General features: G+C 41.4%; 1 protein-coding gene and 1 pseudogene across 2 annotated transcripts; both read left to right on the forward strand.

The window, feature by feature from the left end:
* Nucleotides 1-2,426: 2,426 nt before the first annotated feature.
* On the forward strand, nucleotides 2,427-70,937 carry Mon2 (MON2 homolog, regulator of endosome-to-Golgi trafficking). Of its 2 annotated transcripts, XM_027392286.1 has the most exons (35): nucleotides 2,427-2,537; nucleotides 10,158-10,221; nucleotides 18,339-18,466; nucleotides 18,899-19,030; nucleotides 22,755-22,884; nucleotides 25,724-25,818; nucleotides 26,407-26,532; nucleotides 27,696-27,890; nucleotides 30,352-30,476; nucleotides 30,887-31,023; nucleotides 32,196-32,349; nucleotides 33,934-34,160; nucleotides 36,079-36,160; nucleotides 36,895-37,079; nucleotides 38,109-38,221; nucleotides 38,934-39,038; nucleotides 39,356-39,436; nucleotides 39,514-39,587; nucleotides 39,671-39,761; nucleotides 43,366-43,467; nucleotides 44,583-44,693; nucleotides 47,103-47,278; nucleotides 49,361-49,523; nucleotides 50,927-51,220; nucleotides 51,975-52,173; nucleotides 52,641-53,266; nucleotides 55,594-55,737; nucleotides 56,332-56,349; nucleotides 56,632-56,760; nucleotides 57,477-57,667; nucleotides 58,772-58,832; nucleotides 59,553-59,676; nucleotides 62,802-63,009; nucleotides 65,469-65,551; nucleotides 67,380-70,937. In XM_027392286.1, the coding sequence occupies exons 1-35, from the start codon at nucleotides 2,427-2,429 to the stop codon at nucleotides 67,541-67,543; spliced, it is 5,148 nt and encodes a 1,715-aa protein (XP_027248087.1). In that variant the 3' UTR covers nucleotides 67,544-70,937. The 2 variants fall into 2 exon arrangements, with proteins under 2 accessions (XP_027248087.1, XP_027248088.1); XM_027392287.1 differs by lacking the exon at nucleotides 56,332-56,349 and having other exon boundaries at nucleotides 67,380-67,543.
* Nucleotides 70,938-116,994: 46,057 nt separating this feature from the next.
* On the forward strand, nucleotides 116,995-119,297 carry LOC113832995 (annotated as a pseudogene).
* The last annotated feature ends 11,468 nt before the right edge of the window (nucleotides 119,298-130,765 follow it).

The raw sequence follows: 130,765 nt of genomic DNA on the forward strand, positions 1-130,765 counted from the left end.
TCCATGTCCTAACTCACAGTATCTGTTTGTCTTTGAAAATACTGATCCTGACACTATGAAAAAAAAAAAAACTCAATATACTTGGAAAATATAGCCAGAAAATTCAGTGAAATTCTTCACCTATTTGGAAATGTATTAGCCAAATAATTAAAGTCCCTAACTCCAAAGAATTGGAGTTTACTTTGGTATGTAGGTGATCTTATGTGTAGTCTCAAAAACTTAGATTTTGATAAAAAGAACTATGCAAGTTTCGTTTCTGAAGGTTTCAGGTCAATAAATATATTCACAAAAAGCTTAAATGTCTCACAAAAGGGAAAATATTTAGGACATACACAAACTCCTAAGTGCTGAGTTAGTTTTCCAAGTTAGTAGGTTCTAGAATCTAGTACAGCGATTCTCAACCTTTCTAATTTTGCAACCCTTTTAACACTGTTCTTCATGTTGTGGTGACTGCCAATTATAAAATTATTTCATTGCCCCAAATACCATGATCCAACATAGTAGCATTTTCATAAAGCTTTTATAGTACAAAAGCAAAGCAAGTCATAAATCAAAGTACTTTTTAAAAAATATATTAGTACAGTGGTTCTAAACCTTCCTAATGTCCTAACGCTGTGACCTTTTAATACAGTTCATGTTGTGGTGACCCCCAACCATAAAATTATTTTCGTTGCTAATTCATAACTGTAATTTTGTTACTTTTATGAATCATAATTAAATATCTGTTTTCTGATGGTCTCAGGTGACCCTTATAAAAGGGTCATTCCCTCCCCCCACCCCACCCAAAAGGGTCGAGATCCAGAGGTTGGAAACCTCCGGATTAGTGGAAACAGAAAAGATTCTGTTATGGGTTTCAGATACTGTCTGATAGTGATCAGTTTTGGGTTGTTGGAAGCTAGGAACCTGGTGGTACATTCCAAAAATGATTTTACTTGATAGTTACAAGGATGTTAGGTCAAACACAGATGAGAACAAATGGCTATTACAAGGGCAAAAGATAACCAAGATAATTTGATTCCGGACCAGCAACACTCCAGTTCCTTACAACCAAAAAGTTCCGGCCAGTCAGTGTTACAGAGCCCTTAATGCAGACACAGTTTCCTTCTCTTCTAACTGCAATCCACACAAGCTGGCTTTGCTCATCAGAATAACCCGAAGTTATTTTTGCTTCCTGCTTATTTTGCAACAGAGAAATGCCTAGGACAAGAGAGGGGGAGGAGAGAGGGGAGAGGAGAGAGGGGAGAGAGGAGTGAGGGAGTGAGACAGAGGAGAGACACGGAGACACACACACACACACACAGAGACAGAGACAGAGAGAGAGAGGAGAGAGAGAGGAGAGAGAGAGAGAGAGACCTGGAGTTCTGAAAAAGCCCACGTTAGCTTTTGCCTTACATTTATTTGGCACTTCGATATAATGTATTGGTTCTTTATTTGCGCCTCAATTACCTATCATGTGCCAGGCATCATTGCAGGAGGTGAAGACACACCAAGAGCCTAGGGGGAAAACAACAGAAACAAAGCAAAACAAAGCACATAAAAGGGAAGTCCAGCTTGCTTAAAACTGGAAAGTTGTTTTCGGCAAGGAAAAACAACGGTGTGTGTGTAGTGGCGTGAGGGAGAGACTTGTAACAGATAAAGAAAATAAGGCGCTTTGTACAACTCTGCAGAGTGACTTAGGTCCTCAGGGAAAGGTAAGATGTTAATTTGTGTTATAAATCGGGGGGTTACAAGGAGGCAGAAGTGAGGGACAAAAACACATTCATTCAAAACGAATGAATTTATAGCAGAAGAGGACAGAACACATTCTCAGAGAGACCCCCCCAAGGAGCATCTCCAGTTCTCTCCAGGTTACCAGCCAGGGAAAAAGAAGCGGGATGCGCCTGCGCAGTGCGAGCCACTGCGTGGACGCCGGGGGCGGGACCCGCGCGGCCCAGCTGGAGCTGGTCCAGGCTCCTCGTTAGGCCACGCCCCTCTAGTGTCTCGCCTCCGGATTGGCCCGGGCGGGGGCGGGGCCCAGAGCCCGGAAGTGCGGCTGACGTGTCGGGGCCGCGCTCGGAATTGTGGGCGACTCGGCTAATGGCGGCGGCGAGTCTGGGTGCCCGGGGCGGGCATCGCTGAAGCTTCTGGCTAGCTCGGCCGGTGACGCCCGCCGTGGCCGGGCCCCGCGGTAGCGGGAGGGATCTGCCCGTCTGGTGGGCTCCCGAGCGGGCGCCGGTGGAGCCTCGCGGGGCGGCACGGCTGCGGGCAGAGCTCGGCGAGCAGCCGTCGGCGGTGCGGGCGCGGGAGGGGGGCTCTCGGGCACGCCTCGGGGGCTCGCCCAGGCCTGGCGGCCGTGCGCCCGCGGAGCGCTGGGCTCGGGCTGCGGGAGGCTGACAGTGCCAGCTTGGTGTTGCTGTTCCCCGATCGGCTAGGACCCGGGGGGGACCATGTCCGGCACCAACAGCCCCGAGGCTGTGAAGAAGCTACTGGAGAATATGCAGAGCGACTTGCGGGCCTTGTCACTAGAATGCAAGAAGAAATTCCCACCTGTCAAGGAGGTATGCTTCAGACGGCGTCAGGGGCAAACGCAGCGAGCACTCCTTGGTCCTATCAGACCCGTTTCTCGATTCCCCGGGTCCTACGCCTCCTTTTTCGTTCCGCCAGCCAGGTTTAAGTCGGTGACTGTTACACAAATGTTGACAGTTTCCTTTGAGAGTTGTAAGGAGAAGAGGTTTCTGTCTTTCTCCTGTTATGTTTATGAAGTTCCTGGAGTGAGCCCTTTGGTGGATTGAGTCAGTTGTATTATTGCTCCTAAATATTAGAAACCACCGCTGTAGCGAAATCTGCACCCCACACGAACATGTACATAATGTATGTATATCACTCACTGGGAAACATTCCCTTCTTGATTGTTAACTAGAGCACCTAATTTACCGCGAATGGTCAAGGCCTACAGTAACTACCTTAAAGCAGCATTCTAGTGGAAGGCTTTGTCTTTAAGTATAAACGAATGCATCTGAATATAGCTTCTTGGGTCCTTGGGTTTTGTTTGTTTTTTTTTTTTTCAGCTGTAGAATAGGGTTAAAATGTGGTTTTAAAAGATTACATGAGGCCAGGTGTGGTGGCCAAACTTTTGTTCCCTGCTCTCAAAGGCAAATGTATCTCTGTGAGTTAGAGAGAGGGCACCAGGACAACCAGGGCTACATAAAGAGATCTTGTCTCAGAAAACCAAAACGGTAATGATAGTGATGATAATGGAAAATCCTCAAAGGAAAACAGTGTCATTAAGAAGCTCAACTTTAATATATGCTAATGAAAATTTGCAAATACTGAACCGAGAATTTTAATTCAATCACTATGTAATTAAGTCATCCCTGACCTTTTTTCTCTTAAGATTTCATTTTTTGAATTATTTTAAAAAACTGTCCTTTCACATTTTTGAAATCATGGGAGTTCAGATGACTGAGCTGGCTCAGAGGTTTAGAGCACTAGTTGCTCTTCCACAGGTCCCAGGTTCAATTTCCAGCACTGACATGGTGGCTCACAACCATCTGTAATTCCAGCTTCAAGGGATCCAACCCCCTCTTCTGGCTTCTGAAGACACCATACACACACCTGGTGCACAAACATACTGTATAGGCAAATCACTCATATACATAAAACAAAAATGAATAAGTCAAAAAATAAGAAATAATGTAGTCCAATGATATTGTGAAAGTAGTTATTTAATTTTCATTCCTAGTGAGTGTAGCTTAGTATACCTGCAATTTAACATTCTGTTTTCTATTAAAAATTACCAAGTGAGTTTGTGTTTTTCCACGTAAAACTATATCCTTATTGTAAAAAGTTTTATATTTATACCTTGACTAGTAAAGTTTATAATTTTGACTTCTAAGGAATCTGTAAGTTTTCTGTGAGTGCCATGCAGAACCTGTCTTCAACAAGTTCTAATTTCTTTAATGAGCTTCTACCCAGAATATAGATCAGATGGATCACTTTGAGATACTGTGTTTTAGTTCAGATAACCACTAATTTTCTTTGGTGTTTATTTTCTTTGTTGTTTCTATGTCATCTGTCTGTTGAAAGTTATAGCAAGTAATTTTAAAGAATTAGGCTGCTTTACCAGGTATTATGGGTCACACCTGTAATTTCAGCACTCAGGAGGGTGAGGCAGGAGGATGGGCATGAGTTTGAGGCCAGCCTGGGGGCTACGGAATGAGATCTGTTGAGACACCCCCCCCCACACCCCCCCACACGGGTGAGAGAAGGGGGTGGTTCTTTTTATTGTAAAAAAAGTTTCTTGTTTCGAAAACATCAAATCCTACTATAATTTCAGCAATATTAAGAACTGTAACTTGCCCATTGGTGGTGGTGAATGCCTTTAATCCCAGAGCTCACGAGAAAAGAGAGAGGGCGGGGCGGGGGGGGGGGGACGACGACTGTGATTCCTCTGTGCTGTAGGCCTCTGGGTTAACCTGAGAACTTAATTGATACCTTATTTGTTATTTGGAGGAAAAAAAAAAACCCTCAAAGTTCCAACAGGTAGCTTACAAAGTTCTAGAATTTACTCCATTCCTAATCCTGACACTTTCATTGAAGCACATTCATTTTTACTAATTCACTGGCCAGATAGCTCCCTAAGAATTGCTCCTAGGCTTTGCAGTGATGGCAAGAATCTTGTGATTGTGTCTGATAGATGACCTTGTGTATGGTTCATGTTCCATAAGGATTTGCTGAGTGAATGATTCTTAATTGGGGCTGGACAGATGGCTCAGTGGTTAAGAGCACTGCTGCTCTTCCAGAGGACTGGGTTTGATTCCCAGCACACCATGATGACTCTCAACTCTCTAACTCCAATTCAAGGGGATCAATGGGATGCCCTCTTCAGCCTTCCCTGGCGCCAGGCACACAAGATACACATACAGGCAGACTCCGATTGTCAGACCTGGTGATGAGCACCTTTCCAACGAGCCATCTTTCAGACTTCTCTCTTTTTACTAGCACAGAATTGGTAGAGCATAAACTACAAGTCATGTTTCCAGGCTGTATACTTTCAATCTCTCTGTTATTCAATGGTAACTTGGCGAAGGTTTTTGTCTAAGTCAGAGGTTCCCTGTGGCGGAGTTTTCCAGTGCAGAGTTTTTGTTCTTTGTCAATTGGTGGCTGCTAAAGACCTGGTGATAGAATGCTTTCTATTGCCACAGGAGGATTTTCTGTTTGTTCCTTTATTTGGGATCTGAGGCTAAGGTTCTTGGCTCTCTGGGTGGATTTAGACTTCATTTTCAGGACCATTTCACGGTGACGAATGGAGGCTGGGTAATCTAGCCGTGCTTGGTTGAGCTGTTTGGGCCTAGTATTTTTAGTGTACTGTTATTTCCCCCTTGGTGGGTGTTCTTTCTCTCATAAGTATTTGCATTGTGTTGATTACTTAATGGCACTGTGCTTTGATGACACAGAAATAAAAGATGCTGTCTATGACTTAAAAATCATCCTGAGTCCATTTTCTCTCTTCTGTGACATAGCTTATTTTTAACTAAGTACAAAGTAGATTGTGCTAATAGTTACAGTGTAGAGCAATTTATTAGTCTCTTGGGTACAAAACATGGCAAAAAACAAACAAAAGAGACACTACCTTTTATTTTCATGAAGTTAACTTGATTAAATAAAATATAGCCTTTACAACAGTGTAGGAACCTTTGCATCTTAACATACCACTTTAAATATTTTATAGTTAGGTACACCTAGAATCTAGCCTTTTTTTTTTATGTAACAACATTCCATCTCAGAAGGAAAAGTAGCCGGGGTAGTGTGACCACACACAACAGCTCTTGTGAGGCCGAGGCAAGCAGTTCTGAGTTTGAGGCCAGCCTGATGTACATAGTTTCAAGACACTGTCTCAAAGAGAAGAGAATAAAATAAATCACTTATTTTACGTATGAGGAGGTTCAGAGGGGCTCAATAAAGTAGTAAGCCAGGGTGTGGAGGGACTGGATGTGGCCCCCTGTATACTCATCTCTAAGTCCTCTCTCCCCTTACTGCATCCTACAAATGCCACAGTTCCCATTCCCTGTCCACATCATTACTCACTGCTTCTGGCCCTTCTTTCCCCCCTCGAAGAAGCTTTCTCCTTTTGATTTTTGTTGCACACTGTTCCTGTGTCTCCTCTCTCAGGAGTCAGGACTCCTTTATGTGTGAGTGTATCCTGGTTCATCTTCCAACCTTTCTTCACACTCCTCCCTGTGTACCGCCGACTTCCCTTGCTTTTGGCTTTAACACGATACCAGTGGCTTCATCTGTGTCATGCACTCTGGTTTGGTTGTGAATTTAGATCTGTGTTTCCGTTAGCCCGTGTAACACCTTTACCAGAATATCTCCCACATAGTTCAGATGGAATGTGTTGTCATTGAACTATGCTTTGCTAAAAACAACCCTCTCTTCCTGTTCCTTTGACATGTTATTGGTAGGTAGCATGTCACTGTTGCTTATCCTACTCCTGCCTGGCTGTCTTTTCCCTCTTGCTGCTTTCTGGAGTTTCTCATGTACTACTCCACACCAAGTTTTAACATCATGTCTGACTTTTGATGCACATCAATAATGTAAGTAAATTAAAGCAGCACACTCAGCACTCACTAAAAACTTTCGGTTGCTACCATGTGGTTATTTTCTTAGGATAGCATTTCATACCCTAACTTTCCTCACTGGCTTCCTCATCCTTACCCACTTTAATTAGGCAGTGATGATGCTGCCTAAATGAAGTCCTCAGAGGTGCCCTTGCCTCCACCTTTCATGCTGACAGTGCTGAGGTTACTGTTACTGTTGTGGAATTGACTCCTTCCCCCACCCCCACCGCCAATTAGAATTCTGTCTTGTGTTAGTCCCACCCCAAATACTTCCCAATCCATTTATCATTTAAGTGAACTAAATTCACAGGTAATTTTCTGATTTCTTTCCTCATTTATTCATTCATTCATGAGGATAATTTTTAAACACTTAACTGTGTACGGAATGGGAGCTGGCTGCTGGGGAAAAAAGCTCCTGCCCGGGCTCACTTGCAGGCTTGTTTGTCTAGTGTGCTTTCCCTCTGCTTTTTTCTTTTAAAGTTAAGCTTATTGCATAAGTTATGTCCTATAACTCTTACATGTTATCTTATTGTAGTTTTGAGTTTTCGCCCCCTCTTTTATAAATAAATCCTGAAGGATCTCCATTTCATATCTGTCTTTCTAGCCAGTGTGGCATAGAACTGTAGAGCCAGGAGGATGTGCTGAATAGACCCTTTATTGAAGCTTAAAGTTTTAGGATGGCAAAGAGAAAGACATCCACATGAATATTTTTAACCATCTACATGCTCCCTGCATTCCAGTCTTCCATTTTACATATTAAAGTTTATTCCTTAGAAACCATGGACTTAGAATGAAATGTCAATGTGGTTTTTGGAACCATTGTTGTAGAATAGTTGTATTCATTGGAAGAGTATTTTATTGGTTTCAATGTAGTGATTCTTTTATGAGCACATTCCTTTAAGGGATATTCTATATTTTTTCAGTACTCCCAAGTGTGTATTTGACTTTGGGTCTTAGCATTTACCAGACATGGAAAAAGTCTTTAGGGCATCCCCATACTTCCTATATGTCTCATGAATACATTTTATCATCTAAGTTGACAGTAAATTAAACTTCACATTTTTTTCTTAACTTTCATTTCAGAGCTGTGTTCTAGTAATAATGAATTTGGAATTTTGACATTTTGTTCTAATTTTAGATTATTTTTCTCATGATTTACAAAACATATATATTTGTTAAAAGCAGAAGCATGAGCTTTCATGATAGGAAGCAACATTTAAAGCCACTTGTTTGTTTTCAGGTTTCGAAACAGTCTCATGTATTCCAGACTGGCCTTGAACTCCCCATCCTCCTGCTCCCATCCCCCTTCTGTTGGGGTTGTAGACTTGTGCCACCATGCCTGATTTATAACCCTTAAAAAGATTAACCTGTAGTAGTTCTAGTAACTGGCATGCTCATTCCTTCTGTAATATACATTGTTTGCCTTCCTTCATTGGTAGTCTACATTCTTCACACAGAACCTTCTGGATCTAGATGATCCTTATCTACTGAGTGCTTTGGTTTGCTTAATCTAGTTTGAATAATCTCCACTTTGGAGCTGGAGAAATGGCTCAGTGGTTTAGAGCACTTGTTGGTCTGACAGAGAACTCGGGTTTGCTTCCCAGTACCCACACGGTGGTTCACTACCATCCATAAGCCCAGTTCTAGGGCTTCCAACTCCCTCTTCTGACCTCTGTAGGTATTAAACATTCACATGGTGCACATATATACATGCAGGCAAAACAATTGTGCACATTTAAAAATAAATCGCATCCCTCCCCTCTGTGTCACAGCTCACATACTGCTTGCTAATGCATACTTCTAGTTAAAAAGGTGGGGAGCTCCTACTTTAAAACCTACCAAAAGAACTCTGCTCTCTCTAGATAGTGTCAGGAATCCTGAGATGTTGAATAACTGCAGTTATTTTTGTTGCTAAGACTGGAGACTGCTTGAAGATGAACGTGTCACGTAACAGACCAGAACCAAGACAAGAGCGACAGAGAAATAAACTAGATCTAGTGGTGAATCTGGGGTCAGAGTTCTTGGGATTTTTCTTTTAGTGGGGCAGTAAATACCCTCTTCTTTCCTACCTTTTCAGTGAGTTTGAATTTCTATACCATGTTAACTTTTCATTTAGAAACCATTATTATGTAGCCATTTATTTAAAAGGAGGTGTGGCAAGCATTAGTAATATAAGGGCTTATACTAGACTAAAAAAATAGATGTAATAACATGAATGGGTCAAGCATTCCCAGTTGTATCTCCTGGAACTGAAGTTACACATGGTTCTGAATAACCACTACTCTTAACAGCTCACCCATTTCTCCAGTCTTATTTTTGTTGTTTTTGTTTTGTTTTGTTTCAAACTAGTGTCTCACTTACAGCCTAATGTGGCTTCCTGGCTCAGAACTGGCATTCATCCTCCCTCAGTCTTCCAGCTCAGTGAGGCTAGGGTTAGCTACCACACCCAGCGGGAGACACTCTCCTCACACCTCTAAGCTTGTGTGAGGAGATAGATGGAGACGCCTCTGAAGACCTCATTTTCTACAGGAATCTCTAGATTAGGTAGGGTATGCTAGGGTTAGTGTGGCATGAAGTAAGACTACAGTAGTTGGAGTCAGGGCACCTTGATACATGTGTTTTGCAAATAAACATTTTTAGTAAAAATTTCTAGCAACACAAGTTATCAATGAGAATAATAATTCCAAGTACTTTGTTGGATAATAATTTAGTTATAAAAATGGAGAATAATGAAGTAGGTCTAATATTAACATCTAAAACAGCAAATAGTCTTTTTTGGTGATTCCTTGAATTTAGGGATTTTTTTTTCTTTTTCCAGTGTGTGTGTGTGTGTGTGTGTGTGTGTGTGTGTGTGTGTGTGTGTGTGTGTACACTTGCGTGCACGCATGCGCATTCACCCAAGTTTGTGTGTGTATGTGTGTCTGTGTGTCTGATGCTCATGTATGCTTATAACCCGAGTTTAGATTACAGCACACACCTTAGGTGTCTCAGAAGCACTTGTAACTCCAGCTCCAAGGGCTTCCTTCTGGCCTCTATGGTTCCCCAGAGACACACACACGCATGCATGTATGCATGCATTCATCTATGCATAAATAAATAAATAAATAAATAAATAAATAAATAAATAAATAAATGAAATCAATCCAAATATAGAAAGGGAAAAAATAGGATTGGCTCCTATTAGTTCAAGACAGTACTTGATTTTGGGGTTTTGCAGTTTGAGGTGGAGAGAGGGAAGGTCCTTGCAAAGAGGAGAAGAATCCGGTTCTTCTCGTTAGCTTTTGTTTGCTTTATTGTATGAATACAGAAATCTGTACAGTGCGCAGGTGTTCCAGGTCTGCCTTAAGGCAGAAGAGGGCATCAGGTAAAGTGCAGTTTGTATGTTAGTAATCCAAATGATCGAATTTTGTTGTTTTATCCATGTGCCAAAACTGGACTTCTACTGTTTTAAGAATAAAGATGAGAGTGACTATTTGTGCTTTTAATTTTGTGCTTACTTTCCCACCATAATTCATGTTTATAATAAGCTTTATTTTATAATTATTTTTGTTCCTACAGGCTGCTGAATCTGGAATAATAAAAGTTAAAACAATAGCTGCAAGAAACACCGAAATTTTGGCAGGTAATTTTTTTGCATATAAACTCAGTAATTAGTGAAAATTTTGCTAATAGTTAAAGTAAACCCTTAAAGAAAGCCATCAGTTTTTTGTAGCATCATCTTCCTGTGCCGTAATGTGTTATTCATGATACAGGAAATGTGACTGTGCCTATTGTGAACTGGTTGTATTTCCCAGAGGTGAATACTATGATGCATACCTTTAATCCAGCACTGTGAGGCAGAAGCAACGACTGTCTGTGATTTCAAGGCTAGCCTGGTCTACAGAGAGAGTATTCCAGGACAGTCAAGGTTACACAGAGAAACCCTGTTCAAAAAACCTAAATTTTTTTTAAAATTAAAAAAAATTACATAAAAATTCCTTCAAATGAGAAGTCTAAAAGCTACCATTTCCTTAGAGTGAAGAATTGTCTTGTTGTTGTTGTTGGATTTGTTTGTTTTTTAAAAAGATTTATTTATTATATACACAGTGTTTTGTCTGCATGCATGTATGCACGCTAGAAAAGGTTATCAGATCCCTAGATGGTTGTGAGCCACCATGTGGTTGCTTGGGAATTGAACTCAGGACCTCTGGAAGAGCAGCCAGTGCTTTTAACCTTTGAGCCATCCCTCCAGCACCTGTGAAGAATTTTCTTCCTCTTTGCTTTCTCCCTACCTGTACTACTCAGCTGACACACATTACCCACACAAAGTAATCACTTGCTACTTTTGCATTGTGTTCATTGACAAGTTGGTTCTTAACACTTCTTTCAGAATGTTTCTGTTGTATAATAGAGCCAGTTTACAAAGTAATGCTGTGTTTATAAGTAGTGACATACATTCTGAGTCCTGGGACCAAGGCTGCCATCATGAGGTAGAAGAACAAGAACACAAAGAGTTGGTCTGTTTTGTGTCTTCCAGTCTTTATTGGACTTGGTTTTCAGGAGGGGTTTCGAGCTTCTCTATGACATGGCTTCCTGTCTCCCATCTGTTCTTTCCTCCTCCGTGGCCCCTTCTGTCTTTGCCACTGTAATGGGCATGGATGAGGTGGGGACTGAAAGTCTTCATGAGACAGTATCATTGTCTTACTTGATGGCTCAGCAGAGTAGGATGCAGAGATGAAGATGCCTGCTGAATCTGGGGTGTTTGTCTGAGTGCCACCCTGCTGTTTCAGGGTTTCCACACTGGCTACCCAGTACTTAAACTTCCTGAGGCCCACTGCCTTCCAGTTCCCTCTGTGCCTTTCATCTCAGCTAGCATATGGGAAAGGCAGTCTTGGTTAGGTGGTTTAAATATTACACTCTGTAACATAAACTTGAAATTTAAAACATTAAGAATTCCTAATTTAGAAATGTTATCCATTACAAAATAAAATAAAGACCTTTGACAAGAGTAGATCTCCCCTAGGCTTCTCAGCATGACTGGAAACTTACCATTAAGGTTAGTTTTCCTAAGTTGTATCTTTTTCCCACAGTTTCTTCCTTGTTATTTAACAGTTTGTAAAAAACACCAAATAGTTTTGTGACACTTTCAGGGAATAGTGCTCTATGTGTGTGTGGAGGAGGGTAGCAATGTGGAAGGTAAATATGTTTGGGACTGGAAGAGTGGGCACGTGGGTTTTGGGAGGTGTCTGTTGGTTGGGCTGACGACTTAGCCTCTGTAAGGAACTGCATAAATTAAAGGTAATTTATGACCTGGAGACTTACTCTAGTTGAATCCAAGTTGTCACTGTAAAATATTTACCTTTGCTTATATTATAACAACAAATCCTTAATTATTCTCCAGCAATTGTTTCCATTGGTCTTATAGCTGATAGAAGAACTTCAGAGAATCACTGTAGATTCTAGTGTTCTATGCAGAGTGAAATATCTAAGTAATTAAGCTTAAGGAAGAATAAAAAAATTTAGAGTCATTGAGATGGCTAAGGGGGTTAAGGTGTTTGCCCAAGCCTGAGGAATTCTGTTTGATTCTTTGATTCATGGTAAAAGGAAAGAACCAATTATTGCAGGTTATTTTCTTACTTCCATATGTGTGCTGTGGCATGGATATACACACACACACACACACACCCAAACACACACAGGTAAATAAATGCAATTCAATTTTTAAAGAATAAGAAACTTTATTATGTAGCTGGATTATTGATTTCATTGTGACATATGTAGCCATATTTCACATCACAGATCTTTGATCTCATGTTCTCCAGGGCCATCTATTTAAGAAGATTAGCATTTAAACTAAACCTTAGGTTTTTTTTGTTGTTGTTGTTGTTGGTTTTTTGAGACAGGGTTTCTCTGTGTAACATTGGAGCCTTTCCTGGCACTCTCTCAGGCTGGCCTTGAACTCGGAGATCACCTGCCTCTGCCTCCCAAGTTCTGAGATTAAAGGCATGCACCACCAATGCCTGGCCACCTTAGCATTTTTAAACCATGTGTTTATAGCATCTGATACCTACAGATATATATATATAGATTGATATTTTGTCATTTTGAAACCAAAGGCTCTTATAGCTGATCAGTATATAGTTCAGAATACAGTTAATACTGAGAAAATTTTTAATATTTTAATTCCCTGGGAAGTTTTTATTTCTTTTTAAACTTGAGATTATGGGATACTAATTTTGTCCTGCAACAAATGGCAAAGATTGCAAATAGTTAAGGACAGGCCACTGAGCCAGATTGTTGAATTCTTATATGTCTGTCTATGTTTAGAAACTGCAGAGCTATGGTGACGCTAGAATTCAGATCATCGAGCCTACTTAGTGGTGTGCAGCACTGTCTCCTGTCACCTGTGGTTTTTAGCTTCAGGGAAAGGTGGCTTGCTTTTCAGGGTCAGTCTTCCTTACATCTTTGCTCCATTCTCAGCATCCTCTTTTAATGCTTACTTCTCTTTGTTTTCACTGCTGTCATGAATGCTGACATGAGTGGAAATGCTATGCCAGGTAACGCCAGCTCTGACCAGATGCACAGGTCTTTATCTTTTCCAGTCTTAGAACACTGAGAATAAGATATAACAACCTAAAGTTCTTCCACAATAACGCCAACTGCCTTAACCCTATCCTTGACTACTGTGCGTTACAAATTATTTATTATCCTTCATTGCAAACTACTAGAAATCGAGAAGGCATGTGTAACCTAAAAATCATATATTCTTTTTTTAGTGTGTATTTTTAGCAGGGAAATCTATGAAGTGGTAGTATCTTTAAAAGTTATATATCTGACTCTTAACCCAAACCCTAATGGTTACGTCTAGCATGGCTGCTTTCAACTATTGTCAGTATACATGTAAAAACTTAATCATTATCTGTGATTTGTGTTCTTTCTCATAGTTTTTCCTTATCTTTTCCTGTCTACATAGTCTTAATAACTAAATAGTCTCGGGCTGGAGAGATGGCTCAGAGGTTAAGAGCACTGACTGCTCTTCCAGAGGTTCTGAATTCAATTTCCAGCAACCACATGATGGCTCGCAACCATCTGTTATGAGATCTGGTGTGCAGATATACATGGAAGCAGAATGTTGTATACATAATAAATAAATAAATAAAATCTTAAAAAAATAACTAAATAGTCTCTAAGTAGCAACCAGAAAATATTCTTCAAAATTTTTTTCTGACATAAAAAGGAATTTACTGCCAGGCAGTGGTGGCTCATGCCTTTAATCCCAGCACTCGGGAGGCAGAGGTGGGAGGATCTCTGTGAGTTCGAGACCAACTTGGTCTACAAGAGCTAGTTCCAGGACAGCCTCCAAAGCCAGAGAAACCCTGTCTTGACCCCCACCCCCCAAATAATTTACCTGTTTGCTTTAGTATAGTTTTATCAATATGTGTGTTTGTGATATCTTAGAAGGTTTTTTTTTATTTTATGTGTATGACTGTTTTACCTGCATGTGTACCATGTGCACACCTGATGATGCACTTTCTAAAATTAGAGCCAGCATCTTGCCCTTTCTTAGATTACTATTATTTATCATATTACATGGGAATACTAATTCCTCCCTTAGTATAGGCCTCAAATTGTGTCATGTAATGTGAGTCTCTTAAAATTGCCTCTGTGGTGGTGTTTTGTTGTTTTATTTTTGTTGTTGTTTCGTTTTTCAAGACAGGATTTCTCTGTGTAGTCCTCACTGTCCTGTAGACCAGGCTAGCCTCAAACTCAGGTGTGCCTGCCTCTGCCTCCCAATGCTGGAGTTAAAGGCATATACCACCACTGCCTGGCTTCTAGCTTGTTTTTCTAATATTTTAATTTTGTGTTACAATTATTTCAAGTACATAAACTTTGTCATCTTTACTTTACAAAAACTAAATAACAACAAATATAGGATCCCTCTCCCCACAGGGTTTTTCTTTCTTTTTTGGACCTAGTATCTTGCTATGCATTAATCTATTACAGTCTGGTATTGTAGTACTTACACTACATGCCAAAATGAAAGTATACAAAGGTGGTTAACAGTAGCTTAGGGGAAAGCACCTAAGCAAGTTTGGACATCTAAAGCTGGGTCTTAGAGCCTAAAGAGGTTTGAGCCTGGCAAGTGAAGAGGTAGATGGCTTAACAAACACATTAGGCATAAATCAGCCCGGTGTTATTTGGGTATACATGTGCAGTACTGTCTATCTGATCATAAAGTCTGAAAAAAGACTACAGGGATTTTCCCTGCCCCCTTGTCTACTGGCAGTCATGGTTGCCTTTATATGTGATGTCCAGCATTGTCAAAAAGGGTTCACGTGGCACTAGTCAAACAGGTATGTCACAATTAAATGTAACTGGTTAAATGCAGAACTGTTGGCAGTAAGATATGGAGAAGATTTGGGGGCCAGATCCTGATGCCTAACACTGGTTGTAAGAGCAATAAGAAAGCAAAGTGTGTGTTGTCTAGTGGATTCCAGAAGTGCCTGATCACAGTGACAAGGAGCTGAAAGTCTGATTGCAACAAATGGTACTGCTCTAAGACCCCTCACATCATTTCCTCCAAGAACTACAAGACTGTCATGGCAGAGCAGCCCTGCTGGCCTCACAGTCCCCACCCATCCCAATGCCAGACTGCCTAGCAAAGAAAATAAAGATGCCTCATGCACATTTCATCTATGCTTAAGTGCTGGGGCGTCTTTGCAACCATCGCCAGCAGAGTGAGGATTAGTGGGAGGCAAAACAGTAGTTTGGTTTAGAACAACTAAGTAGCTGGTATGTTCAGCTGTAAAGAAAAATGAAATCATGAAATTTACAGGTAAATTAATACAGAGGGCCACAGACAGAGTACAGAGAATGAGTAACGGTGACATGGCCCTTCCTAAATGACACCTATGTATCGCACTCTCTCCCCACTGCACTCAGAAATAAGTATTGTAAGAACCAGAAGTTGGGGCAGGCTGTTGTGAAAATGTCTGCTGGAAACAACAGGCCATTGCACTCATGAGTGCTTGGTGGCTGTGGTTATCACCATAAGACTTACACAGATCAAGCTAGTCAGGAACCTCACATGGCTACAGGAGGGACTCAGGAAGCCCTCCCCTACCTGAAGGGCTTGGGCAGTTGAAAGCTGCTGTGCAAACTCAGTTTTCTTGAGGGAAGAGTCTCCATTAGGTTGCCCATGCTCTGGTGGATGGTCCTACCCCCTGGACATAAAGACAGCACTGCTTTGACCCCATGGTCTATGTAAAGGGGTGTGAAGTTGGGAGGGGAACTGGAAAAGGGGAAATTGGGGAGGAGTTGCAGAGAGTGGAAGGTTGATATTATCAAAACCAAAGCAAAACACTGAATACATGTGTGAAATTCTCAAAGATAATTTAAAATGAAAGAATATCAAACTAAAATTCATTTGACAGGATACATTATTGTAAAAAAATACAAACTGTGCTATATAATGAATAAATGTCAAAAATACTAAGTAAAACAGGAATAAAAAAACTAACCAAAATTTGCAGGTAAATGGCTAGAAATTAGAAAAAAATTGTATTGTATGAGGTAGCCCAGGCTCAGAAAGAGAAATGCCACATGTTCTGTCTCTCAGGGATCCTACCTTCAAATCTTTAGAGTTGTGTGTTTAACCTGAGATATTTGAATAAATCAGCAGTTCTCAACCTTCCTAATTCTGCGATCCTTTAATACAGTACCTCCTGTTGTGCTGACCCCAACTATAACATTATTTCCATTGCTACTTCATAACTGTAATTTTGCAACTGTTCTGAATTGTAATGTAAACATCAGTGTTTTTTAGTGGTTTTAGGCAACTCCTGTAAAATGGTCATTTGACGCATTGGTTGAGAATCTCTGATATAACAAACTATAAAGGGCCCATTTGAGTGGAAGTTGCCATAGGGAGGGAGAGTAGCTGAACATAGATGATATGAAAACTGATGAGGAATTTGGGGATTGGTGTCCAAAGCAGGAATAGGACTTGGGGGTTGACCAAAATTAAGGATTCGTGAAAAACCCATATGGAAACTTACTGTTTGTAAGGCAACTTAAAAATATCAGTGAGAGGCCCGGTGGTGGTGGTGCATGCCTTTAATCCCAGCACTCGGGAGGCAGAGGCTGGTGGATCTCTGTGAATTCGAGACCAGCCTGGTCTACAGAACGAGTGCCAGGACAGCCTCCAAAGCCACAGAGAAACCTTGTCTTAGGGGGGTAGGGGGAATCAGTGGGAGGGTCTGGAGAGATGGCTCAGTGGTTGAGAGCATTCACTGCTCTTCCAGAGGACCAAGGTTCAATTCCCATCACCCATATGGCAGCTCACACCTGTCTATAAATCCAGTTCCAGGGGACTTGATATCCATGGCAAAAGACAAATGCACATATAATAAAAATATCTATTAAAAAATATATCAGTGAGAATGAGAAGGGAGATCGATACCCTGAATGTCTTAAGTAATATTGCTTTTAAAAGCCCAGGGTTGTTAAACAAGAACCCCAGGGCCAGGTGTGAGAATCTCCTTATGAGCTGTTTGTCAGGGAGTCCCCAGAGGCCCCTAAACAATACAAGCTCTTGCCACTGTTTTTGGCTGCCCACCAGAGCTAGTTGATAACACCGGATAGTGAAAATGCACACAATTTGGTTGTGATATGTAAAGAAATCAAGCCGGACCTGAGCTGGGAGCTTTTCTTCTGGCTGGCTGTCTTCGTGCTGTATAGGCTGCTGGGGAAGAAAAGCCTCCTCCCAGCTGTGACTCTTACAGTCTACAATGCTGGTCTTTCAGGCAGGATAGGCCTAACTGTGCAATAGTGGCACAGCCGTTAAGGGTGAAATCAACTCTTCTTTGATTGAATTTGAGGCCTGCTCCATAAGAGCAAATTCATACCTGGTACTGCAAACACCAAGAAAGAAACAATGGCTGAAGTGTTTTTTGACTTTCAATGGTGATAATGAATGACTTTTTTCAAGTTCTTTTGAAAAAATGCTTATGAGTTTTGTTTCCCTGAAAACAGCTATCAGACCCCTACATTTAATGTTCTCTTTCTTAGAATTCCATGTTATTTATTTAGTTTTTCTGAATGTGATAAACTTGTTTTGTCTTTTTTGCCTTTAAGCAAGTTTTTAATTTCATGTTACAAATTTAATTGGTTGACTGAATTCAATTGTATGTATTGTAATCTATATTTTTGTTGCTACTTTAAAACTTCTAGAGTTGGTAGAAGTTAAATTAAGATTGGGAATAAAAGTTTGTGTATTCCGGTAGTTAATTTAAAATACTCTTTCGGTAATAAGGGTAATGCTATTGTTGTTAAAAATGTGTTTCTTGAAGAAATTAGAGCTACATTCACAGCATATACAAATAATCTAGAGTCCCAATGAACTGTGGAGGACATGATGTACATAATTTTAATAATTCTTACTGCTCTAGAATACAAATTCTTGTAATTTCCCTCCTGTACAACATGAAGAAATGATGATTTCTAAACTTGTGAGAATCCATGTCCTCAAAGAGTATGTAGCAGATGGGGAAGGCCCTGAAATTCTGTGGTAGAGAAAGCCTGGGAAGCCTGTAGGTGAGGTAAAGACTGTACTATATGAAATTCTTGAGTTCTCACTGCTTGTTTCTATATGGATGCTATTTTACATCAAAAGAATCATCATAGGTTGTAAATATGTAGACAAATACCCCTAATTATGAATAGATCCAATAACTTACCTTCCATGTTTTCTGAATAAAGCCCTGAAGGAGAACAGCTCAGAAGTCGTGCAGCCTTTCCTGATGGGGTGTGGGACCAAGGAGCCGAAGATTACTCAGCTGTGTCTGGCCGCCATTCAGAGACTGATGTCACATGAGGTGGTGTCTGAGGTAGGACACAGATTTGATCTGAGCTGCCTATTTAGAGTCGTATCAGCAGCTTTCATGGGGAAGATGGAAGCTCAACTAATATCAACTGCAAAGCACTTTTATGAAATGAAATATAGTAATTTAAAATAAAGTTAGCATTAAGGATTAAATGCATTTCATGAGTTACTTGTCATCTAAGAAGGCATAGTTCATTAGTGCAGGTGCTGATTGTAGAATCAAGCCAATTTCAGTGTCACATTATAGTTATTTCATATAATTCATGTTTTAAAGTATAGATGATCTGAATTGACAATATGTTGCTCATAAATGTATTAAATGTATTTTGTTTGTATCTGATTTGGTGATAGACAGTAAGAAAAAAATATTACCATGACTATATTCCATCATCTCTCAGATCTGAGTTGACTCTGTGTTCCACCTTCTGATTGACAGACTGCTGCTGGAAACATAATTAACATGCTTTGGCAGCTAATGGAGAACAGCCTAGAAGAACTTAAGCTGCTACAAACAGTACTTGTTCTCTTAACAACCAACACAGTAGTTCATGACGAGGCACTTTCTAAGGTAAGACACATACTTAATGGGTACCTGTGATGCTTGGAGGTAGTATTTGAATTAGCCAATTAAAAGAGAAAAGCCTTGGAATGAAGAGCAGCTCACCTCTCTGCAGTTATTGTGATGATCAACACTGTGCATTAGCAGCTGTGGGTGCCTCCTCATTAGAGGGCATAATGCTAGGTTGCTTGACCAGCCTTTGGCCACTGCTTAGCTATGAATAGAAGGTGGAATAAAAGGAGAAAATGTAGAGCAGGGGTGGAGAAGGGAAGTAAGAGGAAGGAAACGCCTTGAATCGAATTGGCTCCGGTAGTTCTCACTCTGTAATTGCCAATGCTCCTGTGTTGAAGCTAATTTACATGTATGCATTATGTAAATTAACATTTCAAGCCTGTCTCTTTAAATGACCAAAAACCTTCTTTGAGCATTTATACTGGATGAAGTTTCATAGCTGGATTTTATTTTTTCCCTTTACACCTTCTTTGGAATATTAACAGTTGTTCGCTTATATAGTTAGCTCTTCAAGAAGTTCTTAAAATCACGAAATATTTCTGTAAATGAGAAAGTAACAAGTGCACAGTTTTCAGCTAATGGTTTGTCTCCAAGACAAAGACCTTGGTTGGTCTGGACCTTAGACAGAGGCTGTCATCAAACTCACAGAGATCTGCCTGCCTCTGCCTCCCGAGTACTGGGATTAAAGGCGTGCATTACCATGCCCAACTTTGTTTTGGACTTTCAGTAGTTTGATCATAATTTTTGTGCTTTTAAAAATGGATAGTTTATAAAAGAGAGAAGTCTACAGTCTCATGCATAATAGCTCAAGTGGATTTGCATGTTCATCTTTTCCAGATATTAATTCAGTGTTCTTAGAGCATAATGAAAATATACTTAATTGCAATTATTTTGTTCTAGGCTCCTGTCTGCTAAGTAGAGGCTTTATATATACTTTTTTTGTATATAGTTCCACTTGGTTTCTTGCTATCAAATTATTTTTCTAATAAATGTATTTAAAATTTTTTAAATGTTACCCATTGACATACTAAAGAGAGAAGTGTTGGGGCGTGGGATATGGTTCAGTTAATGAAGGATTTGCCATACGAGCATGAGGATCTGAGTTGCATCTCTACCTTCCATGTGAAAAGCTGGGTGCGGTGCCTCATGAATCAGTATGGAAACAGACAGGAGGATCTGTTGGTGTCCTAATTAAGTTTCTTTTGCTGTGATCAACACCGTGACCAAAAGCAACTTTTGGAGGAAGGGATTTCTTTCAGCTGACAGGTAATATAGTCCATCATCAAGGAAAGCTTAAGGCAGGAACCGAAACAGGTCATAGAGGAATGCTGTTTACTAGCTTGCTCCCCATGGCTTGCTCAGCCTGCTTTCTTATAGAATCCATCCACAGTGGGATGGGCCCTACACTCATACCATTAATCAAGAAAATGGCCCACAGACATGCCCATTGGCCAATCTGATGGAGGCAATTCCTCCATTGAGGCTCCCTGTTGCTAGGTTACTCTAGCTTGTGTTAAGTTGAAAATACCAACCAGCACCCTGAGCATCATTGGTAAGCCTGTCTAGACTAGTAGGCAAGTTCCAATGAGAGACCTCATCTCAAAAACAAGATGTTTAGACTGGCTTTCACACAGTCATCCACACTGCGCGCTCCTGAGCCCAGACACTCACAAGCATGTGCATACACACACAGGCATACTCACACATACACACACACACACACACACACACACACACACACACACACACACACACACAGAGAAAGAAGTAATTTTAGGATTTATTTTAGTATGCTACCTTATTGAAAATGAAATATTTGTTACTAAAATTCAAGTACAAAGGTATAAAAAAAAACTGATCAACATGAAAGCTTTTGTGTAGCAATATGATGTACTTTTAAGTTGAAATACAGAGTGACCGTGCTGTTTAAAGCCATGTCATTTAAAGTTTGAATGTAAGAGCATTGGAGAGATGGCCCAGTGGTTAAGAATAGTAGTTGTGCTGGGCAGTGGTGGCGCCACACACCTTTAATCCTGGCACTTGGGAGACAGAGGCAGGCAAAGCCCTATGAGTTTTAGCACAGCCAGGGATAGACAGAGAAACCGTGTCTTGAAAAATGAGAGAGGGAGGAGAGAGAGAGAGAGAGAGAGAGAGAGAGAGAGAGAGAGAGAGAGAGAGAGAGAGAGAGTAGCTGCTTTTACAGAGGTACTGGTTTGGTCTCCAGTTTCCTCTCTGGCACCCTCAGGCGCCAGGCATGCAGGGAGTGTGCTTACATGCAGGCAAAGCACTCAAACACATAAAATTAAAATAAATCTTTTAAAACTTTTGATACAAGTTGATAAGACACAGCATTTCATATTTTTCCAAGAGTGGTATGTTTTCAAACTATTAAACTCTTAGAAGATCTTTGTGATACTGGTGTATATAATCATTTCTTAGAGTTTGGATTTTATGGTCCATGAACCGTAAATTAAGTAACAGGATAGAGAGAGGAAAACAATCACAGGTATCTGACAAAGGACACGTACATTCTTTTAAAGTAACTGAATGAAAATGACAGATTCTAAAGACACTTCACGATAATGTGACAAGCAGATGCCTGGAGAGGCTCCTCACCTTCATATTTGCTAGTGCACTGACAGCTAAAATCATACAGTGTTGTCATAGCCATTAGGACAGTTACACTGTGTAAATGGCACCAATCCAAATAGTGCTGAGGATGGGATAGTTCTGAAATCACACACACAGAATAACAAAATGTAAATCTACTTTAGAAAATAGCAGTTTCTCAAAATTAAACCTGTGTTACCCTGTGACCGAGCCATGTCCTTCTTAGGTATTTATTCAGTTCAAATGAAGCTGTTTGTCTTCACAGAGACCTACATTTGAATATTCATAGCAGCCTAATTCAGAGTAGCACCAGAATGAAAACTGTCCAAATGTCCGTCAACAGATAGATGGTTAAGCGTAGCCATACAGTGGAACCTCCTCAGGAATGAAAGGAAACTCATACTGATACACAGGGCAACACACACACTTCATGAATAGGGCTCTAAATAAAAGAAGCCAGACACAAGGCAAAATACATGAATATTTTATATAAAATTGTAGAAAATGCCGAGTGGTCAATGGTGAATAAAAATCAGTTAGTTATCAGTGACTTGGGGAGAGGAAGAGCTGGACTGTGGAGATGCACAAGGAAATGTGAGGGTGATTAAAAAAACGGGCACAATCCATGTGGTTCAGGCAACTCATGAAATTACATACCTGTAAGGAATATAACTGTCTACAGAAATTCTTAATATTAAAGTTGCTCTTTAAAGAGAACAGTGTGGCACCCTTTTAATAATAGTGTACTTTTATTTATGTGTTTAGTAGTTTACAGAGTGCCTCTCTAAAGAGTTAGTGATACAACAGGCATGAATACTTGCTATTTCTAAAGCAAGTCATTCTGGAAGAATAAAGCATGGCACACTATTATACACATTAAATGAACCACATTTGGAAAGACAGGTTTCAAACTATTTTAGCTAATCTTAAATAGCTATGTATTTACTGATACTGAATTATTTTGAAATCTGAGGATTTTTATAGGTTTATTTTATAAAAAAGTGGAACTTTTAATCTCTAATTGTAACAAATTATTTACTTGTGGTTCATCTGCTAGGCTAATGTGCATGTTCTTCAGTTTTACTTCACCCTAAGGCATTTTTCCCCCTAGGCAATTGTTCTTTGTTTTCGACTCCACTTCACAAAGGACAATATTACAAATAATACAGCTGCTGCTACAGTACGGCAGGTCGTCACTGTCGTCTTCGAGAGGATGGTGGCTGAAGATGAGCGACACAAAGGTAAAGTGGTACCTTGTGACCTAGTATCACCCAGAAGCTGAACAATTTAGCCATTATATTCCTTTGGAGACAAATTGTAACCCTGGTCTCAGCAGGATCCCAAGGTTGAGGCCAGCAACATACAGTCTCAGAGAAACACTCACAAAACACCTGAAAACTTAGACACATATATATATACACAGTTATAAACACATACAAACATGTATGAATGCATGTATGTTTAGATATGTGATGAGTTCCTTTACTTTTTTGCTAACTTGACAAATTTCCTGACAAATGCAGCTCAAGGAAGGGAGGGTTTATCCCAGTTGATCGTTAGAGGAGATCCAGTTCATGGTGGCAGGAAAGCCGTTAGAGCAGACATGGAAGGTGACTGATCACACTGCACTGTAGGCAAGAAGCAGAAAGAGATAATTTCATTTTAGCAAAATATTATATTGCATGTATTTTTATACAAACATATTGTATGATTTTTTGTGGTGTGCTCGCTGCATAGTTTACATATTAATAGTTGGATTATATTGTGTGGCTATCCTCTAATTCAGTGACAAGCTCCTACGGGACATTGTATGGTGTTTGATATCTTAGAGCTGCTTGAGTGCCATCTGTTTTCACTGTTTGAATCACCTCATCAAGGTAAATTTCCAAGTGTAAGCACCCTCATGGGAATTTTTGCAGACACCTCTTGGAAATTATTGGCATATGTGAATCTTTTACATTTTTATTAAATATTCTGATTATGAGTTACATCTTTGTGATTTTTAAAAAGATTCCTAAAAATTAGAAACACCGCTGGGTGTTGGTGGCAGGTGGATCTCTGTGAGTTTGAGGCCAGCCTGGTCTACAAAGTGAGTGCCAGAATAGCCTCCAAAACAATACAAAGAAACCCTGTCTCGGGGGGGGGGGGGGGGAAGAATTAGAAACCCCTTTTAGAGGATTTATACAGATACTTGCTGCTTGACATGTTATAACTTCTGAGACTTGATGATAGTTTTTAACTAGAAATTGTTTTTAGTAGTAACCTTTTATGGTTGAAAAATATTTTTTGCACCTCCTGTAGAAAAGATTTTAAAGTGCTGAAATCATGAACAACCTGGCTTTTTTTTTCTCAAGCAAAAAGAAATTATATGTTTTTTACACTTAATTATTTATTTGTTGTGAGTGCGGGAATATACACACATGTTTGGACAAGCATGTCACAGCACATATGTGAATGTCAGAGTCAGTTCTCCTACAGCTCCATCCTAGAGACTGAATGCAGGTCAGTAGGCTTGGCAGCAGGTACCATTACCTGTAGCACCATCTCACTGGGCTTGTAAAACATGAGCTGCCTTTCACTTCACATTGTTTGTCAACTTTCTTAACTTTTGATGTCGAGTACGGTTCACTTACATTGATGTTTGTACGACATACTGGTAAAATGTGCACTACTGGGAAAGTATGGCAGTTATGCGTATGCTACTGATGGCTTTGCCTTCCTGCCCTGCGTTGATTGTTGACTGAAGGTTTGCATTTAGATCAACCATTCTGCACTGTTGGTTTGCTAGAATGTTTCCACAGGCTTTGATACATGATTTTCCTGCATTTCTCTTTGAGGAAAAGTACAAGTAGGATTCCAGTAGTTTGAAATGTTAGGGAATTATTCAAAATTACTGTAAGTATAGGACAATTTTCTGGTTTAAATGTCTGATATTCACAACCTTGATATAATTCCTGGAGCAGTATTTTTAGCCATGTTTCTCTAAAGGCTAACATACCATTTAATACCTTCTAGTTTAATAATATAAAAAAAAATACCAAGAACCCCTTTCAATTATTTATCAAATCAACACTTATTTTAAAGGCTGCTATAATTTACAAAGAATGGTATCTTAAAAAAAATATTGGGGCTGGAGACATGGTTCAATGGTTAAAACGCTGGCTGCTTTTCCAGAGGTCCTGAGTTCAATTCCCAGCAACCACATGGTGTTTCACAACTGTCTGTAACCATAGTCCCATGGAATCCGATGCCCTGTTCTGATGTGCAAATGTACATGCAGACAAAACACCCATATACATAAAGTACATGCATAAATAAATCTCATCAATAAAAATACTATTTAGGAAAAAGTATAGTACAGCCATGGTGCCACATGCCTTTAATTCCAGCACTTAGAAGGCAGAGACAGACTGACCTCTGTGAATTCAAGGCCAGCCTGGTCTACAGAGTGAATTCCAGGATAGCCAGGGCTACACAAAGGAACCCTGTCTTGAAAAACCAAAATAAATAAATAAAACATAAAAGGCACCCCAAAACAATAAAACAAAAAATACCCCAAATTCTTAAACGCACATGCATTCTTGTATGTGTGTGTGTGTGTGTGTACACATGTCCACAAGTACATACCTTAGCAAACATGTGGAGGTCAGAGGACGACTTATGAGAATTAGCTCTTATTTTCTACCATGTGAATCCTGGGCATCAAATCCAGTTCTTCAGGTTTGACATCAGCCACCTTTGACCACAGACTATGACGTCAGCCCAGTGAATGTGCCCATCATATTAGTGTTTAAAACAAAATGCTGTGAGCAGGAAGAGAAAACATTATAGCTGATTCTTAGCTGGTGCAACCGAGACTCATAGTTATCATGGCAGATCAAGTTTATTAAAATGTATGTAAGAAAATGAAGAATAATTCTTATAGTATTTTATATGAAATATCCATTTTTCACTTTGGAGACATAGTTCTAAAAGTACTGGATTATGGATCTCTTAAGAAGGACGAATCTTAAATAAAGTATATGATTTGCTAAAGGTCATTATGTGCTTCCTCCCATCCCTGGCCTGTTTTGATTGTAGACATAGAGCCTCCAGTGCTGATCCAAGGAAACAGTAACCGAAGGTCTGTCAGCACCCTGAAGCCTTGTGCTAAAGATGCATATATGCTTTTCCAGGTATCTCAGTTGACAAAATGTTTATTATAGCATGTAGTTTTGTGTGGGTTCTTTTATTTTATTTTAATATTAAGTACATCAAAATTAATATTAAAGTACTTCTAAAAAACTAAAGAAAGACTTCATCTACTGTATACCTGACTAACATGATAAAATGCTGTCTCACTTTAAGGAAGTAGAATTAAACTGGTAATTAGAAAAATAGGTATATTAGGGATGACTAATCCTACAAAAACATTCCTTTACTGAGAAAAGTTTAAATAATACATTTGCTGTCTACTTGATGTAAAGTGATATACAAATACCTTGTATGTGTTGGCCTGACTTTTAAGTCATTTTAAAGTACAGTAAGATTAGAAGTCTGTTCTAATCTTACAATAATGCTTGTCTATAGCTATCTGCTTATTGGCTATAGTTACATGCTTCTATAGAGGTTTGCCAAAATCTTCTGAATGTATAATTTGTCAAAATTGAATTTCTGATGTTTAATTTTTCAGAAAAATGTTTGTTTTGCTGTAGTTTTACAAACTGTGAGTTGTGGAAGGCATATTTTATTGTGACCCATGACACTGTTTGATTGCTTCCCAGGACCTCTGTCAGTTGGTCAACGCCGACGCCCCCTACTGGCTAGTAGGCATGACAGAAATGACTCGGACTTTTGGCCTTGAGCTGCTGGAGTCTGTCCTCAATGACTTTCCTCAGGTCTTTCTACAAGTAAGCCAACTGATACTATCCTGTCACAAAGTCAACATGTACTGCTTCCCTGTTAGAAGATGCAAAAACATAGCCTTAGGCTTCAGACCAAACTATTTTGAGAGATATCTTGTTTGTTCTATCTTTGAGAGTTTAAGATATGTGTTTCTTGGTGGTGTTTTTGTTCTTTTTTGACAAGGGTTTTATAAGTACAGCAGCCTCAGTCTTCTGAGCACAGAGGTCATAGTCATAATTTTGATTTAGTATTTTTCTGTCTGTATGTCTTCCTGTCTGTCTTTCTTGCTCCCAACAATTTAAAATTTTATAATTAGAATAAATTATTTGTGTAGACTTCCCCAGGCCTTGGAGTTATGAAAGAAATGTGAAAGTAAGCCATTTCTTTTTCCTTTCTTTCCTTTTTTTTAATGTGCATGGGTGTTTATGCCGTGTGTATGTTTGTGTACCACAGGCATGCAATATCCATGGGGCCCAGAAGAAGGTATCAGATCTGAAATGGGAGTTACAGATGGTTGTTAGCCAGTATGTGGGTGCTGAGTATCAAACCTGGCTCAAAATCAAAATAAAAAATCAGAATCAGAACCAGTGCACTTAACCGACAAATTATCTCTCCAGCTTCCAAATAAGCCATTTTTTAGCAGCACCTTCTTGAAATATTTCCAGTTTGTGTTTAGTGCATTTAAGAACAGTGCACATTTCAAACCTCGGTGTAAAGTATGACAAGGGCAGCGTGAGACCTTACTGCTGACTTATTATTGGTAATGCTCACATTCTGGGAGAGGGGCAGAAGTTCTGTCCAGTTGTATACCCAATAGTGAGTGTCCAGTCATTAATTGATATTTTCAAACCCACATCACACAATGGTACTAATTAAGAACTCTTGGGGAAACAAGCAAACAAAAGAAAAAAAACAATGAATATGAGAAAGGGATTTGTAAGGAAAAGGAAGGGGGGAGGTGTAGCAAGGTTCGTGGGGAGGGGCAATAGGAGAATGTGGGGGAGAGTAAGCAAAGTGCATTATATACATTCTAAAGTTGTCAGAACAAAGCTTACTAAGAAAATGTACAGTTATTAGATTAGATTATTTATGATAATCTCATTAGTGTGACTATGCTTTAGAAGTATTGGTACAAACTAAGTGAATTCTTCTTTTCCTTTGCAAATAGCATCAGGAATTCAGTTTCCTCCTCAAAGAAAGGGTGTGCCCTCTTGTGATCAAGCTCTTTTCTCCAAACATAAAATTCAGACAAGGTTCCAGCACTTCATCTTCTCCTGCACCAGTGGAAAAACCATACTTTCCCATCTGCATGCGTTTGCTGAGAGTGGTGTCTGTTCTGATCAAGCAGTTCTATAGTCTCTTGGTAAGTGTTAGCTTCCAAACATGCTTGCACATAAAATTGCATGTGCTGTGTGTTAGTGTCTTGGCTCTCTGACAACTTAAAGGAGGGAAGACTTACTTTTTGGCTCAGGGTTTCAAAGATCTTGATCCTTAGCCAGCTAATATATTACTTGGGGCCCGAGTTAGGCAGAAATGTCATGGTTGTAGGGGATGTCACAAAAGGCTGCTTGCCTCACTGTAGCCAATAAACTGTGATCGTGCCTGTGGTGTCAGGCCTCCTCCATCTCCCCTTTTATCCCGTCTGGGTTCCCAGCTTTTGTTGCAGGTGTCACCCAGATGCAAGGTGAACTCTCCTCCTTAAGTCAGTCCTCTTTGGGACCCTCACACATGTACCCAAACATGTATCCCATAAATGCCCTAGGTGTTTATTAATTCACTCAAGTTAACAGTGGAAATTACGCATCAGAATGTTTTTAAGATAAAGCATATGTGTGTATGTGTGTGTGTGTGTGTGTGTACACATATATGTGTTAAAATATTATATATGTATGCCTCTTTTAATTGTGTATGGCAGTGAAATACAAAGATTCTAGTATAATTTGATTTTCCTTCCACAATTCATGTCAAGACATTTACTGCTCTAATGTCATTGTTTTTGTGCTATCAGATCAAGTGTTAACTACATTGAAAATTACAAATCATAATGGTATTATGAAAATGTGTCTGACCTCACACACTCTCACACATGGTCTCAGGGAACTTAAAGGTATTCAACAGCCACTTTGTCCCACTAGTAAGTAGAAGATCTTTCCAGGTATCTCAGAGGTGATTGTCAGTTAGTTCTCTTCCCATATTACAGTGAATAGATGAAACTAACTGTAGTTAAAATATGGCTGCACTTTGCTTTTTTATTTTTCTTTATTTAAATTAGAAACAAGATTGTTTTACATGTCAATCTCCATTCCTCTTCCTCCCCTCCTCCACTGCCCCCCACTAACACCCTACCTATCCAATAACATTTCTGCTCCCCAGGGAGAGTGAGGCCTTCCATGGGGGTCTTCAGAGTCTGTCATATCCTTTGGGATAGGGCCTAGGCCCTCCCTTGTGTGTCTAGGCTGAGGGAGTATCCCTCTATGTGAAATGCACTTTTCTTCTTTTAATCTTCTGACCTAGGTACGTCTTTGCCTTTGGGATTACTAACAGTGTTGGCCCAGATCCTTTTTTTCTTGAAAGTGCCCTTAAGGAGTTTATAAAAATCAATTAACTTTAACCTAAAGTGGCTACCGTATCTCTAGTCTGACCTTGATTTCCTTTAGGAATGGATTCTTAATTATTTATCCAATTTAATGTTTCACCTTTTGTTGTTGTTTTTGAGGCAGGATTTCTCTTAACAGCCCTGGCCTTGCTTTGTAGACAGGCTGACCTTGAACTCACAGAGATCCGTCTGCCTCTGCCTCCTGAGTGCTGGGATTAAAATCTTGAAGGCTACTTCCCTGATTTCTTGCCTCATTTTGGGGCACCCACAGCTGAAACATCTAGTTACTAGCTGCACACAGCAAGAATCTATTTGATTTAGTAATCTCAAGGTTAGTTTCATTTTCACCTTCCATAGTTCCTGTTGTTTACTTGACTAATAATTAACAGGAGTAATCCATTTACCTTTATACTGGTTCATTTTTGTCTGTCATTCAGTTGTCATGCATGTAGTAAACATTGCATGGTATGCGTTACTCATATCACTATTTAAAGACGTTATTAAGGATAAAGTGTGCATTGGGGCTGGAGAGATGTGTTCCTTTGTGCTCTTTCTGAGGGCCCTGGTTCAGTTTGCAGCTTCTACATGGGAGCTCACAACTGTCTTTAACTCCGATTCCAGGGGGTCTGATGCATGCTCTGGCCACCACAGACATACATGCAAGTAACACACTAACACACTTATATACACAAAATTAGAAAAGAAAAAGTGCGTTACTAACAGCAGTGTGAACTGATGCTCAGTATAGCAGCCCTGGGCCCTGTGCTAAGTGCCTCCTCACCTGCCTGTGTCTGTGCATCCCTCAGCTGCTGCAGGTTTCTTGCTGTTTTTCTCTGCTCTATTGCTTTTTGAGACATGGCCTTGCTGTTGTAGCCCAGGTTGGCTCCTACCTCTTCTTCCTGAGTGCTGGGATTATAGACTTGCACCATCACACCAAATTGTTCCTTTGTTTTTTAGACATCCAATTGTATATATTACTGCAGGGCAGACCGTGCATCTGTGAACAGCTCATAGGACTAGAGAGGCAAGATCATGGTGTACTATGTTTTCCAAAAGTAAGGGTTAGAGACAGCAGATCTGACTAGCAGGTCCTTAGTTAGAGAAGCTGTGTTGTTTCCAGCAAATTCTACTCCTTCTCCATTTTATCCCAGTTACTCTTAAAAAGAAATAATAACATTGTCAAATCATGTTAACTCAACAAAATGTTTAAAAATCCTGTTCTTTTTAGGTAACCGAGTGTGAAATATTTCTGTCACTTCTGGTGAAGTTTCTGGATGCAGATAAGCCACAGTGGCTTCGAGCTGTTGCAGTGGAATCGATACACAGGCTGTGTGTGCAGCCTCAGTTATTAAGGTAAGGTCACAGCAATGTTCTGTTAGCTGGCAAGCTTGATAACTGTGCTGAGTTGGGACAAGCTTAGTATCTATTCATAATTATTAGTGATGCTTATCCAAGAAAATGGTGTTTGTGTGGGACAACACCAGGTGGACGCTTGGGAAAGAACTGGGAGAGGTCAGACACTCGGGAGATGATTGCTGCCATCGTTTACTAAGCAAATACAGCCAATATGTCTTGTTGTTTTGTTTTGTTTTGACTTGAATTGAAACCTTTGTTTCTAACCCAAGTTAGAGAAACCACTCAGGTGTAATGAGTGACACCAAATATGAAACTGTAACTATTAAGCAGTATCATTTGCTTTTAAAATGTGAATAATATAATACATTAAAGTACTTTTCCCAGAAATGTGTAAAATTACTTCACAGGTCATTTTGTCAGTCGTATGACATGAAGCAGCATTCCACCAAGGTTTTCCGAGACATTGTGAATGCACTGGGGTCCTTTATCCAGTCTTTGTTTCTCGTTCCTCCTACTGGAAACCCTGCCGCAGCCAATCAAGCTGGTAATGTCGTGTTCAGATTTGTCTTTGTTTTCTTTCTTGGTTTACAGTACTCGCTGCTAGCAGAGAAATCTTGTGCCTACACAAACTTAAAACACCTGAGTATATTGAGAGTAAAGATTTTTTAAATATTAAAGAATAATTTGACCCTACCATGACAAACTATTTTATTTTTTTCAGAATAGACTTTCCTCTCTGATATACTTTAATTTCCTCTGATTATATAAGGGCTAATGTTTAGGTGCTAGTCTTCATTTTAGAAAAAGTCTTTGTTGGATTCTTTAAAAAAAAAGTCTAGACATTTAATCTCTTGGGAGGTCTTAATATCTCAATAGAAGTTGACTCACATGATTTCAGTTTGTTTGGAAATCAGTGTATGGCTTCTAGTTTCCTTTATCATCTTTGACTGTGACTTTGACGTACCTGATGAATGGCCTTTTAACTCTCTATTCTTACCTTCCAGAAGAGGTCTTATATAAAGTATTAAAATTTTGTAGCTTTGTCTGTTCTTATAACTGTGTATGTGTTCATATATGTGCAGGCACAGGCCTGTGTGTGTGTGTAGGCCGAGGTCAACCTTGCTTGTCATTTTCCAGGACTGTCCGACACCTTGTATTTTGAGACAGTTTTCTCTCACTGGGACCTGGGGCTCATTGAGTAGACTGGACTGGTGGGCCACTGGGATCTGCCTATTTCTGCCTCCCTACAGCTGGGATTGCAGCCATGCATTACCAAGTCCAGGCTTTTTGTATGTATTGGGGAGCAAACTCAGGCACTACTTTGTATATCCATCAGTTTATTCCTATTGGAGCTTCTCCGTTGAGTTGCTAGGTTTTGTTCACTTACTGTGAGGTTCAGTATAAACTAATTTCCACTGTTTGAGGTGTACGTATAAATCTTATGTGGTTCTGGGAACAAACTTGGGTCCCCATGCTTGTGTGACAAATGCTTTACCAACAGAGCTATCTGCCTATGCTCTCTAGTGATTTTTATATTTTAAAAAATGAAGTAATGTTTTAAAGGAATAGGTGCTCTGGGTAAAAGAGAATTAGGAATGTCATTTATAGGTGTCACACTTGTTTTGATAGCACAGGGTCTTCAAGTCTGAGTTGGAATGTATTGGTTTGTAATCAACTAATAGATTGTTGTCTTTGCTTTTCCTCCTTATCTGATAGGAAACAATAATGCTGGTGGCCCAGTCTCAGCACCAGCCAGCTCAGGAATGGTGGGGATTGGTGGAGGTGTTACTCTGCTACCAGCATTTGAATACAGAGGAACTTGGATACCTATCCTGACTATTACAGTTCAAGGCAGTGCAAAAGCCACCTAGTGAGTAGTAGCAACATTGTTCTATAATAAATAATACCACTGAAGATGACATTTAACTCTAAAATACTTCTGTCTGGATTATATTTAATGTTGCTAATACAGTTTGGAACTTACTTTTTTGTCACATTCTAAGAATTTTAATCAGTAATAAATTTTGTTTTCTTGTATTTGCAGGCTCTTAATAGCATTATAAAGCAAAAATATGATTTTTTTACCTAAGAATTGACTCAGTTGTCCAAGTAGCTTCTTAGTTAAATAATGACTTGATTTTTAGACCTCTTGGACAAAGTTCTTCTAGAATTGAATTCCCTTTGGCAAATTCATCTTTATTTAAACTAATTTCTCCAATTTATGGGATGGAAGTCATATAGCTAAGTTCTAGGGCTCTATATGTAAGAAAAATTACTTTTAATATTTAGGAAACCAGTGAGGTTATTTTCTCTTCTGGTTATTTTCAGTCATCGTGTTTATTACAGCAGCAAGAACATAGAAGGACGTGCGTTTTAGGTCTCTGTCATACACAGGTTTGCAGAAGCTGCTGCTGTTCTGTAGGTTGTCCATCCCTTGCTGCTAGCTGTGGAGCACAGTGGCTTTAAAGGTTGCTGGTGTCATTTCACCTATTTTTTAATTGTGTTTTGATATTGTTGCATTATCTATTATGAAGATTTATGTCTATGTCTCTACAAGTTTTGTAATTTCTTTTACATTTAGGTCATTGGTTTGTTTTGAGCTAGTTTTATGTACAAGAGATAGGGGTCTAACATCTCTTTTTCTTTGGATGAGAATATAGTTATCCCAGTACCATTATTCTTTGTATTGTTAGTTTGAGAATTAGCCATTTGGAGGGATCAGAACCATAATTCCTCGTTTGTCCCAATTTAGAACATAAGATTTATTGTCTTGCCCTCTGAACACTTTCTTCTATCTAGTACATCTGAGCTCAACACAAATGTCCCTCAGTGTTACTTGTACTGTTGGCTGACTGTCTCCTAGGTCACATGACATCTGAGTAGCTCAGTTTTGTTTTCTCTGATGTAGAATCATCTTCCTCTTTGTAGCTCATTTTATCATTTTATCTTTTATGTACTTTATTTTAAAAGTAAAGAGTTTCAGAAGCATTGTAATCTGTCTTAATATATTTTATGTTAGTTTTTATATTTCTTATATCAAAAAATAGTGAAGATATCGATACATCTCAAGGTGAAGTTATGGTAGCAGCCAGGCCTTCATTTTTCTAATCATTTTTTACATTAAAAAAAAAATCTCCATAGTACATGTATGGAGATTGGAGGGCAGCTTGCAGGAGTCAGTTCCCTTCTCCATCACGTGGGTCCAAGGGATCAAACTCAGATCCTCAGGCTTGGCAGCAAGCACCTTTTATCCATACTGAGCCCTCTCTCCAGCCCCTCTAACCAGTTTAAAATACTGCAGAGGGACCCTTCTCTGAATGAGACAAGCTCAGTAATGTCCCTTTATTTTTCTCATCCTGTCAGTAATGTTTAGAGTCTACAAATTATGGAAATAGCTTCCTATGTTTTCTTTCCTGTATCTTCTCATTAGTGCCTTAATTTTTCATGATTTCAGCCTAGAGATGCTGGACAAGGTTGAACCCCCAACTATACCAGAGGGCTATGCCATGTCTGTGGCATTCCACTGTCTATTGGATCTTGTCCGTGGAATCACCACCATGATAGAAGGAGAGTTAGGAGAGGTTGAAACAGAGTGTCCTACTGTCACTGAAGGAGCAAACTCACAGTCATCAGAGCAGCACGACGAGCAGTCAGTGTCGGACCAGGCAGATAAGGAGACAGGTATGCCATGATTCTCTATCACTGATACTTTTCAATAGTCTGAAATTTAGGGGGAATTTAGAAGAAATGTTCCTATGTTGCCATTTACCCTTATTTCCCAGTTATTAACACTTTATCATGTTGAGCTTACCTTTCTCCTTATTTGTATACATATCATTATCTTTTTTTTTCTGAACTATTTGAGATTTTCTAGAGAGGATGTCCCCACTACACCTTAATAGTTGGATGTGTATTTCTAAAACTGATTATAGCCTTCCCCGTTCTGATGCAGTTACCAGCAGAAATTGGTGTCAATCCAATATTTCATCTAAGCCCAGGTCTTTTTCAGATTTTTCCAGTTGTCACAGTGGTTTTCCTTGTGGTCCCTTGTTTGTTGAACTTATCACTGTATATGGATATTTTCCTGCAATGTAGGACACAGTTCTTTAGTTTTTGTTTTATATGACCTTGACATTTTTAGAAGGCTATATCCCAAATTGGTTTATTCATTTCTAAGATTAGCACAGGGCAATTACTATGTTTAATTTAGCTACTGATTTATCAATATGTGAGGAAGCAAAAATATCAGTTTGTGTCATTTTTGGAGATGCTCACTCTTTAATAAGACTGGATTTTTATTGACTCCAAGGAATTATCACCAGTGGCCATCATGTTTTGGTGTGATGCTCAGGGTGAGGCTTCTGAAGCTGGGCCATGCTCTTTTGACATTTCTGATGTTCTCTTGGTACCCTTACAGTTTAACACTACACGATGTTCTACCTTGATCTCAGATGTTGCTTGTCCAGCCCAGGTGTCAGTCAGCTTTTCAAGGAGCCCTGGCAGATAATACTGAGACTGACACATGGGCACTAGGCGTGCTTCTTGCTACTTGGCAAAGGGGCCCACAGACCTCAAATCTGGATTTGAAAATGTCTCGTCACCCCAGCTTCTCTAGTCCTCATTCATTTCACAAGGTCAATTTTAACTTTACATGTTTGTATAACCCATCTCCAACAGTGAGGTACCCTGTAAACAGAGGTGGAGCTTTTCTTTTGTCCCATCCGCCCAGTCCCAAATAAACACACAAAAGCTTATATTAATTACAAAACATTTGGCCTATAGTCAGGCTTGTTACTAACTAGCTCTTACATTTAAATCAACCCATTTCTATTAATCTGTGTATTACCTGTGGCTCCTGGCTTTACCTGTCCTCTAGCATCTTGCTTCCCCGACCGCTGATTGCATCTCTCCTCTGCCCCCACAGTCCCATCCTTCCTTCTCCCTGTATCTCCATTGTCTTTCCCACCTACCTTCTGCCTGGCTATAGGCCAGTTTAGCTTTATTATCAACCAATGAGAGGAATACATATTCACAGTATAGAAGGGCTATCCCACAGCAGTGCGTAATGCCATTTTACTCCTGTGTTTTTTTACTTGTTGATTTTCAGCAGATATAACAGTATTTTAGCTGAGCAAATGTTTTAGACAGTAGTCTGCATTAATTTCCAGTTGATCACACAGACAGTGTGGTCTTTTGAAGGGTTAGGGAACAGAAGGGGCATTGTGTATTTTTAAAAAGGTATTAGTTGGGCTGGAGAGAGTTAAGAGCACTGACTGCTCTTCCAGAGGTCCCGAGTTCAATTCCCAGTAACCACATGGTGGCTCACAACCATCTGTAATGAGATCTGGTGCCCTCTTCTGGCCTGCAGTGATACATGCAGACAGAACACTATGAACATAATAAAGCTTAAGAAAAAGGTTCCAGTTAATTGAGATGTAATACATGTTTTAAAACAACTTTGAGACTTTTTTATTATGGGTATTTTAAAAATTAGTGTTTGATGTCTAATAATTTAGTTGTTACTGGAATATTTGAATTTTATAGATTACAGTTCATTGTAGCAGGTGTAACATGATTAAGTGTTATGTTTCCTTTGAAGTTAGTAGAGCCGTTTGGGAAGAGATGGTGAGTGCTTGCTGGTGTGGTCTTCTTGCTGCGCTCTCACTCCTTCTTGATGCCAGGTATTACGTCTTTGTAAGTTTTATATTATGTCATTGCACTTAAAACCAACACTAAATTTGTTTTACGAACTTCATTTGTCTGAAGAACTTATTTCCTACCTGTAGTTTTCTGTATGATTAGAACTTTGATGCTCATTTTTAATTTCATGTGCAGTATTATAATTCGTGTGCACAGTGTCGTGATGAAATTAGGGTAATTAATATTGCCATCACCTTAGCATTTCCTTAAGAATGTTGCTCTTTGTCACTCCCTCCTGGAGCCAATGTTTGCTTGAAATTGTCACAATGCTTTAATCAAAAATGCATTTCAAATTAGGGAACACTTGTATCCTGCTTCTTTACTGATGATAATTTGCTGGATGTTTCTCCTCAGAATTAACTGATTTTAAGATGTTTGATTCCAGATGTGGTTGTTCAGGCCTGTAATCTCTGTGCTTAGAAGGTTGAGGAAGGTGAATTGCAATGAGTTTGAGACCAGCCTAGACTACAGACCCTGTCTTAAAACAAAATAAATAAATAAAATGTTTGATAATTTCAGTTTAGTCTTTAAGTTCCTGGTCTTTTTTCTAACTATACATGTGCATTCCAGTACATAGTTTAGTTTTTTTAGATATTAGGTTAATTTGTTAAAGTTCCATCCTAAGTAGATTGGTTTTAGCTTTTCTTAAAACCTCACAGAACATGTAAGCCCACATCTTGTTTTAAAGTGTAACTTAAAATATTTATCTTTTCAGCACAGATGAGGCTGCCACTGAGAATATTTTAAAGGCTGAATTGACTATGGCTGCTCTGTGTGGAAGACTGGGCCTTGTAACGTCAAGGGATGCCTTCATCACCGCAATCTGCAAAGGGTCCTTGCCTCCACATTATGCGCTGACCGTGCTCAACGCCACCACTGCAGCTACACTTTCCAATAAATGTAAGGTTAAAGTGCACAGTTTTCTCCACACCTCATGGGATGATAAGGCACAGAGAAAGGATGGCAGACATTCTGATTTCTGGCCTCTGCTGTTGTATACATTGATTGTGTTACCTCCAGGCAGTTATTTTCCTGTCTTTCCATTCTATCCACCTTCTTTAAAACTGTTCTACCTACCACCTCCCCCTTGAAGGGGTTTCTCTGTGTAACAGTGCTGACTGTCCTGGAACTCTCTGTAGACCAGACTGGCCTCAATCTCAGAGATCCTCCTGCCTATGCCTCCCGAATGCTGGGACTACAGACGTGTGCCACCACTGCCGGGCTAAAATAGTTCTTTCATCTCTTTAAAAGGAAAGAGAGAAGATGGGACTTACTGTCATTGGACCTCTTTGTTTCTCTTCCTAGTGTGGTCACATAGTGTACATCTCTTTTCTGCTCTTCCCTGAAAAAGGTGGAGAGGGGAAGAATCTAGTGATAAGAGATTTTAAGTAATAATTATGCAGATAAAGTAATATAATTCTGGCATTCCTTTACAAACTATAATACATTGTTGAAATGATGATTGCTGTTTTTCTATTTAGCCTAGTAGACCTTAAATTAACATTCAAAAACTTATTTTCTTTGAAAACACTTAAGGTTTATTACATTTAGTGTGAGTAAGTGTGTGTGTGTGTGTGTGTGTGTGTGTGTGTGTGTGTGTGTGTGTATTTCAGTGTGACACTCAGGTTTCACACTCAAAATGTGTTTGCCTCTAACTAGAAAAGTACACATAGATAGGTACATGTTTAAGATACTTTTTATGTCCTAATTCTGTTTTGCTTATAAATGAGTTATTTTAAAATTTATATAGAAAATTACTTCGTTTGCTTTTTTTGGTGTTTGCAACTTATGAGTTTTCAGTTGTTTGCATGCATCTAGATTAATAGTACTGCTGTTTAATTGTTGCTATTGAACTTTATTTTACAATACAACATTACCTTGAGAGAACTGAAGCAGTGTCTTACATCCAGGCTTTCCTTTGTCTTCTAGCATATTCTATCCAGGGCCACAGTGTAATGATGATAAGTCCGTCCAGTGAATCCCACCAGCAAGTTGTGGCAGTGGGTCAGCCCCTGGCAGTCCAGCCTCAAGGAACAGTAATGGTAATGCAACTAGGGTGCTGGGGTTAATTTGGTTACTGATGAATGACCAGTGACACTTGGTGTGCTTTTTTTTTCTTTTTCTTTTTCTTTTTTTTTTAAACAAATGTTATTTTAGTTTCTTTTACCTAGAGGATGTTCCAGAACAAACTTGTTGACATTATCATAAGTGGCATAATAATACAACTTCTTTTGCACATGTGTATGTTTATATGGTGTGCATTCATGTGTGTGTGTGTGTGTGTGTGTGTGTGTGTGTGTGTGTGTGTGTGTCGGCACATGCGTAGGCCAGTGAGTGTGTGCATGTGTTTGTGTGTAGAAGCCAGAGATGATCATCTGCTGTCTTCCTCTGCTGCCCCACATTACCTACTGATGCAGGGTTTCTAACTCTTGAATGAGGAACTCTCCTGCTAGTCTAGGTTGCCCTGTCTCTTCTCCTGATGACTGGGGTTACAGACAAGTCACCATGCCCTCCCAACATGTATGTGGGCTATGGGAATCTGAATTCCAGCCCTCACACTTACATGGCATATGTTTTACTCAGTGAACCACCTGTGCAGCTTTGATAACACAACTTTTAATTAAGCAAATTTGTGTTTTATAGAACCATCCAAACTTATATAAGATGACTTGTGAATGTTTCTTGCTGGCTTGTAAGCTTGTGATTTGTAAGACGCTACAGCAGCAGATGCCAATCTGTCTCTTTCCACCACAGCTGACTTCCAAAAACATCCAGTGCATGAGGACACTACTTAACTTGGCTCACTGTCACGGTGCTGTTCTTGGAACATCATGGCAACTCGTGCTGGCAACTCTGCAGGTATGTTGTAGCATCAGATTCTAGATTTATGATTGCTAGTAATGAAGCAATGCCTGTTGATCCTTTAGGCAGGCCTAATAAATAGTATGAAAAAGAAGATGAGAAGGAATAAAACAAGTGGCTTCTATTTTAGGAAGTAATAGACTACTTTTAATGCCCTAAATTCTACTGCTTCTGCATGCTATAATTATTTTATATGAATGGTGCCAATTATTTTCATTTTAATTATTAGAAATGACTGATTTTTTTATTATTAGATATTATCACTGATTTTATTAGATTTTTTTATAGGTTTATAACCTTATTTTAATTGTCAGCATCTTGTGTGGATTCTGGGACTAAAGCCGAGTGGTGGTGGTGCCTTGAAGCCGGGAAGAGCTGTAGAAGGACCCAGTACAGTAAGTGACAGCCCTTCCTGTCCAGTGGGCACTTCTTAAAGTGTCACACTTTACAATTGACTCCATCCTTCCTTTAGGTTCTAACAACAGCAGTGATGACAGATTTGCCAGTGATTTCCAACATACTTTCAAGACTCTTTGAAAGTTCACAGTAAGTCTGTGTTTTAAATTGACAGCCACATTGTTCCTAGCTGTATATTTGAGATGAAATTGTCTTTTTCATTTTCATTTTAGGTATCTTGATGACGTATCTTTGCATCATTTAATAAATGCACTTTGTTCCTTATCTCTAGAAGCAATGGATATGGCCTATGGAAATAATAAGGTGTGGTAATTTACATTTCTCTTTAGTTATACAAGGTGTCTAAGTGGCCTTAGTGTTTGACTGGCAGGACTGGTGTTTTGGTACCATTTGCAGAAGGAGGAATAAAGAGGGCATGATGTAGCTCGGGATTTCTCTACGTGTGTGGTTAGTTAATTTAAAATTATATCCCTTTTTTCTTATGTGCCGAATATTCTTAATATTATATAAATAATGCAACACAGTTCTTATAACTAGCTTTCACAAAATATGTTGATGGTATTTGTATTTGATGTTTATGATTTGGGTGATGCAAGATCACAGTTAGGGAAAGTATGTGGCAGATTTGGGTGGCTGTGCTGTACTGTCTTCATAGGATGGAAAATCAGAGGCTCATTGTTTCCTTCTGACAACAGTGATTCTCCTCTCTTGCAATTAAACATTGTCATTATCTGTTAACTGAGTAAGTAGACTAGGACTCTGTCTCTCCCCCGTCAGGTAAGTGGAGAACAATATGTCTGATATTATCATTCAAGAACATCCCTGTCTATACTCAAAATATTTTCTCTAACATTTGTAAAGCACAGGAAAATTTGAGCGTAATCATATTTTAGAAATCATTATTTTAAATGAAATGTGTTTGAGGCTAACAGTATTCAATAGTAAAGCACTTGCCTACACTGTTGGAGGCCTTGGGTTTGATTCCATTACCACAAAAATGAATACAGAAAGAGTGAATCGTAAAATAAGAAATTTTAGCTTGGAGAGTGATTCACAGTGCTTGTCTAATGGGTGTGTGGTCCTAGCACTGTAAAAACAGAATGGAGTCCTTTATACATTTTAAAAAGTGTGTGTGTGTGTGTGTGTGTGTGTGTGTGTGTGTGTGTGTGTGTTCATTTGTTCAGGTGCCTTTGGAGGTCAGAAGGCATTAGATCCCCTGGGATATCAGGTGTGAGCCACCAGTGTGGGTTCTAGTCCTCTGCAGGAGCAGCCAGACATCTCTCCAGCCACCTTTCTGCATTTAAAAATATGTATAGTGTGATCACTTCCAAATATATATGAAGACAGTTCAGCTTTTAAATAATAACTGTATGGCTTCAAGCTATGTTGTCTCCAAAGTTGTTAATTATTCTATGCTCTGTGGCTTGTCATCATTGTTTTATGTGACTCTTCTTGTCTCTTCCTGGAGCTGAGTAGTAGCTCAATTGGTAGAGAGCTTGCCTCGTGTGCCTGAGACACTGGGCTGGATCCTTGGCATCACATAAAAGCAGACACTAATATAATCCTGTATGTTGGGCAATGCAGGCAGCAAGATCAGAAGCTCAAGATCATAGTTAAGTCTTTATGAACCCCAGGTCAGCCTGAACTACACGAGACGACATAAAACAAGCAAACAACAGTTCTTACTAGGGACTAGAGAGGTGGTGGCTCAGAGGTTAAGGGCACTGGCTGCTCTTCCAGAGGACCCAGATTTGCTTCCTAGCACCCATATGGTGGCTCACAGCCACCTTAACTCCATATTGGGATCAAAACTCACTTTGCTAGCCTTCTTTGGACATTTGGTTCACATGGTGAACAGTCATATATGCAGGCAAAGTACCCATACACATGCAAAAATAGAAATAAAGAAAATAAACGTTCCTACTGGAGTATGGTTTTATGTTTCATATATATAGTTAATTACATGAACACTCAGGTGTTTGAAAATATGTATAATTATTTGTTCCATATCTGGGCAAGAGTAACATTAAATGCTAAAGTAAACTAATCAGTTTATTGATATCTTGAAAAATGTTACATTTTGTGATTAAACCTCAATACAAAAACTATAATATCTTAATAGAGTACTAAATGAAATATAATTCACAAAGCACTGTCAATTTACTTGTATCTGTTTGATAGACACAGCATGCTTATTTACATGTATGACACTTGACTATGAGATAAAAAGAAAAGAGATTTCTAGTTTACAAGTGAGTTGGTGACTATGGAATGAAAAAGTTTTATAAAATGTTTAAGTCAAAGAGTCCTGGGTTCTGTTTCCCAGCACAAAACAATGTTCAAGTATAAATATTATAAATTCTATAAGATAGACTTTAGAATGTTCTCCATGAACAAGATGTTCATGTTCTTGTTCCTCTTTTCAGCTGAACTGTGTCTCTAGTCTTTCTTCCCAGTGGGTTTGTTAGAGTTCTTCAAAAAGCTGCACATCTGTTTTGTTTTTTTGGTTTGTTTTTGGTTTTGGTTTTTCAAGACAAGATTTCTCTGTGTAACAGCCCTTGCTGTCCTGGAACTCGCTATGTAGACCAGACTGGCCTTGAACTCATAGAGATCCGCCTGCCTCTGCCTTCTGAGTGCTGAGATTAAAGGTGTGCACCACCGCTGCCTGGCAAGAACCCTCAAATCTTAAGGATGCTTACTACTCAGGGATACATTCAGAATGAAGTCCATCAGTTTAACTGGCAAGGCAGACTCATTTTTAAAAGGCCAGTTTCATATATAATATAAATGACCATTTTTTTTGCTTTAAGATTAAACTTTTATTCATTATGTTTCACCTTGTATTTGAAGGACAGATGTAAACCTAAACTTTTTAAGTTTCATATTTTTGCATGATTAATTTATTGCAATATTTGAGTAGAATATAAAGCTCATAGAACTTTAGTTAAAACTTTTTTGTAAAAAACCTTCAGGTGTGAATCCAGGACATCTAAATGTTCTTTTAATTGCTACAAGTGATTATGTGTTCCCTGTTCCATAAAGAGGAAGACTAGTCCTAGAGAGTTGTCTCTTGGGGAGATGGACTTTTACCATGTGCCTTCTGACAAGATCTAGTTTATATACTATTATCTCCATTTTACACATTAAAAACTTCAGTAGATACTGTAATCTACATTAGTTATGTAGTTGTTCAGTGGCCTAATCAAAATGACATACCATGCATTTAAAACTGTCGATGTCAGTCCCAACCTTCTGCTGTATTTCTCCATTAACATAAATTTTCTACGATAATTCTTAGGGGAACCTATAGGTTAGCTCGTGCCACAGTTGTCTTAAAATCCCAGTGTAATTTAATTTACAGCTTCTATTAGGGAAGAAAACGACACTGAAACATTTTCTTTTTTTTCTTTTTTTTTTTTTTTAAGAGTTTATTTACTTATTATGTATACAACATTCTGCTTCCATGTATATCTGCACACCAGAAGAGGGCACCAGTTCTCATAATGGATGATTGGGAGCCACCATGTGGTTGCTGGGAATTGAACTCAGGACCTCTGGAAGAGCAGTCGGCGCTCTTAACCTCTGAGCCATCTCTCCAGCCCCATGAAACATTTTCATATTACAAATGTTTTCAGTACCATAGAATGTTAGTATAGATTTTTTTTTTAAATTGCGTTTGTAATTCTTTAAGATCTGTAACTTATTCACACTTTGTTCCAATATAATTTTGGAGTAGCTTTAGGAGCTGTTCCAGGGTGGCAGAAAGTCTTGCCTTATAATAATAGGTTCTATTATATACTGCTAGCTTTACATATATAGACTAGTCATAATAATGTTATATTTTATTCACAGTCAGATCTCAGAATTCTCTTTATCATATCAAAATGTAATTATGTTTCCTCCTTAGGAACCATCTCTTTTTGCTGTTGCCAAACTATTAGAAACTGGTCTGGTTAATATGCACAGAATAGAAATTTTATGGAGACCTCTAACTGGCCATCTACTTGAGGTAAACAGTCTTTCTTAAATACTATATATTTTTACTGATAAAGGCATGCACATTGATTTTTTTTGTACATTGATCTTATGATTCAATATAATGACAAAATAACTTGTCCTTCCTCTTTCTCCTTGTATTTTAAGGACTATAGTTGTATAGTAATGAGCTTGGGGAAAGGTTTATCAAATAAAAATGGGTAACATTTTAACTTGTGAACTAGCAAAGATGTCAGCTATCTGCTAGGAACTGTTTCCTTTGATCAGTCTGTTAATTCACCTCAATTTCAGGTATTTCTCAAATTTTGAGCAGTTTGGGATGAGAGAGAGTTACAGATATACCTTGTTCACAAGTTTGCTACAGTGGTAGTATCGTGAGAGAAAAAAGCGGTTTTGTTGCCACTAAATCATAGATAGTGAGAGAATTTTTTCTAGATACGTCTGTTCTTCAACTTGCGGTCCCTTGATAAAGTAGCTGGTATTTACCTCCAGCTGCTTCTGTTGGTCCATATGTTTGTATGTAGTTTAGGGATCATAGTAATTTGATGTCATTTTAGAAACCCAAGAAAGAACTATTCTTCCTAAAGTTTCACCCATTTTATTGGCATTAAATTTATCAATGAAGGATATGTGCAGCTTTCTCTATGATTAACCCATCTTGTCAGATGAGGTTGGGCTTAAGATAGCGTGCCATAAACTGGACTGTGTTGTATCAAATGTTGAAGCCCTGGGGGTTCCTTCCCTAGCACGGGGTGGGGGGGGGGTTGGGGGACAGCAACAACTACAGTAACAACAACTCCTTAAGATATGCTTGCTTCTGTTTCTTCTGGTGACATATGTATTCCTCCAGTCATGGAATCCTTCCTTTCCTGTGACTGGTTTCAGTTTCATCTTTTGTCTTTTGTCTTTTTCTCTATTGCCTCCCCCTTGCCTTTATTCAGAAGGTAAGCTTATAGAAAGTTTTCTCTTACTCTTTACTGAATATATGCTATTTTTAAGTTGTAAAAAAAGAAAAAACCACAAAAGCTGTAATACAGCATTGTTTTTTCTATCCTTAGGTTAATGCATGTTTCTTACCTTATATATACAATTAAATATAGTAATTTTACCGAACACGTGTTTCTTCAGGTGTGCCAGCATCCAAATTCTCGAATGAGGGAATGGGGAGCAGAAGCCCTGACGTCCCTCATTAAAGCTGGGCTGACATTTAACCATGAGCCGCCGCTCTCCCAAAACCAGGTAAAAAGAGTGCTTGACCATCATTCGCAGGTGGAGTTTCATGTCAGTATCATCTCATGGTACCCTAGTGTAAATCTTCTCATGTCAATATCATCTCATGGTACCCTAGTGTAAATCTTCTCATGTCAGTATCATCTCATGGTACCCTAGTGTAAATCTTCTCATGTCAGTATTGGCTCATGATACCCTAGTATAAATCTTCTCATGTCAGTATCATCTCATGGTACCCTAGTGTAAATCTTCTCATGTCAGTATTGGCTCATGATACCCTAGTATAAATCTTCTTTTGTGAGACAGGGTCTTATGTACCCAAGCTGGCCTCCCTTTACAGCAAGGATGACCTTGATTTCTTGTGCTTCTTATCCTCACCTCCTAAGTGCTGGAACCTTAAGGTGTGTGCCACCAAGCCAGTATCTAAGATAGAATCCTTAAGCAATCAATATTCTATTTTACTTGTAGGTTGTGGAGTGCTTGTTAATGCTAACAGTTGTAGGATGGGATTCATAAAAACATCTCAGTGACGTTGTCCTCCAGTCTGCAGGTTGCCCTCTTCATGCAGCACTGAAGCTTCTGTCTAGGGCCTCCTCTGCCCATCTAACCCTGGCCATTCATGACCCATTTCTCTCACTACTCTCACACAGGGACAAAGCAAGCACAGAAGCAGCGAGTACAATAATGTAGGCTTTGGGTGTGTGTGAGTGTTCATGTGTGTTTGCCTTGGGGTGCTTGCTCCCATGCGTCAGTTATAGAGGCCAGCGGTAGACATTGGATGTCTTCCTCTAGCACTGTCCACGTCACTTTGGAAACAGTTCAGTGAGTCTGCAGCTTTCCATGGCAGCTGCCCTGCTCTATCCAACCCATCAGTGGTGGATGCAGATGGCTGCTGGGCCTGTGTGCCTTTTTACGTAGTGCTGGGGATATAAACTCAGGTCCTCATGCCTGGCTGGCAAGGCTTTTACCCACTGAGCATATTCCCAGCTCCAGTAAAACATTCTATTTTTAAACCACTAGTCACTTTGTATGTTCAGAATTTTCTTTTGTACTTAGTTTAATGTCCTTTCTTTACTGAATTTTCACTGTTTCAAGACTGAGTAACCGCAGCATCTAACAGTTATTAGTGTTCTACTTCTCGTCTCATGTCTTTTGAGTGTATTCCACAGTGAATTGGGCACACTATTGTTGACTATCACCATTAGAACAGGATGATTGGCACCACAGAAAGACCTCTGCTCTTATGGAGCTGGCAGTTCAGCGAGTCCTTTTTTCTCTGCTACAGCTTGAAGGGTTTGTTTTGTTTCTTTTACTGGTGCTAGGGACTGGACCACAGCTTTGTACATGCTGGGCTGTTAGTGCTCCAACACTCAGCTGCATCCACTGCTCGTGATGTTTGAAGACAGGGCCTTGCTATAGAGTCCTGCTGCATCTGCCTCCTGAGTGTTGAAACTGTGGACATATGCTACCAAACCTGGCTCTGATTTGAGGGTTTAAAATACATAAACTACTTATGGCTGACAAAATGGTTCAGTGGGTGGTGACTAACATCAATTCTGACTCCCTGGGTGCAATCTCCAGGACCTACAAGGTGCAAGGAGCAAACACGCACTCATACATACTAAATAAGTAGTAATAAAAATATTTTAGGCTCTTTTTCTATTCACTTTAGTATCCTCAGTGTCTGCTCAATACCTGGCACACAGTGAAAACTTAATATTTGCTGGATAAATTAACCACATAAAATAAAAATTGGAGAGAACAGGAAAATGAAGTGCTTTTCAGATGCTGAAAAGAATAAAACAGTGCTTTTTTTTCCCCAACAAATTTTGTGCTTAGCAATAATTTTTATTAAAGCATATAATTTCAAACTATTACAGTTATATCATACTTGAGAATTTTACATTTAAATATGTGCCATATATTAATAAAGTAAATGAAATATAATACTAGATATTGGGAATTTTTTTTCTTAAAATGCAGCTAAAGATATATTTCTTTTAGTGAGATCCATCTCTAGTGGGTCTAGGAAGTAAGGTCACTCCACTTTTATCCTGAAATTTTACATACTGAATATTGGTTTGCTTTCCCCCTTTACTTAGAAATGGGGATAAGAGACAGACTTGTAAAGATTACTGCTGGAGAAATCGTAGTCTGTGTTCTTTTAGTAGGAAACTTTGTGTTTACTACAATATTGTGAATGGGGGTGAGTGGAATCCTCACAAGGAACAGGAGAAACCTGGTGTACTGTGTAGTCCCAGCACTTAGGATGCTGAGGCACAAGGTCACTTGAGCCCAAGACTTCTTGACCAACTGGGTAGCATAGAGATGACATTGCCAACAGGGAGGTAGACAGTTGCAACAAAGCCTTCCTGTCTTTGAGCTGCTTTTCCTAATTAACTTCTTGTTCCCTTTTAGAGACTGCAGCTGCTTTTGTTGAACCCATTAAAGGAGATGTCCAGTATTAACCACCCAGATATTCGACTCAAGCAATTAGAATGTGTGTTGCAGATTCTGCAGAGCCAGGGGGACAGTCTTGGGCCTGGGTGGCCATTAGTTCTTGGAGTCATGGGAGCAATCAGAAATGATCAAGGGTAAGTGTTTAAAATAAAAACCCAACATGAGAAAGTCCTGTAGTGAAAAATTTTAATTTATGCCTTCCTGCTCATGTTCAGGATTTATCATAACCAACCCCCAGTTTGCTCTGGGAACTCTCAAATATTATTTTAGTTTTAAAAAGATAGAAGACTGACTGCTTTCTGACATTTATGTTAGATATAAGATCTTATTATAAGATAAACAACCTAACATTTTATAATAGAGCTAAAGGACCTCCCATATTAAGAAGTCTTAAGAAATTGCTTTAAAATGACTTTATTCATGTCTCTCACATATTTATTTTGTGCAGAGTGTATCCTAAATACTGTGCTTGTTAGTTGATCTGAGTGCGCAAACAGCCACTACCCTAGAATACAAGTAGAATACAAGTAAAAAAAGTACTTACCACAAAACAAAGCTCCAGTGGTAAGGGATGGAGCCAGAATTAGAAATGACTTCATATGTCTTTAAAAGCCATTTGTGTTTTCCTTGAGTGTATTTGGGGTGCATGTTAGGATTTTACACAGGGTGATATAGTCAGATACGCTTTGACAGATACCACTGTGACAAGAGCACAAGAGGAGAGCAGGAAATGTGGGCAAAGGGAGAAATGGCAGTCTAGAATGGTCCTCAGGTCTCTGACTTAGAATATGATGCCATTAAACAAATGAGGGATACAGAAGGAAGAGCACATTTGAAGGGGATGCAGGGTCCTAATTTAGGATGGAACACCAGTGAAGCAATTTAGCAGGTACTGGATATGTTTGTCTGAATTCTGCAATATCACATACAGTCTTCTCTTAGTAACAAGCATAGTTGAGGTTTTGTTTTGTTTTGGAAACAGGGTTTCTCTCTGTGTAGCTCTGGCTGTCCTGGAACTCATGCTGGAGACCACACTGGGCTTGAACTCACAGAGATCTACCTGCTCTGCCTCCCGAGTACTGTGATTAAAGGCATGCACTGCTATGTGTGGTTATCACTGAGTTTTATATTAAAACTATTGAGAAAATTTGTAAGGGTGAATTTCCTTAAATAGTATAACATATTGGAATGATTAAAGTAGAAAAGACCAATTTACATCAAGGTGAAGTTGATTTTCTCAACTCAATGCAGTTTATATCATAGGATGTATGCTGTAAGGATGAAATCAACATGTGTTCAGTACTTAGAAACTCTAACATACTGAAAGCTTGATAAGTAGTAGTTAATATATTTTCTTTACACTATTTACCATTTGTTCTAGTTTATTTTCTATTGCTTTGATAAACACTGTGACCAAAAGTAATTTGAGGAGTAAAGGGTTTCTTTGGCTTACACATCCCAGTCAGTCACCATCCATTATGAAGTCAAGGCAGGATCTAGAGTAGAAACCATGGAGGAACCCTGTGCATTGGGATTGCAACCAGGAAGGCCATCCTTGTTCAAATTCTAAATTAAAGTTGCTTGGTTGAGATTATTGTAAGGTGTGTTTTCTTACACCTTTGTGTGTGTGTGTGTGTGTGTGTGTGTGTGTGTGTGTGTGTGTGTGTGTGTGTGTGTAGAGAAAGGTAAAATATTATATTTAGAAATAAATCCATTTGGAAACAAGACACCCTCTGGCGCAAAATATTTGACTCTGTGGTACTACATATTCTGCTGCTATGTCTGGTTTCTTTTTTATTTAAATTAGAAACAAGCTTATTTTACATTTCACTCTCAGTTCCCTCTCCCTCCCCTCCTCCCCTGTCCCCCACCCACCCCTTGATCCCATATCCTTTCTGCTCCTCAGGGAGGGTGAGGCCTTCCTTGGGGGATCTTCAAAGTCTGTCATCATTTGGAGCAGGGCCTAGACCCTCCACAGTCTTTATTTTTAAGATTAATTTATTTATTTATCATGTATACAGTGTGTGCCAGAAGAGGGCACCAGATCACATTACAGATGGTTGTGAGCCATCATGTGGTTGCTGGAAACTGAACTCAGAACCTCTGGAAGAACAGTCAGTGCTCTTAACCCCCGAGCCATCTCTCCAGCCCCGACCCTCCCCAGTCTTACACCTTTCTTTTAAATGTGCATTTTCCGTGTCTTTTGCATTTTTCAGAGAATCACTGATAAGAACTGCCTTCCAGTGTCTTCAGTTGGTTGTAACAGATTTTCTACCAACAATGCCATGTTCTTGCCTACAGATAGTTGTAGATGTTGCAGGGAGCTTTGGGCTTCATAACCAGGAACTTAATATTAGTCTAACCTCCATAGGCTTGCTGGTAAGTGTCAATACTTTTCTTATGAGGGTGCCATTTTTAAATAACTGTTACACAGTAATTAGTGAACGCTTACAAGTATGGTCTGCACTCTGGAAATTCTGAGACAGGGTTTCTCTGTGGCTTTGGAGGCTGTCCTGGAACTAGCGCTTGTAAACTAGGCTGGGACTCCAGAAATTTCTACTGGCTTGTAAGTAGCAAGCATATTCTCCATGGGGAATTAAATAATCTAGGAAGCACACCTTCAGTAGCAGAACATTTGAAACAAGTTTGACATAGTGAGCTTTAAGGTTTATGAGGAGAGGACTTAGTGAGACAATACAGTAAATCTGTATAAAGGAGACTCAAAATGTGAGATTAGTGTGCAGATGTCATCATCTTAAATGACATACGTTGTCAAGACTATTTAGTAACAGCTTTGTTTACAGCTTACGCAGACTTGTATTCTGTCAACACCACTGTTAGACACAGGAGACAGACACCATATTATAGTGGAAGGCTCTGAAGATAGGTGTGTGTGTGCTTTAGTTGTGTCTAGCTCTCATTGGCTATTGAATTGACATTTGAGTGTCTTTATTTTTATTGCATATCGTGAGTATAGAGGTAGTATGTTAGGGTATTGCAAGTAATACACATGAAGTAAATCTGAAGAGAACTGCCCCCAATATTTGTAATTTATCTAAGGAAATTGTTTGAACTCTTACCTGTGTGTTAAAATGCAGCATGTTTATAAAGCCGAATTTAAATTTCTCTCATAAGTACTATTTGAAGGCAGTTGTTTAGAATCTCCTAAATGTTTATTATAACTCAGAAGTGCCATGAAATTAAACTTTAAGCTTCTCACACAAAGTAAGTAAATTAGTGCTTTTCTATGAAAAATGTGACCTTGAAAGAGTGTAATCTGTTACATACAAACCTGCTGCCAAAGAGTAGCTGGTTAATTCAGGGCTTAGTTACTGCTAGGCACCCCTTCCTTTACTTTATATTGATGTTTACAGGGTTGGAGACACTGCGTGTCCATAATTGGCCATCATCATTAATTCACACACTTCATTATCCCTGAGAAGATAGTCTTTGGTATATGTTAAGATAGCAGCTGTTTTTTGTTGTTTTTTTATGAAATTATAAAACATTAAGTGATACTAAGGAATTATTTTGTTGTGGTGGTAATGTATTGTCTTATAGTTAACAATTATAATGACTAGGTGCTATGTATAACAACACATTGAAAATCATTATCCTATATATAATAAAAAGTACAGGGCAATAAATGTCAAGACAAAATAATAGCCACATTTTCTTGAAATTAGAGACACTAATGAGAGAAATGCTTTTATTGAATCTATTCTGAAGTTTGAAACAAAATTTGCGAATAAAGTCATATATTTTTATACTTTTCTTTTTAGTGGAATATTTCAGATTATTTTTTCCAAAGAGGGGAAACTATCGAAAAAGAGTTAAATAAAGAAGAGGCAGCCCAGCAGAAGCAGGCAGAAGAAAAAGGAGTGTCTCTAAATCGGCCATTCCACCCTGCACCACCGTTTGATTGCTTGTGGCTGTGTCTTTATGCAAAACTGGGTGAACTTTGTGTGGACCCTCGCCCTGCTGTGAGGAAGAGTGCGGGGCAGACACTGTTTTCTACAATTGGTGCACATGGGACCCTACTACAGCATTCAACCTGGCACACGGTCATCTGGAAGGTATGGGGAGGTGCTTTGGGCTGGTGGCTTTTAGTTGATGTGTGCTTTTAAATTATGTGTTGGCTTTTTAAATCATTTAAATTATTCCCACACATCTGTCATCACTTTCACTGTGTGCCTGTGTGCACACACAGAGACTAGAGGTTTCTGTCTCTGTTCCCTCCTCCACTCTTTTCTCCCTGATGAAGCAACATCACCAGTTCCTTACAGCAGCATGAAGCAACTTTTGTTGTCCTCCTCCACTTCAGTCCTCTCCTCTCCTGTCCCCTTCCTTCCTTCCTTGTTTCTGTGCTGGGAATTGAACCCAGGACTTTTAACATTATTGCTTCATCGTCTTTTTGACGTTTTCTGCTTCATAAAGCAGGCCTGCTCTGCTCCTGTTCGGTGCCCTGCCCCTATCCCATTTGTTCTTATTTTCCTTTAAGCACAAACATTCACTAAGTGCCAACTAACTTTTGCTTGCTGATTTTCCAACACTTTAGTCATTAGCCTAAGCTCAGTCTGGACATCTCCATAATAATTTTTGCCTGGGCCTGCATCCTCATCTCAAGTAATATCTGTAGATGTTCCACTGATGTTCTGTTTTACTTTTTCCTATTCTGTGACCTTAAGGATAGGTTGCTTGTTTTAGTCAGTTTCCTCTAATTGATGTAGATTCATAAAATGGTTACATATTTTTATAACTTCTAGTTTCTTCGCCATTGCTTAAGCTATGTCACCAATGACCTTTTTATGACCTTCAATAAATATCTAGGTACTCTTTCATCTACTGGATCGAGTTCGAGAGTCTTCTACAACTGCAGACAAAGAGAAGATTGAATCCGGGGGTGGAAATATTTTAATTCATCACTCAAGAGACACAGCGGAGAAACAGTGGGCTGAAACATGGGTCTTGACATTGGCTGGAGTGGCAAGAATCTTCAATACCAGGCGATACTTGCTGCAGCCATTAGGTACATAAATGTTTTCTTGTTCCCGTTGCACAAGTCAGTTATGTTAACAGAGATTTAGAACACACATAGAAAATTCTTTTGGACTTGATATATAGTGGTACCTCCCAAGAATAATCAATCAATCTTCACTATAGCCTTTATGTGTGGTGGATTCATGTTCATTTCATTGAAGGAAAAATAATGCCTATTATCCTTTGGACTAGCCTTCAAGGGTATAGTGATGAGTTACCCAGCAGGCTTTGTGGTTCTGGGGATGGAACTCAGTGTGAGGCTTGAGTGGCAGGTGCCTTTTTTCTGAGCCATCTTGTCAGCCCCTAGGTTTGTGGTTTTAGTACCTTAGAACCGAATTACATTCTTTTGAATTTGATGTTGAATTTAAACAGAAAATAAAGCAAATATGCTCCAAAGTATCTAAGAGAATGGTCATTTTTATGTTAATTGGCTACCTTCCCCTTTTCTTGATACAGGAGACTTTTCAAGAGCTTGGGATGTTCTTCTTGACCACATTCAGTCAGCTGCACTCAGCAAAAACAATGAAGTGTCCCTGGCTGCTCTGAAGAGCTTCCAGGAAATCTTACAGATTGTGTCCCCCGTCAGAGACTCGGAGAAGCCTGAGACACCGCCTGTGGTTAATGTGCCTGTGCCTGTCCTTATGGGAAGCATTTCAGGCCCAGGCCTCAGCAGGCCGTTTGTAAGAACAGATTCCATTGGAGACAAGCTTGGTAGATACAGTTCTGAGCCGCCCATAGTGACTGATGAGCTTGAAGATTTGAGCCTCTGGTGGGCTGCCTGGAATGCCTGGTATAGAATTGGTTCTGAAAGCACAAAGCCACCTATTACTTTTGATAAGCTAACCTTTATTCCTAGCCAGCCTTTTCTCACAGCTTTAATTCAGATTTTCCCAGCTCTCTACCAGCACATAAAAGCTGGCTTCAACATGGATGACTTACACAAGTTGGGAGTCATATTGCACAGTGCTGTTTCGGTCCCGATAAGTTCAGATGCATCCCCCTTCATCCTTCCATCTTATACTGAAGCAGTTCTAACAAGTTTACAGGAAGCTGTACTCACAGCTTTAGATGTTCTCCAAAAGGTAATGTAATCTTAATGGCTGTGTAAGCAATAATGAATATGGCTTTCTGGAAACTTTTATTTTGCAGTAAGCTTTATGAGATAAATTCAGAGTTTTTGTTTGTTTGAGACAGGGTTTCTCTTTATTGCTTTGGAGGTTGTCCTGGAACTCGCTCTGTAGACCAGAACTCACAGACCTTGAACTCACAGAGATCCACCTGCCTCTGCCTCACAAGGGCTAGAATTAAAGGTGTGAGCCACTAATGCCCTGCCAAATTCAGAGTTTTTGAGATTGCTATGTATGTATACTTTTGGATAAATTTAAGATTGTCAGGATTTTATGAACTTATTCTTTCTGATATTAAAAAAAAAAAAAAGTAATGCAGGTCTGTTCTGAGTCATTAGGAAGGTGCCCAAGTCCTCCAATTCTACTTTAAGTAGAGTTAGTTCTACAGCTGGAGAGATGGCAGGGGGTTAAGAACATTGGCTGGAGTTAAGAACCTTCCAGAGGACCCAGATTCAACTCCCAGCATCCACATGGTAGGGTAAATCTGTCTGTGACCCCTGTTCCGGGTACCTGACACCCTCACACAGACATACATGCAGGCAAAACACCAATCAGTGCTCATTTTTTAAAAAATGCAGTATAAAGTTAATTCTGAAATTATTGGTAGCCTATACTAAGACACACAGGAAAGCATGTAAAAGTGTTTTTCTTACTTCAAATTTAAAATGCATATTTTTAGCTGTGTATTGTTTTCTACAACAGTAAAACACAGATTTAAAAACAGATATAAAAATCATTGAATAAATTCAGATTGAGAAGCAAAACCATATCAAAATAAGTGTTTTTAGATTATCAAGCAAGTTGATGCAATTCATAACTATCAAAATACACCTAAATAAGGATAACAGGTGGCTAAGCAGGTATAGGAGCTTGCCTCAAAGCCTGACAGTGATCCCTGGGACCCACATGGCAAAGACACACATCCCAAAAGTTGCTTCACTTTCCACATACGTGCCATGGTACAGGTGTATGACACACTTACACATGTAATGAAGTAAATGTGTTAAAGGAAAAAGAAAAGCTGAAAACAGTCTGGTGTAATGAGTCATCTGTGACCCCAGCATGATGAAGTCTCAGGCAGGGAGGTTCACATGCAGTTTAAGCCCAGCCTTAGCTACAGTGTGGAACTCTATCTCAGGAAACAAACATGAACAGAAAGGGACAACCAAGTGATCAGCCATCTCAACAAAGTGGCTGAGAGGAGAGGAAGCCCAGTGCTGCTGTCTTAGCTCGTCTGTGAACAGTCTGTCAGGCCTGTTTCTAGGTAACTGGGAGCTTTGTACCTGGCTGGGATGATGAAAATGCAGCTGCTAAGAACAGTTCCTTATCTGTGTAACCTTAGTTGCACTGTACAAGAAACAAATTGTGGACAAACTCAAAATTTGAGACAATCTGACATTCAAAGATTATTTGAGGGCCATGAAGCTCCACAACTGAAATCCAATTTTTAAAAGTTTTCATTGAAGAAAAAATATAATTCATCACATGTCCCCCTCTGATTAAATTATACAAATACATTGTTTGTACATTTCCCTAAAGTGAATAAAAAAGGTTTCTACAAAAAAAAAATACACATTTGGAGAATTCCCAGATTCTTGAACTCTCATAACTCCATATTCAGGTTTGTAACACATGCATAGAAGATAATAAAGAACATGCCCCCTTCATTTTTCAAGGTAAAACTTGAAATTTTACTTTTTAGTAACTCCACTTTAGCAGAAAAAGAACAAATATAATTATTCATTGTAGCTATTAAGAATTTTTTCTGAGCTTTGACTCTGAAAAGAGAATATAACATCATTCCAAAACTTAAATCTTTAAAAAAAAAATCACACAAAATTATTTTTTTCAACCATAACACCTGTGAATATATAGACATACATGGGGCAGCAATCAGTTGTTGTGTTCATGAACTAATAAATAGTACTTACAGTGAAGTCAGCTTCATCTTGACCTGACAATGGTCTCACAGGTGCACTGGGGCAAATCTCAGATACTGCACCTCAGCAATACCTGGAGCTTGTCCTCACATGCTGGCCCTTTCCCTTCTGTGTAAAGAACAAATCACACTTCATTAAAATCATTTTTAACCTGACTAAACACTTTCAGGCTGGCTTTTACTTAGTAATTGTTTAAATGGCTTGAATTTCAAGTGTAGAAATATGACATACTGCCTGAAATAATATCACTCTTAAGATACTTTGGATGAGCAAATGAGTACACAGGAAGGAGCATTCTACAGTCCACACTCTGCATCCTAATGCTCACATATTGCTTTACAGGCCATCTGTGTGGGACCAGAAAACATGCAGATAATGTACCCAGCTATATTTGACCAGTTACTGGCATTTGTCGAGTTCTCGTGTAAACCTCCACAGTATGGACAGCTGGAAACAAAGCACATTGCAAATGCAAAATATAATCAGGTAGTTTACACAGATTGTGTTTATTCTGTAATGAGTTATGACTTATAAATGAGCTCCAATTAAGGCAAACTTTGCTTACCTAAGAAAGGGAGTTTTCATTCCTCCTCACGTGTCTATTACAGAGTAGACGTGTTTGTTATCTGAGAAACTGTGTCTGTGAACCTTCTTATTCCTGACTCTCCCCTTTCCTGAAAGTTTGCTCTCTCACTTTCCTGCTTTCTTCAAACATGAAAGTTGCACTGTACCTTTTTCTTGGCTACCCCATTCTTCTAAAAAATGGCCTGTAAATCTCAGATCTTAATCCCACCTTAACATAGATATCTACAGTACAAGATGAAGAAATCTGTGTGTACTAAATAAATTGTCCATTGCTGGTGTGAAATTTATAGTTGGATTTTTACATAAATTTTCATACCCTTAGTTGCAGCTTCTATCGTGGTTTTGACTTAGAACAAAAGTAATCTTTTGAATGCATGTACATGTTGATTTTCTTCATCAATATAAAAATTATAATATATATAGTCCAGAAGGAGTTTTAATATGTATTCATTTTTCTCATTCTATTTGTCTTGCATCACAATGGAATCACAATAGATCCAACTATTTGCACCGGTGAGTTAAATTTCCTAAAACTGTCCTAACCTCCTGGCACCAAGTAAAAGCCCATGTTCCCAGTCTTGACAGAGTGCTCTCTGTGTTTCCCCAGTAGTTGTAAATTCTGCCTGGCTGAAACTTTTTATGAAGTACATGTGTTTTTAAAACTTTGCATGTAATTTGATCTGATCTAGAACCAAGGCCTGAGCTTATAAGGAAAAGGAGCTTTCTTTTCAAAAACAATATCATTTCCTTCAAGTCTCATTACCTTTAACTCCATGTGAAAATATTAATTTCTAGGCGGAATGGGTAGCCCTGAACTATGTACCATTTGCTGAAAGATCTTTGGAAGTAGTTGTGGATTTGTACCAAAAAACAGCTTGTCATAAAGCAGTGGTGAATGAGAAAGTCCTCCAGAACATTATTAAGGTAATTATCTTCTCTTATCTCTATAATTTTATTTGCTGTTATCAAAATATTGAAATTTCTCTTTAGGCAATATATTGGAATAATTGAAAAAAAACATTTATAGTGACTACAAATGCATGAATTATATTTAGCAACCCCCCCCTTTTTTTTAATCTATGAAATATAGCTAAACTGTATCTCCAGCCTAGTTAGGTTTTTCTTCAGTGGATTTGCTGTAGTTCTTAAAGAACTCTCAGAATCTTACGGATGCACTCAGCAGCAGTTTAACTGGTGATGCGGACTCATCTTTAAAAGGCTAGTCTGTGTGTGTGTGTGTGTACTAAATAGATGACCATGTTGGTTTTGCTTTCTGCTGGGGAGAACCAGTTCAGGATAGATGGAGACAGTGTTAATGCAGCATGGTTGCAGCACATATGTAACCCAGCACTTGGGGGAGACTTGAGACAAGAGACAGACAGGTTGAGGCCAACCTGAGCTACATTAGTGACACTGTGTGTCCCATTTAAAAAAAAAAAAAACATGTGTAGCTTTCAGAGCTGAAGTTAGCTCAGTGCTAACTGGTCATTCTTAGCATACAAAAGGCCCTGACGTGTATTTTTCTAGGAAGTGGGCTTTGGGGACTATGCCTGAGAATCAATAGATCTGCGATGCCGTTTCTTTAGTTGTTTTGAATGCAGCTATGTGTGTTCTAACCGATTTTTAACTCTTTTCCTCAGACTCTCAGGGTTCCTCTCAGTTTGAAGTATTCCTGCCCTTCTGAAAGCACATGGAAACTGGCAGTAGCATCTCTCCTCAAAGTCCTTTCCATCGGGCTGCCTGTTGCCCGACAGCATGCTTCTTCTGGGAAATTTGACAGCATGTGGCCAGAATTAGCCAGCACTCTTGAAGACTTCCTCTTTACTAAAAGGTCAGCTCATTGATGTAAAAGGAAGAGCTTTAAAGAGATGGAAGACTGTCATAGCTGTGAGATCTGGGTTGATAGTCACTGACTGCACACTGGACGGGCATCCATGTGTCCCCTACTTTCTCACTGTTCTTCCCTAGTAACTGACAGGAAGCAGCTAGAGGAGGAAGGGTGTTTATGGGTCACTGTGGTGGAAAGACCTGTGCTTGATGCAGAGGACGTGGAGCTTGGTGTATGGTTTTTAAAGGCCTGCTAACCATCTAGCTGTAGTGTAAAACTGTACAGGATGCCGTTAAACCTAAATGTTTTATGCATGCAATATAAAGAAAGTAATATAGGCTTAAAGAAAGTAGTATAGGCTTAAATGTCAGATAAAGCAGTTCAAATTGCAGCCTTGCCATTGACTTGAGGTGTGATGGCAGACTTGTTTTTAGGTACATGTGGCCTCGGTGTTCCCCTCTGGTGACTGGGATAACACTGCTTGCTTCAGGGGGTTGCTGTGAGGACATCTGAGAGTAATGCAGATGAAGCTCCTCCAGACCCTGGCTGAGTCTAACTGTTGTTGTAACTGTGACTTTATTTTCAGTTGTTCTCAGTTGTTTTAGGGTTTTGTAAATGTCTGACCTTGCTATTCACGAATTAGAAAGTCTAGACTGCACCTTGGTTCTTTCAGAACTATTAATTTGTTCTTCTGTAATAACTTGGTTTTAGAAAATTAAATTAGGCTTCCTCATGGGGGTGTTCTATTTATTGTAAAGGATTGAGTGCATTGTATTACAAGTTAACAATGGGCTTGACTGAGGGTCTTTCATGTCACGGTCAGCATAAATCAATTCAGATGTACTCTCAATGGTATTATCTATAAACCTTTTTTATACATTGTACCAAGTTTAGTTGTACAACTGTTCAGTTCAAGATTGGTACAAGGGTTTTAACAAACCATTTACACTAACTACTTGAATTTAAAAGTGTATTCTTTTAAGTATACCATAATGTCTCAACCTGAGGAGGGAGAGCTAATGTTTTCTTATTTGAATACTGTTTATCTCTTTTCTGTTTGTTCAAGAAATGTTGTACCATTAAAAATCAATTTTTTTTCTTTCTTAGCATACCTCCAGATAATCTTTCTATTCAAGAATTTCAAAGAAATGAAAGTATTGATGTTGAAGTAAGCAAATTTAGAAAAAAATTTTTTTTACTATATTTGAAGATTATAAATGGAATTTGGAGACTTTAAAATGTTTACTTTTAGTGGGGAAGGGCACATATGTGATTCGTGCATGTCTCTGTCCGTCTCCCTGCTGGTGCTATTTGTAAGTCAGAGGACAACTTCGAGGAGACTTCCACTTTTACATGGTTTCTGTACCAGCTGAGCCATCTAGCTGCCTTGGAAGTTTTTAGCTTTGAAGTATGGGTTGGTGACAGAGTTGGGATCTATTGTCTTTAAGATAGATGGCTTAACTTTTAAGTAAATCAAATACATTATTTCAGGTGTAGACTTGGAAGTGTAGGCATCATCATAGATCTAAGTGTCACCTCTGTGCCATTGCTGTTTTAAACCTTGGATGAGCTTTTCCTTTCAAGGATAAAATAAACTGTCAGGATAAAATATTTGACAAAAAAAGATGCATGTAACTTGAGTTTCTCATAGTTTATAATTTCTGATATAATAAGTAAGCTTAACCTTAATTTGGATATCTTATTTTAACATGGGTGAATTTCAGTTTTTCTGTGTGTTTACAGTTGGGATGAAGATCAACATATAAAATTGTAGTGTAGATAACCTTACTGTCAGTGGTCATGTATAATAGCAGTAGAGCTTAGTTCATGTAGTTCATCAGGGAAGGCTCTTTCATTTTTTAAAATATAAAATTTAACTTTGTTTTAGGTGGTCCAGCTTATCAGTGCAGAGATACTCCCATACGCCAATCTTATCCCTAGAGCCTTTGTGGGCCAGATGATGACCATGCTCAACAGGGGCTCCATACACTCCCAGTCCTCCTCATTCACAGGTGCGTTGTCTCACAGGCTGTCACGGTGGTAAGAAGCATTCAGTGCATTGGAAGAGGCTGAGAAGGCATGTTTAATCTCCCGTTTAAGTATAAACTGGAGAATCGGGAGGTAATTTTTAGAGAGGTGATGTAGAGCGTTAAGCTTTATGAGGGAAAATGTAGGTGTGTTCCTATTTGTAAGGTCTGATTAAATAAGTTACCTGACACTTCTGGAATCTAATGAAGTTATATGGGTTGACAAAGGTTACTAGTTTTGTCAAGTTGTGGATTATTGTAAAGAATATAGTATCAAAGAATATTCTGCCACTTAGTATGTTGGTTCTTTATGGGGGAAACTGCCTTAACATTTTTTAAAAGGAACAAACACTTACTGAATGCCTTCTGTGTACAAACATTATGCTAGAAAGCATAATAGCATTCCTCAAAACATTTGAGGATAGCTACCAGAGTTTTAAAGAAAGATGTATTTAGTCTGAATGAAAAGACTCTCATAGTCCTAAGACTAGAAACTAAATAAGAACATGTTCCCTTTCATATGTTATCACATCTTAATTTGAACTGCTACCAAAATTGTGCTTTGTTATTTCTCTTTAGTTAAAAGATGTATTCAGATCTCAGATGTAATTGTGACACTGTTATGTGATTTTTTTTCTGTGAGATTATTTAGAAATTATAAACTTTTTCAGTACATATCCTTAATCCCAGCATTTACTACACCCATGAATAATCTGTGATATTTTAAATTTGTTTTTTGGTTTTGGTTTTTCGAGACAGGGTTTCTCTGTATACAGGTTTGTAGGTTAAAAGACATTTATATAGTCTGGCCTCTAGATGGCTCTCACACTGCTTACAAAACAAACTAGATTTTTCCCCATTTATCCAACAATTTAAAAAATTTGGCCTTTAAGTTAATCAGCATGGGAATTTCAGAGAAAAAGAATTATGTGGACTTATTTTTATATCATACTTCTATTTAAAATGCTAGATATTTTAATAAAGTACAATTAAGATGAGGTATAAATATTTCCAGCTCAGGAAGCATCAAGTATCAGGTGTGCTCTAGTCCTAAATGTAGTCTTCACTGCTGTGTTTGTATGAAGTTTGCCACACTGAAAGGTACCTGCACACCCTTCCAGGGACTCTGCATGAAGCACATGTCCCTCAAACTTACCTCAGAACTTTTCTATAACACACACACAGAAAGACATTCCATGCTAAACAAGGTCCCGTGATCACTTGGCTCTTTATCATGACCTGATAGCCAAAGTTCACAGACCCCAAAAGAAAAGGCCAGAGCCAAAGGTAAATAAGAGAAACTGAGTCTATTTGTGTTTAAGATTCAAGAAGGGTAAGAGTCCCATCACCATCATGACAGGGAACTGTGACAGCAAGCAGGTATGTCAAGCTGGTACAGCAAGCTAAGAACTTATACCTTGAACCCCAGACAGGAAACTGTGAGAGCAAGAGCTGGGGGAGCGTTGACTGAGAAAAGTTAAAACCTATACCACATGTAAGAGAGAGGAGGGAGGGAGAACAAGTATATACTGGAGGTGGCACATGACTTTTAAACCTCAAAGTCCACCCTAGTGACCACTTCCTCCAGCAAGGCTCCATCTCCTCAGCCTTCCCAAACAGTGCTTCCAGCAGTGATCAAGAAGATAGAGCAGATGCCAACAGAAAAATATGCGCTGTGATCAAAAAGAAAGAAACTAGGCGGGGGTGTCTTCCAGGAGGGAGCAGAGAAGTATAGACAAGGAAATTTCTGAAGACATATCTTCACATTAGAAATGATCACTCGGTACCCAAAACAGTGAAAGGTAAAAGGCCCTTAGAGAGTAAGGCATATCAGAAAATATCAAAATACTTACACTAAAAAGAAGATATTGAAAAATTTCAGAGACAAAATCTTTTTAAATGGCCTAGAAGTTCTCTGTAGGAACTGCACGCTTCCCAAAAACTTGCCATAGGTGCTACAAATGACGAGTTTTCACCATGGAGGTGCAACCCTCAGCACAGCTGTGTAGTGGCATCTTTTCACTGGCAAAGCCAAGATGCCACTACACAGCTGGGCAATTTTGAGTACAGAATAGTTATTCTTGTACTTGAGCAGAAAGGATGTCATGTTCCCAGGAGTTTTCACCTCAGATGGGACAGGAGAGAAGAGACTTCACATTTCCCTCCACTGCTCTGGAGCCGATGCAGGTGCTGGGAGCCACACCCGACTACCACAATAAATCGTGACATCGTCAAAGATCAACAGAACTTCACCTTCCTTGTCCTTTCTTGGGAAGCCACTGCAGAATATCTTCATGAAAAGCAGAGTAAACCAAGAAAATGGAAGGAAGTGCAGCATGAGGGACCATGGTGCTGGCTAAAGACTGCTTTCGGGCTAAGGCTAGAGAGCATGGTTAGAGGAGAACTAGTCTAGACCAGAGCAGGTCATGTTCCAGAAAAATCGTTTGCTAGGGAAGGAGAAAAGATAATAAAAGACAGAAAAGGCAATTCATTTTGACTTTTGATTTATAGTAAGCTCTTGAAAAGTTTGGTGAGGTTTTGTTGTTGTTTAAGGGGTTCCAGGTACCCCAAGCTGGCCTCGAAAAATATATAACTTCAAATGTCTGGCTTCAAACTTTTACTTAAACTAGAATGACCTTGAACTTCATTCTCCTGCTGGGGTTACAGATATATGCCTCCATGTCCACTTTATGTGGTACTAGGGACATTCCTTGCCCTTGCAACTCATTTTACAGTATTTTCAAAAGGTAAAAAAGTAAGCAAACTGTTGGGGCCAACATTCTTCTCCCCCGATGACCAGAATTCAATCACCAGAACCCACATGGTAAGAGAACTGACACATACAAGTTGTCTAACTTGTGTGTGAACACTATGGTGTGTGTAAACACACACAGTAAAGTAAAATCAAGAAAGAAAATGTTGATTATAGACAGCCTTATTTTTCACATTCCAGGAGGGAAAATTGTTGGTTTTTCACTATTATTAACTATAAGTTGTTCAATTCTTTTTATCTTTCTGAGGGCATATTTCTATTCCTAGCTTGCTAGACTCCTTATTAGCATGCATTGTTTTAGCATTTTATTAACAATCAAATACTGTTCATTTCACAGAAGCAGAGATTGACATCCGTTTGAGAGAAGAATTTTCTAAAATGTGTTTTGAAACGTTGCTGCAGTTTTCCTTCAGTAACAAAGTCACCACACCCCAAGAAGGCTACATCTCACGAATGGCGCTGTCTGTGCTCTTAAAGAGGTCTCAGGATGTCCTGCATCGCTACATAGAGGATGAAAGGCTAAGTGGAAAGTGCCCTCTGCCAAGGTATATGGTTAATAAAGATGGAAATACACCGGTATCATAATTAGTAACAAAGACGGCTGGAAAACCAGATTTCCTAAGTGAGCTGGACGACCTGAGGTGGTTGATAACCGAGTTCATCCTTTACAGTGTAAATATTCATAGGCTTTGTTGCATCTATGTAAGGTAGTTTTTTTTAATTATTATTATTATGATGTTATTTCAAGGCCTCTCTTGGAGATTAAGAAATGTGATACGTGTATCAAATTACTTTTTGAACCTGGAAAAAAAAAAATGAATCTGAAAATAGATGAGAGGTTTCTGTGTAAGGACTGGAGGATTTGCATGAAAACACAATCTCTTTCTCTAAAGAGGAAGATTAAATCACTTCTCAGGGTTGTCTCGGATTGTCACTTCTTGATATCTGTCACCTGGCCCTCTCTAAAATCTCAGTGTCTTCTAATCTGCCTAACAAAGCCCTTTGCCCTGAGCTTATCCCTTCTTGTATATCCAGCTTGATAGAGAGAATTCGGCAAAGGATATAAGCAATGTTTTTAATGTTAAAACAAGTTTAAGTCAAAGCAAACAGGAAATATAAGTGGACAGAGGTCCCCAAGTTAGGGAAAAGTCAGGCGCCCGCTATGTGATTGGGTATGGGTGCAGAGGCACACCTCTGCCACAAGTCCCTAAGTCTCCAGAGCACTCCTGTTTCTTTATCAGTCTCTGGAGTTGGACCTTACCTGACAAAGGATACAGATTTCCTTTTTAAGTGTTCAAATGTCATTTATCAAAATTGCCTACAACAGCTTCATACCAGTTTAGATTTCCCCAGGAGTATATAAATGTCTTTTCCTCAGCCTCTAGCATTTTAAAATCCTAGTGTTTGTTTTACAGTTTTCTAATTTGATGAATGAAATGTCACAAAAATCACATTTTTTAAAATGACCGATATTTATTACCCATTGACCATCTTGAAATTTAAAATCTAGATCATAAATTATAGGTTTCTTCCTTCAAACGTATACACAAAAGACATTCCATCGACAGCTTGCTACTAATTTGATTATGGACATGATTAAAAATTGGTGAATTAAAGTTGGTTCCTGATCTGTGTATGGAAGTGTGGAGACAAACCTGCTCTGAGCAACATTACATTAGATCATAATATTAGTTGGGAAAGTAGCTTTCCTTCATTTTCTGTGTTGAATATTTAACCAGCTCAGTATTGTTTTTTTCATTTTATTTTTGTTATTATTTATGTGCCAGTATGTGGGCATTAGTGCCCGTCCCTGTGCACAGAGATGTCTAATCTCCTGAAGCTAGAGCTGTAGGCAGTTGTGAGCCATCTGAAGTGACTGCTCAGAATCACTCGGCTCCTCTCAAGAGCAATCTACTTCTAAACCACTGAGCCCTCTCCCTCTACCTGCTGTCTCTAGTTGAGCTGTTTATAGTCATCTGATGGAGTTGTTTCAGTCTGTGTTGCAGTATTATGTGTTTTCTAAATGGAACATTTCAACATCCAGCTACTTGCAAAGAATGATGTCCAGGGATGTAGTTCAGTTAGTTGGTTGAGTACTTGACATGGTTCAATTCCCAAAACTACATAAATAGGGCCTAATAATGAGGCCTCTAATCTCAGCAGTCAAGAAATTGAGGCAGCAGGATCAGAATTTCAAGGCTGTCTTCAGTTACAGGTTTAACATCAGACTGGGGAATCCCGTCTCAAATTAAAAAGAAAAGGCAGACTTGAAGTAGTGCCCTGTCCAGTACTGAGAAGGCCTGGCTGTCTGTGGGACTACAGATGTGACCTGTAGTAGAAGGGACCATAGAGCAAAACAGCCATTCCTGTTGTGGAAAGGGAAGATCCATGATATTGTTTTTGACCCTTTATGCTTATTATGTGCTCATTCTGTATTGTTAAATGTCACTATATAGGCCATCTCAGAACTAATTTCTGGCATGTTTCATGTTGTCTTATAAAAATATCCATAAAAAAGTGAAAAACACTTGAGTATCATTATAATTTTGAGTATACTTTTACCAGCTTTATAAAATATGTATCAGATATTAAAAGTATCTTTATCATGTAATCTTTGGTAAATTTCTATTACTACTAGCTAGAAAACAAGTCGTATTGTAGAGAAGTTTTTAAAGCATGTGTTATAAAGTATTTTAATTGTAAATAGTTGCACAGGCTGTCTTATAAATGTAGATTTTTCAAGAGTTGACTTCCTCCCTCCCCTTTCATTGATCATTTTTAGAAGAGTAACTACAAATCAGATTTGTATCTGGGATTACAGGTATTTATATGTATTTATTCTTAATATGTATTTGATGATTTTCCTTTTTATAAGAATTTAACATTATCTTTTATTGTATTCAATATTTTTCCAAAATACATCTATTCGTATAAACTTTGTGGGGAAGAAATATACAGTATATCCTTTAAAATTCTAAGAGAAATCATTTCTTGTCTATTTTAGGCAACAAGTAACAGAAATCATATTTGTTTTAAAAGCAGTCAGTACTCTCATTGATTCACTTAAGAAAACTCAGCCTGAGAATGGTAAGTGCTGGCAACTTGGTTGTTCTGCGAGACATGCATAGATACCTTCCCATTCGTGTGCTTTGTATTGTTGCTAAGTCAGCTGCACTTTGGAATGAGACCACCACTCTGCTTTCCGTCCTCCAGGTCTTGTGATGACAAAACTCAAGTCCATTACAATGTCAGTTCAGTAGAATTCATTTGCAATGTTTGGTCTTTATTTAAATGACCTAGTTTTAAAAAGTGTGGGAGTCCCGAAAGATGGCCTAGCCTGATAACCTGAGTTTAGCTACAGAACCCAGATAAAGTAGAAGAGAGCTGGCTGCACAATGCCGTGTGTCCTTACACAGGCGTGTGTATCAGACACAACCATAAAGCAAGCAAACAAAACTTTACAGATTATCTTAAGTGAATGGTGCCCGAAGAACATCCGAGTTGCTCTCTGGCCTCTACACATCCATGTGTGCATGCACACACATGTGCACAGTTTAAGACATTTTAAAGTTGGAATTATGCTCTGAACTTTGAAGTGGATTTTTAATTTGATACTGACTTGACCAGGGTACCAAGCACTGTCTTATTTCAGGGGGAAAATGTTGACACCAATAAAGGACAGAATAATTATAAAAAGTGTGTTGAGCCAAGTTTGGTGACCCACACCTTTAATCCCAGCACTCAGGAGGCACAGGCAAGTGAATCTCTGAATTTGAGGCCAGCCTGGTCTACATAGCTAGTTCCAGGACAGCCAGGGCTACACAGGGAAACCCTGTTTTAAGACTCAGTCTTCCCCCCTCCCCATAAGGGAGGTGCTTGTTCATTTTCATAGTATTTTACAGTATTCTTCAAGACTGGAGACTTGCTTCATGCAACAAAATGATACATGTCAGCAGGTTTTATGCGAAGATTGAACACTAAGTACTTGCCATAGAATAAGGTGGAGGAGCCAGCCTGGGTAACTTGGTGAGACACTGTCTCATACTAAAAGATGAAAAAATTTAATGGTACAACACTTGTTCACGTGTGCAAGTCCCCAGTACTGGGGAAAATCTAGCCAACAGCAGAACATAAATGTCACATGTGATTGCAGTGTAAGTAGCTTGTTGGATAAGCTGGATCACTCTTGCCCACTGATGAGAAGCATCCACTTGGTAGACGTGATGAGGAAAGCAGACTCCACTCTGTCCCGGTCAGTAATGCACATTATAGGTTAGCAAGCACCGTGAGAAGACGACAATGCCTGTGCATTGTTTTGAAGTTATAATCGGTATTTGAGTAGTCAATGGAAGAAAAATGTTTTGTAATTGTTCTTGACATGCAACTAACTATACAGAAAATAGTGATTGGAAGTTAACAGTATAACAAATTAATCCCAAAGTTTTTACAAATTGAAGCATCGTTCAGAATATGCTTTTTTCAGTTTGTTGGTATTGATGAGTCTGTACTCACTGATCATTTCTCTTTTTAAAGTTTCACTTATTTTTGTCTTATGTGAGTGTTTTGTCTGCATGTATGTATGTGCCTGAGGAGGCCAGAAGAAGGTATTGGATTCCCCTGGTGCTGAAGTTAGAAATGGCTATTAGCAGCCAAGAACCAAACCCTGGGCCTCTGCAAGAGCAGTCAGTGCCCTTAACCATGAAGCCATCTCTCCAGCCCCTTATCTACTTTCTTACCTAATTTCTAAGTCCACAATACTGTCTCACCTCTTATTTTCCACACTCTTGCTATATCAGGGAATCTTACAAACTTAAAAATTAAAAGATGCTTGCAGAAGCATTTCTGTTACAGTGTTTTAATTGTGTCTATGAATTGGGTGACTGCTATTGAGATGTTTATTCCTTTTTTATTACAGTTGATGGAAATACCTGGGCACAGGTAATTGCCTTATATCCGACTTTGGTAGAATGTATCACGTGCTCATCCTCAGAAGTCTGTTGTGCTCTTAAGGAGGCACTGGTTCCCTTTAAGGATTTCATGCAGCCACCAGCATCCAAAGTTCAAAACGGAGAGTCGTGACCAGCTAGTCATGCAGACAGAAGAAGACTGCATCCCAAGTCCTTTATGGAAGGACGCTCCTTACTGAAGTCATTCTCGGCAGCTCTTGTTTGCCTTCTTTAAATTAAAGTGTAATTACCTGGGTTCAGTAATTCATATAGAAGCATACATGTCAACCAAGGCTCCTGGAGGAATCAGAGCCTTGTAATGGTGATAGCAATGGGAGGGATAGTGAGCTCGACATCATACCTGCTACCATATCTTCAGTTGGTGATTTACAAGTGAGCTTATGTACAGTGTGTGGTGTGTCTGTCAATGATGTGCTTTTTAAAAAGCAAGAAGAGATTTCCATTCAGATTTTTAAGGCTGGTGTTTTGCACCCTTTTTCAAGTACAGAATTGTACTAAAGTTTTATGCAAGGTGGTACTGTAACATTCCATATTATCTACAGCCAGCCTTTGTGAACACAAAGGGAACTGATATACTGTGTGTATAATAAATGGTACAGTTCTGTATAAAATAGTTGCATTTATTTAAAATTTTAAAATATTGATGTTAAATGGTTGAAGCTGTATTTATTATTAATACAAAATTGTTTGCTTACATTTTTACTTCTGATTTGCCTTCTTATGGGGCAGATAAGCTTATTGTGTAACCACACAGTTAGCTCATGCTTTTTACGTCCGTTGTTAGTGTCTAGAGGATCATGGGAAGAAGCAGGTGTTAGGATCTGCTGACTTTGCACCTTGGAAACACAGGTTGTAACGTAATATGCTGAGATACATTGTAGCACGATGACCCAAATCATACCTCATTTCTTTAAGCCTCTCTAAGCTGTCATGTGTCCGTTTTTGTATTTGCTGTCTGAATTTTAAAGACTTTTCATATTTTATATTTCTGCTGACTTTTCCTATGACATTTGTCACTGTCTTTGAATGATTAAGGCAAGATGACTTGAGATTTCATGAAACTTTGCCTGTGAGGTCTTGTTCATTTCTGCGTTTCCCTTTCTGAATTCTTTTTAAGAAGAAACAGCACTGGGCTAACACACAGTATAAACCAGGTGGCACGGGCAAGTGTTAACCCACAGTGATAAAACGCATGTCAAGGGCAAGTGATCCAGCAGAGGCAGCCAGTATTTCCAGTGCAGCGAGCTTACTGTGGTAGAGTGAGGCACTCCTGCTGTGACAGAGTACATGACCTGTCTCGATGTACTTTTTGTTTAATTACACTGTTGTAATATTTCTTCCAAGTTAAAATTTTATTTCACAGATGCTGAAAACATGAAAAATGACGAAAACATTGCTATTAATAAGAAATGATAATGGGGCTGATATTTTAGTGTACTAGGAAGCTTTTGACTTTAACAAGATTTATAAATTTTGGGCTCTCCAGAATAATCATAAAACTATAAAGAGACATTTAAGTTGAGTAATCAGTGTTATGCAATTTTGAGGCTATTTTAATTATGTAATGATTTAATTTGCACTATATCATGTATACGTATGGTAAGGCCTATTTTGAAGAATATTATTTTTATTCACATGAACCAATGAATTTCTATTTTATTATTTCGTCTAAGGTTAAGGTAAAACATGGCATTTCATAGACTGTGCTATCAGTGTTTTCTTAAAGGTGTAAAAAAAAATGACTCAAGCCGTGTATTTTTTATATTTTGATATATTTACTTGTGGATTTAAACATAGGGATATCACGGATAAAGTATCAAAATAACAAGGGTGACATTTTCAAAATATTGCCATGAGTTTATATAAAGTGTGTCCTCATAGCAGATCAATTGCAATCTGAATGATTAATCTCCGATGAAGGTTATCTGTAAGTCAGGGTCTTCAGCATACAGTCATGAACTTGAACTAATACATTATTAGCTTCAATGCCAATGTCATGCTGTATGGGTCAAAACACATTACTGTACATTGACACTCAACACATTTTTAATGACAGTCCCAATGTCAAGCAAGTGGGACACTCCCTCAGTGGACTAATTGACAGGCTTCTCCCCCAGATTCTCTGAACTCCAAAGGAGGCACTACTGTTATGAATGCCTCTGGGCCACACATTCTTCTCAGCTACATTTTCTGATATGTGCTGGTCCCGGACAATGATCAAGACACTGTCCTTGCTCTGCAAGTCACTACAAGAACTGGGCTTCTTGGAGTTACTAGAGTCAAACCATGAAGCACTAGGTTCAGTCTCCATCACTGCCCCCCCTCCCCAACCAACCCCAGTGCCATGAGTTTTAAATCTCAGAGTTTTTACCACCGACCATCTCTATTAGAGATTGCTGAATGAAGGCTGTGCCAACAACGGGATGATCATAGAGGTTTTAATGTAATTGTTTACTTGCATAGATCACCTTTTGGATTCTAGTAATGCAACCACTACTAAGGAAGAAAGGGCAATTTTGTGGTCTTATTTCTTTATGATTAACTTTAAAAGTTTTGTTAGTTTTACTATATGCATTTTATATAACATTTATTAAAAGACTTATGTGCCAAGAAAAAAAATTGTTAAGTCTGACTAAAAAGGAAATGCTTTTAACTTATCTTTTTAACATTTATGTTGTCACCTGTTTCCCCCAATATGGTTTTTGAGTGAACACCTGCTGCATTCTTTAAAGTTATAAAGAACATCAGAAGAAAACAGTGTACAATTTAGTTTGTTATCCTAGTGAATAACATTCACTTTAAGTAGCAGCCAATAACAATCATTTGTCTTTTCTTTTACAATATTAAGAATGTTGTGTTTGTTGTCAATTTGGTACCAACTAGTCCTATGTAAGTATCTGGTCAATGGTTAGCTAAGAAACCGAGAGTAGATAAGCATACACTATTGAAAGGTGCTGGAAAACATCAGAAATGCATCCCTTTAACGAATTGCTTGTGACTGTCATGTCAAGAAAAGGCGCTGTTGTGTACACTTCTCAAATGTAGATAATCCATGTGTAGCCCAATCTTTGAGAGTTGGCTAAGTGCCACTAAAGAGGAGGACACTTTCAGGAAATACCTGCCTGTGATCTCCAATGAACGTAACTGGAAATCAAGACCCAAAATAGATTGGTGCCTGGGTTCAGGTTACTGTGGGTTATAGATTTCTCTAGAAAACTACCACAGAGATAGACAAGAATGGTCTCTTGAAAAGCACTACTAATAGCCTAGAATGCCCCCACTTAGTAGATTTGGCATTTTGAAGATACCCTGAATTGTCAAAAGTATTACAATTTGCAGTGCTTAGGGCTACAAGGCTGTTTTTATTAGACTGAATGTTCTTTTTAAAAATTATCTGTGAGCAGCACAGGCATTACATGGCATGTTGTATGACTGACTTACATATAGTGGATGAATAGTTTTAATACTTCATGGTCATTTGAATTAAAATTTTGTATGTCTGGAGAGTAGAGCGGTGCTTTCATTTTAATGTTTTTGTAAATGGGAAAGAAAGTTGACATTATTTCTTAATTTACATGCCAATCATTTTAGAAGAGTTGAATTAAATCCAGTCATTTTTACTGTATAAGCAGTTTTGGTTTTGGAGAGCCTAGTGAATAAGCTGGGTGGGTGTAGGGGCTCATACCTGTAAGGCCAGCACTGAAGAGGCAGAGGCCAGGGGTGGGGGTGGGGGTTTCACACAAGACTTCTGGGGCAGCCAGGATGACACAAGGAGGCCCTTGCTCAGAAAGCAAAGCAAGTGAGCCGAGTTAGTGCTCTGTGACTGTTGAGACTCTTTACAATCTTGCAGTGAGGAGCTGAGAGTCTGCCTCCCAATTACCTTTAAGCAGTTCTCCAAAGTGGCTGTTTGTGTCTCTGAAACACATGGTGGTGGTAAGTCACTGGCTCTTCAGAGAAGTGCTCAGTGGGAGTGTGGACGTGGCTTCATAAGGGCATCCTTGGGCACTCATTCAGGTTGTTCGATGATGCACTGTTACATTCAAAGGAGTATCTAACTATTGTTCTTCCTCTTAGGCATCACTTTCATCCTCTCCCATTTAAATTATACGTTTACCTTCCTTTCTCCTGGTTCTTATCTCTTCACTCCTCTTTCTATTCTCTACCCATTCCCATTCCCCTATTCTTTCATGTGAGAGTCAGTAATAGAAACACTGGTGACAGCATCCCATGAAGTGTGATTATAGAAGTGCCTTCCACTGTTGCCTTTTTGCTGAGGTGAAGTTCCCTGCCATCCTAAAATGACAGAACAATGTAAAGTAGTTTACGACTATCGCCTACTGTATTTCTATGATTCTGCCACCAAGACAGAGTGGGGTTGCTATAAATAAATGGATTCAGTAGCTAAACTTGGAACAGTTATATTTTCACTGTGCTGTGAATAGCAGAATGATGCCACTTTTCTTAAAGAGGGGTATTTAAAACGTGTAGGTCTTTTTTTGTTGTGTTCTTGGGAGAGGGGTTGTTCTGCCTTTGGAGGATAGAGCCTTTGTTTTGGGAGGTAAACACTTTGAATGCTGAGAGGTTTATGTCATCTCAGTACTACTTACCGATATTTGCACTGCTTGCTTTCAGAAATTATTCCAGGCAGCATATTACTTCTGTTTCATTTGTTTCTATTTTCCTATCACAAATCAGTAATTTGGGTGCTGGAGAGATGGCTTAGCAGTTAAGAGTACTGGCTGCTCTGCCAGAGGACCCTGGTTCAATTCCTAGCACCCACATGGTGGCTCTCAACCATCTAACTCCAGTTCCAGGGGATCTGACACCCTCCTGAGGTTTTCTTGACCACCATGCACTCCAGTGAACAGTCATACATGCAGGCAAAAATACCCAAACATATAAAATTAAATACATATCTACAGCAATTTGATAGAGTATGGAATACTCCTTGAGTATTCTGGTGTCCACTGTTGGTTACGGTGACACAGACAGCTGGAAACATTACCCTGTTGAGAATGATTAGGCCTCTAGTAAGAAAAGGAAAATTGCCAGGCAGTGGTAGCGCACAGCTTTAATCCCAGCACTTGGCAGGCAGAGGCAGGTGATCTCCGAGTTTGATGCCAGCCTGTTCTACAGAGTGAGTGCCAGGAGAGGTTCCAAAGCTACACAGAGAAACCCTGACTCCAAAAATAAAGGGGGGGGTGACTTACTGATCTTTTTTCTTTCTTTCTTTCTTTTTTGGTTTTTTTTTTTTTTTTTCGAGACAGGGTTTCTCTGGCTTTAGAGGCTGTCCTGGAACTAACTCTTGTAGACCAGGCTGGTTTCGAACTCAGAGATCCACCTGCCTCTGCCTCCTGAGTACTCGGATTAAAGGCACACAGCACCACTGCCTGGTGAAATTACTGAATTTTGAGGTCATTTTTCAATTGCTACAAATATTGTTACTTTAAACTTCATTTTAAACTAATACTCAGTAAATAGTGTAGCCATGGAAGATCTCTTAAACCATGCTTTTGTTTGCTTGGTTTTTTTTTGTGGTGGTTTGTTTTTTTTGAGACAGGGTTTCTCTGTGTAGCTTTGAAGCCTATCCTGGCACTCGCTCTGGAGACCAGGCTGGCCTTGAACTCACAGAGATCCGTCTGCCTCTGGCTCCCGAGTGCTGGGATTAAAGGACTGTGCCACCAACGCCCAGCTATGCCATTATTTGCAAAACCCTTGTATTATACTTACTTATTGTGAAGTTTTCGGAGGTTGAAGAAAGAGCTACCATTACAGTCTTACCATAGTTATCTAAGAAAATAAATTAAGATTTAGACTAACTAAATGCAAATTGCATTTTCTTTCCAGCATTTACTCCCGTGTCATAATTTTAACACATAGCATCCAACTCCTGTCTCAAGGCAGTTACCATATGGTGTTTATGTCAGACTGGATATTTTATCTAATTTTGCAAGATTCCTTTCTTAGCTCCCAACACAATTCTTGAATCGTAATACCACACCACTGTTTGCTAGTACGATCTTCTTACAATCTCTGTTGTTGAGCCGTGTGGGTTATGTAATATAACCAGGGAAGTTTCCTGGCTTCAAGTCCAAATCTTTGTGATCTAGGGTTGGTGTTTCTTCAGAGCTACATAGTTAAAACTCTGAATGCAAGGGTCCTCAGTTTGCTTCCTGTAACCACTAAGATGATCTTACACATGTCATCCCAGTCCTATGAGTTAACCTCAGTCATAATTTCCTTGATACGTTTGTTTCAGATCTGATTGGTGACCGGTTTCTCTCTGGAACACTTTGTGCTTCTTTCTCATCCCTGTTAGGTTCAGAACATCATTGATTCCCCCTCATCATTTATGACTGGTGATTTTGCATGCTTACAGTCCATTATGTAAATAGTCAATTTGGAAAAAGTTGTAAGATGAACTAAAGGAGAAATGTTTTGGGGCAACTTGTTTTGATAAATAAATTGGGAAAAATGAATGTACAGTTGGAAAGACATCTCTCCATAGTTGAAAGAAAATAGATTCAAAATTTAAGAATTCTAGGTCAAGTTAAAAGCACAGTTGTCATGTAGATTAGATTGGGGGGGGCACTTGAGGGAGCACTGCTGAACTAATTAAGGCCTTGTACCTGCTAAGTAAATTAGTCGACTCCTCAGTCTGGCTTAGGCCCTTTTAAACATGAAGCGTGTTGTTGTTAATTTGGGGCAGCTGTTTTGACACTGCCTGTATTTATCAGTGCTCAACCATCATCCCTCCACAGCTTCAAGAAATTCTGTTCAGATTTTAACAACTTTCAAGTGTCACCTCTGATCTTTCAGAGGCTGAAACAGGAATCTCACTTGAACCCAGGAATCTCACTTGAAATTCTGATTCAAGGCAGGAAGGAAAAAGAACTAAATTAAAATTCCTGCTTTGAATTCCCATATTATTTAGTATGTACTGCTTTCAGATCCAATAACTTTTGTAGTTTCTGGTTCAAAAACGGCCACTGTAGAGGTCCTGAGGAACTAGGGTTCCTCTCTTCAGTCCTCAGAGGAAGTTAGGATTGTACTCACTTTACACGAGGAAAGCAAAGTTCAGAGGTCACTTTCTAGAGTGACAAACCTAAAGCCAGCAAGGCTCACTTCAAGATCCATTATTTTAGCTACAGTATGGTTGCTAGTAAAAAAAGTTTCATTGTATTAGTATCACTGAAATAAATTGAAAATATTTTGAGGCAACTGCTGTTTCTGTGACTGCATTTGGAATACATATATATGAATATTATAGAGAACTTCAAATATTGAGGAGAAATTGTATAAACTTCCTCTGTATGAGCTGCCTGGGATTATTACTGGTCCAAGTTTAAAACATTGTACCTGGAAAAAAAGGGGAGGTGGAGAAATCCATTGTATCTGTTTAAAGCACCTGTTTGCTGCCTGATTTAAGAGGCTGTGTTTTATCAGCAACAGCACAGTTGTTAAAGAGAGTCTTCCCAAATTCAGTTCCTGTTGTTTGTCAAGTATGTAACCTGAGAAGCTAAGCCTGCTTTGGTGTTCTTGTCTATGAAATGGGATTAATAGTGATAATTAATATACAAAGTTATTTGATATTATCTTACAAGGAATGCTTGAAAGCACTATGCCTGCCCATGGCAAGTTTTAGGTTGTGACAGAAATAAAACACACTTGATAACACATAGTTCAAGAAAGGGGCAGGGACAAGAGCAGCTCCTATCTCGTCCTTGACTGTATAGCCATCAGGTATGAACCTGTGTGTCCTTGTCATGTGACAGGAGTCATGGGGGGTTGGGGGGAAGGTATCTAGATGAGAAAACCTTATACCTCAAATAATGCTGACTGTAAGACTATGAAATGAAGTTCTGGTGTGTCAATAACACCTGAGCTTCTCTCTACTCTTCAGTGTTTATAGGGAATACAGCCAAGTGTGCAAAAATACAGTACAAGCATGAGATTACTGAGTCTACTGTGGTTGTGGGTTGATAATTGCTATTAGAATTAAAAAAGAAGCCCAAAAAGAAATGGTAAGACTGGGTCATGAATATAGACTTTCAAGTGAGTCCTAATGGCAAGGAAGACTGTCTAAAATAAAGGATGTGGCAGGGAAGATATAGGAAAAGATGTAAGAAACTGTACTTTTGAGGCTTTTTAGTATATGTATATGGGAGGGATGTGTGTGCACATGGGGCAGGTGGCTGAGCAGAATAGCAGAAGGCTTCAGGTGCACTGGAGCAGGAGTTAGAGGTGACTGTGAGCCAGCCAGCGTAACTGCCGAGAACCAAATTTGGGTCCTTCAGGGCAATACTTACTGCCAATCTCTCAGTGCTGAGTGGTCCTCCCAGCACTATGCAAAGGTATGTGTGTTGGCAGAATTAGTAACAATGGGTTTTGGAATTGTGGGGGGATGGAGGGTTGAATGGGGTGGGGAGGGGACGGGATACAAGGGTTGGCTTGAGGAACTGAAACCTTGTCATTAAACTCCTTAAAGGCCAAAAATATTTGGAATGACACAGCTTTACCTTCTAACCAAAACTAAGCAGATAAATCTATATTTATATGTAGAATGTAGGAAATAAATCGTAGGGCATAGAGTAACAAAGTGTTAGTTTTCCTGCTGAGGTGATGGCAAAGGGTTAGCTGAGTGCTCATATTTGAAAGGATGCTTCCAGCCAAGTATAGTGGCACACACCTGTCATCCTAGCACTTCAGAGGTGGACACAAATAGTTGCCAAGTTCCAAGCAAGCCAGGACTAGGTAGTGAGAAAATGTCTCAAAACAAGCAGGGGGTTAGGTAGATTGTACATATTTGGATATTAATAATGGGGAATATTGGTGGTGAGAGCACAATGTGTAGATTATATTGATGTCAGATTGCTGGAAATAAGTTTATCAACTGGACCAAGTTTACCTGGAAACTTTGTTCTAGAAAATCTGTATACCTTTTAGATCAAGTGCACACTTGATGCCCAGTTTTGTTTTGTTTTAAATCTGCTGCAATGGCCAACAAACTCATATGATGCAAGATAACACGATCCACTGTGCAGTGCGTTAGCAGTGGAGTAGTGCCACAGAAACCCCGTCATTACTAAGAAAAGGTGGTGTGAGTTTTCTATAGATATCAGTGTTCAGGCAGTAAATTAGCATTCAATTACAAGTGTTATACATGCACACAAATATAAAACTATTAATTGGAAATAACTCAAATTACCATTTTCGGTGGCTTTAAAATACTGATTAGTATAATTCCGAGATCTGTCAGCATATCCAGACATCTATGTTTGAATATGTACATATATTATGAAACTTGTAGGTGGATTGCTAAATTTGGAAATTTGTACTTAAAGAAATCTGGATCCTGTATACCTTATAGTGAAAGTTAATGTGTGATATTAGGGGCTTCGGCATCTGTTGTGCTGTATTGAGTGGGGGGGTGGGTCTCAAAAAAGGAATTAAATATTGTTAGTATGCGTTGTGGCCAAATTCTGCTCCAGACGTTAGCTCTCCAGCTGCTGTGAAAGGATCAAAGTCTGGAGAAAGTTCCTAGGTTGCAACTGAACATACTCATTTCTCTGTTCTTTATTTCTGTAATGTGTATACTGTGTGGATCTTCGGCAACTTTACGACTAACGGGATTATCAAATACCATAAAGCGGATAGCCAGATAAATGAAATTATACGTAAAATTCATCAACTCCCTTTTCGAGTATAGAATCTACATATGCAAAGCATGGGGGCATTCGTTCATGTGGAATTCCAGTTTCTTTAGCTAGACATCTGTAGTTGGTCTCACAAACCTTAGTGACTTACAAAGAGGAAGAAAAGAAAAAGAACCTGCAAACGAGAAGCAAGGATAGAAGTCATCCGGCCACGCGGAGGTAACCCCCCACGGCACTCGGCCCTCTTCCAATTTTGGTCTCAACATGGGGAGAAGGCGGCCGCCCGGACCCCCGGGAGGGAGCCTGCGCACTGAGCGGCGCGCGGCTTTCCCGCCAGTTTCGGCGCCGGGCGGTGTCAGCGGCGGTGTCGGCTGAGGCCGCGGGGAGGAGAGGAGAGGAGGAGGCGCCGGAAACTTTCCCCGCCGGCCCGGCGCGACGTGTGCAGCCCGCGCGCGCGGCCGCCGCCATCTTTATAGCCGAGCCCGGGCTCCGGGGCCCCGCTGGGCCGGGCGAGCGGACGGAGGCTGGCCCGAGGCCCCGGCGCGCCCTGACTCGAGCGAGCCTCGCGGTCCCCGGGGTCCCTGCCCGCTGCCGCCGCCGACGCCGCCGGCTTCTCCGGGAGCCGCGACGCCAGCGGGAGGAGGAGGGCGGGGCAGAGAGCGGGCGCGGGGCCCCGGATGTAAGATGGCGGCGGGGGCGGCGGGCGGTCACGTGGTGGGAGCCGCGCGCCCGCCTCTTTAAGGGATTCTCTATGGTTCGCCCGGACGCAGTGGAGCAGGAGCGCGGGGCCGGGCGCTGACCGGGGACGGGTCGCCGCGCACTCTGGTTTCCCGGGGTCCCCCCTGAGGGTGCACGGGAGGGGTGTAGGGACTTCCGGGGTGCGACGCGGCGGGGCGCTCGGAAGCCCGGCGTCCCCCGGCAGGGGCGGGCGAGCGAGCGTGTGTGCGAGCGGGCGGGGCGGCGGGCGGCGGGGCGGCGGGCCGGGAGCCGCCGCCCTTGGCCGCTGGGCGTGCGGGTGCGGGTGTGAGCACCCGGCCGGCTGCGGCGAGGAGGAGGAGGACGGGACGAGGCGCCGCCGGCCCCCACACCATGGCCCTGGCTGAGGTAGTAGTTTGTGCTGTTGGTCGGGTTGTGACATTGCCCGCTGTGGAGATAACTGCGCAAGCTACTGCCTTGCTAGTGCTGGTGATGCTCAGCGCCGCGGCCGCCGCCGAGGACAATGGCCGGGGATCCCCCGCTTTGTGTTCCGGGCCTCGGGACCGTTAGCAGCCGGCATTCCTGCAGGGGCCGACGCGTGGGCCGCCTGGCACGCCGTCCACGCCCGGGGGAGAAGGAAGCCCCGGGGTGGCTCGAGGAGGAGGAGGAGGAGGAGGAGGAGCAGTGCGAGCGTGCCAGCCGCGGGCGCAACTTTCAGCCTCGGCTGATCTCCACTAGTGCCACATTGCAGCTGGTGACCGTTTTGTTCCGTTGTTGAGTGTGGGTCGCGGTGGTCGTGCCCTTGTGCGGTGCACAGCTGCTGTCGCGGTCGAGACGGTAAACGCCGGCATCCCAAACTTTTGTGTGTGTTAGCGTGCCCGGATCTGGGTTATTTTACATGACGGCCGCCAAGTTGACGAGCTTGGTTTAAAATGTAAGCCTAAAAGCAACGTGGAGTTTCTTTTAAGCAACTGTTTAAAAGAGGGTTGGCTTTTTTTGTTTTTGAATGTATAAAGCAAAACAATAAATCCTTTTTTTTTTTTTTTACCGTGTGCTGTGTTTTTTTCTTTTAGTTTAACTTTAGAAGCTCAAACAGCCATACAGGTTTGGGGGTTTGGGAGTGTGGGGGAGGGTTGGCCTTAGACTTTTATGTTAATGCGGTTCTTTATATCTGCATTTTATTAGAGGAGCACAGATAAGAGCTGGAAGTATGACTTCCGAGAGATTTGAGTTTGATATCTAATGACACAGGAGTTCAATTCGTGACCTCTATTAGGAAAATACGAGTTTTGTGGAGAAAGTGTAGTTTGGGGTAATTTATGAAAACTACCCTGCAGTCTATGTGGACGATACTGGTATTCAAAATCGTATTTTCTCCGAGGGGAGGAGTTATGATGGTAAGTTTTAGTTCTGCTTTTCAAACTGGCCTGCCTGACTTGTGCATAATTGTTTTAATACAATGTAGCAAATTTTCTGTAGCACTTGGATGCTTTTATAAAAGGCAATTCTTTGCTACAAAAAAAAAAGAAAAAAAAAGTGAAAGAAATTTTGAAAGCAGCTCCATCTCGTGTCCCCTCCCATGAGAGTTTGGTGTTTCTGTAACTTGAATGTGATGTAATGCCTTGAAGGTAAAACTTAGTTTTAAGCTTGGAGATAAGCTTAATTTCATCAGGATGGAGCCGCCTCATCATAGAAAGGACAGTAAAGAATCATGAATCTCAACATTCAGGCAAGACTAATGCTGACTTTTGAGCTTGATAGAGCAAAGTAAGTTCAGGACTCTTATCTCCCCCCTTCCCCCCCCCATGTGGAAAGCCTGAAGTATACTATGGTAAATCTTGATTTGTGGGGAATTTAATAAATTCTAATTGTACTACAATTTTGTTTCCCAAAACAATTCATTCGAGCGAGCAAACAAATCATCCAACCCCACTATCTTAACATTATTATGGTGAATCCAGATTTTGTTCTGTACCTCCAAAATATTAAGTTCCGTTGGTTAACACTGAACTTGAACTCATTGTCCTCTTTGTAGTGTATCTTGTGCTTTTAAAGTTAAGTTTTGTCTAAAACTGCCCTGCCCACAGAGAACATGCTTGTATTGTTGGCTCTAACTGCTCCCATATGTTTCTGTTTGCTGCCTTAAGGGAAACGACTCCCATAGTTACATCTCTGCTCTGGTTTGGGAAGCCAATCAGCTTTCTGCTTGAGTTGTCTGTGTGGCAGTGATAGCTACCAGCTGACTGTTTTCACTGTTGACAGGTTTCCAGCAGGGTGGATTTACCTAACAAAACTACAGCTTTGCAGTCTTATTGATGGCATTTACTAATGCAATTAACTTTTCTGTTAAAGGTCTACTGTCAAGCGTTTAATGTGTAGTTTCACAAAGCCATCGACAGGAAGGATAAGACAGTGTTTTGAGTGCCCTTCTCAAGTACTGAACCAGAGAAAGGATAGGCTGTCGTAATGAGGTTTGAATAAATGCCACCTCCAAATGGAAGTAGAGAAATGTTAGTGTTCTGGATGTACCATGTAGAAAAGATTATTAGAGTTTGCCTTCATGCCCGAAATCCATGATAATTCTATATGACAAATCCATGCATCAGGCATTTTAAAATACCTTTTGTCTGGTAGCGAAAACAGCTTTGTGTTAGAGAATAGCCCCCAAGCATTCTTGCCAGGGACCTAAGAGCAGAAAATAGCTCTGAAGTGTAGAGCCTAGATGCCGAGGCTGCTATTTCGTAACTACGCTTTAGTCCTACTGTTTGTTGTACCCACTGCATGCATAAAAACCTGATGGGGGAGGTTCTAGACCTCATCGAACAGTCGGTCCTGCTAGAGTTTCTGCAGCTAATGGAGTGACCATCTTCAAAAGTGAATTACATCATGTAAATGATACCAAAAGAATTTTCTGGCTATCAAAACCTAAAAAGACATTGGCGTCAATCACTAATCATACTTTTTTTTTTTTTTTTTTTTTGCTTAACAAAAATCCCTTTAATGTTTGTCAGATCACTCGGGAGTCATGGGGAAGTAAAGTGGTTGTGTACCTGAGTCGCTGCCCCCAAGGGAAAACTTGACAAGTGCAATAATTAAGAATCAGTATATGGATAGGTAAAAAAGTGATCTTGACTGACACTGTTATGGTAAAAAGCTACAGAGAGGTGCCATTTAGATTAGTCATTGGGAGAGGTCTGGTGCTTCTTTGTGATACCTGAAATCCTAGGGATAGCTGTAGTTAACTTCCTGGGGACTGTTTAAAGCCTCTATTACATATGTATATTTATATCTGTGTATATATATAATATACATGTTAGTCTTTAAAGTTGCTGCTCTATTCAAACATTTTCTGGAAATGGTCACTCCAAGTTGGGTGTCAAGTCCTTAGCTTTACTATAATTGAGGATGTGGTTCTGTGGAAGTCAGGGTATCTTAGGATGCCAGTGTGCCCAGTGTGCACAAACCAGCGTAGACCACTTGGATAAAGTTGCTCTAGTGTTTTCTGTAATAGATGAAAATGGCTAAATGATCTCTGGTCAAATAATGAGAAGACCCAAGTCATTTGTTAACGTTGAACATAACTTCCAATAAGTTATCTAGATACTCAGAGGGTTCCATTTTAATCTGCATAGTGTATTTTAAAACTCAGAAGACTATTGGAACAAGTCATGGACACAGCAATAACACATAACACTTGTCATTCTTTTGCTTAAATTAGAAATAAGGAGTGCAAGAGGAGACATATTAACCAGTTTATTATAGGCCTGGCAGAGTAGAGAGACTAAGAAGAGGAACAGGGTTAATGGCTGACCGCCATGGCTGGTCACAAGAGAAAGAGGCAGAGAGCGTAAATGGGCAGTGGTGTGTCTTTTAAAGGGGTCCTCTACACGTGCGTGCAGACTTAGTTCCCATGGAACCCTGGGCTGACCAGGGTACTGCATGAGTGGATTCTGCCAGGTAACGGGCAGGCCAGCAAAATTCCTGTACCTTTCAATCCCACCTTATTAAAAAGGTGGGGTGTTAGACTTGACAGATTAAGGAAAAAGGGCGTCGAATTCTCAAGACTGCTTCCTGCTGACGTGGGGGGTGTTGATCATCTTTGGGGAACCTGAGAAAGTTGGGGTGCTGCCACATCCTGGGGTAGCTGGTTGTTTCATCGAAGTCCAGGCTGTATGGAACTCCCTGGTGCCTCTTAGACCTGGCAAGATGTTGGCAGAGCAGAGGACAAGGTTAAATTTAGAAAAGAAAAAAAAATTATTAGGTCCTGGCACTTTAAGGGAAGATTGTAAGATGAGGGAAGGGTTCCCCAAGGGTCCCAACATGAGGGAAGGGAGTCCTGAGACCAGGGAAAGACTGAATAATATTTGGAGTGAATCTGACCTGTTTATTTGGATCCAATTCAGCACCCTGGAACTTAAGAATCCTTAGAGTTTGTAGAAACATAAATATTAGACACATTAGCAGCATATTCATGTTAGAAGCAACTTGGCTGAAAGCATTAACATTTAAAATTGACAGATTTTTTAGGACAATGAAAAGTACCTTAATAACTTGACCTTGTAGTTATGACCATCATATAGTGGTATTGTAGAACTTTACTGACTGAACAGCATGAATAATAGACAAATCCAGAACATAGTCCATTCTTTTTAATGACTCAACTCACTTTATCACTTAAGCCTTTTTATCCTCATACTTTCATATTTTTCATACACCTTATATTACCATCTTAGACCTTTCCATCCTCAGACCTTTGTAACTACATTCCCAGATCTTCATACATTACATTTTCCTATCTTCACATAGATAAACTCCAAAATACCTGTTCCTGAAATCTGTTCTGCTTTAAGCTGGCAAGACTACCAGTCATCAAAAACAGAGTTCTTGAGAAGGATAAGATTTTACCCGAATTAATGATTAAAGAATAAAATAACAGATTTGCCAGCAGGCTTCATGGACAGCTATCCCCAAGGTCCTCCATCCATGTTTGCGGGCTGTAGGACACCTGTCTTTTTGAAGGACACCTGCCTTCTGCCAATAGCATGTGACCTGTGGATTAGGGACTCTAGGAAGACTCATCTACTGTTGACCCAAGCAACTCAGGGAAAGTCGATTCCACTGTCTTGTCCACTGTCTGGAGTACTTTGTAGCAGCTGAGGTGAAGGGCAGGATTTCTCAGTGGTCAGTGTTGCCAACCACTCAAGATGAAGTTTCTTCTGTGCCCATCAGTCTTCTTGGAGGAAATGGGGTGGGGCCAGCAGCTGGCCTCTGTTATAAAAAGCTTTTTAATAAAACATTTTAAATGCCATGTTCTCTAGATCTCTGAGCATTTGAGGGCTGTCTGTTTAGTATCTCAGCAGTCAAAAGTTTGCCTTTAGAGAAAAATCCCTTTTTGTAATGAAAAGCTGTACCTTTCTTTGTAAATGGCTTACAGGATGGACTGAGTGGTATAAAATATTGTTTATTTGAAATAGACCTTTATGATTTTAAATGTTAATCATTTAAAGATATATAATTTAGAAATATGAGATTTAGCCTAGTTTAAGTTGCATATAGAGTTAGCTAAGTATAAAGTTAAATTTAAATTACATGTACAGAGACAAGTAGGACTGGATAAGAGTTTTAAAAGGGGCGGGGGAGGGAACCAGAATGCAATCTCTGACCTGTACATTGTAGCAAACACAGAGTTAAAGGGACAGAGTAGATGCAGAGGGCCCTGGAAAGACACAGTATTTCATAAACGAGCCATGCGCAACAGGGCCAGTGAAAAAAATCAGAGACAAAAATAAAAAGCAAAAAGTCCTGCAGCCAGGTGGCTGGGGTGGGCGTGCCAACAGGTACATGGCCAAAATGGGGGCCCACCCAGGTTAGCCCATATGGCCAAGATGGCGGCGACCGTAGGCACATTTCCGACTGCTGGCAGGAGTAACAAACAGAAGAGTGAGGGGCATTCCCAGGTGAAAGAAAGTTCCCACAGAGGTAGAAGAACTCCTCCCATTTACCTATTCGCTGGCAGTAACCGGAAAAGGTCCCATAAATGTATTTCCAATGGGTGAGGCAAGTGAAAAACCAGCAAAAAGCTCTCTGGAAGCCCGTCGGCCTGGGGAGTTGCCAGGGGCCTAGCCCCAAAGGGGACTCAGCTGTCCCCAAACCAAAAAGGACACAGGGGTCTGAACTGACAAGCCAAAAAGCACTGCTCCTGGAGCAAGATCCCAAACCTGACCCTTGGGAAATTCAAGGGATGTCTTACTGGATTGCCACGAACAGGCAGATGAGTGGGTTCCAAAGACCCTTAGTTGGAAAAGTGACCTGGTTGAAGTTCACAGGGTCCCAGCACATCTCAAGACTGCCACAGGCAGGAGAAAATGCTGGGGAAACCTTACGGCAACAAATGTTAGGTTTTTGCTTAAATTAGAAATGAAGAAAAGGCACAAAATGAGACATGGGACTAAGACATATTAACCAGTTTATTATAGGCCCGGCAGAGTAGAGAGACTAAGAGAGAAGAGGAACAGGGTTAATGGCTGACTGCCATGGCCAGTCGTGAGAGAAAGAGGCAGAGAGAGAAGAGGGCCAGAGAGAGCATAAGTGGGCAGGGGTCTGTCTTTTAAAGGGGTCCTCCATACCTGCGTGCAGACTTAGTTCCCATGGAACCCTGGGCTGACCAGGGTACTGCATGAGTGGATTCTGCCAGGTAACAGGGGCAGGCCAGCATAATGCCTGAACCTTTCAACACTGGTGTAAGAATACGGTGATAGATGGCAGAAAGCTGAGTAAGCTAAAATACACTAGTAAATAGATGATCATACTTCCTTTTTCTTTGAGACAGGGTTTCTGTGTCTGTTTCTGTGTCTGTGCCCTGGCTGTCCTGGAGCTCTCTGAAGGCCAGCCTGCCTTTGCCTCCTGTGTGCTGGGATTAAAAGTGTGTACCTCCTGGCTAGTTATTTTTCTTTGTTTTGTTGGTTTTTTTTTTTTTTAAAAAACTTACATACTGTTAAATAAAACTGGGTGAATTAGCAAAATAAAAATTCTAACTGCATTTCTGTTTTGGTTTTAAGACATGGTTTCACCATGTAGACCAGGCTGGCCTTGAACTCTCAGATCCACCTGCCTCTGCCCACCTGAGTGCTTAGATTAAAGAAGTGCACCCATTTCACTTTAAGTAAATAACTACAGTCCCAGTAAATTCATCGTGTTCATTCAGTACTTAGTCTATTCTGGGCAGTAGAGAAGGATGGTGAATTTTTTAAGTCTATTATAATTTTTCTATGCAAATGAGAAAACATTTTTCTATAATTAAATTATATCTCTGGCCTACTTGTGTTTCTTTCAAGCCCAAGTACTACTCGGGTGCCTTCTGAAGGGCCCTCCAACCAGAATATGTTGGTATTGTGATTGTATGCGAGATGAAATCCATTTATTTTGTTAACAATTGGATCCTTGTTTTAAAATTTTTTTGGACATAGTCTCAACACTTGGGAAGTAGAGGCTGGCAGATCAAAAGCTCCAATTCTCTGCTATATAGTCTCTCTTGGATTACATAATCTATTTCAAAACAACAAAAAGCTTATTTCCACAGCCAGGGATATCTGTAAGTTCACAAGAGACCTTTAGGAGCTTCGTGGAGTTGTAGCTGTGTCGTTGAACTGTCTTATGGAGAATTTCTACCTATACAGAACATCCGAAGGCCACACACAGCCAGACACCATTCTGAGTGCTAAACATTCAAGGAGGTAAAGACACACTGACTAGCGTCGGGGGTTCAAGAAAGCATCTGAGGCTTCAGAAGTGTCAGATTGTATTAATAGGATCAGCCGTGGAGAGTTGGTAATGAGCCTTTTCCAGGCTGGATAGCAGTGTGAAAAAGCCAACTGCCATATGGATCCTGCCTTTTCACAAACTATACCTCAGTAGCTGAATCTCTGCAGGAGAATTCAATAATTCCAGTTTAGCAATGCAGAAATTATGGCCGAATGCTAACATTTACACCAGCTAACAAAGTAATAAAGCTAGGCCTCTTCATAGATAGACCATCAGGTAAAGTGCTGATGGGTGGGCGTCTTGCTTGCATGTATGACTGTGCACTGTGTATGTGTAGTGCCTTCAGAGACCAGGAAAGGGCATCAGATTCCTTGGGATTAGATTTAGAACTGGTTGTAAGCTTCTGTGTAGGTGGCAGGGAACTGAACTCAAGTCTTCTGTAAAAGCAGCCAGTGCTCATAACCACTGTCCCATCCCTCTAGGCCCCCAAATGACCCAATTCTAAACACCTACTGTATTCGTTAGTCTCTTTCCCTAGGTATCTTTGATCAAAGAGGATCTGAGAAGGCTCACAGTTCCAAAGGGCCTGTTCCTATTTCCTTGTGGCAGGAAGGCATGGCAGCTGTGGGTGCTGCATTCATAGTGGAGCCGCCTGTTGACAATGCAGCAGGCAGGAAACAGGTACATCAAAGCAAAAGGTGAGAGAATTTTCAAAGGCTGATGTCTGCCAGCCACGTTTCATGTCCCTGATGCTCCCCAAACACCATCACCAATTGGGGTCCAAGTGCCCAAAACATGAGCCTGTGGAAGACATTTCTAATTCAAAGCAACATACTTCCCAACATCCTCTATTGGGCCTCTGTGAGCCTGTGGGGTCCACTATGGAGGAATTGACTCATTTCCTAGACTAAAGATGACCTCTTTCCCTTTGTAGATTCCATGTTCCAGGGAATCTGAATTGCTCTGTTCACATGTAGGCAGTCTAGTTAATTCAGACCATGGACAGGGCTCCAAAAATCAGAAGGTCCGCATACTCCCACCCCCTAGCTGCACCCAGGAAATCATGGAACCCTGAACATGTTATTCTTAAAGTTAGTATGAAGGTTCCTAAATGACCTAGACTTTTTTTTTTTTTTTTTTTTTTTGGCCTATGGTACATCATTTTTGCCTTAACACACTTTTTCCCCTATGAGTAGTTGTTTTTATTTACATTTAGCTTGTTGGCTGTAATAAAAGTCATATTCCCTTTCTCTCAAAGTAATGGTCTATTGCCCCGGCCCTCGGGTTTTGGTAATTCGTGGGTGTGAGGGGAACTAAGCCTGAAAATAATTGGGCGAGAAAGAAAGAGCGAGACCAAGCAGTGTCCTTGTCAAGGGCTAATTTTATTGATTATAAACAAGGGGTTTTATAAGAGAAAGGAGGAAGTAAAGAGGAAGTAAGGGAGGGGGGAGGAATGGGTGTTAAATGCCCTCAGGCCTGAGCAGGTGTCCCAAAACTTTCCTGTGGTTATCTCGAACACTAACCTAAGGGGTGAGTTGCTTGACTAAATTGGTGGTTTAGCATGGAGGTCACCAGGCCTCTTGTAAAGGAGACTTTTTATTTCTGACCAGGACTGGCTCCTGACATCTCCCCCTTCTATGTATAATAGAATGGAGCGTCTGTCTTAGGCTACGTGATGGGCATCCGCAGCCAGGACCCTATTTATGATATTGTCATTTATATGACCGTGAGGGGTAGAGCCTGCCTTAGGCTACATGAGGTGAATCAGCCTCCCCCTCCCCCTCCAAGCACTCAGGGGACCTTTCATAAGGCTAGCAGCTGAGAGTGCTTTGAGTGGGTCCCTGGGGTCGAGGCCTCATGCTAATCCCATCATGGAGGAGCACTACACCCAGTGAGATGGGTCGGCCTCTGGCCTGCAGCATCACGATAATCACGTCATTGACGTCTCCAAGGCCAAGGAAATTGAGAGGTTCGATGTTCAAGGCCGGAAAGGTCTAGGCCTTTAGGAGGATTGTCGGGCAGCAGCTGAACTGAAACACAATAGTCTCTTTTAGACAAGAAGGTAGGTGACAATATAAGTACTCAATCCAGTAGAACAGGAAAGGTAGGAATTATTAAATGCCTGCAATTCCCTCAGAAAAGGGAGGGGTGGAAGAATAGCAGACCCAACAGTCCTCTATGAGGGAGTGGTTGGCATGATGAAGGGCCTGAACAGTAGAGTTAATTAATGAGAGAATAAAGTCAGCAGAGGAGGGAGGGCCCAGAGGGATGGCCAGCTGAAACACAGTAGAGAGATGGGCCATGGAGCTAGTGGCAGGGGGTATCTGTGGAGGAAGTTTGCCCTTGGTGCCCTTATTGGGATGTAACTCTGGGTTGGGTCCGATGGCTACCTTCTCGGTGAAAGGAAGGTTTTTAGCAGCTGGATCTTAAAGGTAAGGCCAATGTTGCGGCCTGAAATGTAGAGACGAAGGCCCCATTGGACACGTCTCCCTTGCAAAGGGAGGATGATTTCCCCTTATCGGTAAACGTAATTTGTAGGGGGTTACACCAATGGGAGCCACAGCGGGAATTAAAGCGGGTTGGTCCTGAATTAAGTTTTTGGGATGGGGGTTCTAGTCTCTTAACTGTAATAAGGTCCCAACTGGAGGGTTTCCAGTATGTATCTCCGGTGGTCTCACACCCCCAAGAGGCACAGAAGTAATCATTCTCAAATCCACAGTGAGCCTCTAGAGAGCGATCTCTGTGAGAACCAGGACAGACATATATTGGTGCCATTGTAAGATAAGTTCTAGTGAACTGATTATAGCAATTGGGGTGGTTGCATACCGCAGGGAGGTATTGACAGGTCTAGGTTGTGGCATAAAATGGGAGGGAGTTCCCCAGAGAGGGTCAGCTCCCATAGCCAAGAGACAAAAGTCTATCAGGGGGGAATAAGAGGGCCGAGTTCCAATGTATGTAGAGGCATTGGCAACATCACCAGCTTGGTTGATGATCATCCAGGTGTAGTCGTAGATCTGATAGGGGCTTGCAGCAGCAACGGCAATTGAAGGTGAGAAACACACAAGTAGCCCAAAAGACAGCATCTTTTATCTAAAATTAAGCAGAATTAGAAGACTTCTCAGGGGCTTCCCTGGGTGGATTATATAATTTTAAAAGGCGTTCAGGCAACCATCTAGCATTATTGGCCTGAGTATCAAAAATACATGCATGAGGATGTCTGGTCTGTGCCATTTGTGAGTTAGGGGATCTTTCCATAAGGCCTGAGCATAATTTTGAGCCGTTGATGGATGCCAGAGGCAATCTGCAGCTGATTTTCCAGTAGCATCATATGTGAGGAAATTTAGCAAAACAATTCATGATTGAGTAGGTTCTTATGATTGCCTTTATTGGGGTATGGAATTTCTCCTCCTGAATATAGTTCAAATAGCATGTTTTTAAGTGTTTGGTGAGCTCTCTCAACGATCCCCTAGCCCTGAGGGTAGAGGAGGCTCAACCAAGAATGAGGAAACAAGTATCTGGGGGTGGTGGGCCAGAAATCCCTGTGGAGAGAATCTGTACACCGTCCTCAGGGTTTAGTATTGAGTTGGTGGTGGCACACAGGTCCAGTCCTGTGCTTCCGGGGCTGGCTCTGTAGAGCTTGGAGGCACAGGTTGGAAGGATTGTGCCTGCAGGCTTGGCCCCAATGCTGGCAAGGGGATTGGCTGTGGGGCCATAGTTTTTGACTGCTAAGTTCCTTAAGGGCTTTAAATTTTAATTTTTTAAAGGTGTTTTTGGTTGTTTCTGTTTATCTTGGTCCTCAATATCTGACTCGGTCATTTTCATCCCTCTTATTTATTTCATCCTCTGAGTTTTCCTCCTCGTCCTCCTCCCTAGTTGTATGAGTAGAGGAGGGATCTTGGTCAGAGGAGGATAGTATATGTCTGGAGCCCTGGCAGGTTAGGACAGGAAAGGCCAGCTTACTGGATTTGGAGATTTTGGCCTAGCGCCTGGTGGATGGGAGGTTTTAGGGGCTGTAATGGGCTGAGTGGGGAATCCGAAGATCGATTGGCCAACTGTGGTCTGAAGGGATGTGAGGTCTAGAGAGAACTGTGAAAACTCCTGCTGTAATTGTAAGACCTCTTTAAGTTCTGATATTTGTTGGGTGAGATTTTTTTTAGCTTGAATTAAGGCATCTGTGGAAGATGGGAGAAGGGGGGCCGAGGGATAGGGTGCAGGCCCTGTAGGGGCCGTAAAGCCCGAGAAGGGAGGCCAGTTGGGGTTGTGGTAAGCGGCCGACGCTTCTTCTAGGTCCTCCTCGTCTGAGGGACTTAGGTGATAGGTTTTTGGTTTGGGGTTTGAACGAAAGAAAGGGTAATTTTTAAGGTTTTTAGGGGAATGAGGCTCGAGGCCCTGTAAAGAGGGATAGAGATTACGGGGAGGTTTTAAGGGAGGTTTGTCTGTAAGATGTGACGGGGGGGGGGGGGTTGGGTCTCTCAGGGGGCATAGGGATGGAAATTGAAGGACAGGGAGAGGATGGAGGTTTGTCTATGGGGAAGCCAGAAGCGGGAGAATGAGCACAGGAGAGGGGCTCAAGAAAGTTTTTAATTGCAGAAGTAAGGTGAGCAGAGCCAGGGGAACTGGTAAGGATATCATTAATAAGATTCCAATAACTAAAAGTCTGTAAGGGAACTGCCTCAGGTCCCTTTTCTTTGAGCAATCTATTAAGATCCTCTCCAGCCTTTTTCCAAGTTAGGGGATGAATGTCTGGGCCTTCTTAAATGACCCATGGACATGTTCTTGACAAAAAAGAAAAAAATTGAATTAAGTCCTTACATTTTACTCGAACTCCTCTTTCCCGAAAGGAAGTCTTAAAGTCCCTAATGAACTTGACCTCCTTAGAGAACTTTTGGCCCATTATTATGGAATGGAATGAGGGGGATTTACCAGGGAATCAGTCACTCATGAGCGGTGAGAACTTTTCCCAGACCAACGTCCATCACAATCGGCAAGCAGAGCTTCCTTGTTGGTGTGCACTGCCGAGGGCTTCTTTGGGGGGGGCTCTCCGTTCGGCGAAGAGTCCGTACCTTGGGCCCCACATTTGGGTGCCACCTGCCCCGGCCCAAGGGGTTCTGGTAATTCGTGGGTGTGAGGGGGACTAAGCCTGAAAATAATTGGGCGAGAAAGAAAGAGCGAGACCAAGCAGTGTCCTTGTCAAGGGCTAATTTTATTGATTATAAACAAGGGGTTTTTTAAGAGAAAGGAGGAAGTAAAGAAAGAGGAAGTAAGGGAGTGGGGAGGAATGGGTGTTAAATGCCCTCAGGCCTGAGCAGGTGTCCCGGGAACTTTCCTGTGGTTATCTCAAACACTAACCTAAGGGGTGAGTTGCTTGACTAATTGGTGGTTTAGCATGGAGGTTGCCAGGCCTCTTGTAAAGGAGACTTTTATATCTGACCAGGGCTGGCTCCTGATATCATATTCATCTTTATATATCCAATATACTATTTCAGTTAGGTCTTAGGTATTTTTCCCTCCAGTGTGAAGGAAACAGTGGTCTTCATGTACATGGTTTGTGCACGGTGACACTGTTAAGATCTGAAGAGGAAATACAGTTGAGGTAGGCTAAGTAGAAAGTTACTTTAAGATGACAGGTGGAGATCTGAAGTGCTAAGAGAAACATTTCTAGACTCCTAGAAAGAATGTAGGCTGGTTTCTTCTGTTACTAGGAGTGTGGGAATAGAAAAGCCAGAGGAGTTGGGTCAAGATGAGATGAGCATCAGTGCTGGACTTCTGGGGAAGCTCTGTGAACGGTGTTTGAAAGGATAGACATTTAGCTGGACAGTGGTGGGGCAGCCTTTAATCCCAGCACTTGGGAGGCAGAGGCAGGCGGATCTCCGAGTTCGAGACCAGCCAAAGCTACACATTGAGGTTGCTGTTCTATGAAACACACATCTGAAAATTTAGAGCAAGAGTTCAGTAACTTCAACAGAGAGCCAGACCTGGGGCTTTGTGGATGGAAGCTTTCTATTTTCCCTGTTTCTACCTCCAGCGTTCTCCTTTCATTTTATCATCTCTTTATCATTTTAAAGCAAACATATTCTTAACTTTTAGGCCATTCAAAAGCAGGCTGTCTCCCACAGTCAGTCTACAGGACGCTTTGTTAAGACCTACTTTAGAGTTCAGATTTTCTGGTAGACTTTGTCTCCTCTCCTTCACCCAGCTTACTCGCCCCAAACACACATGCACTGACACACATATACACATATATACACAGTAATACAGGCATACTTACACTATACATATATACACAGTGACACACATACACATACATATACATACACTACATATACATAGTGACACACGGCGCATAAAGATAAACTGCTTCCTCTAAATCTCACGATTATACATGACTACCCAACCTTTGTTGGTAGGGATGTGTGAAACATCAGTTTCCTTTTCCTCTGTCTGTGGCACTTATCTTTATCTGTGGTTTCGAGCATCCCTCCCTGCCCCTATGCTCTCCACCACCTCTTGGCCTAGCCAAATGCTCCAGACACTCTTCCTGGTGTCTTAATATGCAGACTAAATTTAGTTACCTTGTTTGTTTCAAAAACACTCCCTGAAGAACTAGGTAACAAATCAGAATAATGCTAGAGTGGGGACAGAATCTTTCCAGTTGGTATCTGAGGTACCTGAGTCTATGAATAAGGCTTCTGGAAGTTGGTACCCAAGCCATGACATCCTGTTCTTTTTCTACTGACAGTAGCCCTGTCTAAGGATTATATTGCAAAGTGGGAGGAGACTCTGCTAGCCACTGGATCCTGTCCATGGTGGTGAACCTCCAAAAACTTGAGTCTAGTTTGTCTTGTCACCTCCATAGTCTGTGTATCCGTTCCTAACCTGACTATAATAAAATGAATGCCCACAGGGATGTTGAAAGAAATCCAAAAGGAAGCATTTTGAAGAGAGCCAAAATAGAGCAGGCTTACCTGAATTTTTTGTCTTGGAAAAATTAACGTGCACCAGAATTCTGTGTGTGTATGTGTGTGTTCCCGCATGTGCGCACTTGAGAGAGCTTGAGCACGCGTGCACGCAAACACACACCCCTAGTATTGTTAAGTAGTGCTATATAACCCCTAAATATATTAGATACTTACAGAGGGAAGATAAATTTGAGAAAGCACTTATTCAGAAGGACTGGTCCCAATAGCAGCTTAGCTGTACCTTGTGCAGGCCCAGGAAAATACTGACCTGCCATACCTCAGGGAAGGTTGTGTGTGAGGTTAGACCATTGTCTTACGGTAGTGACACATGCTCCTAGACTTTAAAAACTACACCAAGTTCTCAGGAAAACTGAATCACATACATCTTCCCATCAACCAAAAGCTTGCAAAAGCTTAGAAAATAGACTGTCTAACTTTAGGAATGATTTTATTAGTAAGTGAATCTAACTCACAAAAGGGATTTCTGAGAGTATTTAGGCTATTGTTGGTTTTGACTTGTTTTTAATTAGCATTTTTAATTGGTTTGATCAAATGCTGAATTTGAGTTCAAAGACAGCCTCTCTGGGTCAGTGGTGGAAATCAGAAATCCCAGGCTTTGCAGCAGTGTTGGCCCATCTTCCCTGGTAAGCAGTGCCTGTAGGGTGTCTTTTCCTTACTTTTTTGTACAAGATTGAGTGATTTTCCATTAACCACTTTGGATCTTTTTCTTTGCTCAGTTCTTCCATCTTTGTTTCATTCTCTTTTGTTTCTGCATCATTTCCTCATTTCTTACTAAATCTGTGGCTACCTTTTGTTTTGTTTGGAAATATATTTACTCATACTTGGTCGGAGGAGGCATGCATGTTCCTTGTGGTGAGCATGCCTAGCTCAAAGGATAACTTGTGGGATCCAATTCAGATGACCAGGCTTGGTGACAAGTGTCTTTACCCACTGAATCATCTTACCAGCCCTGTGGCTACCTTTTGGAAGAAAGGATAGGACATTGTAACAAGAAGTCAACTCAGGTTTCCATCTGAATCAGTTCTAGGAACTCCAGTCAATTCACCAATGGTGAGGTTGACGTCAATGCTGTTAAGATCACCTACTTACCCAACAATGCCCTCAAGCCTTCAACAATGGAAATTCTATTCCTTCTGTCACTTCTTACCTTACAGGCATTGGGATGATTGGCAATGATTGGCAAGTTACTTTGTACAAGAGCAGGCAAGCATTTTAGCCTTGGGTAGCCTAGGGCTCATGACCCTGACTTTTAACAGTTATATACTATCAGGTGTCTTTATCCTTAATTCCCTTGTTTGTAATACCTGCAGTGAATGGTGACTCTAGGAACCACAGATAACTTATGTAATATGCCTCCCCCACCACCAAGTTCTTACAGAGAATGTGTTTTCTAGATGCTTGCTCATTGAAGTGGTCCAAAAGCATTTTATACAACCCATAAATTTCTCTTAATATTTGTTTTCTTTATCTTGGTCTATCGAGCACAAAGTGTTGACCATACTGATTCTGCAATCACATTTCTACTCTATTTTTAAAGTGGGGTTTTCTGTAGTCAGGGAAATGGCCCTTGTTGCCATTTTAAAGCAATAATCAGATGACATCTCAGAAAAACAATGACCAGAAATTATTATTGTCTGAAAGTTACTCTTTCATAATTTTAATTCAATCTTGCTTAGTTTTGATGTCAAACTTTGTAAAAAGACAAAACAAAAGCCAGCCAGCCCAAGTCATTTCTTGCTGACTGAAGTCTAGCTAGTAAGTGACATGAGTCTCCCCTGGCTTGGTAGCAGTGGCTGCAGTAATTGTTTGGCACCACTTTGAGTGGCAAAGCAGTGGCCAAGAATCATTTTGTATGTTCTAAGTCAACATTAAACTGACAAAAACAAATGATTGTGCCCCTGGGACTGTGGATGCAGAGCCATTCTGTAAGCTGGTAAGAAGAGGGTAGGGTCGGGTAACATGCTGATGGTGTGTAGTGGCCCCTTTGGCTGGAACTCCAGTCTTTTCTGAGATGTATTTTTAATGTGTAAGGGTCTTTTTTAGTCAAAAAACAATGAATCTCTTACTTGCTTAGGGTGTGTGTGTGGGGAGGGGGGTAGGGGAGGGTGGTCTCAGCAAACCCCAGGGTCAGCAGAGAAGTAGAAAATCTGGCTCAACATGACTCAGTAACCATTGTTGGTTCAAACTTCTAGAGTCTGACCCTGGGCAGTTTATTTTGGACATATTTAAGTACAGTACAACTTTGGAAAAAAAACATTTTCTGGTGAAAATTATTTCAAAGCTTAAGGTGTAACTATTTGGAAACTCCTTTGCAAAGTACATGTAAACTTTTCCATGGGTTCTATAGCTTTCAGGGCCTAGGGGTGGCTCTGATGTGGTCTAGGTCTTCATAGAGGTTCCAACCTACAAAGTGTATGTGACATCTCCCCTAAGAAATGGTTCTATTGACTGAGAAACAGCGCTCAGGTAGAGGGGTCTAGGGAGGAAGAAGCCTGGGATAAACGTAACAGTCTGGAGGAATCAAGCATGGCCTGGCCCGACAGACAGCACAGCTCGCCAGGGTATTAACTAAATCCACTCCCAGCCTTCTGGGTGGAAAACAGGTATATATCTCCTCTGTCGAAGAGACAACCCCAACATTCTTGGGTTCCCTCATACTTATCTGTGAACAGGAGGGACAGGTTAGGATTGTTGCTTCTGTTGCCAGCACACCTGTTAAGAGGAAAACCAACTGATATCCAGAGATCTTGGTTTTCAAGAATACTAAATATCAGATTCGTCTTCTGTTGCTGTGGGAAACACCATGACCAATAGCTACTTGGGGATGGGAGGGTTTTCTTTAGCTTATAGTCCATCATGGAGGGAAGTCAAGCCAGGAATCTGAGGTAGGAATTTTTAGCAAGAAACGGAAGCAGACACCATGTAGGAACACTGCATACCAGCTTTCCACCCCAGGGCTCACTCAGCCTGCTTTCTTATACAACCCAGGACCACCTGGCCCAAGGATGGCACTGCCCTCAGTGGAATGGGTCTGTCCTCCTACAGGAATCAGTCAAGAAAATGCTCAGAGACTGGCCTACAAGTCAATCTTTGGAAGCATTCTCTCAGTTGAGGTTCTCTCTTTCATATGGCCTTTACTTGTATCAAAAGGCAACCAAAACTAACCAGCACACTAGGCAAATGATGGGCAGCAGGTAACACAGTATTTGTGGTCCATAGAATATGAGAGCACAGTGATGTCCAAATCTTGGAAGTCCAGAATGTTAGATGGCATGGCAAAGGGAAATTAACTTTGTATATGGGGTTTGCAAGGTGGATGGGTGTGCGATTCCTAGAACCAGTGGCCCACTGTAAATTGTCCTCTCTTCCATACATGGTCTATGGCACACACACCTACAGATATTCATACTAAATAACAGCATTAAATGCACTTATTCCTGTAGGAGGACATACAGCATGTGAAATTAAGGTTGACTTTGAAATTTCCCTTCTTAAGGATTATCTGGAAGCTGGGCATTGATGGTGCACACCTTTAATCCCAGCACTCAGGAGGCAGAGACAGGCGGATCTCCGAGTTGGAGGCCAGCTGGGTCTACAGAGTGAGTTCCAGGACAGGCTCCAAAACAATAGAGAAACCCTGTGTCAAAAAAAAAAATTATCTGGAGCTGGAGTGACAGCTTAGCAATCACTGGCTGCCAGTGTTTCCAGAGGACCCAGGTTTGGTTCCCAGAACACATATGGCAGTTTATACTGGCATGTTACTCCAGTTCCAGGGGACCCGATGCCCTCCTGGACTCCACAGGCAAGTGCACAAATCTTCATGCCTGCAAAACACCCATACACATTAACTAGATAGTTATATAGAGTAGGTAGGTAGATGATAGAGAGATAGGTGATAACTTTGATTCTAGAGGATCCAGTGGTCCAATATAAACACAGTAGAAGATAGGGTTGGAGAGTCAATGGAGGAGATCTGATACAGAAACAAAAGCAGGTTGGGTCTGAGGATTCCACCTTCCATTTCTGGTTATGAAGAGGAAATTAGCAAGCAGTTCTAGAATTAGAAGAGACAAAGAAGCAGATTCTATCTTCAGACATCGAGAACCCTTGGATTTTCTATTTTTGACCTCTGACCTCCCCAAGAACTAAGAAAATACAGCTTATGTTGAGTTAAAGCTTATTGCATTTATTTACCCATTTTGCAGCAACAGCAATAGAAAGCTAATAAAGCACTTGATGAAAAGCTACTCATCCACTCTTTCCATTCCAAGAGAGGTATTTTTAACTGAAGCCACCAAGCAAAAGCAAGCAGAAGACAAGAGCGGGGCTACCTGCATGTTACAGTGCTGTTTGTTCCATCCTGATCTTGGTCTTTTTATCAAAGATACTCCTTAAACAGGAGGGGCTTTCTTTCTTGGTCTCCATATTGCCTACATTTCTCTTCCATCTTTTTAGTTTGCTTGAATGATTGCCTTTATCCCTATAACTGTCAGCTTGACAGCCTAGATCAGATTGGCCCCTGGGCATTTTGTGGGGTATTGTCTTGATTGGTACACATGGTGTAGGAGGGTTCATCCCACTGTGGGCAGCACCATCCCCTAGGCAGGAGATTCTGGGGTATAAAAGACAGCCGACTGTAAGCCTTCACGATAGCTAGCAAGCAGCATCTCTCCACAGTTCTTGTACTTCTTTGATTGTAAACCGAGTTTCTTAGTCAGAAGTCATGCTGCATGGGATAACAAGATGGCCTCCTTCGAGTTTCTGCCTTTACTTTCCTCAATGATGGACTGTGACCTCGAAGTGTAAGGCAAATAAACTTTCCTTCCCCAAGTTGCTTTTAGTCCAGGACTTTTCACAGCAACAGAAATGAAAGCAGGACATCCTGCTTCCTCACTTTCCCTCTAACTCCCCTACTTTGCTTTCTTTCCATTTCTTCCCCCTCCTCTCTGAGAGGAGCTAGCTTTAGCCCGAGTCCATCCAAAGAGAACTCGGCATTCTGGACTGCTTTCTTCTTACCACACCATTGCCGTCTCTAGGGAGGATCTTGAATGGAAACTACTGATGAGCAAAAAGAGGGAAATGGGCATCAGAAGCAGGAAGAACAGAAACCCATCATGAGAAAGCTGGCAGGAGTGCCCGCCCCATCTGGTAGACTTTACTACCATATAATGATAATTACACCAGATAATGCAAAACTTCCATTGTGTAGTGGGCAAATGCAAACAGGTAGCGTGATGGGCAGCATGACCATTGGAGTCTGCTCTCTGGTATAATAAGCAGAGCACATAAGCAGTGTGTTGTAGGCGCTGCCCTGAAAACTAGCTCAAAGACATGAACAAAAATTCTTCATCCTGAAGGTTAGCCCATGATATCAATGATATCTTCCTTTGGAGTCTTGTAGATACTCTAGTTTCAAGGTTTTCCTCAGTCCTTGACATGATCCAGGTATGCAAAATAGGCCGTGACGCCATTCCAACCTATGTTCCTACAAATTTAATTGGATGACTTTTTATCTGAATGAACTAATTTTTGTTGTTGTTGTTTTGTTTTTCGAGACAGGGTTTCTCTGTGTAGCTTTGGAGCCTATCCTGGCACTCGAACTAAATCTTTGAAAAGGGATGTCTGACTGCTCTAACAGTCCATCGTGCTCTGGGCATCCCCTCTACCAGGTCTGGAGGTTTCCTCATTACAAATGGATGGGAGGAATTAAAATATCTAATTCTAATCATATTATTGCTACAGCTGTTAAGTTGGTTTCCTTGGCTTTCCCTCTGGTCTTGCTGGTGAACTTGTTAGAAAGTAACACTGACAGCCACTCCTCCTTCTCCCTGTTTACCAAAGTTCGATGCTTGATAGTTCTGTTAAGTTAGAGGACCTAGAATTACCTAAAGGAGATAAAGCTCTTAGGCATGGCCCTGAGGAATTTTGTAGGTGGGGTTAGCTGAGGTGAAAAGACCTACCATTGTAGGGAGACACCATAACCACGCCTCCTAAGGGCTGGCTACAGGTGTGCCAACCACACCCATTAGGGTGTGGTCAAGGAGATATCAGGGTGATGTGGAGAAAAGGTTTAAAGGGATAGTAGTCAAGGCACATGGTAGCTCCCTTTTTCCCTGCTGCTTTGGCATGCTTCAGTTTCCTGTCGGTTGGCATTTACCTATTAAAGATATCCTGACCTTACAGGCTACCTATTAGTTATTCACTGTAATATACCATAACTGTGGATGGCATCATGGGGAGGGCCTGGACTAGATAAAACATGAAAACCAGGGTAAGCATCACTATCACTCTGTGTCCTCAGTGTAGATGTCATGCAGCAGCAACCTCTCCCTACTGCCACCAAGCCTTCCCTCAAGGTATATACCCTCAAACTCTGAACCAAATTAAACTTTCTTCCTTTAGTAGCTTTTACCAAGCATTTTGCCATAACCACAAGTAACTTAAGCAGACATGTTTATAGCACTCTACACCCTGCCCCTCCCATTTCAGAGTCATGGCACTGAAGTATAATTATGTATATGGCCATCCTATTAACCCTGACCCATAATGACTTGCCTGTATGGCTATCTTATGCTTATTTGGGTGTAGAGTTGGTAGCCTTGATGCTGGGTGTGCTTGATGAGTAAAAGTCATTTGTCTTAGGGTTTCTATTGCTGTAATGAAACACCAAGACCAAAGTAACTTAGGGAGAAAAGGATTTACTCAGCTTATGTTTCTAAAGTTCAAAAGAAAAGTCAGGACAGGAACTCAAGCAGGGCAGGCACCTGGAGGTAGGAGCAGATACAGAAGCCATGGAGCGGGGGGGTGCCATTACTGGCTTGCTCCCCCATGGCTTGCTCAGCCTGTTTTCTTATAGAACCCAGGACCACCAGCCCAGGGGTGGCACCACCCACAATGCACTGGGCCCTCCTCCATCACTAAGAAAATGCCCTATAGGCTTACCTACAGCCTGATTTTATGTAAGCATTCTCAGCTGAGGCTCCCTCCTCTCTGATGACTCTAGCTTGTGTCGAGTTGACATCAAACCAGCTAGTACACCACTCTGCTGCTTAAGAGCCTACAGTGTTTCTCATTATCTAGATCAGACTTAGACTCCATGAATCTGCCATAATAAGGTATACCTATACCCAACCAAAGAAAAGAGCTAAAGGAAGCAAATTATATACATAACAAACAAATGGACAGAATGAGGGCATTATTAAATCTTGGGCCTCTTCACATTGCTGGGCAGAGGCTGTCTATGAGTTACCTTGCCCTTTCTGGAGAATCAAGAGAAGGTTCTGAGTTGGAGTTTAACAAGTCCCAAGATAGCAAGTCTGGTGGTGGAAACAAAGGGTAGGGAGGCAGTAGGGTCTGTGAATAGCTCTCCTTCTAAATCAAGTGTCCCTGGAGACGGGCATTGCTGTAGTATATCTAACATGGAAAACTTAAGGTTTTGTCCTGTCAGTGACTTGACAGATTTGAATAATGGACTATAGAGTTGAACAGGAGAAAGTTAAGGAACCTAGCTGTCTTAGGGTTTCCATGGCAACTCTTATAAAGAAAAAAAATTGGGGTTGGCTTACAGTTTCAGAGGTTTAGTCCACTATCATGGAACATGGCAGTGTGTGGGCAGACACACTGCCGGAGAAGGAGCTGGGGAGTTCTACATCTTGTTCTACAAGCAGAAGACTGTCACACTAGGTGTAGCTTGAACATATGAGACTTCAAAGCCCACTCCCACAGTGACACCCTTCAACAAGACACCACCTCATAGTGCCATTCTCTATGGGCCAAGCACTCAAACACATCAGTCTATAGGGGCCCTTCCTATCCACACCACCACAATAGCTCAAGAGAATTGAAACCAGCAAGAACAGTGTATCACAGTAATGCATTCTATAATCCTTTTGCTGTCTTCTAAGGAAAGAGGAGATTCAGGGCTGGACCACTCTGGATCTCTACCCAATGCTGTGCCACTGTTATCTAAGTCACATGGCACAATGCAGTTCCTCCTGAGCTATTGGTCAGTACTGTTCATTATGAATATTTTCAGGAGCCCCATTTTCCTAGAGCATCCATTGTTGGTATCACTGACACTTGCCCTCTACAAGTCTGGTTATCCAGGGCTCTTGTTATGACATTGACACTTGCCCTTTCATGTCCAGCTTTCCCTTTTTGTCCATTCTCCTTTCTGTTGCCTGCAGAGATTCCTCTTGCCTTTCCACTCCCATCTATTGCTGACCTTTAAGCTATGCTTCCCACATGGAACCAGCAGAATCAGTCTCAAACCTTAGACTTCACCTTCCTTTGCATTCATTGCAATGTAGAAGAGAGTTTCTGTACCATTTGCAAAATGAGTAAAGAACACAGCAACTGTCAGGGTCACCCAGAACTGCTATGACAGGCACAGTTTGGGCCCCCCGGGAAAGCCCCTGGGCTATCTGCCCTTGGTACCTAGATACTGCAGGTCCTCCACACAAAGGCTTTCTGCCAGCTTGAGTGCAAAGCTGGCAGAGGGCATTGACTACGACAGCCCAAATGGAAGGGGGCACATCACATAATGGCTGGGGTGTGAGAGTCGTGGTCTTGGAAACGCTGGCTGTAATGGGCTAGAGTCCACCCCCTAAGGAGTAGGGTATTCTCTCTAAGAGAATAAGTAACCCTATATCTTTCTAGAGCAAAGTAGAGCTGCCACAGAGATGTGGCCTGAGAGACTGCATGAAGGCAAAAGAGTTGTTTGGGGTTGCTCTTTAACAGCTGTGCAGGGTTCTCCAGAGGAAGGAGGAGGAGATGGGGAGGCTAAGGACGATGAAAGAAAACCATCAGTAGAGCATCCCAGGAAGAGGCTGCCCATCAAGTAGATGTATGCAGATGGACAGAAGTGAGTTTTGTTGTGATAGCTGATGAATTTCCTGCAGGGTCAGTTGCGCTGGATTCAGGAATGCTACTGTAGAGTTGTCGGCCTGTCTTTAAACACTGCGAGAGGTCAAGGTGCAGTGCTGGGGAGATGTGATTTGTTTCTGTGCCATATATCCTGGTAGCTCACAATGACTTATGGCTAAACGTGGTATTAAGATTTTCCAAGTCGAGTTCTTGTTTATGACTTGAGCTTGCCCAGCAGTCATTAGCGTTTAATGTGCTTAAGGAAAGTCACAAGGGTTTCTGTTACTTTCTTTACAAAGATAAAGACCATGTCTGGATGCATCTTTACAGGAAGTGGTTGACGAATGAGGACCCCGAAGTTGGACAACCTGGGACACCATCATCTTTGTCTCCTTCCCTCCACTCCCCTCTGCCCCGTCCCGAGGGGCTCGGTAATTCGTGAGTCTGAGGTGGATCACGCCTGCAAATAATGGGCGGGAAAGAAAAAGCGGGACCAAGCAGATTTCTTGTCAAGGCCATTTATTATTACAAGGGGTTTTTATAGAGAAAGGAGGAAGCAGAGAAAAAGGAGGTGGGGGAGGGATGAATGTTAGTTGCTTTCAGGCAGGTATCGGGAATCTCCTGTGTTAAGGAAGTGGGGGAAGGGATAGGTGTTAGTTGCTTCTCAGGCCAGGTCCCTGAACCTGAGGGATGGGATGCTAGACTATCTGGCGGCTAGCTAGGCATGGGGAGTCGCCAAGGCTGGCTTCTGACACCCCTCCAGTCCTCTCAACTCTCCTCTCCATTCTCAAGTTCCACCCCTGCCAGCCAGCATGACTTGTTCTGTCTTTGTCAACCCCTCACACCCTTCGTGAACCAGTGCAGAGACCAACACATGGGGGGAATGTTCCTGGCTTATACACATTTCTAAGTGCTGCATTATCTACCTACCATGGGGCGCACATCTAGGACATGGGAAATAGGACATCTGTGCCCTGAGCACATAATGTGTCTGGTGATCCAAACAGGTCCCTGTCCAACTCCACATCCATTTTGTTGCTCTGGAAGATAGCCTCTGTGCTTTCTGCTCCACCATGTTTTTCCCCCATCAGAAGACTAAATGGGCCACCTTCACTTCCACTTGGACAGCGTTTGAGGATGCCAGTCAGCACTGACAGGCAGCCCTCTCCCCTACTGAGCCAATTCCACCAGCAAGATTGCACTTGCCCACCTTGATGAGTGGCAGGACAATTACCGATGGCCTTCCAGACCCATTTCCAAGCTTCCGTAACCTGGCAATAAATGAAATGCACAACCTTCTGGCTCAATGGCGTTTAAGGCAACCACTCATCAGTTCCGGCAGCAAAAGAAATTGGAACTCAGATGCTCCTAGTCCGTTTTTCTGGTTAGAGCTATAAATAAAGGAAATGACTGTGCTGCTGCCTGTGTGACATCAACCTGCCCCTTTCCTAATCAATCAAATCCTTTCCCTCCCTCTCCTTTCCGACTATGTTAATGCTTATGTCTAGAGGTTGCCTAGTGTTACGAGTGTACACTGGAATCCTACTTACAGTTGAGTATAATAAATGACTGGGGTGTATTTAAATTATATAGCCATCTCTACCAAATTTGTAACTCATTCACATAAATATATTTTCCAATAAACAATATCCTCCCCTCTTTCAAATATTTTTACTTAGTCCTTTATTCACCAGGCTAAGTTGCATCACTCAGTGGTGACATTTAAATGACAATTACTGCAGCACAGAGTAATGACCTTGTGAATGTGTGGTGTATTGGTTTGCTTAACCAATAATTTGTAGATCCCATAACTAGGAGGTCTGACAAAAACTCAGAAAGTATTTTTTCCCTCACATAAAATTGTGAAACACATATTTAACTTGTCTTCCCCCCCCCTTCCTTTCTAAGTTGTATGTTGGGTTTCCCACCCAGGTGCAAACGTTCCAAACAAACAAAAACACCATCCTCCCTCCTATCTGGCAAGCACTGATGTCTTTGGTCTGTATAAATGTGAAGTGGGAATCAGTCCCAGCTAAGGCAAAAAGATCTTCATCCTCTTAAGCTCAATCTGATTCAGTCAGCATGCTAGCACATTCCGTTCAACTCCCGGGCCCTCTTACAGCAATCCAGTATTTCTTCCATTTCACAAAAGCTAGACCCCTGCGAGTCCCAGAGGACTCAAGAACTGAGGCTGTTACCAAGTTGATTTCCTTGACTCTGCCAAGAGGCTGCTTTCCTGGCTGAATCCTAAATTAATAAGGCCAATCAGAAATGCACAATGCTTGGATGGCCAATCAGTCATCGAGGTTTTTACCATCTTCTCTGCGGTCAGATAAATCACATTATAGCTATGATACCAATGACCATAAATTAGGGAGGCCTGACGGGTACACCGTTCCAGAGGACATCGAACACCAGGGCGATTCCTGCAACTGTTCTCTGGTCTCCGGGGTGTCACATAGAGTGGGGGAGGAGGGCCTCTTAGCATTTGCTCTTGCAGAATGCTGGGCTGGACTCTGCAGTGTCCCCAGGCTCACAGCTTTCATCTTCGTTGTCCCCAGCGCGTGCTGCTCCGAGATGCCCAGGTCCCTCAAGTGCGGAGACTCCATCTGCCATCTGCGCGCCTTCGCTAGACTATTGACAGCCGAGGTTAGGCCAGTGATTGCCCAGATGGAAAACTCATTTTTCAGCCTGGCTTTTATTTACACTCTTATATTAAGGAAACCTTTCACTCACGGTGGAATGGTAGCAAGGGGCATCGGTCAGAGGGTCAGTAGGGGAGCGCAGGAAACAGACACGGGATGCGCCCTGGACAAAGGCGAGGGAAGTCTGGGCACCCGCTCTGCAGTGGGCACGGCTCAGTTGCTATTCTCTGGGAAAAGTCAGTGGTTTGTGGCTGCGGTCCGCAGCCGTAGTTGGTGGCTCTTTTTTCCATCCACCACTCCAACTCCTTGCCTGGCCACACTCTTTGTAAATGTTCAGAAGACATTGTGTTGTACTCTGGATAACCCTAGCAGCCTTCACCTGAAGTTTAGGTATCCGGAATGTGGCGGGTACACACCATCACTGAAGGGAGAGCTCCGAGCCAGCTTCCCTTCGGCAGCCCAGGGTATCTGGGGCCTCTTCCTTGTGCACATCCATGTCTGTCAACCTCCCACCACCAGTCCTGCCCCAATAAAAAGATGGAGCTGTCCCCACTCGTGCTCCTGGTCATAATCTCACCACACTTGAGTTTTAGTTGTGTTTTTCCTAAAAAGGAAAAAGGACACCAGAAATCTCACTCCCGCGTTCCCACTGTGACTTGCCATCTCTGTGTCTTCCTATTCTTTCCAGTTACACCAATCTCTTGGAAGAGTGGTTGCCCCTTTCTAATAGTTTCTTCTATCGTGGTTCCTCTTGGCTCAATGTATTTTACATCTCTATATCCTCTACTTCCCACTGAGCAACTCTTTCTCAAAAGAACCGAGACTCTTTCTCAAAAGAACATACCTCTTCTATACCACTAACTCCGTTTCAGAGGGGAACTGCACTGTTAAGGGCTGAAATATGTCCAAAATTGCTGTAGCTCCCAGCATCTGAGTGCAGGAGTATATATGGAGACTAGGTCAATAGAAGAGTGATTATCCACCAGGCATGGTGGTGATCCCACCTAGAGGTGATCCTGCCTCTAGGGAGGCAGAGGCAGGTGAGTCTCGGAGTTCAAAGCCAGCTTGGTCTATATAGCGAGTCCCAGGACAGCCAGAGCTACACAGTGAGACCCTATCTCAAAAACAAAACAAGCAAAAATAAAGTGATTAAATAATATCACAGGGCCAGCCCCTAATTGGACAGATGCCCTGTTAATAAGGAAACACTGAAGATGCTAAGGAGAAAGTTCAGTGATAATGTGTTTGCCTTCCAAGTGAGGATCTGAGAGCAATACCAGAATCCAGATTAAAAACACTGGGAGGTGGTGGCACATGCCTTTTATCCCAGCACTCAGGAGGCAGAGGCAGGTGAATCTCCCAAGTTCAAGTCCACAGAGCGAATTCTAGTACAGCCAGGATGATTGTACAGAGCAACCCAGTCTTAACAGCAATTTAAAAAGAGGAAGGAAGGAAAAGAAAAGCTGGGCACGTACCTACAACATCATAATTCCAGCACTGGGGAGGTTTGGGCACCCTTGCCCACCCTGCAGCTTCTGGGCCTGTGAGAGACCATCTCAGACATCTAGGAGAATCATGTCTGTACACCACCACCCAAGGTTGTCCGACTTTCACATGCACATGTATGTATACCTGCATATACATGTGAACACAGACAGGCAGGAGAGAGAGAGAGCGAGAAAGAGAGAGAGAATGAGAGAGAGAGAGAGAGAGAGAGAGAGAGAGAGAGAGAGAGAGAGAGAGAGAGAGAGAGAGAGAGAGAGAGAGAGGAGAGAGAGAGAGACTGTCTGGGACACAGAAAGGCCTGATGGAGGCCAGGTCCAAACTCGATGTTGACCTTGGCTCTAGAAGTGTGGAGAGTTAACTTCCGATGTTAGAAAAATCAGGATGTGGTACATATGGTGGTGGGTCCTGGAGAGCCAACGTGAGCATTGCTCCTTCCTCTTCCACAGCTAAGAAGCACCTGCCCCACCCCCACCCATGGTGGCACTGGCTTGGCGCAATCGTCTTTGTTATTTTCTACAGTCTTATTTTGTGAGACAAGAATTCACCACACAGACAGCTTTATTTCGTCTTCAGGTTTGTCCTTTATAGTTTCCAAGTAAAATAACGAAAGCCAAACTTCAATTTTAGATAGACAGCAGATAGATTCTTAAGTCTCTTTGTTCCAAAAGTATGTACTGAAAAAAAGAAAAAAAAAAAAAAAAAACAAAACTTCACCTGTAGTTCAAATTCAACAGGAATTTTTTTTTTTTTATTATTTTGTCTGCCAGATAGACTTAGAGTCTTGTCCTTCTTGGCCTTAGACCGCGAGTCTCATGTTAAAGTGGCTGGAGAGTGACCACAAAGTACGGATGGAGGGGGGTGGGGCTTCCCTACTATGACCCGGCCAAAGGATCTGTCTGCTTATTTACTTTTGTATTTTTTTTTTTTTGAAACATCCTCATATGTAGCCAAGGGTGGCCTCAGACTCACAATGCAGCCCAGGATGATCTTGAGTTTCTGATCCTCTTGGCTCCGAGGTCTGCCATTACAGACAGGCACCACGGCACCCAGTTTATGAAGTGCTGGGAATCAAACCCACAGTTTGTGCAACTGAACCAACTGAGCTACAAGCTCCAGCCTCAACTTGTTTTTAAAAGCTACAGGTGATTTTAATGTTCAGCCAGGGGCTAGAACCAACCACCGTACGGAGGGATGAAGATGAACTATTAAATGACAGAATGTTGGCTATCAGGTCATGGGATCGGGGTTCCTTTAAATTGAAATACTTGTAACTTTTGTTCTGCTATGAGAAATGCCAACTTCTCTCTTCTGAACCCAGAGGCAGAGGTCAAGTAGATTAAAAACAGCTGTGAGTGTGTGAAATAGCCATCTTATTTCAGGTCAATGGAGCCCATCAAGACAAAAGCCACTGTGCCCATGACTCTCTGCTCTAAAACCTTGGGTTCCAGATAACCAGAGCAGCTGGGCACCCTAGTGAAAGATCTACCTTGTACAGTTCCTTTCATCACAGCCCACTGCTCAAGACTGCAGGAGCTGTTTTAAGCACACTTCAAGAGAATTTGTACATAATTTCATTCAATCTTCCAGACATTCAAGATTTGCCCCTTTTCAGCCACTGGTCAGCTAAACCTTACCTGGTTCAATTTTCACTGGGATATTCACAGAAGGGAAAGGAACTACAGGGAATACCTCTGAGGTTTGCCCCCTATTCATCCTGCTCAGGCCAAGGCCTGACTGAACCTGGCATTCGCTCTTTCTGGTATGTGGGTCAGAGTTGCTGGCATTAGGTGTCTGGCTGAGTACCAAGAATCTTTTATAGGGAAACTTAGAACACTTCAGTTCAATGCCTGCAGTTCCTGCTACTTGTGAGGCAGGAGAACCACTTAAGCTCAGGAGTTTGAGGCCAGCCTGAACAATACACTATGAATATATAAAAGCCTCCCTAGAGAGAAGGAAATTCATCTCCTGAAACAGATACCAACTGGGGACAAACATTCAAACAATATGAGCCTATGGGGGCCATTTTTATTCAAAACCACCATGCTCCACTCCCTGGATCCCATAGGCTTGTACCATATCAAAATGCTTTCAGTCCAACTTCAGAAGTCCCCATTGCCTTTCATAGTCACAATGGTTTAAAAGTCCAAAGTCTCTTCCTAGACTCAGGGAGTCTCTGAAATGTAACGTCCTGTAAAATTAAAAAGCAAATTACATACTTCTAATGTACAGTAGTGCAGATTATGCATTTGTGGGGAGCCACAGCCCCAAGATGGCGCCTGGCTGGATGCCAGGGAGACCGAGCTTAGCTGTAAACAGCCTTATTTGGAAGTGCTTAGTGGATCTGGTGTGCCTCCTCCAGCTGTGACCTATCCGGGATCGCCAGGTGGCATGAGCTAATTGGGTAATGAGCTTGCTTTTAAGGGCTGGCAGGGGGTGGGGGTGGGGCTAATGTACAAGGTTCTTGAATAAACTGCTTGAAGAAGAGTCATGGTCGTGTTTCTCTTGCTGGTTGATATAGATGCAACATGCATTGCCATTCCAAAGTAGAGGTATAGGGAGCAAGGTTGAGGAAAAACTTGAATCAAAGACAGAAACACCCAGCAGGGCAAACTCCAAATGCTGTCGAGTCATGCCCAATGTCATAGGGCTTAGATGATTTCTCTTCTGGCTCTTCTGCCTTCAACATACTTCTCTTTTGGGGCTGGTTCCACTCAAGAGTAGCTTTCCATGGCAGATATTCCGTGGCTCTGGTACCTCTAACATCTGGGTACCTCTAACATCTGGGGGGTCATGGCCTCCATGCAGGGACTTCCCTACCACACTCAGCATCAGTGGCTCTTCATAACCAGAGAGGAAGAGTCCACAACCCATTTCCCTCCTATATCCCATGCATGACTCTAAACTTTAGAGTACTTTAGGTTAATACCAGTACCATGTGGACTACCCTACCAAGTTGGGCTACCAGCTTTGGATGAACCCTGGTACCCCTGAATCACATTTGTACCATCTTTGGTTTGCTGTTCCTTTGAGAAGCACAAGTTATGAACTTCCATTCTAGAGAGGATCAGCTGGGCCCTCCATAGTCTTCCTACCTCTTAGCTGCACTGTTTTCCAGGCTCCTACTAGAATGGCCTATTACATTTTACTGAGTGTTCAGCTACATTTCTAGTCCAACCCTGTTCATGTGATTCTGGGATTTAACCCAGGGCTTCACACTTGTTAGGCAAGCACACTACCCATTATGCTATACTGGCACAGTCTTTCACTTTTCTCATTTGGAGTAGTGCCTGTAGAATGGTAGCACAGACCTCTGAAAATGATTCACTCACTCAAGCAAGGAATTGTGGCCTCAGCATCTGGAAATAAAATCAAAGTCTTGCAACAGTGCTGGGGATGTGTGTCTTAGGAGAATAACTGAATCTCATTGGAACATGGGGCTTAATGGCATTGAGCTTGACAGATTCCTTACTCTTTCCATATTGGGTTAAGCCTCGAACACCAGCAGTCTCATGGTCAGAGCTGCTTGAAGACTAGCAGATGACTGGCCACACTAGAGAGGCAGAATAGCTTGGCAGCTCTCTGCAAAACTATCCCAGAGATGGATTTACCCAATTGGCTTCTTTGGCATTCTGAGACAGTCCTGTTTCTTGGGTTTTGTTTTTCTTGATCTTTGTGTGTAAAGCTCTGGAGGAGGGGCATTTCTCAAAAATAACCCACAATGACTTTCATAGCTGCCTGAGAAAGTTCATAGATGAGGATAAGAAGTCTGATAAAACAAAAAACTCAGAGAAAGAAGAACCTGTGAATGAGATATTCATCCATGGCTTTGAAAAAGCGTTGACATGTTACTGGAGGTTTACATGCTCTCAAGAGTGTACCAGGCAGTGTGTGCTCCCAGCAAAGACTTGAGAATGAAGGCTCAGCAGAGTATCTCTGGCTGCACATAACCAGGGAGAGAAGGCTAAGCCAGAACCATATGTTGAAACCACAGCATTAAATGTCCTAAATGTGATGGACTTCGTGGATGTGTGAAGTTTTCCAATTAATTCTCTGCAGGGTACACACGGGGGTCCCATACCTACTCAAATCTTGTAAAAGCAGCTAGAGAGAAGTGACTCACCACACACAAGACACTCCTAAGACTAACAAATATATCAGAAATCATGGAGACAAAGATGAAGTGTTAAAAATGTTGAAAGGACGGGGACTGCTTCCAGTTCTGGTTCCCCTGCCCTGCTGGGGGACACCTGATACTGGGGGTCTGCTCACGAGATCTGAACTCAGCCAGCAGGATCCAACACACCCAGAGACTGCCAAGGCCCCAGTAACAGTCCTGCCTCCATCCACAAGAAGAGGACAGACATCAGAGTATTGTAACTGTTTGCATCTACCAGAAGGGAACCACCAGGAGAAGAGACTCCTGCTACACACACCCTTCTACACACATCGGAAGAAAGGATGGGAAGATGACAATATAAAAGCACGTTCAACAGAAAAACCAATATGACACCACCGGAGACTAGGGACCATACACCAGCAAGACCAGAACATGACAATGCAGATGAAGCAGAAGAGAATGACCTTAAAAAACATCTTCATGAAAACGATAGAGGGCCTCAAAGACGATCTGAGAAAATCCCTTAAAGAAATGGAAGAAAAAAACCCAAAAATACAAGATATCAACAAATCTTTCAAGGAAACACTTCAAGACCTAAAAACTGAAACAGACACAATAAAGAAGGCACAATCTGAGGGAATGCTGCAAATAGAAAAGATGGGTAAACGATCAGGAACTACAGATACAAGCATAAGAAACAATACAAGAGATGGAAGAATCTCAGGCGTTGAAGACACACTAGCAGAAATAGACTCAAGAAAATCTTAAGTCCAACAAATCCCTAACATAAGATATCTGGGAAATATGGGATACCGTGAAAAGACCCAACCTAAGAATAATAGGTATAGAAGGTGAAGAAATCCAACTCAAAGGCGCAGAAAAAACATTCAACAAAATCATAGAAAACTTGCCCAATCTAAAGACAGACATGCCGATGAAAGTACAAGAAGCCTACAGAACAAATAGAATTGACCAAAAAAAAAGAAAAAAAAAAAAAAGGTCTCCTCGCCACATGATAATCAAAACCCCCCAAACATACAGAATAAAGAGAATATTAAGAGCAGCAAAGGAAAAAGGTCAAGTAACATATAAAGGCAAACCTATCAGAATCACACCTAACTTTTCCATGGAAACTCTGAAAGCCAGAAGGTCCAGGATAGATATTCTACCTACACTGAGAGACCATGGATGCCAACCCAGACTACTATACCAAGCAGAGCTTTCAATCAATATAGATGGTGAAAAGATATTCCATGACAAAACCAGATTCAAACAATACATATCCACCAATCCAGCCCTACAGAAAGTTCTGGAAGGAAAACTGCAACCCAAGGAAGTGAACTACAACCAGAAAAAAAATAGGCAATAGATAATCCCACTTTACCAACAGCCAAAAGAGAAAAAGGATGGAAACACACACATAATTTCACCACCACTACCAAATCCAAAACAAAGAATGATCAATTGTCATTAATATCCCTCAATATTAATGGTCTTAACTTGCCCATAAAAAGACACAGGTTAGCAGAATGGATAAGAAGACAATCCATCCTTCTGCTGCATACAAGAAACACACCTCAACTTCAAAGACAGTACCTAAGGATTAAAGGTTGGGAAAAGGTCAGGAGCCAGCTCTGGTTAGATATAAAAGTCTCCTTTACAAGAGGCCTGGCGACCTCCATGCTTGGCTAACCACCAATTTAGTCAAATGCCCCACCCCTTCCCTGAAGGTTAGTGCTCTGAGATAAACCACAAGAATGTTCCCGGACACCTGCTCAGGCCTGAGGGCATTAAACACCCATTCCTCCCCCTCCCTTACTTCCTCTTTCTTTACTTCCTTTTTCTTTCTTCTTTAAGAACCTTTTGCTTAAGTTCAATAAACAGACCTTGACAACCCATTGCTTGGTCTCACTCTTTCTTTCTCGCCCATTTATTTTCAGGCTTAGTCCCCTTCACGACCCGAGAATTACCAGAACCCTGATGGACGGGGCAGGTGGCGCCCAATGTGGGGCCCAAGGTATGGACTTTTCACCGATCGGAAACCCTCCCCAAGGAAACCCTCAGCAGTGCACGCTGACAAGAAGTCCTGCTCGCCGATTGCAATGGACGTTGGTCTGGGAAAAGTTCTCACCGCTCATGAGCAACTGATTCCATGGTAAGTCCCCCTCATTCTGTTCCATAATAATGGGCCAAAAGTTGTCTAAGGAGGTCAAATTCATTAGGGACTTTAAGACTTCCGTGCCATTAATAAGACTACGATGCCCATGGGAGCCTTACAATCTGGCCTTCCCTCTCCGGTAACCATCCATAAACAATATTCTAAAATTGTCATTGATCAAGGATTGTTTGTTTTCCATTCCCCCTCACCCTGATGATTGCAAACGCTTTGCCTTCAGTATTCCTAATCATGTAGGCCCTATGCCCAGCTTCTAATGGAGAGTCCTCCCCTCAACGTATGGCAAATAGTCCCACCCTTTGTCAAAAATATGTTGCCCAGGTTATAGATCCCTTTCGGGTTCAACATCCTCATCTGTATGTCATTCATTATACGGATGACATCCTTCTGGCCGGACCCGATGAACACAATTTGGCCTCTGTCACCCAACAACTTGTTAAAGCCTTACGAACCTAAGGCATACAGATATCCCCCAAAAAGATTCAAACTCACCCCCCCTCAACTCTTTAGGTTACGAATCTTCCCAAATAAAATTATGTCCCAAAAGGTTCAGATCAGGAAAGATTCCCTTACTACTCTTAAGGATTTTCAGCGGTTACTTGGTGACATCAATTGGCTTCGCCCCCATCTAAAAAATCACAGGAGAACTCAAACCTCTTGGAATTCTAACCCTGTGTCCCCGCACCCTCACCCTGAAGCCACCCAGGCCTTGGCCCTGGTGGAGACAGCCATTAACCAACATGTTTCTTATCCCCCCCCCATAAACCCTTGAGCTTCCTTATTTTCTCTACACCATTTACGCCCACAGGCCTTTTTTGGCAGAACGATCCCCTCTATTGGGTCCATCTATCTGCTTCACCTGGCAGAGTCCTCCTTACCTACCCCTGTCTAGTTTCTCAAATCATTAGAATGGGCAGAGAGCATAGTCTCAAATTATTTGGCAAAGATCCCGACATCATTGTACTCCCTTACACCCCTTCTCAGGTACAATGGCTCGCCCAAAATGAAGATACTTGGGCAATTAATCTTATATCCTTCCAAGGCCTTATTGATAATCATTTCCCCGCTAATAGACTTGTCCAATTCTTTATAAAAACCCCCATAATCTTTCCAAAAGTAACAAAAAGGACTCCCCTTAATGACGCTACACTGGTTTTCACTGATGGGTCATCTACCTGGATGGCTGCCTACTCCACAGATGACAGAATCTTTTATTTTCAAACCTTGGCCCCCTCTGCCTAGATAGTAGAACTCTTGACTATAATTAAAGTCTTTGAAAGTCTCCCTGATGTACCCTTTAACCTTTATACTGATAGTGCTTATTTTGCCTTCTCTGTTCCCTGTCTTGAGACTGTTCCCTATATCCGCCCATCTACAGGTGTGGCTCCATTCTTTTCCACTCTTCAGTGCTTGATTTTAACCCAAACCTCCTCTTTATTGGTCACATTCTCGCACATTCCGGGTTGCCTGGGCCCCTTTCTTGGGCAAATGATGCCATTGATCAAGCCACCCAAATAGTTACCTTGGCTCAAACGGGCCCCCCTCTCTGACCCCACATCCTTAGCCCAACAAGCCCATGCTACCCATCATCTCACTGCTCATACCCTACGCCTTCAGTTTGGCATTACCAAAGAACAAACTAGAGAGATAGTCCACTCTTGCAAAGGCTGTTTTACTCTCCTGCCGGAGCCCCACCTTGGGGTTAACCCCCAAGGTCTGTGCTCCCTGGACAACTTTGGCAAATGGATGTCACCCACGTCTCCCAATTTGGAAAATTAAAATACATACAAGTTAACTATTGACACTTACAGTGGTTTCATTTACGCCACGCTCCAAGTGGGCGAGACCACCAAAAATGTCATAAATCATGTTCTTTCCTGCCTAACTGCCCTACCCCAACCCAAGACTATTAAAACAGATAACAGCCCTGGATATACCAGTCAAACCTTCAAACAATTTTGTTCACATTTAAACATCAATCACATTACTGGTATTCCCTACAACCCCCAGGGCCAGGGGATCGTTGAGAGCTCAAACACTTAAAAACATGCTATTTAAACTATATTCAGGAGGAGAAATTCTATACCCCAATAAAGGCAATCATAAGAACCCACTCAATCATGCATTGTTTGTGCTAAATTTCCTCACATATGATGCTACTGGAAAATCAGCTGCAGATTGCCTCTGGCATCCATCAATGGCTCAAAATTATGCTCAGGCCTATGGAAAGATCCTCTAACTCACAAATGGCACGGACCAGACCCTGTCCTCATTTGGGGAAAAGGACATGCATGTATTTTTGATACTCAGGCCAATAATGCTAGATGGTTGCCTGAACGCCTTTTAAAACTATGTAACCCACCCAGGGAAGCCCCTGAGAAGTCTTCTAATTCTTCTTAATTCCAGATAAAGGATGATGTCTTTCTGGCTACTTGTGTGTTTCTCACCCTTGATTGCCGTTGCCGCTGCAAGCCCCTATCAGATCTACAACTACACCTGGATGATCAACCAAGCTGGTCATGTTGCCAATGCCTCTACATACATTGGAACTCGGCCCTCTTATTCCCCCCCCCCCCATAGATCTTTGTGTCTTGGCTGTGGGAGCCGACCCTCTCTGGGGAACTCCCTCCCATTTTATGCCACAACCTAGACCTGTCAATACTTCCATGAGGTATGCAACCACCCCTAATTGCTATGATCAGTTCACTAGAACTTATTTTACAATGGCACCTATATATGTCTGTCCTGGCTCTCACAGAGATCGCTCTCTAGAGGCTCACTGTGGATTTGAGAATGATTACTTCTGTGCTTCTTGGGGGTGTGAGACCACCGGAGATACATACTGGAAACCCTCCTCCATTGGGACCTTATTACAGTTAAGAGACTAGACCCCTGTCCCAACAACTTAATTCAGGGCCATCCCGCCTGAATTCCCGCTGTGGCTCCCATTGGTGTAACCCCCTACAAATTACGTTTACCGATAAGGGGAAATCATCCTCCCTTTGGCAAGGGAGAGGTGTCCAATGGGGCCTTCACCTCTACATTTCAGGCCGAGACATTGGCCTTACCTTTAAGATTCAGCTGACTAAGACCCTTCCTACTACTTCAAATACAGCTATTGGCCCTAATACAGAATTACACCAACCTGGTTCAATTCTGCGTAAACCTCCAGTAGCCCTCACTCTAGGAGTTCCCGCCCAGCCCTCTACTAAGTTTCAGCCAACCATCCCCCCAGGACCTCCCTCCTCCACTGACCTTATTCTCTAATTCTACTGTTCAGGGCCTTCATCAAGCCAACCACTCCCTCATAGAGGACAGTTGGGAGTGCTATTCTTCCACTCCTCCCTTTTATGAGGGAATTGCAGGTTTTGGGGACTTACACCTCACTAATGATACCTCCTCCCTGTGCTGGAATCTGACTGACGGGCAGGGTTTAACATTGGGACAGGTGTCAAGCTTAGGCCTATGCCTTCTTGGACCAAATATGCTTTCCCCAGCCCCCCTTTTTCAAATTTGCAGTCAAACCCTTATAGTTAATTCCTCTTTTCTATACATTTTGGCACTTAATTCCTACCTTGCCTGTTCTACTGGATTGACTACTTATATTGTCACCTCTACCTTCTTGTCAAAAGAGACTATTGTGTTTCAGTTCAGCTGCTGCCCTGACTAACCATACATGAGCCATCAATCTTTCTAGATTTCTGGGACCGAGGCAGGCCCAAAAGAGAACCCATTACTGTTGTCACCCTAGCCATTATCCTAGGACCGGGGGCAGCAGGGGCAGGGACAGGCATAGCCTCGTTAGTCACCTCCAATAGACAATACGCACAATTCTGCGCAGCTGTAGACAGAGACAAGAACTACAAAGAGGTCTTAAAAACCTCAAAGACTCCCTTCTCCTCCCTTTCCGAGGTACTTCTACAAAACAGGAGAGGCCTCGATCTCCTCTTCCTACAACAAGGAGGTCTCTGTGCAGCCCTCAAAGAAGAATGTTGCTTTTACGCAGATAAAACGGGCCTAGTTGAAGACAGCCTAAAAAAGATTCAGGATGGCCCGGAGAAACGTAAAACACAAGGAGAACAAGCAGAATCATGGTACAAAAATTGGTTTTCCACCTCTCCATGGCTCTCCACTCTGTTACCTTCCATCCTTGGTCCTATGGTTGGGCTTCTCTTATTAATTTCTTTCAGGCCTTGGGCTTTTCAAAGATTAACCAGATTCATTAAGTCTCAGATTGACACCATCCTCGGACCACTGGTTTCGTGTTCATTATCAACTGGAGATATGAGACCCTGAGCTGCCTGACTGTAATGAAAACCCCAACAATCCTCCTAAAGGCCTAGATTTTTCAGGCCTTGAACATCGAACCTCTCGATTTCCTTGGCCTTGGAAATGTCAATGATGGGATTATCGTGATGCCCACAGGCCAGACGCTGATCCATCTCACTCTTAGTGCTCCTCAATGATGGGATTAGTGTGAGGCCTCGACCTCAGAGGCCCACTCCAAGCACTCTCGAGCTGCTCACCTTATGAAAGGTCCCCTAAGTGCTGGGGGTGGATTCACCTCACGTAGCCTAAGACAGAGGTTCTATCCCTCACGGTCATATAAATGACGATATCATAAACAGGGTCCTGGCTGCTGATGCCCATCACGTAGCCTAAGACAGACGCTCCATTCTATTATACATAGAAGGGGGAGATGTCAGGAGCCAGCCCTGGTTAGATATAAAAGTCTCCTTTACAAGAGGCCTGGCGACCTCCATGCTTGGCTAACCACCAATTTAGTCAAATGCCCCACCCCTTCCCTGAAGGTTAGTGCTCTGAGATAAACCACAAGAATGTTCCCGGACACCTGCTCAGGCCTGAGGGCATTAAACACCCATTCCTCCCCCTCCCTTACTTCCTCTTTCTTTACTTCCTTTTTCTTCTTTAAGAACCTTTTGCTTAAGTTCAATAAACAGACCTTGACCACCCATTGCTTGGTCTAGCTCTCTCTTTCTCGCCCATTTATTTTCAGGCTTAGTCCCCCTCAAGACCCGAGAATTACCAGAATCCTGCTGGACGGGGCAGGAAAAGATTTTTCAGTCAAATGGACCCAAGAAACAAGTGGGATAGCAATCCTAATATCCAACAAATTTGACTTTAAACTAAAAATCAAAAGATGAAGTAGGTCAATTCCTACTCATCACAGGAGAAATCCATCAGGATGAAGTCTCACTTCTGAACATTTATGCCCCAAATACAAAGGCACCCACATTTGTAAAAGAAACATTGCCAAAACTCAAAATCACACATAAAACTGCACACAATTATAGTGGGAGACTTCAACACCCCACTCTCACCACTGGACAGGAACACCAGACAGAAACTTAAAGGAACTAAGAAGTTATGACCCAATTGGGCTTAACCAACATCTATAGAACATCCCATCCAAATACAAAACAATACACCTTCTTAGCACCACATGGAACCTTCTCTAAAATCGACCACATACTTGGCAATATAGCAAACCTCAACAGGTACAAAAAATTAAAATAATCCCCTGTATCTTATCAGATCACTATGCTGTAAAGTTAGAATTCAACACCACAATTTGCAGAAAACCTACAAACTCATGGAAATTAACACCCAATTGCACAATTCCTGTGTTGAGGAAGAAATAAAGATTAAACATTTCCTAGAATTCAATGAGAATGCAGACACAACATACCCAAACTTATGGGAAACTTTGAAACCAGTGCTAAGAGGAAAGTTCATAGTGCTAAATGCCCACATGAAGAAACAGGAGAATAATCACACTAGAGAATTAACAGCACAACTGAAAGCTTTAGAAAACAAAGAAGCCAATACACCCTGGAGGAGCAGACGCCAGGAAATAATCAAATTGAGGGCTGAAATCAATAAAATGGAAACTAGGAGAATAGAAAGAATCAATATAACAGTTGGTTCTTCGAGAGAAAAAAAAACAAGAGACAAACCTTTATCCAAACTTAAGAATGAACATGCAAATTAATAAAATCAGGAATAAAAGGGGGGACATAACAGACACAGGAAATCTAGAGAATCATCAGCTTATATTCCTCAAAATTTGAAAATCTAAAGGAAATAGACAATTTTCTGGACAGATTCACTTAACAAAATTAAATCAAGAACAGTAAGCAACTTAAATAGACCTATAACCCCTAATGAAATAGAAGCAGTCATGAAAAGTCTCCCAACCAAAAACAGCCCCGGACAGATGGCTTCAGTGCAGAATTCTACCAGAAATTCAAGGAACAGCTAACACCAATTCTCCTCAAACTATTCCACACAATAGAAGCAGAAGGGTCATTGCCAAACTCTTTATGAGGCTTCAATAACCTTGATACCCAAGCCACACAAAGACAACCAAGAAAAAACTATAGACTGGGGCTGGAGAGATGGCTCAGAGATTAAGAGCTCCGACTGCTCTTCCAGAGGTCCCGAGTTCAATTCCCAGCAACCACATGGTGGCTCACAACCATCCATTATGAGATCTGGTGCCCTCTTTTGGTATTCAGATATACATGGAAGCAGAACGTTGTATACATAAAATATTTAAAAAAAAAAAGAAAAAAGAAAAAAGAAAAAAACTACAGACCAATATCCCTCATGAACATTGATGCAAAAATACTCAATAAAATCCTGGCAAATCGAGTGCCGCGGCCGGGCCTCGCGAGCGGAGTAGTCGGTTGCCCCGGCTACCATGTTTGCTCCTTAGGAAGGCGTCCAACCCCTGCCGCAAGCCCAACTGTAGGACGCTGTGTAGAGTTCATCTTCCAGCAGCCCTATGACCAGGCCTACCTGCTGGCCGCCATCCCTCCACCTGAGATTGAGCAGCCTCGATGCCCACCCTCATCTGGGACTCGCTCCTGGTGCCCCAAGTGCAACCGGTTGCTTCGGCCACCCTCCCGCCGAGGGAGAGCCCCAGGGCGGCAGAACTGACCTCTCTGTCCGATGAAGACAGCAGCGCCAAAAGCTCCCAGCCACCCAGCCCACCCTCCCCAGTGCCGTCGTCCTTCTCTTCCACGTCGGCCTCATCCGTGGATTCCGAGGCCTTCGTCTCCTTCCCCGGCTTGGGTCAACTGCCCAAGCAGCTAACCAGGCTCTCAGTAGCCAAGGACCCCCAGTCCCAGAAGGCCTTCAACTGCAAATACTGCAAGAAGGAGTACCTCAGCCTGGGCGCCCTGAAGATGCACATCTGAAGCCACACGCTACCCAGCGTCTGCGCGACCTACAGAAAGGCCTTCTCTAGGCCATGTCCACACCCATACTGGTGAGAAACCATTCTGCTCCCATTGCAACTGTGTCTACACTGACCACTTTAACCTGCCTACCCACCTTCAGACACTCAGATGTGAAGAATACTATTGCCCGTGCACTTTCTCCAGGATGTCCTTGCTTCATAAACACCAGGAGTCTGGCTGCTCTGGAGGCCCACGCTGACCCTACTGTCTCAACATCCTTTCTGGCATCTCCTTGGTTCCCTGGAGCTGGTCCTCACCACAGGACTCCATCCAAGCCTTGGTCCAGGAACCTGTGGAGGCCATGTCTGGCCCTGGTTCCTGCTTGGCTCTCTTGGTGGCCTTTCCACAGATGATGGATGGAGGGCCAGGTGCCTGGGTTCCCTCCCTGAGCCACCCCTCAGTATTCACGAGGTATAGCCTCTGGACACAGCTACTTCGAGCCATAGGACTAAAGCCAACCCACTGGCTGGGAAGCTTGAACCCCACTCAGGGGACCCCTACTTCCCTACCTCCCCCAAGGACCCTTCAGGCCAACTTCCTCAAGGTACAACAGAATATGCAATAGTCTCCCTCCAACGGCTGCTACATTCAGGCCTCAGCAGGGTGGTTGCTGGACACATGTCCAGGTGCCCCTGGGCCAGCGCAGCCATTTCAGCCCTCCCCCATTTGTCCTGGTGACACCTGTTTCACAGTTTAACTGTCTGAGAAGCGTGGTCAGAGTGACGTAGTGTGACTGTGTTTGCTCTTTCGCTTTCTCTTTGCTTCTTGCTATACAGACCTCTACCTAGCCAGCTGGCTAGGTTGCTCTGTAAGTAAGGCTTTTCCCTATTAAATACCCTTACATTTCTACCTGACTCCGTATTGGTAATTTCCCACTATAGGGGACCATGAGTAATGGCCGTCACTTGTTAGGGCCAAGTGGGGTGCTTCGGCCTGGCCAATGTGTCTCCCAGAACTATTTTGGGGCCAACAGGTGGCCCTGGGAGGAAGATGTTTACATTTTAAAGGTATTTATATTGAAAGCAGCATTACTCAATAAAGTGGTTAATTTATAAACTATAAAAAAAAATCCTGGCAAATTGAATCCAAGAACATAGTAGAGAAATCATCCACCATAATCAAGTAGGCTTCATACCAGGGATGCAAGGATGGTTCAACATAGGAAAATCAATGTAATCCACCATATAAACAGACTGAGGACAAAAAAAAAACAAAAACAAAAACAAAAAAAAAAAAAACACATGATCATCTCACTAGATCACTAGATGCTGAAAAAGCCTTTGAAAGAAATCCAACACCCCTTGATAAAAGTCTTGGAGAGATCAGGGATAACAGGAACATACTTTACCATAGTAAAAGCAATATACAGAAGCCAACAGCCAACATCAAATTAAATGGTGAGAAACTCAATGCAATTCCTCTAAAATCGGGTACAAGACAAGGCTTCCCTACCCTCTCCATACCTCTTCAACATTGTCCTTGAAGTCCTAAGCTAGAGCAATAGACAACAAAAGGATATCAAGGGGATACAAATTGGAAAGGAAGAAGTCAAACTCTCACTATTTGCAGACAATATGATAGTCTATAAGAATGACCCGAAAAACTACCAGGGAACTCCTACAGCTGATAAACACCTTCAGCAAAGTGGCAGGATACAAGATTAACAACAACAACAACAAAAACAAAAAGCAAAAAAACAAAACAAAAAAACAAAAAAAAAAACTGTAGCCTTATTATATACAGATGATACATTTGTGGAGAAAGAAATCAGAGGAACATCACCCTTTACAATTGCCACAAAAATACCTTGGGGTAATGCTAACCAAAAAAGTGAAAAACCTGTACCATAAGAATTGAATCTCTAAAAGATACCAGAAAATAAGATCTCCCATGCTCTTGGATAGGTAGGATCAACATAGTAAAAGTGCCAATCTTGCCAAAAGCAATCTACAGATTGAAAGCAATCCCCATCAAAATCCCAACACAATTCTTCAGACCATGAAAGAACAATTCAACTTTATAAGGAAAAACAAAAGACCCAGGATAGCCAAAACAACCCTGTAACAAAGGAACTTGTGGAGGCATCACCATCCCTGACTTCAAGCTCTATTACAGAGCTAGACAGAGCTGAAAACAGCTTGGTATTGGCACAAAAAGAGATGGGTAGACCAATGGAATAGAGTTGAAAACCCTGATATTAACCCACACACCTACGAATACTTGATTTTTGACAAAGAAGCTAAAGTTATACAATGGAATAAAGAAAGCGTCTTCAACAAATGGTGCTGGCAAAACTGGATGCTGGAATGTAGAAGACTGCAGAGAGATCCATGTCTATTGACATGCACAAAACTTAAGTCCAAATGGATCAAAGACCAACAAATCCAGCCACAGTGAACCTATTAGAAGATAAAGTGGGAAATACCCTTGAATTAATTGCTACAGGAGACTGCTTCCTGAACTTTACACCAGTAGCACAGACACTGAGGTCAACAATTGATAAATGGGACCTCCTGAAACTGAGAAGCTTCTGTAAGGCTAAGGACACAGTAAGACAAAATGGCAGCCCACACACTGGGAAAAGATATTCACCAACCCCACATCTGATAGAGGGCTGATCTCTAAAATATACAACAAAACTCATGAAGCAAGTCTCCAAAACACCAAACAATCCAATTAAAAAGTGGGGGAACAGAACTAAATAGACAATTCTCAATAGAGGGATCTAAAATGGCTGAAAGACATATAAGAAAGTGTTCAACATCCTTAGCCATCAGGGAAATGCAGATCAAAACAACTCTGAGCTACCATCTCACTCCTGTTAGAATGGCCAAAATCAAAAACACCAATGACGGTTTATACTGGAGAGGATGTGGAGAAAGGGGAACACTTCTCCACTGCTGGTAGGAGTGCCAACTTGTACAGCCATATTGGAAATCAGTATGGTGACTCCTCAGGAAAATGGGAATCAGTCTACCAAAAGATCCAGCAATTCCACTCTTAGTCATATATCCAAAAGAAGAACATTCATACAACAAGGTCATCTGTTCAACGATGTTCATAGCAGCACTATTTGTAATAGCCAGAACCTGTAAGCAACCTAGATGCCCCTCAACTAAAGAATGGATAGAGAAAATGTGGTACATTTACACAATGGAGTACTGCTCAGCAGAAAAGAAAAAAAATGGAATCTTGAAATTTGCAGGAAAAATGGCGGAACTAGAAGAAACCATTCTGAGCTAGGTAACCCAATCACAAAAAGACAAATGTGGTATGTACTCACTCATGTGGCTTTTAGACATAAAGGATTACCAGCCTACAATCCATACTGCCAGAGAAGCTAGTCAACAAGGAGGACCCTAAGAGAGATATACATGGTCCCCTGGAGAAGGGGAAAGGGCAAGTTCTCCTGAGCAAATTAGGAGCAAGGGAGGAGGGGGAGGGAGCTAGGAGAATGGGAGCTAGGAGAATGAGAAAGGGAGAAGAAGAGGGTTGAGGAGGACATGAGAGAGCAAAAAGGTTGAGTCAGGGAAAGAATATAAGAAAACAAGAAAGGAGATACCATAATGGAGACTTTAGGTTTACAGAGTAATCAGGCACTAGGGAAAGGTCTGGAGAGCTACAAATATGACACCAACTAACAATCTAAGCAGCAGAGGAGAGGCTATCTTAAATGCCATCCCCCGATAATGAGATTGATGACCGTCTTATATCTCATCCTATAGCCTTCATCCAGCAGCTGGTGGAAGTAGAAGCAGACACCCACAACTAATCACTGAACTGAACTGGAATTCAGTTGCAGAGAAGGACGAGTGATGAGCAAAGGGGTCCAGACCAGGCTGATGAAACCCACAGAAACAGCTGACCTGAACATCGGGGAACTCTTGCTCCCCAAATTGATAGCTGGGATACCAGCATGGGACTGATCCAGACCCCAGGAACATGGGTTTCAGTGAGGAGACCTTGGAAATCTATGGGGCCTCCTGTAGTGGATCAGTACTTATCCCTAGCATAGGTGTGGACTTTGGGAGTCTAATCCACATAGAGGAATACTCCCTGAGCCAAGACACACAGGGGTGGGCCTAGGCCCTATCCCAAAGGATATGATAGACTCTGATGGCCCCCTATGGAAGGCCTCACCATCCCTGGGGAGCAGAATGGATATGTGTAGGTAGGGTTTTAGTTGGGGGTGGGGTGGCAGGGGAGGAGGGGAGGGAGAGGGAACTGGGATTGACATGTAAGACAATCTTGTTTCTAAATTTAAATAAAAATGCTCAAAGGAAAAAACCTGTTCACCAATAATTCAAAATTTAGAAAAAGTCTTGAAAACAAAGAAGGCCAAGGCAGGAAGATCACAAGTTCAAGATGAGCCTGGATTACTTCATGAAACCTCTTACCCTCAAAGAAAAAGACATTCTCAGACAATTGGTGTATCCTTTCTTATAAGATTTGTCTTACAAGAATTTATTAAAGGACACTAGGCTGAATTGAAAGTATTCTAGAGAGCAACGCAAAGCCCCATGAAGAAATAAACACCAGTGAAGTAAACAGTAAGGATTCCCCCACATAATTTAAATGGTAACTGCACAAGTAATTATTCAACTCTTGATATAATTATAGATATGTAATTTGTATGACAACTGTGGGGAGCCACAGCCCCAAGATGGCACCTGGCTGCATGCCAGGGAGACTGAGCTTAGCTGTAAACAAGCCTTATTTGGAAGCGCTTAGTGGATCTGGTGTGCCTCCTTCTGTGACTTATCCGGGATCGCCAGGTGGCGTGAGCTAATTGGGTAATGAGCTTGCTTTTAAGGGCTTGCCAGGGAGGCTGGGAGAAGTAGAAGCTGATGTACAAGGTTCCTGAATAACTGCTTGAAGAAGAGTCGTGGTCGTGTTTCTCTTGCTGGTCGAGATAGATGCGACAGACACCACCACCAATAAGAGGGAGAAGAATGGGAGTACATTATTTGGGCAAAAATTTCCACTAATTTTCTAGTAACTAACAGGGCTTAAGATGTGAATGGTACCCCTTCCTCCAGGTAACTACTGAGAGGATAATTCAAGCAAGAAAGAAACAAGGAATTTAAATGATACAATAAAATTTTACAAACAAGGCAGTAATAGAATAAAGGAAAAAGACCTAGAAAACAAATATTCAAATGGAGGACATAAGCCCAGGATCTGTATATTAAGTAGGTGCTTCTAGAACCAACTCACATCCTAAGCCCCCAGGAAATCCTATTTCATCAGTAATTACATGAAACTTGCCTGGACTAAACATTCCAACACAATGGCAGAGATTGGGTTGGGAGAGTTGGCCCATCACTCAAGAGCACTTGTTGCTCTTTGGCTCCCAACACCCACATGAAGTTCACAAACATAACTCCAGTTCCAGGGGATGATGCTCTCCCCTGACCTCTGAAGGCACCAGACACACATGATGCACATACATACACACGCAGGCAAATCATAAATATGCATAACACTTTTCCAAGGCAGAAATTGGTATCATGAATTTAAAAAAAAGAAACACCACTATAATTAGAGTTTCCTTCCAAGGCATACTTAGGATAAGAGATACAACCAAGCTGGAAGTGAAAGTAACGGGGCCAGAGGTGCTGTGAGAAGAACAAGGAGATACAAATAGCAGTGGCTTGTACAGATAGAGGCGGAGATAGCTTTTAGACAAAACATGTTACTGGAACCATTTTTTTTCTGAGGTAGAGTTTCTCTGTGTAGCTTTAGAGCCTGTACTGGAACTAGCACTTGGAGACCAGGTTGGTCTTGAACTCAGAGATCCACCTGTCTCTGCCTCCTGAGTGCTGGGATTAAAGGCATGTGCCACCACCGCCTAGCCAAAGGACATTTTTATAGGGACCCAGAGATCAGTCCACGAGGCGAACAATCATAAATATACGCATACTTGACAGGGCTCAAACCCCCCCAAATACATAAAATCTTACAGGAAAGCCAAGGTAAGTAGACAATTGGAAGAGTAATTTAACATCCCACTTCCAATCATGGATAAAACAAGCAGGTAGAAGGTTCACAAAGACACAGAAAATAGGCTAAACCAAACCCAATAAATCTATTGAAGAATTTACACAACAGAATACATATCCCATCCCCATAAAACACAGGGAACCTTCAGGATATATCATACAACAGGCCATTAAATACCTCCCCCAGCTTTAAAGGGCTGAAGTCATGTACAGTCTGTTCTCTGACTACAAGAGAACATACTTATTCATTTGTAGAAGGCAGTTAACTTTTACCTAGGAAGAAAAATTTTTAAAAATCCATAAATCAAGCATACAGCACAGGGTATAATGAATAGTAGGGATGTGCATGCTTTTTGCTTTATAGCCAAAATGAGGCAAACAAAGTTACATTATTCGCTCCAAGTTAGAAAAAAAAAATTATAGAAGTGCTGGTACATTAGATGACTGAGGTTGTGTTGGTGTTGAAGAAATATTGTAAAATTGTAACTCTGGGGCAGTCTTAATACAAGCTAGCAACATTTATAAGTTGCCTTGTTTATAACTCAATATAACAAGAAACTATTATGGATCTGCCTGGTTTTTCCTCAGCATTTGGGTCAATGTTCATTAGTGACTTTCTTCGTTTATCTCACAGGTGACATTCAGAAATTCATGACAGTCTTTGAGTAGTGATTGCTGATCTATTGTGACAGAGTCCAAATGGCCTCCCTAAATTCTAAAATATTAATAGGCCCATTACAGAAGAAGTTTGATAGCCCATAGTCTAATAACTAAGTAATCCTTGGGTAGGCCTGGCAGATGGTTCCAGAAAAAGACATGTGATCATCATCATTTCATTTCCAATTTGCATAACTTTTCAGCATTAGCCAATCTTGTTTTGTCTGTAAACCCATCCAGTCCTCTCAGAGAAACAGTATAATTGTTTCTTCCATAAATGTGTGTGTGAATTTCTGTTGTATTTTAATATGCAATACCAATGAAAATACGCATTTCTTTAGTAAGCATGGATACAAACATACTGTTAATTCTTTTGTTTTTTTAAGACAGGCTTTTCTCCGAGTAGCCCTGGCTGTCTTGGAACTCATTCTGTAGACCAGAGGACTCAGAGATCCTACCTCTGCCTCCTGAGTGCTGGGATTAAAGGTGTATACCCCCACCCCACCACCTCCCCCCCCACCCCTTTGTTTTATTGTATGACTGGGAGGTTGGCCAGATGTTGACTTGTGTTTAAGGGTTTATAAAAAACGGGAAATCTGGTTGATAATATGCTATATTTTAAAAGTTGTGAGATGGTATACTTTAAGTGTTCTCAAAACAAAAATGAATATGCGTGATATAACATGTTAATTGGTTTAATTTAGCCATGCCATTGTGAACACACTGTATTATGTATCATAATTGTGCATGACTTTATTTATGAGCTAAATAAATGAATGGAAAAAAAAAAACAGGAAACTTGTTTATTATTTCCCCCATCTGGAATATGAGTGGAGATTTCACAATTCTCCCAAAATTCTACCCCCCAAACACTGGGAAGTGATGGATGACTCACAGGAAATCGTTAAGATTAGCGATGACAGCTCCCACAATTCTGCTTTAAAATCAGGATTCATGGTCGCCAAGTATGCTGCTTTCCTGGATGTTCAGAAGGTACATAGTGACTTGGTTTAGGGTGTTTCACGGCTGTGGCTTTACTTTTCTCCCACACTCAGGTTCATTGCTCTCCCATCTCTACCCAACAACTCCCAGAGGAGCAGATCCTCTTTTCACTACACAGTGACTTGATTTGCAAGTATGAATCTTGAAGATCAACGCAGAAGCTTGTTTTCATGCCTTTTAGGGAAGTGCCAATGTCTGGGTCTACTCTCAACCTTCCAAAACCTTGTCTCTGGACTCCTTGACCTAGTCAACTGATCAGACTCAGACCCTGGAAGACTGTCAAAGGACACCCTGTCCCCATCTTTTGCTCAGTGATACTCTGCATCTCTTTTGGGTAGCTTAATTGAAATCAATAAAGCAAAGGAGGCCAACTGGCTGGAAAATCTTGTCAGAAACAAATCAAAGACAAGACACTGAAAATGCAGGGATATGGAGCGAGCAGCCATCTTGTCAAGGCTCTAATGACAGGAAAAAAGCAAACTAACGCCTAGGATATGTAGCTCACTTTTGTCAATTGAAGGAACAGGATACATTTGAAGAATTCTGTAGATTTTTAAACAACGAGAAATTTTTGAATGATTATGTTTTTAAACTACTGTTTTTATAAGCATCACAAATCAAGCACTCCGGAACCAAGGAACCACTTGCAAAGTCCAGTGTTTGTAAATAACACATAAGATATCTGGTCGTAAGTGCCCTCTGTTTTCTCCTCCTGGTTTCAGTGCACCATAGTGGTCGCCATTTCCCTGGGTTACCAATGGTCAGTCCAGCAGCAGGAAGTAGGACATAAACACTCTGGATTCTTGCTGGACTCCCGATTACTGTGATAAATGACCCCCCCCCCATTTCTCCATGTGGAGGATTGCTTCCTAAGTCACAAGTGTATTTTCCTCAAAGCCATTCGTTTTCCTCTTCCTTGTCCCTCCAACACTGCTGAGGGTCAAATCCTAAGGATGGTGACACATACCTGTATAGATATAGTTATATATAGTTCAGGGCCAGCCTGGTCTACATAGCAGGTTCCAGTTCAGCAAGGATTACAGTAACACCTTTTCTTTAAAAAACAAAACACAACTATGACTGTTTAACCCTGTCCTTCCTGATCAAAAACCTATAAAACCTGTGGCTTTCTCCCACACCCCAAGCACAGAGGAACTAGGCCTGTGACCTCTGAACAGCAGAAGGACCAGAGATATCATTCTGTTACATAAGCAAGTTTCAAGGCTAGCTTGGCTTCAAGTCCTGGTCTCAAAAAAGCCAAAACAAGCTTCCTTTTGTAAAATCAATAGGTCTCTTTTTGTAGTTTCACCTTTTGTAGATGCGGTTACCTACAGTTAATTTCACATTTAATATTTTCAGGACATAGTTATAGGACTACGTAATTCATAACTTATTAAAGATAATTTTATATTTTATTTTGCTGTCTTTTTTGTGGATGTGTCCTTGTGACATATGTGCATTCATGTGTGTGAATATAGGCACACATGTGTCACAATGTGGGATTAGAGGAGGACCTCTGCTGTCAATTACCACTTTCTGCTTTGGGACAGAATCTCTTGTTTTTCTGCTGTGTATGGCCCTCAAGCTCTGGGGGGAAGTCTCCTACCCTCGGCCACTCGTTTCTCTGTAAGAGTGCTATGTTTGCATGTGCTCATAATACTGGGTTTGATTTATATGGATCGAGATTTTGAATCCAGGTCCTCATGCTTGTGTGGGGAGCATTTTACCAGACTCATCTCTCCAGTTGGTCCTCCCCTCCCTGATTTTTGAGGCAGGTTCTTGCCGTATAGTTCGGACTGGCCTAGTTCTTGTCATGTTCTTTGATGTTTTACTCTACTTGCCAAAGTTACTGAAACGATGGCACAGCTTACAATTATTTTTTTAAAAAGAGACAGTTTTATGTAGCCCAGGGTGGTCTTAAACTTGCCACATAGCTGAGGATAACCTTTAACTCTTTCCTCACGAGGACTGGAATTACAGGCATGGACCACTGAGCCTGGATTTAAGTCTTTGGGAGTACTCAGGATGCTTTGATGACTAAAGTGGGTCTTAATTTGTACCGTCTTCAGCTAAGAATACCTCTTGGGCACACAGCCACAAATGAGCATCTATATCCCAAACCCCTTCCCATATTCCCAACTCCTTCCCAAGGGACCAACATAGAAGAGGGAGCAGAAAGACTGAAGGAACCAGGGGTCAGGAAGGACTGGACCAAACAGTTTCTTCTGGACATAACTAGAAGCCTGTACTAAAAACTCACAGTGCTGTGGCTGCTTGAGCAAGGGCAGGCGGTCAGCATTCTAGCATGAGGAAGAGTCTCACAAGCACCTGACCCAACTAAGGAGTTATATGGACAGTCGATGGCTTCTGAGGATGGGGAGTTTCTTTAAGGGTGTGGCCACTGATAGATCAACCACGCTCCAGTGGACCACCCATGCTCAGGACTATGTGTGCAGTCCAGATTGGTCTTATACAAAAGAAAGAAAAGGGCTGGAGAGATGGCTCAGCAGTTAAGAGCACTGGCTGCTCTTCCAGAGGGATCTGGGTTCAATTCTCAGTGAACCACGCGGTGGTTTCACTACTGCCTGTAATGAGATCTGGTGCTCTTCTCTGGTGTATAGGAAATCATGCAGGCAGAACACTATATGTAAATAAATTTAAGAGGGGAAATGTGAAATTAGAAGACAAAGGTGTGCGGGTAGAGGATAGCGATAGATGTGGGAGGAGTTGGGGAAGGGGTGGGGCAAATATTAAAAATATATTGTAGGGAATATTAAACTGGAAAAAATTACTCTTGGGAATCATTTTTCCTTCTGAAATCCTTAGTGTGATCATATTTATATCTCATGGTGACTATGTTTTGAGTCTGTGCTCACAGGTGACCTCATATTAACCCATGATACACTCACATTACTCCACTACCCGAGAAAAGAAATTGCACATCGACTTGAAAAGACTAGAGACAAAACACATTGTTAAAGGTGTCTTATATACATATTTATATATACATATATAGTACTTTATTTAAAATGTCATTGAGCGTATACAGTTCTTGAGCTTCTTCCAGGGGACATTGCACCTAAGTTTCAAAAACACACAAAATAGATCCCCTTTAAACAGTTCTTCATTTGGGGTTTACAAAAATCAGTGTTTCACAATCACAGAACAGAAAGGTTCATGGTTCTGAAACCATTCCCAGGCAGGTTCCTCTTGAGTCACTGTATGTGGAGTAGTTTTGGAAACCCAGACCATGACGTACATCATTCTTACAATGATCCTTGCTACAGGCCTCCCTGGGTTTCCAAAGAATCAAAGAAAATTAGAGGCAAAACAGGAATGGAGAAACCCATAGACCCCCTAAACACACACAAAATGCTCATCTAATGAGGGGAAGAGTGGAAGACACAGCCTCTCCACCTTCAGCACATCCCAGTTGAAAACAGTACATATACAGCCTTATTTGGTCACCGACTACTTGGTTACTACAAGAACACAATTTCACCTAAGACACAGGAAGGAAAAATTAAAGCTATTTACACAGAACGTGGGGACTTAGAGCAGTACTCCCCAAATGGCATTCACATCTGACAAAAGGGCCACAGGGCTCACAGAAGAGGCAAATAAGCCAGGCTGCTCATGTAGTGTCCTCTGAAAGTTCCAGGGCACACATACACCACATTGCCACATAGCACCCGGCCTGTGGTCCACAGGCCCTCACAACAATTATGAGCTCTGAACAAGTAATTCTGCCCTGTGGCTAAAGGCTGCTCTAGTATTCATTAGATCTGGTAGGCTTTAAGGGTCAGTCTGTTCCTTGCATAGACAGTTTTCATTGCTTTCTCCAGCTGGCCCCGAAGCACCAACTCACTGAAATTTGAATCTCATTGCACAATATACTCACCCTGAAAACAGAGATCCTGGCTAATTTGAGGGGTAACAACTTCAAACTACCACAGGCAAAAGCATACGCCAGTTGTCCCCTCTCAAATACAGCAGATGGGCCGAC

This window comes from Cricetulus griseus (genome assembly GCF_003668045.3).
Source record: "Cricetulus griseus strain 17A/GY chromosome 1 unlocalized genomic scaffold, alternate assembly CriGri-PICRH-1.0 chr1_0, whole genome shotgun sequence".
Taxonomy (NCBI): domain Eukaryota; kingdom Metazoa; phylum Chordata; class Mammalia; order Rodentia; family Cricetidae; genus Cricetulus; species Cricetulus griseus.

Bases quoted from the DNA above. Each gene is read 5' to 3' on its own strand.
- Mon2 (XM_027392286.1), top strand. From the start codon at position 2,427: ATGTCCGGCACCAACAGCCCCGAGGCTGTGAAGAAGCTACTGGAGAAT. The intron at 39,762-43,365 runs GTGTGGTAATTT...TTTCCTCCTTAG, and splicing joins TGGCCTATGGAAATAATAAG to GAACCATCTCTTTTTGCTGT. The intron at 43,468-44,582 runs GTAAACAGTCTT...GTGTTTCTTCAG, and splicing joins TAACTGGCCATCTACTTGAG to GTGTGCCAGCATCCAAATTC.